Genomic DNA, 144179 nt, shown 5'->3' with positions numbered 1-144179 from the left:
TATATAGACTATATAGTCTATATATATACTATATAGTATACTATAGTATTCTATATATATACTAGTCTATATATATACTATACTATATAGTATACTATAGTATTCTATATATATACTATACATATAGTATACTATAGTATACTATATATACACTATATATATACTATACTATATATACTATATATACACTATACTATATATACTATATATATACTATACTATATATACTATATATACTATATATATACTATACTATATATACTATATATAGTATAGTATGTATATGTATAGTATATATAGTATACTATAGTATATATAGTATATATAGACTATATATATAGTGAATGTCTTCTCTAAATCTGTGGCTTGCCTTTTTACTCTCTGGATGCCTTTTGATGAACAGAAGCTTTTAATTTTTATGAAATACAATCTGTCAATTTCTCCTTTTAAGTTTACATTTTCTGTGTCCTAATGAAGGATTTTTGCTTGCCTGAAGGTCCTTAAGATACTATCCTATGCTTTATTAATTTATATTTCACATAATATCTAATCCATCTTAAATAAATTTTTGTGTGTAGTATGAAGCATAGATCTGGTGATCCAGAACAATGTACTGAAAAGGCCATTCTTTCCCTCACTAAATTGCAATGGATGCTTTGCTGTAATTCAGGTAATTGTTTATAAATTACGTGACTTCCTAATCCGTTCCATGGATTTCTTTGTCTGTGTTTGCATCACTATCACATTTAAATATTGGAGTTTTAAAATAGGCCTTGAAAACTTGAGGATGTCTAGTCTGCCAACTTTGTTCCTCTTTTCCCCCAAATTTGTCTGTACCTATTTTAGATCTTTTGCATTTCCATATAACTTTTATATGTAACTTTTCAATTTCTACACAAAGATATGCTTCTGGGCTTTTGATTTGGATTGCACTGAATCTTAGACCAATTTGCAGAGAATTGAGATCTTAACAATATTCACTTTCCAAATCCATGCACATGATGTATCTCTCTATTTATCTAGGTCTTCTTTGATTTCTTTCAGCAATGCTTCATAGGAGAGGAGAGGTCTTAAACATCGTTCACTAGATTAATTCCAGCATAGCTCATTTTTTATACTATTGCAAATGATATTGTCTTTTAAAACATTTTCCCATTGTTTGCCATTATTTGTTTATTTTAGCTGGGGTCTCGTTTTGTCACCCAGGCAGGAGTTCAGTGGTGCGATCATGGCTCACTGCAGCCTCAACCTTCTGGGCTCAAGTAATCCTCCCACTTCAGCCTCCTGAGTAGCTGGGACCACAGGCATGCACCACCAAGCCCGGCTGAATTTAAAACAATTATTTGTAGAGACAGGGGTCTCTCTATGTTGCCTCGGCTGATCTGGAACTCCTGGGCTTAAGCAATCCTCCCCCTTGGATTCCTATAGTGTTGGGATTTCAGGCATTAGCAATGGCATGTCACCTGCTAGACATATGACTCATTCTTATGTGTTAAGCTTTATCCAGAGACTTTGTCAAATTTACTTAAATGTTTTTTTTTCTTGAGACAGGGTATTGTTCTGTCACCCAGGCTGAAGTGCAGTGGCATGATCATAGCTCACTGCAGCCTTGAATCCCTGGGCTCAAGTGATCCTCCCACCTCAGCCTCTTGAGTAACTAGCACTACAAATGTGCACCACAACGCCTGGCTAATTTTTTATTTTTAAATTTTGTTGTAGAGATGAATGTCTCTATATATTTCCCAGACTGATCTCAAGTTCCTGACCTGAAGTGCTCCTCCTGCCTTGGCCTTTCAAAGTATTGGGATTACAGGTATTAGCCAAAGTGCCCAACCTATTTAAACATTTATAACAATTTGTATATTCTTTTGGATATTTTATATACAAAATCATGTTATCCAAAATAGAGTTTACTTCTTTCTTTACAATCTTTATATCTTAAAATTAACTTTCTTGACTTATCAAACTGATTAGGGTTTCCAGTACAATTTCAAGAAATGGAAATAGTGGTCACTTTTGTTTTGATTCTCTTCTCAAGGGAGGAGTTCAATATTTCACCATAAAGTATGATGTCTGATTTTTAAAAACAACCCTTATTAGATTAGAACGTTTCCTTTCTATTCCTAATTTGGTATGCTTTTTTTAAAAAAATCAAAAACAAATGTTGAATTTTATCATGTGCCATTTCTGCATCTATTGGTGGCTTTCCCCTTTATTCATCCAATATAATAAAATACATTGGTTGATTTACAAATGTTAAACCAAGGTTCCATTACTGGTCTAAATCTCAGTTAGTCATCATTTGTTTTATATATTACTGGATTAATGTAGCTAATATTTTGTTCAAGATTTTTGCATCTATGTTCATAATAGATATTGGCCTGACATTTTCCTTTCTTGCTATATTCTCATTAGGTTTTGGTTTCAGGGTTCCGTTGGTCTCATCAAATATATCTGGGTCAGCTTTCTTTTCTAGTGTTTGCATGATATATATTCCCAGCCTTTTCACTTTTGACTTTTCTGTATCCTTTTATTTACTTGGAGTCTCTTTTAAGCAGCATGTAGTTGTATTTTTTTTTTTTTTATAAAAGAAGCAGTCTGACAATTGTAGTATTTTAATTGGAGTGTTTAGTCCATTTGCATGTAATTTGTAAATATACTTGGTTTTATAGATATCATTTTGCTATATGTTCTCTATTTGTCCTGTCTGTTCTTTATTTTTCCTTTCTTGACTTCTGCTTTATTATTCAAGTATTTCTATTCCACTATTTTCTTCTCTATTGCTTTTTAATAATACGTAATTTTATAACTCTTTTTCTTGGTTATCTTAGGAATTATGAAAGGCATCCATGACTTATTCCAGTCTATCTTAAATTAGTATTTTTACTATTTCCTGAACATGTAGCATATAACAGTTTCACTCCACTTACTGACCTCTCAACTTTTGTACAATTGTTGTTATGTCTTTTATTTTATTTATGTTTAAAACCCTATAGGAGGTAAATTTTATGTTATGTATATTTTACTACAATAAAAACATAAGAAATTATTATTATCATTGTTTTAAACAGTTAATGCTCTTTGTTCCTTCCTGCAGTTTCAGGCTTCTATGTGTAAAAATCTTCCCTCAGCACAAAGTCTCTTCTTTCATATTTCTTGTAGTGTGCATCTGCTAGTAAAAAAAACTAACTTTTGTTTTTCTGAAAATATATTTTGTTTTATTGAAGTGAAGTAATATAACATAAAATCAAAAACTTGAAAGTGAAAAATTCGGTCTTATTTTGTATATTCACAATGTTGATCAACCACCACCTCAATACAGTTCCAAAATATTTTCAGAACTTCAAAAGGAAACACTGTATTCATTAAGCAGTTACTCCTAATTTCCTCCTCCTTTCAGCTCCAGGTAACCACCAATCTGTTTTCTGTCTTTATGGGTTTAGCTATTCTGAATAGTTTATACAGTGGATCATATATAACCTTTTATGTCTGGTCTCTTTTACTTAGTATAAGGTTTTCAAGGTTCATTCATGTTATATCAGTACATTACTTTTTATGACTGAATAATATTTCATTTTATAGCTATATGATGTTTTACTTATCCATTCATCTGTTGATGGACATTTGGATTGTTTCCACCTTTAGCTATTGTGAATAGTGCTGCTGTGACCGTTCATGTACATGTCTTTGTTTAGTACTTTTTTTCAATTATTTGGGATATAGCATGTAGTTTTATTTTATTGTGATATCTTTGATCTTGGTATCAGGGTAATAATGGACTCTTAGAATAAGTTAGTAAGTGTCCCTGGCTGTACAATTTTTTTGGAGAGTATGTGAAGGATTGATATTAATTATTCTTTAAAGATTTGGCGGACTTCACCAGTGAAGCCATCTGGTCCAGGTCTTTCTTTGAATTGAGAGGTTTTGATTGCTGATGATATCTCTGCTATTTTTTAATAGAAAATTGCATCAGATTTTCGATTTCTTCTTTTTTGTCCCCTTTCAGCTCAACTTTTATTTATTTTTAATTTTTATGGGATCATAGTAGGCATATCTATTAATGGTGTACATCAGATGTTTTGATACAGGCATGCAATGAGAAATAAGCACATCTTAGAGAATGTGGTATCAATTCCCTCAAGCATTTATTCATCGAATTTATTGCAAATAATCAAAGCATTTATTGCAAATAATCAAATTATACTCTTTATTTTAAGATGTACAAATTAAGTTATTATTGACTACAGTCACCTGTTGCGCTATCAAATAGTAGGTCTTATTCATTCTTTCTATTTTTTTTTCTAACACCCATTAACAATCCCCACCTCCCCCTTAACTCCCTACTACCCTTCCCAGCCTCTGGAAATCATCCTTCTACTCTCTATGTCCATGAGTCTGGTTGTTTTCATTTTTAGATCCCACAAATAAGTGAGAACATGTGATGTTCGCCTTTCTGTGCCTGGCTTATTTCACATAACACAATGATCTCCAGTTCCATCCATTTTGTTGCAAATGACTGGATTGCATTCTTTTTTAATGGCTGAACAGTAATCCAAATCCATTGTGTATATGAACCACATTTTATTCATCCATTCGTCTGTTGAAGGACACTTAGGTTACTTCCAAATCTTAGTTATTGTAAACAGTGCTGCAAAGAGCATAGGAGTGCAGATATCTCTTTGATATACTGATTTCCTTTCTTTTCAGTATATACCCAGAAGTGAGGTTGCTGGATCATATGGTAGCTCAACTTTTAGTTTTTTGAGGCACCTTCAAATTGTTCTCCATAGTGGTTGTACTAATTTACCTGCCCACCAACAGTATACCAGGTTTCCCCTTTCTCTACATCCCTGCCAGCATTTGTTATTGCTTGTCTTTTGGATAAAACCCATTTTAACTGGGGTGAGATGACATCTAATTGTAGTTCCGATTTGTGTTTCTGTGATGATCAATGATGCTGAGCACCTTTTCATATGCCTGTTTGCCATTTATATGTCTTCTTTTAAGAAATTTCTATTTAAATCTTTTGTCCATTTTTTTACAGATTGTTAGATTTTTTCCTATAGAGTTGTTTGAGCTCCTTGTATATTCTGGTTACTAATCCCTTGTCAGATGGGTAGTCTGCAAATATCTTCTCCCATTCTGTGGGCTGACTCTTCATTTTGTTGATTGTTTCACTGTGCAGGGGTTTTATAACTTGATGTAATCCTAATTATCCATTTTTGCTTTGGTTATCTGTGTTTGTGGGGTATTGCTCAATAAATTTTTGCTCAGACCAATGTCCTGATTGGTCTGAGATTTTTACCCAATGTTTTCTTCTAGTAAATTCATAGTTTGAGGTCTTAGAGTTAAGTCTTTAATCCATTTTGATTTGATTTTTTAAATGGCAATAGATGGGAGCCTAGTTTCATTCTTCTGCATATTAATATCCAGTTTCCCCAGCATCATTTAGTGAAGATTCTTTCTTTTCCCCAATGTATGTTCTTGGAAGTGTTGAAAATGAGTTCACTGTAGATATATGGATTTGTTTCTGGGTCCTCTAATCTGTTCCATTGGTCTATGTAGTGTAATTTGAAGTCAGGTAATATGATTCCTCCAGTTTTGTTCTTTTTCCTTATGATAGCTTTGGCTATTCTGGGTCTTTTGTGGTTCTATATAAATTTTAGGATTTTTTTTCTGTTTCTATTCGTTCCATTCATTTTTCTGTTTCATATTTTTATGAAGAATGGTCATTGGTATTTTAATAGGGATTGCATTGAATCTGTAGATTGCTTTGGGTAGCATGGACATTTTAACAATATTGATTCTGGCCAGGTCCAGTGGCTCATGCCTGTAATCCTAGCACTTTGGAAGGCCAAGGCAGGTGGATTGCTTGACCTCAGGAGTTTGAGACCAGCCTGGGCAACATGGTGAAATACTGTCTCTACAAAAAATAAAAAAACTAGCTTGGCATGGTGGCTCATGCCTGCACTCCCAGCCACTTGCAGGGGCTGAGGCAGGAGGATCACTTGAGTCCAGGAGGCGGAGGTTGCAGTGAGCTGAAATCATGCCACTGCACTCCAGCCTGGGCAACAGAGTGAGACTCTGCCTCAAAAAACAAACAAATAAACACACAAAAATATTGATTCTTTTAATACATGAACATGGGATATTTTTTCATTTTTTGTGTCCTCTTCAATTTCTTCTATCAGTGTTTTGTGGTTTTCATTATGGAGATCTTTCACATCTTTGGTTAGCTTAATTCCTATGTATTTAATTTTATGTGTGGCTATTGCAAATGGGATTACTTTTTTATTTCTTTTTCACATTGTTCAGTGTTGGCATATAGAAATGCTACTGATTTTTGTATATTGATTTTGTATTCTGCAACTTTACTGAATTTGTTTATCAGTTCTAATCGTTTTCTTGTGGAGTCTTTAGGGTTTTCCAGATATAAGATCATATCATCTACAAACAAGGATAATTTGACTTCTTCCTTTCCAATTTAGATGCCCTTTATATCTTTCTCTTATCTGATTGCTGTAGCTAGGACTTCCATTCTATGTTGAATAACAGTGGTGACATTGGACATCTTTTTTTTTTTTTTTTTTTTTTTTGAGATAGAGTCTCGCTTTGTCTCCCAGGCTGGAGTGCAGTGGCGCGATCTTGGCTCACGGCAACCTCCACCTCCCAGGATCAAGTGATTCTCTGCCTCAGCCTCCTGAGTAGCTGGGATTACAGGTGTCCACCATCATGCCTGGCTAATTTTTGTATTTTTAGTAGAGATGGAGTTTCACCATCTTGGCCAGGCTGGTCTTGAATTCCTGACCTCGTGATCCACCCGCCTCAGCCTCCCAAAGTGCTGGGATTACAGGCATGAGCCACCGTGCCCGGCCAACACTGGACATCTTTGTCTATCCTATGCCTATCCTAGCATCGTATTTTGGAAGCACATAACTTGTTTGATTTAACAAGCTCACAGCTGGAGGGAAATTTGCCTCAGAGTGAATTGTGCTTTGAGTCTCACTCATATCTGATTTAGTTGAGACTCTGAATTGTAGACTTTTGGGTTGATGTTAGAACAAGTTAAGACCTTTGGGGCTATTGAGATGGAATTAATTTCTTTATATATAAGAAGGATATGAATTTTAAAGGGACAGGGGTAGAATACTATGGTTTGATTTTTTTTTTAGAGATGGAGTGTTTCACCATGTTGCCCAAGCTAGACTTAAACTCCTGAGCTCAAGTGATCTTCCCACCTCAGCATCCTAACTAGCTAGGATTACAGGCAAGTGCCACTGCATCTGGCCTGAATGTTTTTGTCCTCTCTAAAACTCATGTGTTAGAAACTTAATCGCCAATGCAGCAGTGTGTGGAAGTGTGGCCCAATAGGATATGTTTAGGTTGTGTTTAGGCCCAATAGGCTGTGTTTAGGCTCCACCCACGTGAATGAATTACCGCTCCTGTAAAAAGGGTTGGTGAGGCCAGTGCGGTGGCTCACGCCTGTAATTCCACACTGTGAGAGACCAACGGAGGTGGACTGCTTGAGCCCAGGAGTTTGAGACCAGCTTGGACAACATGGCAAAACTCTGTCTCTACAAAAATACACAAAAATTAACTGGGTATGGTGGCATGTCCTGGTAGTCCCAGCTACTTTAGAGGCAGAGGTCAGAGGATTGCTTGAGTACGGAAGGTAGATGCTACAGTGAGCCAAGATAGTGCCATTGCACTCCAGCCTGGGAGACAGAGTGAGACCTCATCTCAAAAAAAAAAAAAAGGGCTTATGACAGCAGGTGCTGTCCCCTGCTTTTCTGCCAGGTGAAGACATGGTGTTTCTCCCCTCTAGAGGATGCAGCATTCAAGTTGCCCTCTTGGAAGCAGAGAGAACAGGCTCTAACCTGCTGGTGTCTTGATACTGAACTTCTCAGCCTCCAGAACTGTGAGAGAATATATTTCTGTTCTTTATAAATTACCCAGTCTGTGTTATTGCAGCACAAAATGGACTAAGGCAGCAGTTAAGGGAGAAAGGAGACATGTATGGCTGATTTAGGCATGCATCTGCACAGTAGGCCATTACTAGTTAGAAGTGGATGGCCTTTGCACAACAAGCCCCTCTGGATGGCTCTGAAAGAGAGTGGAGAAAGAATTTCCTTCCAGTGAAGTGGACTTCAGGAGCATCCAGTTGTCCATTTCACGTGGAAGAAGAGATGGCCTGAGGTATGTATTTGCTGGTCAGGGACTTGGAAAGAACATAATTTGACAATTGATGGCAGGAGATCTAGGGGGAAATATATGTAGATGGACTTCTTGGAATGGGCAGAGTGTGAAGATAGTTATGCCTTACATAAATGCTCACCAGAGGCCAGTTAGTCCAGAGGAGCTTCTCAATGATCAGGTGAGAAAGATGACCCAGCCTGTGGAAGTCAGCTAGACTCTCTCTTCTGCCACTCCAGTGCTTGTATAATAGACCCATGAACAGAACAGACATGCATGCATGGATAGAGGTTAAGTCTGTGCCCAGAAGCATAAAACTCATTAAGGTTGATTCTGGTTACTACTGGGTGTCCATTCTCCCAACAGCATAAGCCAGTGTTGAGCTCCTGATATGGCATTATTCCCTGGGAGGACCAGCTAGCTACCCGGTGGCAGGTTGATAACATCAGACTTTTTTCATTATGAAAGGGACAGTACTTGGTCCTCACATGGATAGACATATTCTGATAGAGATTTGTCCTTAATGTTCACAGGGCTTCTTCCCAGTCACCATCATTCATAGATTTAGAGAATGATTAGTCTATGCCAGAGTAACCAATTATGATGGTAAACTTTATGTGTCAAGAATGGGGCAAGATGGCCAAATAGAAGCCTCCATCAATCGTCCTCCTCCACAGGAACAGTAAATTTTAACAACTATCTGCACACAGAAAAGCACCTTTATAAGAACTAAAAATAAGGTGAGCAATCACAGTATCTGGTTTTAACTTCATATTGCTGAAAGAGGCACTGAAGAGGGTAGGAAAGACAGTTTTGAATCACTGATGCCACACCTCTTCCAACCCCCAGCAGCAGCTGTGTGCTGTGGAGAGATAATCTGTGCACTTAGGGAAGGGAGAGTGCAGTGATTGTGGGGCTCTGTATTGACATCAGTGCTGCTGTGTCTCAGTGGAAAGTAAAACCATGCTGAACTTAGCTAGTACCCACCCACAGAGGGAGCATTTGGACCACATCTAGCTTGAGGGCAAGTGCCCATCCCAGTGGTTAGAACATGAGTTTCTTGGCAAGCCTTGCCACCATGGAATAAAGTGCTTTGGGGTTTGTATTAGTCAGGGATCTTTAGAGGAACAGCACTAATGGAATATATATATATGACTTTATTAAGTATTAACTTGCACAATCACAAGGTCCCACAATAGTCTGTCTGCAGGCTGAGAAGCAAGGAGAGCCAGTCAGAGTTCCAAAACTGAAGAACTTGGAGTTTGATGTTTGAGGGCAGAAAGCATCCAGTACAGGAGAAAGATGTAGGCTGGGAGGCCAGGCCAGTCTCTCATTTCACATTTTTCTGTCTGCTTATATTCTAGCTGTGCTGGCAGCTGATTAGATTGTGCCAACTCAGGTTTAGGGTGGGTCTGCCTTTCCCAGCCCACTGACTCAAATGTTAATCTCCTTTGGCAACACCCTCACAGACATACCCAGGATCAGTACTTTGTATTCTTCAATCCAATCAAGTTGACACTCAGTATTAACCATCACAGCGTCCTAAGTGAACTTGAAAGACAGTCTAGGACACAAGGACTGCAATTCTTAAGCAAGCATTGATGCTATGCTGGGCTTAGAGTCAGTGGACTGGGTCTGCATGTGACCTAGGGAGACACCAGATGGTGTGGCTGGGCGAGTGCTTATATTACCCCTCTCGCAGTGCCAGGCAACACAACTCAGATCAACAAAAGTGAGTCCTTCCTTCTGCCTGTGGAGAGGAAAGAGAAGCATAAAGAGGACTTTGTCTTGCATCTTGGATACTCGCTCAGCCACAGTAGAAGATAGCACTGGACAGAGTCGTGAGACCCCCATCCCAGGCTCCAGCTCCTGGGTGACATTTTTAGACACACCCTGGTTCAGAAGGGAACCCGCTGCCTTGAAGGGAAGGACCCAGTCTGGGTAGGATTCATCATCTGCTGACTAAAGAGTCCTTGGGCCCTGAATAACCAACAGTGATACCCAGGGAGTAATGTTATGGGCCTTGTGTGAAACTTGGATATGTGCTGGCTTCAAATAGTAGGTCTTAAATAGTAGATCTGATTCCTAAATTTTATATGGAATCCTAAAATTTATATGGAACTACAGAACACCCAAAACAGCCAAAGCTGTCCTGAGCAAAGAGAACGAAACTGGAGAAATTACATTATCTGACTTCAAATTTTACTACAGTTATAGTAACCAAATAGCATGGTACTAACCTAAAAACAGACACATAGACCAATGGAACAAAATAGAGGACCCAAAACGAAAGTCACACATCTACAGTGAATTCATTTTTGGCAAAGTTTCCAAGAACATACTTTGGGGAAAAGACAGTCTCTTCAATAAGTGTGCTGGGAAAACTGGATATCCATATGCAGAAGACTAAAACTAGATTCCTATCTCTCACCATATACAAAAATCAAATCCAAATGGATTAAAGACTTACATCTAAGATCTCGAACTATGAATCTATTAACTTGAGGAAACCCTCCAGGACATTGGTCTGGGTAAAGATTTCTTGAGCAATACCTCACAAGCAGAGGCAACCAAATCAAAAATGGAGAAATGGGATCTCATCAAGTTAAAAAGCCCCTGCGCAGTGAAACAGACAATCAACGAAGTGAAGAGACAACTCATAGAAAGGGAGAAAATATTTTCAAAATTCCCATCTGACAAGGGATTAATAATCGAAATGTATAAAGAGCTGAAAAAACTCTATAGGAAAAAATCTAATAATCCAATTTAAAAATGGGCAAAAGATCTGAATAGACATTTCTTAAAAGATGGCATACAGATGGCAAACAAGCATATGACAAGGTGCTCAGCATCACCGATCATCAGAGAAATGCAAATCAAAACTACAATTAGAGATCATCTCACTCCAGTTTAAATGGCTTTTATCCAAGAGAGAGGCAATAACAAATGCTGGAGAAGTTGTGGAGAAAAGAGAACTTTTGTACACTCTTGGTGGGAATGTAAATTAGTACAACCAATACGAAGAACAGTTTGGAAGTTCTTCATAAAACTGTAGATAGAGCTACCATATGATCCAGGAATCCTACTGCTAGGTATATACCCAAAAGAAAGGAAATCAGGATATCAAAGAGATATCTGCACTCTCATGTTTATTACAGCACTATTCATAATAGCCAAGATTTGGAAGCAACCTGAGTGTCCATCAACAGATGAATGGGTAAAGAAAATGTGGTACATTTATATGCACAATGGAGTACTATTCAGCCATAAAAAGGAATGAGATTCTGTCATCTGCAAGAATGTGGATGCGACTGGAGGTCATTATGTTAAGTGAAATAAGTCAGGCACAGAAAGACAAACCTTGCATCTACTCATTTATTTGTGGAAGCTAAAAATTAAAACAATTGAACTCATAGAGATAGAGACTAAAATAATGGTTATCAGAGGCTGGGAAGAGTAGTGGGGGGAAATTAGTGGGAAAGAGGAAATGGGGATGGTTAATGGGTATAAAAATGGTTAGAAAGAATGAATAAGACCTACTATTTGATAGCACAACAGGGTGACTATATTCAATAATAATTTAATTGTACATTTTAAAATAATTAAAATAGTATAAATGGATTGTTTGTAACACAAAGGATAAATTCTCAAGGGGATGGATACATCATATTCCATGATTTGATTATCATATATTGCATATTTGTATTAAAATATCTCATGTACCACATAAATATAAACAGCTACAAAAATTAAAAATTAAAAAAATTAGGTACCCACAAAAATTAAAGCAATTTTGTATCAAATTGGCTGGGCCATGCTGCTCACAGAGTTTGTCAAACAGTATTTTGGATGTTTCTGGTGAATGTGCTTTCGGATAAGATTAACATTTAAATTGGTGGACTTTGAGTACAGCAGATTACACTCCATAGTAAGAGTGAATCAAATTTAATTAGCCTTAATCCAACAATACTATCCTACCCCAAGCAATAATTTATTGACTGCAGATTGCCATTAAACTTGGACCGTAACTATTCCCTGGGTGTTCAGTTTGCTGGCCTACCCTGTAGATTTTGGACTTGTATCTTCACAATCACATGAACCCATTCCTTAAAATAAACCTTTCCCTCTCTAGGTATACATATCCTGTTGGTTCAGTTTCTCTAGAAAACTCTGACTAATACACCCACCCAACATTTCTTTGACCAGAAATTCACTTTATGGCAAAAAAAAAAAAAAAAAAAAAAAAAAAACACACAGTGGGCTTATACCCATGGAATTCACTGTCTTACTATGTACTCCTTCATCCAGAAATAGCTGTCTTCATAAAATGTGTAATGGCCTGCTAAAGGCTCATCTATGGCAGCATCTCAGAGACAATACTTTGTGAGCTTGGGGTGTTATCCTGCAGGACAGTTTATGCTTAAAAGCAACCCATGGCCAGAATGTATAGGTATGATAACCAAGGAGTGGAATTACGAGTGGCCCTTCTCAGTATAATATCCAATAATTCACTTAAAGAATGTTATCTTCCTGTATCTGCAAGCTTAGACTTGGTGTGTTTGGAGTCACCAAGGGAGCTAAAGCGCTAAGAGAGGATTGCTTACACCAGGATACATGGTCAGGATGTTTCCAACTAATTGGGAGCTGCGATATCACCTGGTCATTTTGGAGACACCATGCTATTGAACCAACAGGTCAGTGTGTTGTCTGGAGTGACTAATCCCATTTACTAGGGGAAAATTGGGTTCCTGCTACACATGGGAAAAATAAGAGTATGTTTGGAACCCAGCGTATTCACTGGGGTGTCTCCTATACTTCTTTGCCCCATAGTACTGGTCAAATTGGAAATGGGACAACCCGATAATATAGATATGACCACACTCATATGCTACTGATCCAAAGAGTTTGTTTTTCCCACCAGTTTAAGAGCCCCATCGAGCCTGGATGCTGGCAGAAGATAAGGGAATTATGAGATGGGTAGTGGAAGAAGGTAGCTTTGATTACTTAAGCAGGTTGCAAAAACAGATACTATAGCAGTTACTTTTTTTTTTTTTTTTTTTTTTTTTTTGAGACAGAGTCTTGCTCTGTCGCCCAGGCTGGAGTGCAGTGGCGCAATCTCGGCTCACTGCAAGCTCCGCCTCCCGGATTCACGCCATTCTCCTGCCTCAGCCTCTCCGAGTAGCTGGGACTACAGGTGCCCGCCACCACGCCCGGCTAATTTTTTGTATTTTTAGTAGAGACGGGGTTTCACCGTGGTCTCGATCTCCTGACCTCGTGATCCGCCCGCCTCGGCCTCCCAAAGTGCTGGGATTACAAGCGTGAGCCACCGCGCCCAGCCAGCAGTTACTTTTTATGTTACTTTTAAAAGTCCTATTTTTATACCCTCTGCCTTATGTGAAGAGCACTAGTGATTGTTTTAGGTTTCAGTTGGGAATGCAACTCAATTGACATCATCCTTTCATCATGCAGTAGCTGTGGGTCTTTGTGTTATCCTGTGCAAGAGAAACAAACTCTTCACCTAGGTGAACGAAAACAGTGGACACTGAGGGGCAAAAGGGTTGCACTATGTTAGATATGTATCACTTACTCCTCCAGATCCACTCTCTGCTTTTTTTTTTATTCTGCTCTCATCCCTGAGAGGCTGATCTTTATGGATTATATCAACAGGCTTCCTTTCCTTTAGTTAGTTTCTATTTTTGTTTGCCCATGGGGACCATGGCAGGATATCATAAAGAAAATAATGAGCTTAGGCTATTTATTACATTCAGCTCTTTTCTTGTTGGGTCACCTCGAGCTGGTTGTGTCCATTTGTTGATGGACCTTTTGTTAAAGGTCACAGTTCTTTTCCGAGTGGTCCTTTCTACGTTACTTTTTTGAGTTCTGGTAATTACTCCCTTCCCTCAGTCCTTCCAGCCTAAGGGTTTTAATATCTCCAATTAAGAGTGTTATCCCTTGTGGTTCTGCTGCACCCTGCCCACACCTTTGTAAACAATTTCTTTATTAAGCCATTCTTGAATCTTCCTATTTTGAATATGTCATCTGTTTCCTGCTGGGACCCTAACATGTCCCTTCTGGTTGTTTCCTCTCTATGTTGCCCCTTTCGTCCTCTAATTCCCTTAACTGTAGGTGCTTACTTAGAGTCCATTACTAGGATTTCAACTATTACCTCTAAGCTGATTAACCCCTAATCTATAGCTCTAGCCTGGATTTCTCTTCTCAGCTTCAACTCTGCCTTTGCATCTCCCTACTATACCACTTAAAAGTTAACATTTCCAAAAATGAAATTTGTCCCCGTCTCCCCAAGACTGTGTGCTTCTTGCTGTGTTCCTAACATCAGTTCTAAGATATTTCAGGGATAAGGGTCCTCTTCTCATGAGTAAAAGTCAGTTGCACTCAGAGAATAGGCATTTTAAAACACTACTGTCACTGTCATCCTGGTCTAAATCTCAAGATCATATTTGACTCGCAGTCCTCCTCCACTCCCACCTCCACTGCCATCAAATCAGTTACTGTTACTTCAGTTCTACCTCTTAAATGATTCTTGAATCCACCCTCTCCTGTTTTTATGGTTACTATACTATATAGCATGGTGATGAAGGGCATAGGTATTGGCCTCAGTCAGACCTGGGTTTCAATTGTGTATCTGCCACTTACTTGGCTAAGTTCATTTTCTCATTCAATGAATAGTTATTGGGCATTAACAGCACCAGGTACCGTTCTAGGCCCTAAGGATTCAGCAATAAACAACAATAAGTCTCTGCCTTCATGAAGCCTACATTCAAGTGGGAGAGATAGATTATAAATATGTTAACAAAGTAGTAAATAAGATATTTTTAGATTGTGCCCCAGTGAAAACAAAACAGGGTAGTGGGAAAGTAAGTGTCATGGGAGATGGAAACTTTAGACAAAGTCATGAAGGAAGTGTGGCTAGAGAAGAAAAGAGAGTCCTGGACCAATTCCTGGAATATGCCAAGATTCAGAGGTTGGGAAAAATAATAGCAAATGTGTTATAGGCCTTACTAAGTGCCAGGCACTGTCCTAAGTGTATGACATAGAGTAATTCATTGAATCCTTTGCCAAAACCCTAGGAAGTATCATTTTGATCTTTACCACCATTATACTAATAAGGAAACTGAGGCACAAAGAGGTTAAGTAACTTTCCAAGCTCACATAGAAAGCAAATGGTAAAACTGAGGCTTGGACATAGGCAGTCTTGTTTTGGAATCCATGCTCTTAACTACCATGCAGAATGCTGCCCTCCCAAGAGGAGGGAGAGGAAGAAGAGCCAGTAAAAGAGACTAAGAAGTAATGTAATCTGTATGATTTTCAGTTTTCTCATCTGTAAAATGGAAATAAAAAGTATGTGGTTCATGGGATTCTTGTGAAGATAAAATTTTATAATGCTTGCAAAATGCATATCACAGTGCTTGTCAAGTAGTAGCCACCCAATTAACGGTAACTACTATTGTTACTTCTTAGACTGTTGTAGTAGTTCCCTGAGTAATTTACGTGACCCCTCTCTCTGATCCCTTACCCCAAACCAAACATCTGTTTCACACATTCCAGTTTACCTCTATGCAGTGGTGCCATTGTAATATTACATATCACTCATCTAATCAATTTCCTTCAGTGGTTCCCAATTGCCTGCAGTAGAGGTTGGCAAACTTTTTATGTAAAAGTACAGATAGTAAGTATTCTTAGGCTTTGTGGGCCATATATTTTCTGTTGCAACTACTCAGTCCTGCCATTGCATAAGAGAATAATCTATAGACAATAAATAAGTAAATGGATGTGAATGTCTTTCCACAAAACGTTACTTGCAAAAACAGGGATCAGGCTAGGTTTGCCCTACAGACCGTAGTTTGTCAACTCCTGGCCTACAGAATTCAGTTTGGCATTCAAGACCTTATCTACCTCTTACACTGGCCTCCCGCTGCTCCCAATCATGCATTCAACATTCCAGCCAAACCACATGATGCTCTATTCTCTTTGTTTACACAAGTTCCTCTCTCTGAGTTGTTCTCCTCTTTAAGCTCTGTTAAAATTCTATCTATCTGTATTGATTATGGTCCTTTGTTAGCAAGTAACAGGACTGACCTTGGCTGTGGTATGTAGACTACAGGTGCTCATACATAATAATGTTCTCCTCTTTTGTTTGGACATCCATCTAGATTACATTGCCCTGTCTACCTTGCACCAAGGTATGGTCATGTATCTAAGTTCTGGGCAATGGAATGTGAGCAGAAGTGATATGTGCCATTTTCCATAAAAATCTCCCACATTTTATCCTGACAGTTGAATGCAGAGGACTTCTAAGACCTAGAAGAGAGCAGAGCCAAAGAATGGAAAGAGCCTGGGTCCCTTAGTAGACCCACTCTGGGTAGGACATGAATGGGAAATAGGCTTATATTTTAAAGCCACTGAAATTTGGCAGTTGATGTATTACTTACCCAAATTAATACACTGGCTAGTCAAGGAGTTTATTTGGAAGACAATGAGTTAGCTTGCAGAAGGAATAATTAAACCAGCAGGTATCAAAAAAGATGGAAATCATGACATCATCCAGGATCTATATGGAGGGAACTAATGAGCTACTTTTCCAGGTGCATTAGACCCTTCTCACATTGCTAATGAACACATGCCCAATACTGGGTAATTTATTAAGAAAAGAGGTTAAATTAACTCACAGTTCCACACAGCTGGGGAGGCCTCAGGTAACTTACAATCATGGCCGAAGCCACCTCTTTACAGGGCGGCAGGAGAGACAATGAGTGCCAGCAGGGGAAATACCAGATGCTTATAAAACCATCAGCTCTCATGAGACTCACTCATTATCATGAGAACAGCATGGGGAAAACAACCCCCATGATCCAGTTACTTCCACCTGGTCCCGCCCTTGACATGAAGAAATTATTACAATTCAAGTTTGGAATTTGGGTGGGGACGCAGAGGCAAACCATATCACCAGGGCACCATTGGCACTATGAATCAGCTCTGTTTTTCATCTTTGCATTGCTTAGCTCAAGATTCAGATTCTTAGGCAAATCCAATTGACTTGGTTTGGACCTAGTACCCACCACTTTCTTGATCAGAGCAGGGCAGGGCATATTGATTGGCAGTCCCTGAATGCTACACACAATGGGGGAAGGGAGTCTTCCAGAGGGAATAACATAACTGGTACTCAGAATATCATACAAAGTAGTGGTGAACCTTAGACTTTATGTGGCCCACTATTAAATTACTAATTTCATTTATTGTATTTTTCATTTTCAGAATTTCCATTTTTTTTTATAGATTCTAGTTTTCTGGTGAAATTCTCCACATTGTTCTTCATTTTCTTGAATATTTATAGCCCATGTCATATAACTGCAATAACTTGGTCATTAAGTCTGTTCCTGTTGCCTGCTTTTTTTTTTTCTTCTTGGTGCTGTTTCTTGGTACATTAGTTAATTTTTACTGAGTGCCAGACTTTGTGCCTCAAAAAGTATATAGACTCTAGATGATCTTATGTGCTCCAGAGAGGATTCACCCTATATTTTGCCAGGCAGTGGAAGGGCAAATTGTCTTAATCCTTTCCGCCACTGAGCTGACCTGAGGCTGGTTTGCAGTGTTTGCTAGACTCAACTCTAGTTTGCTCTATTCCTAGGATGTAGCTCTCCAGGGATCCCAAATGAGAGCCAGGGATAGATGTTTCCCAGGGACACTCCTCCTTGAGAAGTTCTGAACTCCAATTTTTGTATCTTCAGCTCTGCGAATCTTCCTGAAACTCCGCTCTACTTTTTAGCCACTCTGCAGGGCTTATAATCTTTATAATCTTTTGCCCTGCGCAACTGAATTGGCAATTTCCTGGAATGGAAAAGTTGTGCTAAATGTCAGGTTCACTTTCTTGTGCTCCTTCTCTCTGCAGTTTCATGGCTGTTCAAATCCTGGCTGGCCTTGGCAGACCTTAAACTTCAATTTTTGTACTCCGAGTTCTGTGATATTACCTAAAGCTCTGTTGACTTCTCTGCCTCATAGGAGTCACCCTCTACCCAGTTTCTGGACCAAGAATTGAGAAATACCCTAAGGGAAAAACAACATGCAGAAAGTTGGGCTTATTTTCATGAGCTTCCCTTCTTTCTGGGTTCTTACCTCTCAAGGCCTGGCTCTCTGATGCCTTCAAAAAGGAACTTTTTGGGGAGTATTTCACCTGATTTTTCTAGTTGTTCACAGCAACAGCATTAGTTTGCTACAAGTTGCTCTATCTTCAAACAGAAGTCCCTTGTGTGGTACAATATTTTAATAAGTATTGGGCCTCCAAGAATTTTCTTGTAGATTTATTTTATTTATGAGATTCATAACTGGATGAGAAACCAGCTGTTTGCACTACCTCAGATATATAATGTTTAATGATGATAATGATGACAGTGTGTGTACCAGTCAGGGTTCAGGGCAGAAAACAGAAACCACTGTAAGTTTCTTTTTTTTTTTGAGACGGAGTCTCGCTCTGTCACCCAGGCTGGAGTGCAGTGGCGCGATCTCGGCTCACTGCTAGCTCCGCCTCCCGGTTCACGCCATTCTCCTACCTCAGCCTCTCCGAGTAGCTGGAACTACAGGCGCCCGCCACCACGCCCGGCTAATTTTTTGTATTTTTAGTAGAGACGGGGTTTCACCGTGGTCTCAATCTCCTGACCTCGTGATCTGCCCGCCTCGGCCTCCCAAAGTGCTGGGATTACAAGCGTGAGCCACCGCGCCCGGCCACCACTGTAAGTTTCTTAAGCAGAAAAGAATGCCCTTGCCTCTTTAATTACAAAAATGGAATTATACAGACCATTTCCTTAAATGTATCATGGCATACTTTCAGATCAATAAATGGACAACCTTTTCTTTTTTAAAAAAAATTTTAAATTTTTAGTTTGATTTATAGTATTCCACAGCATGGATGTTCTGTAATGAATGTAACCACCCCCCCATTGGTGGGCATTCAGGTTTTCTCCAGGTTGTTTTCTGCCACTAAAATAACACTGCAATAAATATCTTTGTGAAAACGCATGCTAATGCTTTTATTTCCGTGCAAGAGAATTTTCCAAGTACAACTGCTAGGTCAAAGGGTATACATATTTTGATATTGTAATATATACAGTTAGATTATGTTCCAAAAAGTTCCTAACAATTTACAGGAAGGAATTTAAAACAGGGTACTGAGTACTTATAAGATTGCTGGAAGGTCTAACGGTCTATTTCACAAGCGTAGTTCCAGAAAAATACAGAACTGAAACTTTAAGGGAATTACTACCTTTGATGTCACCCGTAGAGCTCTGCCAGAATCAAGAACCTGCTCTTTTCTCCTCTGCAGCTGCTGCAGCTGTTTCTGAATACCTACGGATCTAGATGAAGAGCATCCAATAGCTGTGACCCAGTGATTAGAAACTAGATCGGGATGCTGCTGTTGTTGACTTTGGTGGGGGTAGCACATCACTTCCTCTTGAGACCTAGGAAGGTGGAAAATGAACACTGCAGAAAACCTCATATATACACATAGTTTTTCAGCCCACTTTTAACTGCCAAACTTCATATGAGTGCATCTACTCGGTGACATCTAATCCACATGCCAAATCTTAGGTACAAAAGATTCCGGGGTGGAATGGAAGTGAAGCAAGCCAATCCATAGTATTAGCACAGTTTATAAGCACTATATAGTATTATTAACTATCTGATTCTGCATAAGACTGTGCAAAAACACTAATTTTGGGGAATCCTCTGTCTACCACTGGACCTTAGAAGCAGGGAAAGAGACAAAGAGAAGATTCACAAAGCAGAAAATGCATATGGCTTATAAAATTATGAGAAAATAATTTTTAAATAACTCAATAGTAATAGAAAAATAGACGTTAATACCAAATATCTTTTTCTGGCCTATACAATTGACAAATGTAAATTTGAGACAACCTGCAGCTGGTGAGAGGGCAATAAAATGGACACTTTTATTGACCGTTGGTGAGAGCATAAATTGGTCCAAATATTTTGGAAAGTAATCGGACAATACATGTTAAGAACCATTACTGATATTCATACACTCTGACTCAGTAATTTTACTTCTGGGAATCTATCCTAAATTAATAATCCTATTATACTGAAAAGAGGTTTATATTTAACGATACGCATTGTAGCATCATTTGTAATAGGGAAAATTTGGAAACAACCTAAATACTAGAGGAATGATTGAGTACATTTTGGAACATATACAAAATTAAATATTCTGTAGCCATAAAATAATGCATAAGTGAAGAGGTAATAATGTTAACCAAATTCTTTTATTTTAATCCATTGAGCACTACAAGTACAATGCCTAAGGCCTATGAACTTCCCAAGGATCTGCCAAAGGGGTTTGAAGCCTGACAAAAGTTATTGGCTTCAAAATATGAAGATAACTGCAAAATTAAAGTCTATAAATGTCTAAGTAAATGTCAAAAAATGTAATTCATCATTTTTATAGATTATTACATTTTGTGTTGACACATTAGAAAAATGGTTGGTTAGATTGTATCATTTGGTAAGAATTCTTTAGTATATATAATCTGTACTAAGAAGCATAACTGATAATAAATTTCAAAGGCAAAATTTTTAAATCATCTCAAATTTGTAGCAAAAAATATACTTATTTGACATAGGATATGGGGTGTGTACATGTCAAAGTATATGTGATAAAATGTAGAGTGGAGCTTCTAAATACAAGAGTGCCATGGGATTAGCATGGTCTAAAGAAATGCCATGTTTTGAGCACCCACTGTGTGCGACACTTAATATGCATCATTCTTTTTAATCCCCACAACAGTGCTGGGAAATAGTTCTGTTTATCATAATTTCTTTCATTTGAGGAAACCTAGGGCTTTAGGGAAATTAAGTAATTAACCTCAGGTCACACAGCTAGGGAATATGGTGATGGGGTTTGAAGGCAGGTCAGCTTGACTCCAAATCCTGTGCCCTTAGTGAGAACATAGGTATGTTTTAATGTCAAATTAAAAAAATAAGTTTACAAAATTGTATAGCCGGTTTGAGTATAACTTTGGAAAAATACAGGATTCAATAAAAACAAAAATTTTTTTCTGTTTTTTACTGTTCTGAATTTTCTAACATATTTTTACAACAATCAGGCAATCCGTATTAATTTCTAAAAAAAAAAAATTGGTCTTAGAGGAGTTTGATAATAATGTTAAAATATTGACATCTTGTGGCTACGTGGTGTCATTACAACCTTGGCTTTACTTTCAGTGTGGGAGCTGACTACTAGAGGGCAGCACTGAGGTTTATTCGGGTCACGTTTTCTGGGCTGAATGTGGCAGAAAGCTGGGTCACTTCTCCACTCAAAACTGAAGAAAAGCAAACTCATTTATAATGCCATAAATACACACACATATATGTAAACAAAATAACGTATACTGTAAATATACAAGCGTAATACACTTCAATAACTTCTTTGCATCCTGAAGCAGTATAGCAAAGTTATTCAGCGTCAGGCCCTAGAACTATGCTACCTGAATTTGCATCATGGCTCCACCATTTATCAGCTGTGTGACTTTGGCCAAAGCACATAAACTTCCTGTACTTTATTTTTTTTCTCTATCTCTAAAGTGAGAATAAGAATTTTCCCTACCTCTTAGGGATGCTGTGAGAAATAAATGAAGTAATGCTAACGGTGCCAGTTGAAAGGAGATGCTCAAAAATTGGAAATTATCATTTTGCCTGTTGCTCAAAGCTATTCTACTTTTATGAAACAATATATGTCTTGTTGAGTACTATAAGTATTTGTTTAGTACTATAAGCAGACAGAGAATTTTGTTATTACTAGTGAATCAGAAAAATAACTTTCTGTCAGGTAGGGTTAGGTGAAAAATCTAAAGGAAGGTCGAGAATCACAGTTCAGAGCCCTCACTGGAATGAAGCAAAATGTGTAAGTTTGCCTAACATCCTTTCTTGTAGTTTTCCTCTCTCATTCTAATTTATCCTTGTCCATCACCTCCCTTGTTCTCCAGGTTCTCACTTTCCCCAGGACAAGGAGCTACTTGTCCAAGCCTTATTCTGGATGATTAACTAGAAGCACACCATTCTGAAACATTTTTATACCTCATGCCCCAGCCCTGCATCTTAGTCTCCAAAGGAATGCAAGGATCGTAGGCTAATATTATGTAAGACCATTTCCCATGATGTATGTAATTAGGAGTTCCCTGTAGTGTTTAGCAGAGATATATATACATATATATATATATATATATATATATATATATATATATACACACACACACACACACACACACATATATATATACACATTATATATATATACACATTTTATATATATATATATATTAAATGTAAAAGGGCTACATTTTTTTCTTTGCAACTAATATTAAGAGGAAAGCTAAATTGATGTGACTGGCTTCACAGTTTTGTGGAGGGAGAGGGTGCTATTTTGGATTCTTTCATTCCATGGCGCCTTAGGGAGTAAAGATCATCCAGAGAAGACGAAATTTGGTAAATTGTTAGGCTTTGATATTGGAAACATAGACAGGAACTGATAAGAGTTCCAACAACATCTAGTAGAATCCATGAACATTCTGGTGGTGTAAGTCCGTGAGAACACTAAGGTCAATACTTAATCATACAGTGTGCTGATGTTTCTGACATAGCACTTGTAAAAGGTGTGTAGGAATAATTCTTGTTTGTACTCGTGAATGGATTTGAAGTACCTGTATAATTTTAGATTCATGAGGACCCCAAATGGTTTTAGATTTCTGTTCTAAAATCATCTTTAATTATACTGTAACTAAACCTTAGAGATCTAATGGGAATTTTTGAGTGTATGGATAAATCCAATGACCCCCATACTGTGATTAAGAGGCAGTGGTTAAGAGCCCTGACTCTAAAGCTAGACTACTTATTTTCACAGATGGTTCCACCACAAACTAGCTGTATGCACTTGGGCAAGTTACTTAATCTCTTTGTGCCTCAGTTTTTCATCTATAAAATGTGGATGATAATAATACCTACCCCATAGGACAGTTGGGATGATCCATTGAGTTAGTATATGTAAAGCCCGTAGAGCAACAAGTGTTTGTGGAACTCTTAATCAAAAGAAGCAAATTCACTTGAGAAATTTTATTTATGTGCTAATTCCCAGCTACTTCTACCTATAAATTTAGAATCTTATGTCTGTTCAGGATTTTGGAACATTCCTTGAATGATGGTCCCTTGAACATCCTAGTCCTCATCAGAACCTTCTCATAAAATCCATGCTGGGGTTGCTCATGGCACCATGCAGCACTACATAGAGAATGCTAACTGGGGCCCTCACTTGCACAAGTATTTCCATCAGGTCACCTGAAATTCTATAATTAGGGATTGTTTCCTTTGGGTAGTCACGGTGTGTTTCTGGAGACCCTATTAGAGTGCAAGCAGTCTTTGGAGGGATAGCACAAGCGTGCATTACTGGAATATATCAAGGATAAACGTGAGCTTTCTTGGAGCCAAATAGTCTTGCGTTTAAATTTTCTGGCTCTATTACTTACTGGAATTAGAGTGTCTGAGTTCAAATTCTGTCTCTACTGACCAGTGGCAGTGTGATTTTTGGTAAGTTACTGTAACCTCTCTGGACGTCTGAGAATTCAAATAGTATCTATCTCGTGGGTTCACTGTGAAGATCTAAGGAGATAGGGCTTCCAAAAATGCCTGTCACGTCATTGGCACTCAGTAAGTATGATTATTGCCTACTTTATCTCAGTCTTGGTATCCTCATTTACAAAATGGAAAGAATGGGTAATATCTACCTTCATGGTTGTTGTGAATATAAAGTAAGATAATATACATATAAAATGCCTGTCATACTTAAATAAAAAACTGATGGATAATAACAAGTGTTGGTAAGAATGTAGGTAAAAAAGAACCCTCATATGTTGCTGGTGGGAATGCCAAATGGTGCATATACTTTGGAAAACAGTTTGCCAATTCAAAAAATGTTAAACATAGAGTTATTATATGACCCAGCAATTCCCTGGGTATATGCCAAAGAGAAATAAAAACAGTATGTCCATATAAAAACTTTTACACAAAGGTAATAAAAGCAGTATTCACAATAGCCTAAGATGGAAACAACCCAAATTTCCATCAACTGATAATGTGGTATATCCAAAAAAGCGGAATATTATTTGGCCACAAAGGAAATGAAGTACTGATACAGGCTAGAACGTGCACGAACCTTGAAAACGGTGCGCTAAATGAAAGAAGCCACTCACAAAAGATCACATTGTATGATTCCATTTATATGAAATGTTCAGAATAGGAAAATCCATAGAGAAAGTAAATTAGTGATGGCCTGGGGCTAGGAGGAGGAGAGAAATGGGGAGTGACTTTTAAACAAGAATAGAATTTCTTTGTGGGGATAATGAAAATGTTGCACAAGCTTGTGAATATACTTAAAAAAACCCCTAAATTATATACATTTGTGGTGGATAAATTATATCTCAATGAAACTATTATTAAAAACATTTCTCATTTAATATAAGTCATTTTTAGCCCTTAACACCTCAGTTCTCATGTTGGGAATCCAGAACAGGGCTCTGAGTGAATGATGCCCAGGACAGAGAGGGACTTCTTAAGGAAAAGGAATACATCTAAAGTATGGGGAAACAATGTCTCTGTACAAAGGTGTAGAGGGAAGTAGGGAGTCTCTCTTGGAAGGAAAGGCAGTGAAGGTACTTAAGGGGAATAAGAGAAGGAGACAAAATTCACCTGCTTTGAATTTTGCAGGAAGCCAGCCTGGATCACCTTTTATAGGCTGGGCTGGAATCACAGCTGATGAATGTCTTGGCATTTAGAACTGTCCTGGAGAAAGGGCGATTGGTGGTTATTAGACAGAATGGAACAAGCAAGAACACAGAGGCAAAATCTGAGAGTTTGTGTCTGACTTTGAAAGGTAAAAGAAGGCAGTAGTCTGTGGAGGACGTATTTATCCAGAGGACTCTAATTGTTTGTTAATCTCTGGGTCATTGCATTTAGGTCAGCACTAACTCTGCTACAGGTGGGATCAATTTAAAGGATTAGAAGTGTCACTCTAAATCCTAATCCAAGTCTTGGTCTGTGGATGCTGAAGAGTGATTTTCAAAACGTTTACTAACGCTTTCAATTATTTACCCCATTAATGGAATTTATCAACAGACTGGAGTCCTTGACAGGATTGTGAATGCATAGAGGATGCAAAGAAATGGACACACTGAGGTAGCTATGCCAGTGGTCTGCATGCGCAGGCAGTAAACTGAAGACATTTGAGTGGTGAATTACTTGGTGAGTAGTTGACAGCTCTTGTTTATAAGAAAGATTGTGATGGGGGAAAAAAGACACAGCCCACCTGGGAGCTGAGACTCTGATTGAGATACATTAGTTTTACTGCAATATGTAGTAAAAAAAAATTAAAGAATGAAGGAAAGAAGGAAAGAAGGGTTAAAGAGAGCCTTCGAGATACTTTAAGTCAAGATTTGAGCTCAAAGGCTCTCATCCAAGCTTTCGTTTAGTTTCTGTCATGATTCTTTTTTTATTTATTCCTGATGTTGTCTTATAAAAGCTGTTAACTTGATTCAGGCTGTAACTAGAAAGACAAATCAATCTTTCATAGAAGTCCTTGGCTTGACAAGCTGCTATGAGGAGCCATTTCCCTCAGAGCTATTTGTCATAGTCTTTCTTTGTACATGTTTAACGAACAGTGGTTTTCTGTGTGAAGCCAGGCTTCCCACCAGATTGTGAAAACTACCTGAAATGAAATTATGCATCCCTATGCTCTAGCCGCTTTCCATGGAAGCCTGATCCCATGCAGGTGTTCATACCTGAATAACCTAGGCAATGGCCCCAGAACAACCGTGGGTCAGTAGTATTCTATTTCCAAAGTTTCATACCTTCAAACTTTGTTTTAGTTGTATCCACATTTCCCATTAACCCCAGGAAAGACTTTAGTGAGCTAATATTTTTCCTTAAACCAAAATCAGCAGGTGGAGGTTTAGGGCATCTTCCCCCTGTCTTGCCCCTTTCTTTCCCTCCCTCCCTTCCTTCCTCCCTCCCTTCCTTCCTTCCTTCCTTCCTTCCTTCCTTCCTTCCTTCCTTCCTTCCTTTCTTCCTTCCTTCCTCTCTCCCTCCATTCCTCCCTCCCCTTCTTTCCTTCCTTCTTTCTCTTCTTCCCTCCTTCCCTCTCCCTTCCTCCCCCTTCCTCTTTTCCTTCTTTCTCTCTTCCTCCCCTTCCTTCTTTCCTTCCTTCCTTCCTTCCTTCCTTCCTTCCTTCCTTCCTTCCTTCCTTCCCTTCTTTTTTTCTTTTTTAAAGAATAAGTTTCCTTCTGTAAAATCTTGAGTTGGGGGATCAAGACTAAATCCTACAGCAACATAGAACTTTCTGGTTGTCCAGGGAGTCCTAACAGAGTTAGAAATATCACCAAATGCATCACATCGGTACCAGAAAAAATGTAAGGGCAGACCTTCAGCTTGGGGAATGTTTATCTTGCAGTTAACAGAGGGAAAAGAGCAACAAAAACTGAGAGTGAATGCCAAGGGGCACTTCGTGGCATGTGGCCTGAGGAGGGACCCGTGTTGTACGAATTTTAGAAATGGTATAAAAAAATCCAACTTTTTAGAATTTGGGGTGGGCATTGTGCTTAGGAGTGACCTGGATTATAACACAAAAATGCCAGCCTTACACCTAGAATGGACAGTTAATCACTTTGATCTGAGGGGCACCAAAAGTTTCTTCATTTTTTTACTCAAAAGGTAGTCCATCCTCCTTTGCCTACCTGCAACTGATGCTTGAAATAGACATTATATTATTAGAGATTAATTATTTTGGCATAAACTTCTCCCCAGCCCTTATGAGAGAACAAACACCACTGGTTGGGGAGGAATAGAGGAAAGTGTCAAATATTATCGTTCATTTACATATTAGTGCAAATCATTTAAAGAGTTTCTTTCTTTAGAGTTGTTTTTCTCTCCATTAACTAGAGGGCAGAGAGAGCTGTGCTAGAAGTTTGAAGACAAACTTTACCCCTTGATAATTTTGCCAAAGGTGGGTCTTGATTAAGGCCTAAAACAGAGCATTTTAAATAACATGGTAATACAAAACATTTTATTTGTGCTCCATATCTCCTCTTCAGTATTAATTCAACATATATTTTTTGCGCACCTACTATGTGTCAGGAACTGCAAAGGGCACTGGAGATTTAATGTTAAGCAAAAGCAAGCAGGGAATTTACTAACTTGGTTTTCTCCCTCCTGAGGTACATGCTTGCTTTTCTTGTTTAGATTTCTTGGCCAGGCCCTTATACTCTCCCATTTTTTTTGTAGTTAGTCTTAGCACAGACCAACTTCTCAACGTGTGTTTGTTATTAATGATAATAAGATAACCAGTGATTTTAGGAGCCCAGGTTTTCAGTGTAGCATAACTCCGGCATTGTGGGGGAGTGGGGTCTTCACATCACAGATGCTTGACAGAGGATTCTAGGCCAAAATTTAAAATGATCAGGAACTGGATCTACCAGATAGAAGCAAGTACCTTGGGGGAATCCAACTCCAGTGAGAAGCTAATTAGAGCAGCAAAGGCTAGAAAATGTTGAATGAACTCAGCAGTTTCAAAGGCAGAGGTTTAGAAAAGTAACTGCCTAGACAAAGTACAGAATCCCAGGATGGATGGAGGTCAGAGAAGAAAGGGACTTGCTGATCTGCTAGTCCAGCTAAAGGGGAAAAAGGAGAGACCTAGAGTAGGCAACAATCTGTTCGGGTCACATGGTAAGTCGGTGCAGAATTGGGTCCAGGACCCTGGCCTTCTGATTCCCAGTGCAGTCCTCTTTCCAAATAGTAAGGAAGAACCAGTGTTTATTGAAAGACAACTGTGCACTTAGTATTCTAACTTATTTAATTCTTTATCTCAAAATGATTAAATTAAATGTACCCCACTTTGCAGATGAGGAAGTTGAAAATTGGGGCTAATATGCTGAAGGGTGTACCCTCAAGATTTCCATTCTCAAAGATTAGGATTAGCTTTATATAGAATACAGTGGAACTGGTGCTCCCCACCCCCAGCTGTGCAGCACTGTGCCCTGAGTGAGGAGTAAGTGGGCAGTCCCAGGGCTAGGCTTGAACACTAGTAGCAAATTACTTCTGGTTGGATAATGAATTTCTGGTGGCTCCTCCCGATTTACTCTGCCCCTCCTCAACTCTACCTAATTTATTCTTTCATGGGTGACTGGGAAACTTCTTTAAACTGCAAATGAATGATTCAAACTCAGTTTGAGTAATATAGCAGGTATAATAATGGTAGTCTCATTGACTTCATAGATGAAGGGCTATCTGTGCAACTTCTGTCTAGTACAGTGCTCAATCAACTAGGGTGCGAATCTCCATTCTACCACGGTTTGCCCTTAGGCAAGTTACTTACCCTTTCTGAGCCTCAGTTTCATCATCTGTAAATAGTGATGATAATTACACCTACTTCAAAGGACTGTGATGAGTTTTTTAAATACAGTTTTTAAAATGAGACAATACATGGAAAGAGTGTAGCCCAGCATTTGACACATAGCAAGAACTCAGTATATCTTAGACTTTGTTATTCTAAGTGCTAATTTCTGGATTAAATGCACAGATACTGGGAAGGAACCCAGGAAACTAGTGTGTTTGGGGAAGAAGAGGCAGTATGTCAGCTTTCTTGCTCTGTTGCTGTGAATAGGGCTCTGTTTCCCATATAGAGCTGTCCTCACTGTTGCCCATTCCTAGTGGTCAAAAGAGTGAGGCCTATAAGGACAGAGATATAATGTAGTTCAATATCCTTGTCACAATACAGACCAGAAATAGAGACCCTTCCCATATTACTCCAGATAATGAGTGGCTCCTACAGTGTCCTGGCTCCCAAATTTTGCCATGGCAGAGAAAAGAGGGAGACTGGAAGAAGCTGGGAAGAGAAGCTTGTGGCTCTTGACTAGAGCTCAGCTCTGGGTTGGGAGCTCTTTGAAGCCTGAGTCAACACCTCATGCTTCATCCATCCTGTATCTCACTCTCATGCATTCAACATAGTGCACAGAATAGATCTAATTTTTTGGAGGCAGGTTAGACTGGATTATCTTTGAGGGCCGAGGAATAAATTTGAGGCTCTTATGCATATAATCAGCTCACAATCATCTTTCCACTGTCCCCAAAGCAAAGTTAGAAGTTCTCCCCCATCCCACACACCCCTCAGCCACTGGCTTAATTTGTTTTGTGAACTGTTTGCTCCCCCAAGACTTTCTTGACTCTCGTTCAAATCAGCTTTCACCAATATATGAATGTTGGGGCATACTATTTGTGGTAGGTCTTTAAGATTCACTAGATATGCCTCAGATTGGTCTCTTCAGGAGTCAAGGTTTCTCATAAAATTAGGAGTGAGAGTCAAGATAATAACCAACAGGGCTGGCACAGCCAGAATTGTTGCTGCCCCAAACAACCAGTTTGGCCTGACTGGTGCACACCAGCGCTGATTATCAGCCCTGAGGAAAGCTATGCCATTATTTTGATCTTTGATTAGAATTAAGGATTTACTAAGGATTCTCCTTATTAACATCTCTGTGACCTATCTTTAAGTGTTGTGGGGTCTCGGGGTTTTGTACTTTGTCTTCTTTCTTTACTCCACAAAAGGCATGTTTTAAATTACCATCTATCAATTGATTACACTCAAATTTATAACTCTTATTCAGCTTTCTATTAAGAATTTATAACTCTTGTTCAGCTTTCTATTTTTTTTCCTAGGCTCTCCAGTATGTGCTATTATCTACTGGCTATTGACACTTGTTGACCAATTCAAGATGTCTATCAGAATGCATCATCTCTCCCACCTCCTTCCTCCAGTGTTTTCTATCTCAGAGACTTGTGCCATTTTCAATCAGTTTCCTAGGTCTGAAAAGCTCAAAATCATCCTAGAGTTCTCCTTTCTTTTCACTTACCTTCTGTATCTTGTCAGTCACCAAGTTCTTGTTATTTCTGTTTTCTTAATCTTGATATTTTTAATCTTAGAGGAAATGATCCCATTCCTCTAGGTCTTCACTACCACTCTCTTGGTCTGTCATCATTTCTCATATGGATTATTATGACAGTCTCCAAACTGGTCTCTTTGCCTCCAGTCTTGCTTTCTTCCAACTCATTCTCCACATTGTTGCTAGAGAGATCCTTTAAAATGGAAATCTGATAATACTGTTTCCCTGCTTAAAACCATTGGGTACACTATTCAATCATGGCATATCTTGGTGATCTGGCCCTTGCCTTATCTGACATCACAGACTCAAGCAGAACAAATGCTTTAGAATTCTAAGAATCCATATATATATATATATGTACACACACACACACACACACATATATATACACACATATATACACATATATATACACATACATACACATATATATACACATATATACGTATATATACATACACACACACATATATATATACACACACATATATATATAAACTATCTATCTATCTATCTATCTATCTATCTATCTATCTATCTATCTATCATCTATCTATCATCTATCTATCTTTACCTCTGGGTCTTTCTGCATGTTGTTCCTTCTGTTTGGAAGGCTCTTAGCATCTTAGCACCAAACTACTCCTGCAACCTCATTCACCTGGCTAACTTTTTTTCAGTACTCAATCCTGAGAGACTGTTCTTCCTCCCTTCTCTCCTCCCCTGAAATCTGAGTTTAGGTGATCCTCCTGTCTCTCTGTTTGGGCTACCTCAATCATAGCACTTTTTACTCTGCATTGTTATTTTCTGTTTACATCCGTTTCTATCCAAGAGAGCTGTATGGGAGAGAAAAATGGACATATTGAAAACTATAATAATGATACTATGTCTAATATAATGCCAATGACTTGCCAGGCTCTGTTATAAGCACTTGCTGTGTGTTAACTCACGTAATTTTCATAACACTGTAAGGTGGGCAGCTATTACTGAAGTTGAATAAATAGGAATTGGTGATAGATTGAATGTGGGGGAAGAGAAGGAGTCTCAGTGATTTCCAGTTTTCTGAAAGAAGCAAGTGGGCAAATAGTGGATGGATGTGCCATGTACTGAGATAAGGGGTACAGGAAGAGGAGGAGTTTTGTCAGGATGGGGGAAAGAAACTTTTAGTTTGGGCACTACCATTTTTTTTTTTTTTTTTTTTTTTTTTTGCCATTCTTTCACAACCGATTCTTTCCAGAAGCTTCAGAAATAGTGTGAGTAACAAACCTTTTCCTCTGATTGACAGGCATTTGGAAACACCACCGTCTGTGTCGGGAAAGCAGAATAACTCTCCAGTGTCTCGTCATTAGCTTGCTGGAAGCAGGAGGGCTATGTTCCTGGGACTCGGGCGTTTTTCTCGCCTTGTGCTCTGGTTTGCGGCTTTCAGGAAACTGCTGGGACACCATGGCCTTGTTCCTGTGGTGCTTGTGCCTTCTCTCTGTCATGTCCCTTCCGCAGCAGGTGTGGACACTCCCCTACAAGATAGGGGTGGTGGGCCCTTGGGCTTGTGATTCGCTGTTTTCAAAGGCCCTGCCTGAGGTTGCTGCGCGATTAGCCATTGAGCGAATCAACCGGGACCCATCTTTTGACCTGAGTTATTCTTTTGAATATGTGATTCTCAATGAAGACTGCCAGACTTCGAGGGCCCTCTCCAGTTTCATTTCCCACCACCAGATGGCCTCAGGATTTATTGGACCTACCAACCCTGGCTACTGCGAGGCAGCCTCGCTCCTGGGAAACAGCTGGGACAAAGGGATTTTCTCTTGGGCTTGTGTGAATTATGAATTAGACAATAAAAATAGCTACCCGACCTTTTCTCGGACACTCCCTTCTCCCATCCGGGTGCTTGTAACTGTCATGAAATATTTCCAGTGGGCTCATGCTGGAGTCATTTCTTCAGATGAAGACATTTGGGTGCATACAGCCAATCGAGTCGCAAGTGCTCTTCGGAGCCACGGCTTACCTGTAGGGGTCGTCCTGACCACAGGACAAGACAGCCAAAGCATGCGGAAAGCTCTCCAGAGGATTCACCAGGCAGACAGAATTCGCAGTGAGTGCTTTCTCCTGCTGACATTTAAACGTGACTTCAGGGAAAGAGATTACAATCTCCAAAAGGTTTCCTACCCTCACACCCTAGGGTAGCACTTCCCTTCCCATTTCTTTACACACTTGCCCTTTTTCACTCACACACAGGTCCCAAGACTGCCCTGCTTCAACAGAGCCTATTTTATGAACTGAATAACAGTACAAAGAACTCTGTGCTTCGTATGCCTGTGGATGCTAGTGCCTGCTCTTAGCACCTGAGTGAAGAATGATGTCAAGAGCACTGTAGCCATACATCCTTTCTTTCTGCCCTTAGGACCCTGGTATGGGGAGGCGAGGGTCTTCTTATGGCTTCATTTTTGTTTGTTCTAGTCACTGAGGAGAGATTTACTTTTGACTCCTTTCTGGATACTTTCCTTCAAAGGTACCCAGTGTCGTTGTGGGACACTTAACTTAGAATCTGTCTTCTCTGGACTCCAAAATGTCCATACCTTCTGCCTCTTCTCAAAGCAGGGCTTTTCTTTTTGCAGCACACAGTTAGTTGATATGGAGGGCACCTAGCTGATGAATGAAAGCATATTAAAATGAGAAGACTGTCTAAATTTTAACAGTTTCCCCTTCCAATGGAAGCTTAGTGTTCAAAGATGATTCTTGCAGAGACAATAGACAAAATGTGAAGCAAAGAACTTGACCCACTAAAGCTATCATTCTCAAAGTTAGTTGGGTGCATTTTGGCAAAAGGGGACCCTTCCTGGTCCTCTTGAATCAGATCTCTTTTACTCACACTTATGGCAAGCCCTTGTGACACCTGGTTTTCATTCTTTTCTATTCCAATTTTTTAACCTCCATTTTACCTTTCTCTGGAGATGGCTATGATTCATGGAAACGCTGCTCATTCCCCCATTGCAGCCACTCCACCACTTTAGGATGGATATCTCAGAAACTATTTGACAAACTGATTTCTTCAAGAATTAGTCCTGGTCCCAGTCATTTCCTTAACAATGAGTTTGTTAGAGAATGGTCCAGCTTAGGCCTGGCCTGTAACCAGAAGCCTGTTTTAAGTTTCAAGTGGCTTCAGTATTGGACCTTAATTATGACGATTACAAGAGGATGAGGGCAAGAGGAGTTTTTAGTTCCAGAACTACAGTAATCTGCCTCCAGCTCCAGTTGACAAGATTCCGTGATGTTTAGCAATCAGTGTGGCTCTCATTACTTCATAATAGAGCTTGATACTTTCAAAGCAGAGCATAGGATTATTTTGAAAGATATAAAATCATTTGCAGGAGGAGCCATGTCAGAAACAGGCTAATATATTTAGTATCATAACTTTATAATAGGTTACAAATCTTCTTGAAGCCCAATGTCTCCTGCAAGTTTATATTCCATGAATGTTTCACATCCCACCCATTTGTATACTTTGAAATGACATTTTGGCCTCTACCATAAAATGTTAAATAAATCCAGGCCCTGAAGCTCTTTGGGCTGCCAGACTGAGAAGAATTAGGATTGAGTGCTAACCACCCACAACCCCTTTGAGGCAGGGAGGAAGCAAATGCACATATTATTGCCCTACCATTAGAGAGTCCTTTAGGTCAAGGGTTCTCAGTTTGGCTGCATGCTAGAATTACCTGGACATCTTTTCAAGACTACTGATGCCACAGCGCCACCTCCAGAAATTCTACTAGAATTGGTCTGTGGTGGTTCCCAGCAAAGGTATTTTAAATAGCTTCCCCGGCGCTTGTAACGTGCAGCCAGAGTTGAGAAATGCTGCTTTAACTTAATAATAATGCAAATAAATATTTCTCGCTTTAAGTTCCCATTGTTTTAATATGACTTCGCTTAGTCAGATTGTTTTCTTTATTACAGTACAGATCTGCTTACTAAGGGAATGGAAATTTTGAGGATGCAGAGAAAAAAACCTAGAGAGGATGGTTATGGAGCAAACGAAGACCTTGAATAGCAAGGACAGCAACAGGAAGTGGAGGAGGGATTCAGAAAGAGAGATTAAAGGGAGTGAAGACAAAAGCTCTGCACTGCAGGATTTTCCTTTGTTTTTTGACAAAACATAGGCAGATTCAGATGAGGCATGCTGGGACCTCAGTGACATGAATCAGAATGTGGGTGGGGTGGGGGCAGGGGAACTGAGCCATTGGTTGGGCTGTGGCCTGAGTACAACCTCAGGCAGCTCACTGTGCTTTGTTCAAAGCAGTGTGTAATACCCATACTTGGTACAGGCACATGTCCGTATCTGAGGGCATGCCAACTGGTGGGTGAGATGTGACAGGGGGAATGGTGGAAGGGGAGTGAGTGTTAAAGTAAGATAGACCTTGCCCTTGTTGTCCACTTGATCATTTGTTGAAAACAATGCCCCAGCCCATGGGAACATGTAAAGCAGGATCCAGAGAATGAACAAAAATAGATATCAGAGCTTTAGCTAAGTGGCCTAAGGGTCAGGGCACATCTTTTGTCCCATTAGAAAATTGGAGATTTGGTGAGAAACCGAGCCAGAAGCCAGTGAGTACAGATTGGGTCAACATAGCAGTGAGGAAGACTGCAACACACCATGCATAGAGCATACCGGATCAAATCTTTAGCTAATTTTCCAGCTCCTCTCAACTGCTGGGACTGAGGCTGCTAAGTATTCGTGGATGTTATCTATCTGGACTGAGAAGAACTAAAAAGACAACAAACTTTTTGTGTGATCTCAGCTGAGAAGTTCTGAGGAAGGCAGAGCCTGACTTCTTCCCTATTTTGCTAGCTACGAGGCTGCTTTTTTAACACTGTGGACCCCCCAAGCAAACCTTCAGAGAGGACCCTTTGTGACATACAAAATACAGTGGAAAGGGACCCCTTCCTTTGGAGGGGCCTAGAAATATTTGGAAGTAGTAGAAATAATTCGAAGGTTTTTTTTTTTTTTCTGATCTGTTCGCAAAAGCAGTGATGGCATTGCCATGTGGCAGTGGCAGTGGTGGTTGTAGTGATGGTGGTAGTGGTGTGGGAGGGGAGAGAAGAGCAGCCTATTACTGGCTGGTATGACACTTCTGATTCTTATAAGTTAATATTTCCAATTAGGAACTCTCCTTGGCAACTTACCGGAGTTAGAGGAAGCGTCTTTCTCAGAAACAGGTCTAAGTTGCACTTACATAATATCAATGCAATGATAGATTTAATAGTAGATAATAATAGCAATGATAATAGCCATGTGCTCTTGGGTGGGAAAACAGTGGGGTGTTACTATATGCTGCCATAGAGACAATAAAATCAACCATACTATTACTTTACGTGTAAACAGCCGTCTACATTTTACAAGGCATTTGCACATAGATCTCATTTAATTCTCAGGATTATCCAGGAGATAGGCATTTTCTTTCAAGTTTTACAATACCTGCGAGTCTCACAGTAATAAGTACATATGTGTAAGCACTATCAACACTAAAGAAGGAATAAATAAATTCTCAGAGTGAGGGGATTCAGCCTCTCCCAGATTCTCAACTCAATTCTCTTAAGCCTTGGGAGCAACTACCAATTTTCTTTGCTTCTGACAAAGTCAAATAGGAGAGATATTAATCAAAGACAAAGGCCTTAATTTATAGTCAGGGCTGCTGTGTGTGGTTATGTAGGTTGCGCCCTGCACAAGGAAACCTAGCTGATTGGACTTGAGGGCCAAAATCCAGTCCAGTCTCTGCTCCTCAAACCATGAGCCCTGTTGGAAGTTTTTGTCCAATGGCACAAAAGGGCATTTACTTACCAAGCAGGCACCTGTAGGGTTGCATTCATTCAGAAGGGGTTCCTCTTCCAATTCCTGCGAAGGTTAGCAGGAGGCCCTACCTGCAGCTCTTTAGAGAACTTTTCAAATGGCTATTCTAAGCCCTCTCTTCTCCTCATCTTCTTGCTGATCAGCCCTGTGCTTGGCTGATTGTATAATCCTTTCAATTTGGGCTTACCAGGATGTTGGACCATTTGGGATTTCCTTTCAATCCTTCTGAATTGGGAATGCTTCATTACAACATGATGTTAAGTAAATATGACACCATTGGAATAGCCTTCTCTTGTTCTTCCAAAATTAGATACCTGATTGCTATCTTATTGCCTAGGACAGAATGGCTTCTTCTCGTTTATTGAAGATTCTTGTATATAAGAAAAAGATAGCAATAAAAATAATGGTAATAGTTAATATTTATTGGGAGTTTACTATGTGCTAGTAATTTTTCAAGGGCTTTGTATGGACTATGTCATCCAATTATTGAATCACTCCTGTTAAGTAAGGGCAATTATTGTTTACCTACTTTATGAATAAGACTTCTGAAGCTAAAAGGGGTTAAATAACTTACCCAATGTCACACAACTGGTGAATGAGAAAGCCAGGATATATATTCAGAGTAGTCTAAAGCAGTAGCTCTCAAATCTCAGTGGGCATCAGAATCCCCTGGAAGATTTATTAAAATACAGATTGTTGGGTTCCTCCTCCAGAGTTTCTGGTTCAGGGATGCTGGCGTGGGGCCCCAGAATTTGTATTCTAATACTGCACATTATCAGGTGACACTGATGCTGCTGGTCCACGGACCACACTGAGAACCACTGGTCTATTGATAGACCAATACTATACTACCTCCTGAAGCATACTCACTTGAGATCCTGTGTTCTATATGTGGCATATAATTCAGCCCTTCCACCTTTCTTTCTTAACTTTTGGACCCATAGATAAAATTCTTTATGTGCCTCAATGTACCAGGTGTCAGCCCTGTTTTCCTATATTAATAACAACAGTGATACTGATAATACTATGACTAGGAGCCTTAGCATCAATAGGGAAGTTGGTATAGGATTTGGTATAATGTAACACCAAATGTAAGTAAATATAAATGGCAAGAGGACAACTGGCTTTCATGAATGGCTAATGATCAAATTATTGAAGGCTTGACACAAGAGGAAATCTCTAAACATCTAGACTTCTTGCATTTAAGAGGTCTTATGTACATAGCAGTTTAGGAAAAACAGGAGAAAACATATGTTTCAAGGTATGGAGAAATATAAAACCTTATCTCAAGCTGGGCAGCAATGTTAAGGCAACAAATGCAATTGCAATACAAGTTTGAGTATGAAAAAAACATGGTCTGATGCAGATGGAATAGTCTTTGAATGTTATATTTATGTGCCATCATGCTGAGCTACTTGGACCACTTCAACACCAGTGGTAGTTAAGTAAGTGGTAGCTTCAGGACTTATGGCCAAAAACGTGTGGGGTGTCCTTAGCTGATAGAGATAGCCACACATCACCTAGTATAGTGTTCCAAAAGTGTACTTTGAGAGCCTCCTGCACTGAGTCACAGTTGGGGATGGGGCCTGGGAAACATGCACATTCCAGAGCCTCCCACCTTCCTCTTACACAGCCATTTATTAGGCTGGGTGGGAGAAAACTGAGAGGGAGAGGGTAGTAATGTACTTCTTTCACAATATGGCCAGATAGGAAAGAATCCTGAGAGAAGATGAGATTTGGGATAAATCTGCATGCTGCCCTCCTCCTCTGGTCTGTCTCCCCTCCCCGCCCTCTTAGCAACTGTTCAAATGAATGACAGTAGCAGGAAATATCACAAAGGGGTTACAATAAAGAACAAAGGCAGTAGAATGGGGGGGTGTCTCTGTGGACTGTGGGCAATATTGATGGCTCACAAATATGAATATGGCTCCTAAGGACTTCTTTAGCAGCAGCAAGTGGAATCATTTCCATCTCGCAAGGTGTGAAACTGGGCCCAGTTTCCTCCATGGAGGACACCATAGCCAGTAATCTGAGAGAAATAAGTGACTTTTGCCTTTTCAGTAACACAGTTACTCTCTCTCAAGAAAATATTTGACATACTATTTTAATTTAGGAAGAGAAATAGGAATTGAGTGACATGGAAATTGGCTTCTCCTGGAGTTTCATGGCATTTCCTGCTGCTAGTGAAAGAAAGGGTCCTAGACAGCCTGCTATGGTTGGTGCCACAATATGAAGACATAGACACTAGACAGCTCAAGTAGCTCAGAGAAAATGCTGGTGTCATATCCTGGTGAGATGCGATCTCAGAAGGGTGTATTTCCTGGTCCTTGTTTTGACTATAAAGTAGCTTGACAGGATGGAAACTTACAAATTAGTATTATTCAGTGACCACCTGTTGACCCAGGCCTTGTTTAGAATTTAAGGTTTCTGTACACTAATCCTTTCCTGACAACAACTTACAGGTCAAATCCCATTTTAATGAATGTAATTTTAACATAATAAAACTATTTGGTAAAATTATCTTGTAGAACAGATGTATCTACAAATCCCTGTTCACGAAGCACTCAATCTATTAAATTAAGATGCTGTTGTTTGAATTCAGTATTTATGCTTTCTACTTTAATCATGTTCAATGGCAAGATCTTGCCAGGCAAAAAATAGAGAAGCCTGTGATTATTCCCTCTTGAATTTTCTATTTCTTCTTCTATAAAATGATGGGGACGGGTTGGCCTACTTGGGCTTAAAGGGTCTTTTCAGTTATAAAAATTCAGACCCTTTGAAATATGGTCAGTGTGGGTCAATGAAAGAAAAATAAAGAGGAGAGATTCAGGGTTGAGAGTAAGGTACTGGGCATAGTTAATGATAGTAGGCATGAACAACAGGCGTGGCAGTATCTACCCGCCCAACAAATATCACTTCCAATTGTTCCTCCATCCTAACAATCAATATATGCCCATATCTCATATCTCAAGGAACCCACAAAAAATACCCAAGTGTACAAGCTCTCCTCCTGAAGAGGCTGTTAGTTTACGAACAGTCATCTAAACAACATTTATTGTGTGCATAATATGTACAAGGATATGGAAATAAATAAGACACAGTTCCTGACCTCAAGGAGCTCACAGTTTGGTAGTAGAAGCTGATATAAGTAAATAAGAGCAATAAATCTTATAAGTGCCAGGATAGAAATCATCTCAGGGTAAGGTGGGGGCTCTAATCCAGTGTCACAAGTCAGTTTCCCTGGAAAGCAGCCTGTCAGATGGCGCTTTGAGTGCAGGAAGCTTATTGAATGAGTATTTTCAAGGAGAACACCTGTGAGGAAGAGAAGACAATAGGATTGGGCAGAGAGAACTGAACTGCAGTGCAGCCACAACAAAGGCCTCAGCCAGTCTTAGGGGGAGCTCTAGAGCTGGTATGACACTTCAGAGTTGTCCAGAATTGAGATGAGTCTGGGCTGTTCTACCTCCATGTGGAATAGTCATTAGGTTCAGTCTCACCCACAGAAAGGGGCACAGTGTGTGATAATAATTGTTTAACAGTCAGATCTTCAGATGGAAAAAAGTTCTGATTTGTAGTATTTGCTGATTTCCATAGTGTAATCACTCCCACAATGGTCAATTTCAAGCTAATAACATGATGTTAACTGGCTCACAAAATCTCCGAAAGTTGAACCAGCAAAAGCGAGCCTCAGCCCACTACTGAGAGGATGTAACCTTGAGAGAGGTGCCTTTCCTCAGCTGAGGCCAACTCTCAGAGAAAAATCACCTATCAGCTACTAACACACCCAGCAGCTGGTGGAATGAGTGCCTCAGTGCTGAAGTGTGTATCTTGATGGCACATCATCATAGCACCTACTACATGTAATGTATGTTAAAGTATTTGCTGTATTGCAATCAGCACCAAACACTAGTTCTATTTAACATTTTCCATGCAGTAAAGTCATTTTAATATCCCTTTAAGTAAATTAAATCAAATTGTATCACTATCACTATTGAGTAACCTTGAACAAATCACTCAATCTCTGATTTGCAGAAGAAAGATGCTAATACTGATCTACTTGCTGAGGATACTGTTGGACAAACTGGCCAACTGAAGCCTCTGACTAAACCCATTTTCCCTGCCTCAATGGACCTATGACTATACTAATTTGACCAAACTAATTTACTTTTAATGGTTCAGCCAAATGTAGAGAGTGAGAGGTCTTCATTTCTATTTTCTTTTTCTAAATCCAACTCTTGCATTGTCAAACATCTCTGGCACTCCATTTTCCCATTATACAATGTGTGATTATAAACAAGTGAGGCTGAATCCCTTGTGTGGTTCATGAACTAGCTCCAAAGATATCCTTCGAGAATTCTAAGGAAGGTCTGAACATCAGAATACATGTGGAACCTCTTAGCATAATTATTTTGAAGGAGTTAATAGTCATTTGAAAACTCATGTCATGCTGTGGTGTGTGCATATGTGTGTGGTATGTTTAAATAAACTTCATAACTTATTAGTTACACTTTAAAAACTAAAAAGTACCAGCTGTAGCTCAAAGGGAAACTTTCTAGGGGTGCTTGGCAAGTGTAAAAAGGTGTTTGAAAATAGATGAAACAATATGCAAATGCCAAAGACAAGTCATTGAATGTAGTTAGGCACCCTTAGTTCTTGAGATTAAAGGTTCCATGTAAACATGTATAATTAATATTTACCAGTAGCAATAGAGTCTTTGCCTTTCTTCAAGGAGCTCAGAATACTTGCCAGGCATTATCTAATTAAATTACTCAGTGTACCTGTAAAATGCATTGGAATATACATTTTAAAGATGTGGGCACTGAAGCACAAGTGGGCTTAAACTAAACTTATTTAGCATGCCAAGGGCAAAATTGGATATAAGACTTTCAGTCTCATGATCTAGGTGCCATTTTTCAACCGTGGCCCCCTTGAATCCACTCTATTCTAGCATAACCTTGCCAAACAACATAGTTTCATAAGTCTAGGAAGAATTAAATTGAGTGCATAGTAGTTCCAATTACAGGGAAGTTAGATTTTAAAAAGTTGAACATCTCACCCATAATATTACAGAGAGTACATCCTTAATCTGAGAATCTGAAATCCAAAATGCTCCAAAATTGAAAACTTTTGAGCACCAACATGACTCTCAAAGGAGATACTCATTAAAGTATTTCAGATTTCAGATTTTTGGATTAGGAATGCTCAACAGGTAAGTATAATGCAAATATTATACTTAATATCCCAAATCTAAAAAAAGTCTGAAGTCTGAAGCACTTCTGGTCTTCAATAGTTTGTATAAGGAGTAATCAACCTGTAGTAACATTTATAGGTGAGTGAGTTAGTGCTTTTCATTGTCTACAATGACCTTGGTAAGGATGAGAACAGTTGGTCAAAATGTATTAGAGTGCATGTTTGTAGGAGATGGACGATAAAAAGCAATAGTGGCTGTGGTAACATCTCCCATCCTCTCTTACTATTCTCTCTTCTAATTCTTCAGTATATAGTAGCTACTATTTATTGTGTGCTATGTACTAAGTAAATGACTTGTCTCCTTTCTTCAATCATCACTACCACCCCATAAGTACATATTGTTATCTCCATTTTATGGACGAGACAGAGAGTGGTTAAGTAATTTAAAAAAGAGTACACAGTTAAAACTGGTGGTGTTACGATGTAAAGCTGATTTTTCCAACCCTAAAGCCTCTTTTTTTATGCTACTCCCCATTTATTATACTAGTTCTTGTTCCTGTCTAGGTATTAGGCTCTGCAGCCTGTAGGCATGTCTCTGTTGCCACTATCCCCAATCTAGAGTCCATGAGCATACCTCAGCCTCAGCTCAGGACAGCATCTTGCTTATCTTGGAGGCATAAGAAACCGCTTACAAATTGGTTAGAACACATTTATTTTTCCTCTCTGTAGTTTTTGGTACTGTGCTTTACTAACAGATTGCTTCCATAACCTCCTTGCTTTGTTGGTTTCAGTAATCATCATGTGTATGCATTCAGCTTTGATTGGGGGAGAGACTCAGATGCATCTCTTGGAATGGGCTCATGATCTGAAAATGACTGATGGAACCTACGTCTTTGTTCCTTATGATGCCCTGCTCTACAGTTTACCTTATAAGCACACCCCCTACCAGGTCCTAAGGAACAACCCAAAGCTCCGGGAAGCCTATGATGCAGTGTTGACCATTACAGTGGAGTCCCAAGAAAAGACCTTCTATCAAGCCTTTACAGAGGCAGCAGCAAGAGGTGAAATTCCTGAGAAGCTGGAGTTCGATCAAGTAAGTACACATTCACAAGTTATCATGAGCTGAGAACCTAAAACATCAGCATGGTCAATTATTTTCATACCAACAGTCTCAATTCCATAGGAGACCCAATCAATGGCAGACAACCACAGACAAATTAAAAACATCTTTAGTTTGCTGAAAACATTTGTGAAACAAAGGCATACTATTTGAGATTTTTTCTTTTATCTTTAAGCAGCCCATGATGACATTATATAGTCAGGAAGAATAAATGTATTTAAGAACAGATAAACAAAACTTTAATATATACTAGTGCTGTTCAAGGGAGCCTAATAAAAATAAGTCCTATTTGTGGTGTAAGTTCTGAGTTAATTTAACAATAAGGCGAAAGAGCTAGTATATAAGAAACTATTACCTTTATTTTTGATAACACTGGTATTGGAGGATGTGGCTTCTACCTATAGGCATTTGTGCTTCCCAATACTGAACCCAAGGATTAAACAAACTTCTCCATCAGGTCAATGGCATTGCTGGACCACTGCAGTCCTGCCCCACGAGGGCAGGTCTTTTGTAAAATGTGTAGTCTGGAGAGGAACAGCAGAGCATTTGCTTCTTGTAGGTAGTCTGCTCCCAAGAGAAAGAAGACAGGAGGGGCTGAACTACACATACTTAGTTCTCCTTCCAAACTAACCAGTCAGATTAATTCATTTTTCCTTTGTGGGGAGGAATGAGTAAGTGGGTGAAGACAGGCCACTTGGAATGGGGAAGAAGTCCTCCCTTCTGATATACAAGAAATAGTATTTATATATGTGTAGATAAATGTATGTATAGGCATATTTCAGATTCCAATCATAGCCACTGAAGGCTTAGAGAAAGAAAAAGGAGTGAGGAGGGGAAGAAAGTAGAGAAAACAATGGAGAGCAAAGACAAAAACAAAGAGGATGAATACAAAGAAGATGAGGAATATGAGAGGAAGATGGGGAGACAAAAGAAGCCATTTAGATTGGAAAAAATGCAGAGGGACGTTTCTGTACACTGGAGGTCAGATGTAGAAAGCAGACATTTTCAAAAGTACTTAGAACAACATACACATAAGTTTAAAATCTCTGGCATTTGCTAGAATACTGCATTAGTCATATTGCTTCCGGCTGTTAAGTAATAGCTCAATACAAAATGGTTCAAGTAATAATTCTTTTTCAAAATTTGAAGATAGGGCCCCAGGGTTGATTAATTCAGCAGTCAATGATGTCATCAATGAAACATGTTCATCTTTCCACTTTACAAGCCATAGCATGCTAAGCTTGCCCTCATGAGCTGTTTCCTCTTATGGTCCCAAGGTGGCTGCCACAGTTCCAGACATCACATATGGGTGGAAATGTCCAGAGGTGAAAGTAGACACTGTCTTTCCCTTGCGTCTCTTTTTAAGAGTGAGGAAATTGGCTGGGCACGGTGGCCCACACCTGTAATCCCACCACTTTGGGAGGCTGAGGCAGGCAGATGACGAGGTCAGGAGATCGAGACCATCCTGGCTAACACAGTGAAACCCCATCTCTACTAAAAATACAAAAAATTAGCTAGGCGTGGTGGCGGGCAACTGTAGTCCCAGCTACTTGGGAGGCTGAGGCAGGAGAATGGCGTGAACCTGGGAGGTGGAGCTTGCAGTGAGCCGAGATCACGCCACTGCACTCCAGCCTGGGTGACAGAGCAAGACTCCATCTCCAAAAAAAAAAGAGTGAGGAAATCTTTCCCAGAATCTCCCCAAGCAGACTTATACCTTCTTTGTCACGATTGTGTCCCATGCCCGTGCCTAAACCAATAATCTGGAAGGAGGAATGTGACAACTGTGATTGAAAAGTGTGAACAAAATATATAGCTGCTGGAAAAATGTGAACAAAATTGAGATTCTGTTAGCAAGAAAGAGGGCTGTTAGGTAGGCAGTTGACTGTGTCTGATATTCATATTCTTTTTTATCTGTCCTTTATTTCATCATTCTGTGGGCTGCTTCTCTGTCTGAATAGTGATTCAAATGAAATTTAGGTTTATGTATCTCTTTCTGCTTAGAGGATTTATATCAAATATTTTGCTGATTCTTGTTCTAATAAAAAAATTAATAACAGATATTAACAATGCTGGATTTGGACTTTATTGTTACTGATAAGTTTATAGTAAGTATTACTGTCTTTTAGGAGACACACACATGCACACACACACACATAACTGAAAACAACTGGTCAGTTTAGTCAAGAATTGCAAAACTCCTCAAATTGCTAAAAATGGTTGGTCAAACCAGTTGTTTGATGTGTTTATAGGCAAGCAACCAGATGGTAAATTTTTGTACTTTTTAGCCAATGATATGGCATCACATAGATACAATTAAAGTCAAATTTCTATTTTAATTAAAGGATCAAAGGAAGGAAGGAGAGGGTGTATGTGTGTGTGTGTGTGTGCACATGTATGTATGTGTATGTGTATTGTTCATATATATGAACAGGTATTTTGATATAAAAACTCAGACCTTCTTCTCTTGATATTTGCGTCAATCCTTTTGAGCTTGTGGAAAACATAAAGTAATTAAGGCAAAAAAATATGCCATTAGCTTGGTTGCTAGGCAGCCTGCACTCTGCTTTACACAAGGAAATAGAATAGCTACAACAAAGAATCCAGAGCTTATGAAAAAGCCTGTTTGGATACATTTGTACCCCTCAGTTTGCAGGTGCCCAGTCTGGACCTTCATAACCAAAGAATGATAAAAGGGTGAGATAATTATCTTCATGTCTCTGATAAACAAAACCCCCACTTTCCCTAAATTATCTTGCTCAAAGGTGCTTTAGAAGGCAGCCAGTATAGCAGAAACTGCATATGTTAAGGTGTTAGACAAACTTGGGTTTACATCCCAGCTCTCACTTTTACTAGCTGTGTGCCCCTGGGCAAGTTACTTAGACATGTGAGTCTCAGTTTCTCCATGTGTAAAATGGGTTAGTGAGCTATATCTTCTAGGACTACTGTGAAACTTAAACAAAGTAACATGTAAAAAGTGACTATCAGAGTGCCTGGCTCACAGCTACCTTTTTCTTTCCACTTTTTCTCCTTTGAGGCTAGGATGACCTTATTGACTGGTGGTGACCTAGCCTCCAAGTTACAATCTTTAGCTTCCTGCTCTCTTGAAGTTTTCTGATTACTGGCAGAGAGTCTCTCAATATTTCCAGCTTTCAAAATTATAAATGGCATATTCTCAGATCAAATTATGTAGTTTGATATTTGCCTATCCCTGGGCTTCTGTTGTTTGTTCCCTATTTGGTCAACAGGTCAACAACTATTTATTGAGCACCTGTGATGTGCTAGGCAATATGTTGAACTCTAGATAGAACCTATACAAGACAGACAGGGTTTCTAGCAGTGGTATGTTAGAGCCAGTCCAGAAAAGCTGATTCTGTGCATCTTTTCCCAGCTCTCCATTCAGTGACATCAATTGGTAGCTTGAAATCAGGCATGGTAGTAGTAGTTACATCGCAGAAACGGGCAAATGCTACAAATACGAGTTTATTTTCCCTCTCTGTATAGCTGTTGTCAAACACTTACTAGCACATCACTCATTGCCACCCTTATAGACCTTAGATTTTAGTGAGAGAGACAGATAATAAATGGTTAAGCAAATGCATTAACAAGATGGCTGTATTTCTCCCTTGCCCAATAACTTTCAATGAAATAGAGATTTCTATATACAAGGAGCATTGCCTACAGCAGTGGTCTGCAACATCTCTTAATTTATACTCTTGCTTCTTTAACAGGTAAAAAATGAAATGAACAAAAAGCTATCAAAGTGATACATACACATAGTTTTAAAACTCAAGAAATGCTAAAAGGTTTATATCAATAACAAAGCAGTCTATAAGGCCTCCTTTCTTCCCTTCATCAGAAGCAACCACTTTCATATTTTTTTAGCTCTTTATTCTGGTATTTACTTCTATGTTTCTAAATGCTATGCTGCTGCTAGTGACTCTTGATTAATCAATTTTGAGCGTTATTTGTTGTATTACTATTATAGTTGAGGAGCACTCTTAGTCTTTTTGTACTTCCTTACTCTCCTTTAAACCTTAAATATGGTTATGTCCCAATTTATAGTTAATCCATATTTAGTATTTTTAACATAGTACCTATGTAAATATCATTTATTGCTAATCCACATGATATAATATGGTTATAATTCTTGTCACATGTAACTTCATTTTTACCGGGGTTAATAATTACTTCAATTTTTAATTTGCTTACCTTAATTTGAATGTCTAAGTCTTTCCATACTTTCTGATAAGGCTGTAAAATCCTTTCAAAACAACTTTTTACATAGCAAAGCCTATTAAATCCCTCATCAGTTTCATTTGTTTTTGCTGGGGCTCTCTGTCTTCCTATTCCAATCTAAACATGTTGCTCCCTAAGGCTGCTGCACAACTATTAATATTATGCTAGTTTTCTATTTCCATAATTCTTAAATGTCTCTTTCTCTTCTTGGCAGGATCTACGTTTTATGAATCTCATGACCTATTTTCTTGGTTTAATCTGTCATTTTTGTGGAGCACATCCTGTAGTAGCTTTTTACAGGAGGTAAATTTTTGAGATTTTGCTTGTCCGAAAAGTCATTATTTCATCTTCACTATTGATTGATAGTTTGAATGAGTATGCAAATCTAGGTTAGAAATCATTTTCCCTCAGTACTTTGAAGACACATCACATTGTCTTCCAATTTCCACTGTTGGTGTTGAGAACACCGATGTCATTCTTATTCCTAATCTTTTGATACAACCTATTTCCATTCCTCTTTATCCTTTCAGAAACTTTTAAAATGTTCTCTTTATTTCTGATGCTATGAAATTTCATGATGATGTATGAGTCTTTGACACATAATATGCTGTATTGGTGGAGCCTTTCAATCTAGAAGCTGATTCCTTCTGAGAAATTTTCTTCTATTGTTTATTTGATAATTTCTTCGACAACATTGTCTGTCTTCTCTCTGGAAATACTATAAGATATATAAGATATAAGATGTCCTTGGTTGATCTTTTAATTGTCTTATTATTTATCTTATATGGTCCATATTTTTGTTTTTAGTTTTCCTTTGTGGGAGAGTTTCTCATCTTTGTGTTCTAACACTTTTACTAATTCTTAAGAATGATTTAGTTATATTTTTAATTTCCAAGAGTTCATTCTTGTTGTTTGATTATTTTAATAGCATTCTGCTTTTGTTTTATCAATATAGTATTTTTCCTATTTCCCTGAGGTACTCATTATAGTTTTTTTGAAGTTTTCTTCTGCTATTTTATCTGTTTTTTCCTCAGTTCCTAATTTTTCATGTTTTTATTTCATGTTGAAAGTTTTCCTTAGATGTCTGCAGATTTGAAGGTTTATGTGCATGATGGATATGTTGACAAGTGGGCTTCAGTACAGGGCAATTGGCTAAACAGTTGCTTTTTATTTGCTTCTTTTGGTCAATATCTGTAGGCCTTGGCTCTTGAGCTAGTCTTTTTCTTCAGAGAAGAGTCTTCTAATCTTCTTGGGAGTCATAATCATAGCTGTCAGTATTCCAGAAGCAATGTTGGGAGGAGACTGGGATTTTCACCATTAAGCATGAAAACTTTAACTTCATCACTGTTTTTTTGTGCTCCACCTCATTTCCAACTTCCTTTTTGTCTAGTGTCTGTTTCCTATAGACGTCTGCACCTCCTGGTAGAGGTGGGTATGGGGCACGTCTACATGTTTATTACACGGACATTCAGAGAGCTCTTGCTCTTTTAGTGTTTGGCCTCACCTTCACTTCTACAGTACTTGGTGGTTGTAATTACTCTTTCCGGGATTCTTACGGGGCAGATCTGCTTGTTGCTTATCAGTAATTCCCTCTGCAAGCACTTAGGTTTGACTGTTCTCCACTTTGCTAAATCAGTTGCCATGTTTGTAGCAACTTTTTATTTTCAGATTCTGTGGTACAGGGTTACAGATGTTTCCTAATACCATTAGATATGGGAGATTTAGTGTTTCTGTTCCTTGTTCTCTTTGTTTGAGAGTGACATTTGAGAGGAGAAAGAGAGTGAAGTAAAAAAAATCTTGATTTCATTATTTTTAATCAGGAAGTCTATGGAAAGTCATGAAGGAAAAAAATAAGTCACAAAAGGGTGCATGTGATATTATTTTACTGGTGAGTTTGCCAAAGCCTATTAATTAAGTTAGTAAGTATTTATTAAGCTCAGATTTAATATGAAGGTTAAGATCATGGGTTTTGAAGGCAGACTGCCTTAAGTTTACTTAAGCTCTCCACGTCTTCTTTTTCTCATTTTTAAAATTGAAAATAACAATAGTACCTAACTAACAGGGTTCTTGTGAGGATTAAATGAATTAACACACTAAATAGTTTGCCTGGCACCTGATAACCCCTCAATTAATGTTAGCCATTATTATTATTAAAGTTGTGGTTATTATTATTATTGTGGGTCAGGCACTCTGCAGGGGATATAATAGAGATCAAAATAGAAATGAGATCTTTCCCACAATGAAGGAGAACAGTTTTTCCATTTCAGGTGCTAAGGAAGTTGGATCTAAAATTGAGACTCTAGTACTTCTTGGTCACCAGCTCAAAACTAGGACAAGGGACTTGAAAACTATACTTCCAGGATGATGTTACCAGAGCCCTGTGCTCCTCTTCTGAAATGAAAATAATAGCAGCTGTTGTATATTCAGTGTTTACTCTGTACTGTATAGACCTGAACCTGAAAGAATTAATTATGAATGATAATTAATCATTCATGTGTTTATAGGCAAGCATAAATTTTCCAATGGGATCGTTTACATAAATGATCCAATGGGATCCTCAGACTACACCTACAAATTAGATATTAATGTCTACATTTTGTGATTGAGGAAATTAAGGCTCAAGGTAACTTGCTCAAGGTCATACAGCTGGGAAGTGGCAGAGCTGGGATTCCAACCCAAGTTTGCTACCAGATCCTGATCATTTAACCACACATTAGGCTTGTTGTGTTTTATTCCACTGTGCTAATAATATCTAATGCCAATGCTTTACTCAGGCAAAGTAACATTGCTAAGTGACTAATACTTTGATTTGAATAGATTTATTGAATTGTTTTCCTGTAATGTAGGAGTTACTAGGGCCTTATGAGGACCTGTGAGAAGAGAACAATAAATCAGAATAGAGAGATCTGAGGGGTGGGGACACCAGTGATGAACTTCTTAATTTAGTCTCAGGATGATTGGGCAAGGATTATAACTTTGTACCTTTATATTTTGGCCAAATTAGAATTCTGAATTAGGGTTTGATGCCTGCATTCTTCCGTTTCATTGTTTTCCCAATGCTTGTTTTCAGTTAAATTCTATTGGCCACAAATGTATATGGCTGGAAAACACATTTTGGATATTTTTCCAAATGTACAGTTATTTGATTAAGCAAAGGAAATCCTCAGGATTTCTTAGAAAGCCTGGGGACCTTATGCTCCTTATTGCTATTGTTTTCCATTACCCTAAATATGGGTGCCTGGCAGGGGAATTCTAGGCTACAGCAGATGTGGTTAGAACTGGAACATTCCAGAATGGGGCCCACCAAACAAGGTTGTCAGAAAAGGTTGCCTGCAGCTCACAGTGGCTAAGATTGTCTTTCTACCCCATTCTATACAAAATAAGGGTTTTGTGTTGATGTGCATCACATCAAACACATTGGTCTTTTATCCATCTCTTGACTATGCCCAAGGGTTGAGATCATGCATTATTGGAGGTACTGCCTTTAATAACAAGAATTCAATTATCCTTTGGTTTCTTGATCTGTGCATGTGCCTGACTTTTTGTTCAAAACTGATGTGCCATTTTGTCCTTCAAGTGATGGCTTTTCAAGCTAGGCACGTTTTAATGTACACTTCTGAGGATAAAATTCTTTGGAAGCCGGTTTTGTGTCTTCTCAGACACAGTAAATCTGAACTGGTGGTAGTCAACTTAACAGCACGAACCATTATACTGAACAAATTCATATATTACTGTTCCTGATCCAGACCTTATTATCTTGGATAAAAACTTTAAAAGCCTCGGGTAGAGCTATCTAAAGTAACAGAATAAAAACCAATGATATGTTTTAATTATCATTCATAATTAATTCTTTCAGGTTCAGGTCTATACAGTAGGCAAAAACAATGGGCTTAATCATCAGTGGTCTCACCATTTTGGACTGTGATGTCAACAAGGTCATCTCTCTGACAGAAGTTCCCACCAATTCTGTCTTACTTTTTTTGAAGCTGTAGTGAGAAGCTGGATAGAGGCCTGTAGAGAATGCCTCTTCTTCCCGTGTTCCACCCTTTACCTTTTCTCTTTCTCATCATTTGTGGCAAGTGCAACTAGAGACCTTTTGTGAGTGACGCTAACAGTGTGTGCCCTTGACGTATGGGAAGAGGCAATTCCCTTTGCTGAAGGGCACGATGAGTGAAGCAGGAGCTCAAACCAACTACAGCACAACTCCAAGGCCTTGAAGTGACAGTGGACCATTGTGACAGCCCCTCTTTTGCAAGTGAATGCTGTTGCTATAGCTATGCTGTAAGTCTCTCTACCATACTTTTGTGGCTGTGAGTACATGTGTTGTCTAGGCTAGAGAATCCTGAAGAACAGGCTTCAGGTTTCAGTCGTCTTGGGGAGTTTCTGTCAGTCAGCTCCAATGGGTCAATCAGAGCACAAAGATCAGCACAGCCTGGCCAGCTGAAAACCCAGTGTGTTGGATCAACTCAGAGGTGGGAATGTTGTTTTTGAGTTTTAATCTTCACTTTTGGCTGTAGGTAGATGCAGTTTCTTTCCCAGAAGGCTCTGTGCCTTTCAAAACAGAACACTAGCATTCTGTTTGCTTTCAGGAGCTTGCTGCCCTGTGTGTGTGTGTGTGTGTGTGTGTGTTTTCACTTATTTATTTTACTAGTATTGATTTTATACTCCACTTTCCATCCTTCACTTATTGTCATAACCTACCAAAGCCCCCAGAAAACAGTCAGGGTTTTGCAGAAATTACAAAGACAATCAAATAGAGCATCCAAGAATGCCAGGAGGGGGAATTAGTGAAAACCTCTTAAGGGAGCTCAGCATGTGCTAGGCAACTAAGTGTGGATACCTTGGTGGTGGCACCTGCCATCCATTCATGATCTATTTCTACAGAGTACATCTTGAGACAGGGGGATGAAGGAAGATCATTGGAATAAAACCCTATGGAGACTGAGGTATTGATTTCTGCTCTGCTAGTAGTTAGCTCTGTTATGTGGGGCAAGTTTTTTGGCCTGAACAACTAGAAGAATGGAGTAGCTATTAACATAGACTGACAAGACTCATTGTAGATGGATCAGGAGGATTTGGGGTGAATATCATGGGTTCAACATTGGGTATGTTGATTTTTAACATCTAAGTGGAGATATAAAAGTAGGCCATTGACTATACCAATCTGGAATTTAGGATATAGGTCTGAATTGGAAGTATGAATCTGAGAGTTATGGCGTAGATTTAGTACTTAAGGCCATGTGAACAAAAGAGATCACCAAGGAAGTTAGTGTGGACAGAGAAGAAGACCAAGGACTGAGCTGTGGGGCACTCCAACATGAAGAGAGAGGTCAGCAAGATGAAGAACTCTCAAACAGGCTATAAAAATGTCTACAAGCTAAATTTTGTCCCTGAACTCTACCAAGTATTAGGAATTTTCACAGGAGTTCAGAGCCAGAAGGGACCACAGGGGACATATATTCCAATCAAGAATGCTAAACTAAGAAACAGGAGACCTGGATTTTACTCCTTATTTTATGCTCAGGTAGGTGAACTTGACAGGTCATGTAACTTCTCTGTGTCTCCCTTTCTTACCTATAAAGTAAGATAGTTAGACAAGATGACTTCTAAAGTTTAGACATTCATGATTCTGTATTCTCATTTCACAGAGGAAGAAATGGAAGCACAGAGAAAGCTGATAAATGACTTTCTCAGACATTCTGGCATTAGGCACTGATCACAGACAGGGTATCATCTTCTATACTGATGTCTTAAAATCCTGCATGCATATTAGAATCTTTGAGGAGCTTTTAATAATGCTGATTACTGGGGTATCAAACTAAAAGCATCTCTTTTTGTTGATCTGGGTTGGGTTTGGCATTGCTATTTCTGACACTCTTCAGGTAATTCTAATGTGCAGCTGGTGTTGAAAACTCCCACTCTACATTAACAAGACATGGCAGTGTCTTGCTATCTGCTACACCTCTCTGCGTCTTGACTTTTATTTCTAATAAAAAATGATTCACTCGATTTTAAGCCCTTCTTTTTTTCACATGAAGGTTGTTACAGGAGCTTAGCTTTCTAGACCTTGTGAAACCAAAGTAGCAAGTATCAGCTTTCCCTGATGCTCAGTAAAATGGCATGACCACAGCTTTCTTGAACTCCATCCTAGAAGTGAAGTGACATGGAAAACCATGAAGCCATGGCCGCGTGTGTGAGGGGCCATGTCGGGGGAGGTACAGAGAAGGGAGGAATTGTTTGCTCATCCTCTCTACCTTTTTGGAAAAAAAGATACAAGATTTTATCCAAAAATAAACTTACAAGGTTAATGGGCAGTGCATCTGGGCATAGTATACAAAAACATTGTTGCTTTTACCCTATTTATTTAGCGGGCATAGTTATGCTATCCACCCTAGCAGTCTTACTGTTTTAAAGTGGCTTCTTGTTGAAGCTTTGCCACTTTGCACACCAATAGGTTTTCTGACTAACATTCACATTCTCTATACTCTACAAACTTTGACTCTAGATAGCTGGGTGCGTATGTGTCAGGGTGGATGTCTGCGTGTGCATACATGTGAGTGTGTATGTGTAGGTATGTGTTTAAAACTGAATTCTAATGTTCACTTTCTCTGGGGAGCATGTGTCTAGAAAAATAGCCATTTTGAACTAAGACAAGATACAGACATGGACTGTGGAGACACATTATTTACAGTCTTTCCACACACACCTAACACTCTAGTAGTGCCAGCAAAATGATTTTGCCATGCACAGTGCACCAGTAATTAACTTGGCATATTTCCTTTGAACTCCCAGTGTCTATTCTATACTTGTTTTCTTAAGTGCTCTTTATAATTCTAAATCATTTTCTTAGTTTAGGAGCATAAAAATATATTGTGTATGACTTGATTTGCTCATAAAATTGTCATATTTGATATATTTAAAGATGTGACGGCCTGGGGGAAAAAAACAGAAAAATTCAGGGAAGAAACCAAGCAAGACCTTAGAAACAATTTTTTTCCTCTGGGTCTTCATAGCTCTACTTCACTCAGACGTGCAGACCATAATAATGAACACAGGCTTGGAATATACTCTGAGATCGCTCTAGGGCGACCAGGGCTCAAGATAATTGTAATTTTTAAAAATAGGTTTCACCGTTGTTTGGAACCATCTACAATTCAATTTACTTTATCGCACAAGCCATGAATAATGCTATGAAAGAAAATGGACAGGCTAGTGCTGCCAGCCTGGTTCAGCATTCCAGAAACATGCAGTTCTATGGATTCAACCAGTTGATAAGGACAGATTCAAATGGAAATGGAATTTCAGAATATATAATCCTGGACACCAACTGGAAAGAATGGGAACTCCATAGCACCTACACTGTGGACATGGAAATGGAGCTGCTACGTTTCAGAGGGACCCCTATTCACTTCCCTGGTGGCAGGCCCCCTAGAGCAGATGCAAAATGCTGGTTTGCAGAAGGGAAGATCTGCCATGGAGGTAAGTAAGGAATGGAAAATCGCTAGTAGTCAATTTGGCTCAGCTTGGGTTACAAGGGAACCTCTTTAGGAGAAGGCATATTTTAATATTGAAACACTCATAAAATCAGTCATTTGCATTCGAGTGACATACACTTCTTGGCACTCTATCTTGTTAATTTAAAATAATAAGAACAATGAGAGGTACTTTGCAGCCTTGAATAACCATCCACAATTTAAAAGCCTCCCCACCAGTCTTTTTAAAAAGAATCCCACTCTTTCCCAAAGAGCTTACTCTAAAAAGAGGAAGACATTATTAGCCTTCTTCTTGCTCTTTTGTAGGCTATAACCTATGATTATTTCTCCTGCTTTCAAGGTCCCCTATCCATCCGTTGATGTTTCCAAATCCTGCCAATCAGGTCCCACCACAGAAATATCGTATCTATACTCTCTCCTCTCTGAACTCCCATTGAATAAAAGTCTGTACCTCACAGCTTAGCACAAAATTGCTTTTCAATTGTTTCTTGTGTACTGATTGTGTCTCCACTTCCACTCCCAAATATATTGCTCATTGAGGGTAGAGACCATAGCTAATAATTTTTATGCTGCCCAACTGCCCAACACAGTAGGTATCCAGTAAATACTTGCAGTTTGATTGACTGGTGGAACTCCTTTAGCTTGTGGAAGAGGGGAAACTTTGTCAAATCTCTGAGAGCCAGAGGGGATCGTTGGAAGGACCCATATTATTATTATGCAACTGTATACCATACACTTTTAAAACCAAATGCATCTATTTGAAAGGGGCTTTGATTTCTACTTTGCTTTAGCATGATATACTCAACTACCTCTTCACTCACATCATATTTCCCTCAAAAATCTTACTAATCTATCCAAATATTTAGATTTTATGGAGGCTAATTTACATTCTGATGAAAACACTAATTATCAAAACCAGACTTACCCTCACCCTTGAAGAAGAAGTACCATGTTTTTCATCTATAACTCATATGGGCTCAGGTGAATTAAAAAGGCCTTTTATTTTATGAAGGCAAGATAATACTTACCTTTCACAGGTGAGATAACATATTTATTCTCAAGAACTCTATTGCTGTCCAACTTAAATTAAGGTACTCAAAGTTTTCCATTTGTGGACTTTTTCCTCCAAAGAAACACTCTGGTCAGCCTTAATTCATGTGATTTGTTATTGTCAGAGTGGTTAGTGGTTTTGCTTCAGAACAGTGAAATTGCTTTCTGTGTCCATAAAGTCAACAAGACAGACTGTGCTGAGAAAAAATGGAATTAGGTTAGGTAGATGTGGCTTGATATTAGAGTCACCAGAAAGCATGAGGAGTCACTCTGTGGTGCCCTTTATTTACTGCCTCTCTCTGATAATGCCATTCTTCCTCTTCCTCTCATTCTCTGCAGGCATCGACCCTGCCTTTGCCATGATGGTCTGCCTTACTTTGCTTATAGCCCTGCTGTCTATTAATGGATTTGCTTACTTTATAAGGTACATTTTTTGTTCTTTTTGTATATAAAAAATACAAGCCCATATTAGCCTTGTTAATATTGATTTCCAGGAAGTCCTGTTTCAGTACAATTGCCTCATTACATGACCCACTGATTTTCTTTCTTCCACTGTGGTTTACCATTCCTACAGGCCCCATTTAGAGTGAAGTGTTTTCATGATGCCAAGAATAACTTCCTCAGCTGTGTTGTCAGTGTTGTTGCCTGTGAATAGATCTGGCTCTCAACACAATGGTGAAATAAGAGAACTAGTACTTTAGGGCCTGTCTACTCCCTATCGTTGTTCTCCTTTCTCCCAGCAGAGTCTCCTATAACCATCTCCTTGCCCAAATGATATGTGATGATAGGGAATGGAATTGACTTACTTTAATGAATTCCAAGAATTAGGCAGATTGTGCTAGAATCCAAGCTCTAGGAATAATGGTATGAACTCATAGGATTATAATGGGGATTAAGTAAATTAAATAAGTAAAGCACCTAGAACAGTATGTGACTCATAGTAGGTGCTCAATACATGGTAAAATCTCAACCCCTTCCCAGACACCAGGAACTCTCTTGCTGACTGTTGGAAGCTCAGGATCTTCACTTTGATACTCATGCCTTTTGTCCAGGGTATCACGTTCTAGATTTCTACCATCTTGCTTCCTTGGGCAAAAGTTATCCTGTCTAATCATAAACATCTTTATTATCATCAAGTTTTGTCTTCCTCTCTCAGATCCCTTAGTACATGACCAAATAATCTAATGAGCTGCTTCAGAATCAGGGATAAGTGGCTGAAGATGGCCTAACATGACACCTCTTTCCTATAAACTTTGCATTTTAACACTTGGACCCTCTCCATACTAGAACAATTGGGGGAAAGTGAAAAATAAAATAAATTATAACCATCCCGTTTTCCCATTGCCACCCTGCAAACCACATCATTGTCACCTCTTAGTAAGGGTGGTCCTGACAACAATATGGCATGGATTGGTAGTGAGGCTGTTTTGGTGAGTTGTAAGAAAAAATTTCTATAGTGTATTAAATAGCTGTGTGACCTTGGGTAAGCCCCCTAACCTTTCTTGGCCGGAATTTTCTCATTTGTGCAATGAAGAAATTGGATTAGATGATGTTTAAGAGCCCTCCCAGCTCTGATATTTTAATAAGTCTGTGAAATCCTGGATTGAAACCATAACAGGTGTTACTCTTAGTGTTTAAAATGTTGGCATAGCTGTGAAAACTTCTGTTATCCAATTTCCCCAGTATTAGAAATTCGATAAAGTCACACAGAGTCGTAGGTAGCTTATGAATTGTTAAAACACTTGATAAAGACACTAGTTCAAAGTAAGTATTTCTTTTAATTTCTGTAACTGGAACATATTCCTGCTAAGAATGGAAATTTAATATCTTTAACTTAGCTGCTGCCAAAGAATAAAGTATTTAATTAACATCATTAGATTCTTAGCAAAAATAAACTCTATCCAATCAAAAAGCTTCCCTCTCTAGAGAGATTTGAGGAGTAACAGACTCTGTCTACCTAATGCCAAAACATCCCATGGCAATGTGGGAAATGGAGTCACTCAGCTGTTTATGTTACTTGTCAACCCTCCAACTGACAGTTTTCACTGGTCTTTCCCAGTGTATGGACTGGTTCTTTGGGCTTTGAGTGAGCCTAGTCCGCAATTCTTGGAAAAGGAAGGAAAAAGGAAAAAAAAAACAGTGGGGAGGGGTTTGTTTGAAGCTTGTGGGCTGAAGGGCAAAGATTGGAGAGGAAAATTATTGGAGAGGGACATGATTAGAGAGGAAAATGATTGGAGAGGAAAATGAGTTTGAGACAATTCGTACTTCAAGTGGTCACAGAAAACTCAGAGATGGGAAAGAGGTACATCATTTCCCAGACTCACTTGGTCCTTGGTTCTTCAGCTAACAAAGCACAAAAGATGCCCCCTCTTTGCTGCCTTCCTCCCTCTCTCTGCCCACCACGGCTGCAATCAGAAGAGCTGAGCGGCTGATGAGATTCTGTAATAGACGGTGATTACTTGCAGGAGAGTAACTCTTTGTTCCTTCCTTTTCTGTATGTTTTGATTGTTTAGGTTTTTTTTTTTTTTCCAGAAAAAAAGACATGCAAAGAAGCCAACCACCCCAAAACAAAGGATTCTTTGAACTCCTCCTTTCTCCCTACTCCTCTGGAACCAGATTGCATCGCCTTTCTATAAAGCTCTCCCGTGCTTTGTTATACTAATGATGATAATGATAATAATGAGCCCTCATACTTTCATAATGCTTTATGCTTTTCAGAGCACTTTCACATACATTATCTGATTTGATTTTCAAAACAACTCTATAAAGCAGGTAATGCAAGGACTATTATCCTGCTAGATAGATGAGGACACGGAGCCATGAAGAGGATAAATTATTTATCCAAGGTCACCTGGACCTGGCTAATTAATGACAGAATCTGCACCACACCCCAGGTCTCTGGATTGGGAGTCCAGTTTGCTTTCTACTAGAGTGTACTCTGTAGCATGATTATTTTTACAGGTGTGCCTGTTTTAAGACAATTCGCCATACATATGAAACAGATCAGTTAGGGAGTGATGCTTTACTTTGCCAAAAGATTCATGTGCTCTACCCAAGAATCCGCTACAGGGCTCTTTTAATTTTCTCTGCAGGGCAGCAGCTCCCACAGTGATAAGGGACACATTTGTTGGCAGACAATTAGAAACACGTTAATTGTTTGTTTACAAACCAGTGGAATCACTGAGAAAAACTGAGTTGCTGATACTTAAAGCTACAGTGACAGTGTAAACTTCTCCTTAAAGCAACTTGACGAAGCTTTTTGATTCAGTGGTTGTTTTCTCCACCATGGCTCTTGGCTTTAACACATTCCACAGAGTAACCATTATGGGGTTATGGAAAAAGCAAATCCAAATTGTAGCTGTCAGGGCCCCCAAGACAAAACAACAAAACGAGCATAGCGACTAATCAAGATTCCCTCCAGGTCTTCAAGTTACCCAGTCAGACCTACCTGACTGTGTGAATACACATCATAAACTCCTATATGTCTGGTAATTGACTTGTAGAAAATAATTACATTCACTACAAATTAATGGGCATGTTTAGAGAGAATCAGGTTTAAACTGTGTCTGTAATGCTCAGACAGGAGACCAATTCAGTAAAAGAAAAAAAGTCAGCCTACTTGTTTGGAATCATGTAGACAAAGCAACCAACTGATTGAATTTTTCCACTTTTCAACCTGTTGCTTTGGCAACACATAGATGCAACTTTACAAGACAAGTGTCTCATGGGCAGAAATCTGGGCCCACAGCCAGGGAGCAAGGATTCAAGTTCCAGCTCTGCCTCAGGCTAGGAGATCTCATGCCAATTTGCTCAATTTTGTTTTGTTTCTCTAATGTGTTTTTGTCTATAAAATGGAGATTAATGATTCTTGGCCCTGGTATTATTAAAATAAATTCTATGGCATATGAGAAACGGTGTTGAGTTCCTTAAATGTATTCAGAGGTGTTGTTTTGAATATGTCCTTGATGTGGGATCACCATTTTATTAGCCTGAGATACCATTCCCATGCAGAGCCTTCGCACCTCTCTTTTGATGCCTTTTCAAGAGCATTTTAATTTTTCTCTTTTGGTCTTTGTAACTGCAAGTTGTGCAGGCCACATTTGCTTCCTTCTTTTCCTGTGGGTGCTATGGTAAAAATCCATGTGTGATTATCCTCCCAATTACCTTGTATACCTTGTATATTCTTTAAGTGCTATCTTAGGGCAAATTAACCCCGGCTTTGTCAAAACACCCAGTCCCTTGTGACCTTCTGATTTCATGTTTGTTTTAGGCGTCGTATAAATAAAATCCAGTTGATCAAAGGACCCAATAGAATTCTACTGACTTTGGAGGATGTAACGTTTATCAATCCCCACTTTGGCAGTAAGGTAAGGAGTATCCTCTTCTTTTGCTGCCCTGTCCAATATGGTAGCCACAAGCCACAGATAATTACTGAGCACTTGACGTGTGGCTAGTCTGAATTGTGATGTGCTATAAGAGTAAAGTACTCAGTGGGTTTAGAAAACTGTATAAATACATGTAAAATATCTTATTAAATTTTAAAAAAATATTTAAAAAATTAAACATGTTAATTAAATGTCAAAATTAAATATTTTAGATATATTGGGTTACAGTATATTATTAAAGTTAATTTTACCTGTTTATTCATTTATTTATTTTTTATTATACTTTAAGTTCTAGGGTACATGTGCATAACATGCAGTTTTGTTACATGTGTGTACATGTGCCATGTTGGTGTGCTGCACCCATTAACTCGTCATTTACATTAGGTATATCTCTTAATGCTATCCCTCCCCGCTCCCCCCACCCCACGACAGGCCCTGGTGTGTGGTGTTCCCCACCCTGTGTCCAAGTGTTCTCATTGTTCAATTCCTACCTATGAGTGAGAACATGCGGTGTTTGGTTTTCTGTCCTCGCGATAGTTTGCTGAGAATGATGGTTTCCAGCTTCATCCATGTCCCTACAAAGGACATGAACTCATCCTTTTTATGGCTGCATAGTATTCAATGGTCTATATGTGCCACATTGTCTTAATCCAGTCTATCATTGATGGACATTTGGGTTGGTTCCAAGTCTTTGCTATTGTGAATAGTGCCTCAATAAACATACATGTGCATGTGTCTTTATAGCAGCATGATTTATAATCCTTTGGGTATATACCCAGTAATGGGATGGCTGGGTCAAATGGTATTTCTAGTTCTAGATCCTTGAGGAATCGCCACACTGTCTTCCATAATGGTAGAACTAGTTTACATCCCACCAACAGTGTAAAAGTGTTCCTATTTCTCCACATCCTCTCCAGCACCTGTTGTTTCCTGACTTTTTAATGATCGCCATTCTAACTGGTGTGAGATGGTATCTCATTGTGGTTTTGATTTGCATTTCTCTGATGGCTAGTGATGATGAGCATTTTTTCATGTGCCTGTTGGCTGCATAAATGTCTTCTTTTGAGAAGTGTCTGTTCATATACTTTGCCCACTTTTTGATGGGATTGTTTGATTTTTTCTTGTAAATTTGTTGAAGTTCTTTGTAGATTCTGGATATTACCCCTTTGTCAGATGGGTAGATTGCAAAAATTTTCTCCCATTCTGTAGGTTGCCTGTTCACTCTGATGGTAGTTTCTTTTGCTGTGTAGAAGCTCTTTAGTTTAATTAGTTCCCATTTGTGTATTTTGGCTTTTGTTGTCATTGCTTTTGGTGTTTTAGACATGAAGTCCTTTCCCATGCCTATGTCCTGAATGGTATTGCCTAGGTTTTCTTCTAGGGCTTTTATGGTTTTAGGTCTAACATGTAAGTCTTTAATCCATCTTGAATTAATTTTTGTATAAGGTGTAAGGAAGGGATCCAGTTTCAGCTTTCTACATATGGCTAGCCGGTTTTCCCAGCACCATTTATTAAATAGGGAATCCTTTCCCCATTTATTGATTTTGTCAGGTTTGTCAAAGATCAGATGGTTGTAGATGTGTAGTATTATTTCTGAGGGCTCTCTTCTGTTCCATTGGTCTATGTCTCTGTTGTGGTACCAGTACCATGCTGTTTTGGTTACTGTAGCCTTGTAGTATAGTTTGAAGTCAGGTAGCATGATACCTCCAGCTTTGTTCTTTTGGCTTAGGGTTGACTTGGCGATGCGGGCTCTTTTTTGGTTCCATATGAACTTTAAAGTAGTTTTTTCCAATTCTGTGAAGAAAGTCATTGGTAGCTTGATGGGGATGGCATTGAATCTATAAATTACCTTGGGCAGTATGGCCATTTTCACGATATTGATTCTTCTTATCCATGAGCATGGAATGTTCTTCCGTTTGTTTGTGTCTTCTTTTATTTCGTTGAGCAGTGGTTTGTAATTCTCCTTGAAGAGGTCCTTCACATCCCTTGTAAGTTGGATTCCTAGGTATTTTATTCTCTTTGAAGCAATTGTGAATGGGAGTTCACTCATGATTTGGCTCTCTGTTTGTCTGTTATTGGTGTATAGGAATGCTTGTGATTTTTGCACATTGATTTTGTATCCTGAGACTTTGCTGAAGTTGCTTATCAGCTTAAGGAGATTTTGGGCTGAGATGATGGGGTTTTCTAAATATACAATCATGTCATCTGCAAACAGGGACAATTTGACTTCCTCTTTTCCTAACTGAATACCCTTTATTTCTTTCTCCTGCCTGATTGCCCTGGCCAGAACTTCCAACACTATGTTGAATAGGAGTGGTGAGAGAGGGCATCCCTGTCTTGTGCCAGTTTTGAAAGGGAATGCTTCCAGTTTTTGCCTATTCAGTATGATATTGGCTGTGGGTTTGTCATAAATAGCTCTTATTATTTTGAGATATGTCCCAAACCGAATCCAGCAACACATCAAAAAGCTTATCCACTATCATCAAGTGGGCTTCATCCCTGGGATACCTGTTTCCTTTTGTTTATTAATTGTGACTACTAGAAAACTTAAAATTACATATATGGCTCATGTTACACTTTTGTTAAACAGTGCAGCCTTAGAACAGTGTTGTGGAAGTGAATGCAGTGCACTTTGAGCAATAGTTTAGCTTTGACTTTATGTAGTTCTTTGTTTATTTGGACTCAACATTTGATGGCTATTTCTTCAAGGGCAACAATATATTTTTTAAAATGTTAGCCTGACATAATTCTTATAATATAGTAGGAGATTGTAAAGGTTTGGGGAGTTAATCAACTAGTGAAAGAGTTGGATTTCACCAAAAGATCTTCTCTGGTTGTGACTGTAACGTAATTGGTGATCTTCATGAAAGGTGTGCTACTATGTCCTACCCCCGGAGCTAGGCCTTGTGAAAGATGACATGTAGTCCCAGATTTCAAGAGGATTACAGTTAAGTTAGAGAGACAAATCATACCACACAAGAGAGACGATGAGCACCATGTTGTACGAAGAAACTAGAATGTGGTAGGACTTCAGAGGAGCCACATCAGTGGAGGGAGGCTTTTCAGAAACTCAGCACAAAAACTGAGTCTTAATGAAGGAATGATAGGGTTTGTTTAGGTCACAAACTGGTAACCACCTTTGTTTCACCCTCATAGTTATTAAAAAAAAAGCCAGAATTTTGAAATTGTGAAATTACATATAAAAATCTGGATTTCTGAGTTTTCTTTAAAAGTTGGAAGATCTGTCAGCCTTGGATCTCATCATGACAATCAGCTATAACTCAGTAGTAGTTGCGTTTTGTGGAAAAGACATGTTCTTTGCAGTTTGATACAATTCCCACCACTCTATATTGTCTTATACTCAGCATATTTCACGTCTTTATATTACCTGTCTGGCCCCATAGGCGAGGCATCCTAGGCAGAGGAAACAGTATAAACAGAAGCTTGGAGAAGAGAATATGTAGGGAAGAGTACTGTCAAAGCTAGCTAGAGTGTCTTCTTGTGCTAGTATATGTGGCCACAGTAGAGACACTAGTCTGTAATTTATAGTATGGTAGTGGATGTAGGAAGAGTATACAAATACATTATATTGTCTTCATGTGCCGTTTACTCTTGCTACACAACTGTGCCAGATTTGAGAATTAATTGTGTCAGTGACCAAACTGGTCTTCTGCCTGAATGTGAAATTGAAAGGTATATTTAATTAGTTGGCTGGGTGAGAATGGATTTACATGGTACTACCCTGAGCAGTTGTAGTCAAATTAATTGTTCAGCTGTTTGATTTAATTTTCAATTATAACCCTAATTCTTACTTGTTTAAATCATCAGATCTTTTTGTAAGGTTGATATTGTGTTCCTGGAAAGGTATGGCTGAAAGCCAAAACTGTCACTGTGGCTGAAGCCTACATTCCACCCTTGTGACATAAAAATTTGTTGATATTAGTCCCTATTTTTGGAGCCACCAAAGGACCCTAGGACTCATGGTAGTGGAATTTGTCTGGATTTGCCATACTCAATATGCCTTGTATAAAATTTCCTGCCTTAAGTAGAAAGTATAGATGTTGAAATACAAGCTATGAAGCAATCTTAATATATAACCCAATACTAAGAAAAAAGTATTCACTTTTGTGACAAGATGTTTTATTGAGAAATGGATGTTTAGTAGTAAAAGTAGATGACTAGAAGTTATTGTCTAAATGTAGCAAAATATAGTAAAATTTCAGTCAAAAGCAATAAACCTATTTGTAAAATTCCCACTTCTTTGGTGGTATCCATGTCAAAATGACAGTTCATATCAATTGCCTAGATGTTTTAGCTCTAACCTATCAAAATGATACATATAGCTCAATTTTGGACTGAATGAGGCTTTTATTTGCATAGGTTTGCAATAGTCCAGTGTAGTCTATAAGACCTCTACCTATGCCTCCTCTTATTTGTACTGGGACATAAACCATATTTGGGTGACTAAAGCATACCAGATCTCACAAAATTACCATAAATAGCTGAGCAGTGCTACCTTCAGGTAAACAAAGTAACTAGGGCTTTAAAATCTTGCTCACCATGATAGTTTTTTTTCACTTGTGCATAAATTTTGACATGAGAATAAAAAGTCATCACTTTTTACCATATGAGTGAGAAAAATGAATAGTAACAGGGCTATTACTGTTACTAAGGGATTGGTATACTATTATAAGGGATGGGTAGCCTTATAGTAGGGAATGTTCTTTTGTAAGTAAAAAAAAATAAATTGTTTTATTTTATTTCTTTTTTTTTTTACTATTTCGGCCCAGGTGGAAAAGGATGGCATTACCCAAGAAGAACATAGCTCTTGGCCTCCAGATCCCTTTTGGCATTTGGCTTGTATCGGAGGTTCTGATGGGAAAAGATAGGGGAAGCATACATTTTCCTTAATTGCTGTGTAGTCACAAACTTGCAGCTGGCTGTGCCTAATCAGTCAAGAAGCCAAGCCAAGAATTCCATCCAAACGGAATGTCTGAAAGTGTAAACTCTTAGTGAATATAAAATTAATTCCGTCTAGAAAAATTGGCAGGTCAGGAGAAGTCAGGTTAGGAAAGGAAGTTTTTAGAAGAAAATGAAGCTGAAGTCAAAATGTGTGTGGATTTTGGCAATTCTCTCGCTTTCTCCTTTGCCCTTCATGGAGAGGTCTATATCTCAATATACAGATCTAGGTACTCCTGCTGAGATATGAAAATAAAGAATGAAAGGGAAGTAGATTCCTCCCTGACCTTGCTCTGTTGGGGAGTGTTCAGGTTGATACAGGGGTTATGTGAAGAGTCAAGTTTTACATCTTGTCTGAATTTTGAGCTGTTGAGATTTCAGCACATTGGGGGCTGGGTAGAGTTTACCATTGTCTTGGAACTTTGTGATAGTCTTCATAGAAGGAGCTTAACTCTGGGCTAACTCAGCTGTAATATTTAGTTGATCAAAGACTATTAAGGTGTAATCTTTAGTTGATCAATGACTATTAAGGGGTAGAATGTTGGGAAGTAGTTAAGATTAATTTTTATTGGCAAGCAAAGTAAAATAAAGCATAATGTAGTTGTAGAGAGAGCACAGGACCAGAAAATATAATACCAAGATTCTTGTCCCTGTCCCTATGTACCTCTCTACATCTTTGTTTCCTAATTATAAAATAAGGATGTTGGAGTTGAGGGTGGGAGCACTCCTAGGCAATACCAAAATGTAACGGCTAGCTCTGGATTGCTTTAATTCTAAGAAAGGCACATTTGGAGGTATGGAGAATATGAGGAACCTGTTGATTTATATGTCTTCATGTGAAATAAGTCTACTGGTTCAATTGAAGATACAGAGGTTCAATTTTAAAGGTTAACACAGATTGCAGGTAACTCTTCCTCTTGTCATTCAACTGTGCAGTTCCCAGCCCTTTCCTACCAGACTTATGTGTGCAAGTTCAAAAATGAAGGAATAGAGAATTTGACCTATTTAAGCATCAGACTCATAAATTATATATAGGCATGTGATCTGCTCACTCTCTACTATTGTTGCTTTCTGGGATACCCTCTGCCATTAATCTTATCTGCACAAAGAAGGATGCCATTCAGCATAGTATCACAAAAAGAGCCACTCCTGAGAGTCAGCAAGGTGGGATGCTGTCCTAGGTCTGCTATTGATCTTTTTTAAATGTTAGATTTTTATAAACAATAATCTTGTAACTAAATAATTGACTAGCTGTATGATACTAGGAAACTTATTTCATCTTTTTTTTGGTCTTACTTCTTTGTCTATAAAGTGAGTGTCCCAGATTAAATTATGACTGGCATTCTTTCTTGCCCCCATCTGTAATTTTAATCCTCTCTAGGAGGTGGAAGCAAGCACCTTTATAATTTTTTGGTGCTACATGGTGGTTAAACAAGGTACCAACCCTGAACTAAAAAAAAAAAAAGTTCAGAAGGGTAGGGAAAATGAATCAATCTCATGTTTACAGGGTTCAACTCATATAGCTATTTTCTTAGGAATAAAAAAGAAAATTCAGATAAACTCTGTGCCAAATCATGAGCATTTTGGTCATAACTTTTCTTTCCTAATCCTTTCACAGAGAGGAAGTTGTGCCAGTGTAAGCTTCCAGATTACCTCAGAGGTCCAAAGTGGGAGGTCCTCAAGACTCTCCTTTTCTTCAGGGAGTCTAACTCCAGCTACCTATGAAAACTCAAACATAGCGATTTATGAGGTAAGATATTCAACAGCTGTCTAATCTACTGCTTTCTTGGATTTTAAAATGAGGCAATGATTTAGTAATTAGTCTTTGGGTAAAAATACTGGGGCCTTTGGCAAGTCTTTCCAGTTTGGTGTCTGTGTTTGCTTATGGACTTGTTTGGTTGACATTCTTGGCAATTATTTTCTTCAGCAACAAATCTACTTATTTATAACTTCACTGATCTTTCAACTCCATGTATTTACTATGCATGTAGAAAAAGGTTCTTGAGACCCAAACATTTAAATGTGTCTGTCACTCCAGAAGATATATAGATAAAAATAGAAGAAATGACTCCCTGAGTCTATTGTTTGTAATGAGATGTCTAGAGATATGCTATGCTTGTGCACGGCAGGGTTTGGGATACGCTTGTCTTCAAATTCTAGTTGTTTTTCCTGTACTTGTTATCCTCTGATATTGAGACTTTAACATTTATTCAGTTATTTATTTTTCTTCACCTGTTCTGCCTCTTGGAGTAACAGGTTACTTTCTGCTGCTGAAAATAGAAATCCTTTTTATTCCTCTGAGGTTTCCGTCTTTCAAGCTTTAAGAGGCCACCCTTTACCACCTGATCTAAGATACGAGAATTTGGCAACCAGAACAAATCTTGCATCAGAGAGATGAACTGTTTCTTCTCAGCAGGAATGAGTTAAGCAGGGGGTAAAAGGGAAACTAGACTGCCTTTCTGTTCCTTCTAAGTGAGGCCTTCTCAGTGTGGTTTCCTTGTTTTGTTTGAAGATACTCCCAAGAGCAGCAAACACTCTCAACTTCAACAGTAACTACAAAGAAAGTCCAAAACAGGACAGAACGAGTTTTTAGATTGTCAACCACATTGGATTTTTCAAGTGAATACTCTTCTCCATTAGATAAATAATTGACAGGGACCTTGCTGTGGTTTGAATGTGTCCCTCTCAAAATTCAGGTGTTGAAACTTAATGGCCAATGTGATGGTATAAAGAGATGGAGCCTTTAGAAGGTGATTAGGCCATGAAGGCTCCTCTCTCATCAATGGAATTAAAGCCCTTATAGAAGAGGCTTCATGCAGTGTTTGGCTAATTTGCCCTTCTACCTTCTGCTCTGGGAGGACACAGCATTCCTCCCTTCTGGAGGGTGCAGCAACAAGGTACCACCTTGGTAGCAGAGAGCAGCCCTCACTAGACAACCAAACCTATTGGCACCTTGATCTTGGACATCCCATCCTTCAGAACTGTAAAAAATAATTTTCTGATCTTTATAAATTACCCAATACTAACAGACTAAGACAGAAATTGGTACTAGAGCAGTGGATTGTTACAAAAAAATACCTAAAACTGTGGAAGTGGCTTTGGAACTGGGTAATGGGAAGAGGCTGGAACACTTTTGAAGGGAATGCTGGAAAAAGTCTTGATTGCTGTGAGTGGAGTGCTAAGGGAAATTCTGGTGAGGATTTGGAAGAACAGATGAACTGTATGGAAAGCCTGGTTCTTCTTAGAGATTGCTTAAGTGGTCATGAACAGAATGACCACATTGGTAAAAATATGTACGTTAAAGACCATTTTGAGGAAGTCTTAGATGGAAATGAGGAACGAAGTTGGAAAAGAAGCCATTCTTTTTATAAATTGGCAAAGAACTTGGCTGAATTATGTCCATGTTCTAGGACCCTGTGGAAGGTAGAATTCATGAGCAATGAATGAGGATTTTTGGTGGAAGAAATCTCTAGGCAGCAAAGCATTCAGGGTGCTGAATGGCTTTTCTTAACTGCTTATAGTAAGATGCAAAAAGTGAGAAATGACTTAAGACAGAATGTATTTTAAAGAAAACAAGGGAAATAGAACATATAGAGTTGTAAAATTCTCACCCTTGCCATGTGAAGAATGAAAAAGTATGTTTAGGAGAGAAAACCAAGAGTGTGACCAAAAAAAAAAAAAGTTTGATAAGGAGATTGGTATGGATAGAAGGAAGCCAGATGCTATTCATCAAGATGACAGGAGAATGGGAGAATGACCCCAAAGACATTTTAGGGATCTTCAAAGCTGTCATGCCCATTACAGGCCCAGAGTGCCGAGGCCTTGAGGGTCGAACTGGTTTCAAAGTAGAGACCCAGGACACTGACGCGGTCCAGGGCACCTGCGAGATCCCAGGGCTTGCCGCCTGGGGCTGACTCAAATCTCTGCTTCCCATATTTCAGTGCAGGGCTCTTTGGCCTTCCCAGTTGTGACTCAGGTGGTCCAAGGTGTGGCTTGGCCTACTGCTCTGGAAGATGCAAGCCATAAATCTTGGTAGGATCCACGCGGTGCCAACTTTGCAGGCTCTCAGAGTGCAAGAGGTATGGAGGCATGGATACATCCATCTAGATTTCAAAGGGTGTCTTGTACAGCTTCAGGACGCAGGCACAGACTTGCCACAGGGGCAGGGCCACTGCAGAGAGTCCCCACTAGAACAATACCCCGTGGAATTGTGGGGTCTGGGCCACCACAAAGAGTCCTCACTAGGGCAATACTCAGCAAAACTGTGGAGTCAGGGCCACCACAAAGATCCTCCACTAGCATAATTCTTAGTGGGGCTTTGGAACATGGCCACCCTTGACACTCAGACCTGTAAAGCCACCAGAATGCAACGCCAGTCTGGGAGAGCTGCAGTCATACTGACTCCAACCTGTGAGAGCTGTGGCATGGGTTGCACCCAGCTAAGCCATGAAGGTGGAATCCACTGGGGCCTTGGGGGCCCAACATCCTCCCCAGTGTGTCTGGGAATTGGAACATGGAGTGAAAGATTATTCTCAAGACTTAAGACTTAATGTTGTTTGTTTTGTTGGATTTTGGACTTACTTTGGACCTGTTACCTCTTTCTTCTTGCCTACTTCTCACTTTTGGAACAGAAATGTTTATCTTGTGCATATCCCACCATTGTATTTCGGAAGCACATGATTTGTTTGATTTCACAGATTGATGTGATGATATTAAGATGTGAGGACATTAAGAGGTAATTAGGCCACACGGGCTTCTCCTTTGTGAATGATATTAAGGCTCTTATAAAAGAGGCTTAATGCAGCCTTCAGCTAGCTTGCTATTCTGTATTCTGCCATGTGAAGACATAGTGTTCCTCCTCTTGGGAGAGGATGCAGCAACAAGGCATCATTCTGAAAGCAGACAACAGACCTCACCAGACCACCATACCTGCTGGTACCTTGATCTTGGACATCCCAGCATCCAGAACTGTGAGAAATATATTCCTCTCTTTATAAATTACACAGTCATAGGAATTCTGTTATAGCAGCACAAATGGACTATAGGCCTTCAACACCAACATTGGCATGGTGTATGTTTGTTCAGTCTATGTGAGGGCTTTGACTTAAATTAGTGGCAGGAAACCTCTGGATCTTGCCTTGGACTTAATTCAATCAAAGAGGAGAACTGCTTCAAATGTAAACTTGAGGTGTTGGGGAATTGTCAGCTCTGCTCTCTCAAAGACCTAAGATAGGGCAATCAGATGACTTTTGAATGTCAAATGGAATGAGCCGATGGCTTTAGAAATGTATTGACACCTCTGGGATTCTGAAGTAAATCTCCATAACCTTGGTTTTTATCTGTAAAATGAAGGGTTGAACTAAGTTCTCAATCTTGGTTGCTTACTGGAATCTCCTTGGGGAAATTTAAGAAATACCTGCTCCCAGGCCCCACCCTCAGCAATTCTGATTCAGTTGGCATGAGGTGGGGCCAGGTATTGGTATTTTTTTAAAGTTCTCTGATATGTGCAGCCTGGGTTGAGAATTGCTTGTCTGACAGAACTCTAAGGCCTTTTCTGGCTGAATATGCTATCATTCTCTGATTCTGTGGAATAATTTATGTGTTAAATTGTGGTATGTTTTACTTGGTGGGGCTGGAAGGTTATAGTGTAGAATTGAGAAGGGGAAAAAATAAACATCTGTATGTAACTGGCCTTTAAGAGTCTGTCAGATCTTTTCTCATTTTGGAAGGAAGCAGAGAGCTAAGTTAGTTCCCAGAATGACTATTGGTCAGTCAGATCATGAGTATTTCTAAATGATGTAGGCCAAATGAGGACTTTATTTTTACAAAAGGAGAGTGTTATGAGAATAATACCTACACGGTGAAGTCAATATTAGGCCGATGGCAGGGTATGAAGGAAGGCAGCAGAGGCTAGAAAACTGGCCTGACTAAAGAGCACTGACTAAAGAGGTTAAAGAGGACTCAAAGAGGGAACATAAGCCAATCGAATTAACAGATGAAACAAAGAAGTAATGTGTCTTCTGAAACGTACTCTATTAGGAATGTTTTAAAGAAGGCTCATTGTCTAGTTTCTGTTTAAAATAAATCAAATTTTCATAAGAATTGTCATTGGAAGACCTGGAATTTCCAGATAAGGTGCCCGGAGTAGCAGATATAGCAAAAGACAGGTTTCCCTAGGCCATGTCATCACGTTGTACTACACTCACACAAATTCACATTTTATTGTACACACAGATGCATAACCTTTGGAATTGTTTGGGAAAATCAGCCCTTATTTCACAGACAGCCTTCGAAATGTGAAAGGAAAGCCAGATGAGCTGACTGCCAGGCAGAAAGAGCTGTGAATGGCAGATGCAGTGGGGACTGTCATGATCTGCTCTAATAGTTACAGTCTGGGTGAGATGGGGTGTGGCGGGCAGCAGTGTAACCCTGACACATTCAGAGAGAACCCACTGAATTCATCTTCCCTCTTCATTTTCTGACTACTTTTTTCTCTTCGCTTCTCCCTGTGTTTTCCTCTTTGTCTCATCTTTCTCTCTCTCCATTCATCTCTCTTTCTCAGAGCATTTTTTTCTGTCTTCTCACATTCCATATCCCTTGTAGCTCTCTCCCTGCCCCCTCCCTTCCGTCAACCATCTTTTCTTTCTTATCACAGAATCGCAGATCATCAGAGCTAAAAAATCATCTAGTAAGTCCAGAAATCATCTAGTAAGTCCTAAGGAATCATCTAGTAAGTCCAGCTTTATCAGTGAGGAAACTGAGGCTCAGGCAGATTGAGTGGCTGTTCTAAGGCCACCCTTGAGTTTGAAGCAGAGCCAGGTCTAGGATCTAGTGCTCTTTCCCCTTATTAACACACCATGGCTTTAGTTCAAAACTGATGGACTTTAAATTGCTTCTAAAAAGTTTAGTGAATAGAGTTTGATGTTTCTTGCTCTTAATTAAAAAGTGAGTGATGAGTGAAGTATTTTATCATTCTCTCTTAAAAGAAAAAAACAAAACAAATAGTGCATGTGTGGTGAAGATAAAACTTGCCCATTTCCTCCCTTTTCCTCATTATTCATGAAGTAGAACGCACACAGACTCAATAAAAATTTGCTTACAAAGTTTGTGAGAATTATTTAAATCTTAAAACAAACACACACAAATCTCCCAAACCAAAGAAAGCCCAACGAGTGGAAAGAGCAACAAAGTAGGAGATGGAAGACCTTGGGTCAATTTGTGGCTCTGTTACTACCTAGTTTTCTGACCTTGGGACAGTCACTTAATCTCTTAAGTTTTCAGTTTCTTTATCAAAATATGAAGGGATTGTGTTATGGATACCTATGACTCTTTCCAGCTCTCACAGTTGTTGATTTGGCATGAAAAAGCTCTGCTTAGCTGCTCATGGCACTTAATAAGCCAGACAGAAGGCTAGCCCATGTTTGCAATAGGGCTAGCTCTAGGAAGAAGGTATCAGGTACCAGGTGTGAGGCAGAGTCAGGACTGCGAGTACTGATGTTCAGGTTGTGTACTGCAAAAGGGAACTACATCTAAGAGGGTAATATTCACATTGTAACATATGCCAACTTATGTGTGAGTGGTACCAAAGTGGGCACAGAGATTCTGGCTTCCCAGCCTAGTTCTGGAATGAGGTGGTAGAAGAGCTTTCTCACATCTACATCTATACTGGCACTCCCAGCTATGCACATACAACGTCACTGGTAAACTCATGTGTAGCTGGGTATGTACTATCTTGACTATGTTCCAGAAGTTTCTTGAGGTTGCTTTTCTCTCCTGCCTAATATTCTCAGAGGACTAATTTCGACTTCTCACCCCCACTCCTAAAGCCTGACTCCAAAGCTGACAAAGAGGCCTCACTGGGCAGATAGAATTTGGTGATGTGCAGAGCATCCATGCTGCTAGTGGAATGTGCTCCCTGGTGTCTGGGGGATGTGTCCATAAATGAGAGTATGGTACATGTGTGTATACAGCCACGGTGTGCTGCATAACATCACAGGGCCGCCACAAGCTGTATGATAATATACTCACAAAGTTAAGATTTTTTAAATTTGAGAGAAAATATCCTTTCTAACTATCACAAAGGTGCCATAGTGGCTAGCAGTGACCATGGGCTCAGTAACATAGCTGCAAAGGTGCCGGGAAGGCTTTTTTGTTCACCAGTCTTTCCCACACATTGGCTGATTCCATAAATTTTCAGTTACAGTTTTATTCTTTCAGCTTAATATTTAGCCTTTGGTCCCGCTAAAGGGCAAAGTTCTCTGAAGGGTAAAACTTCAAGCTTGTGTCAGGCCCTCCTGACTTCTGTGAGTGAGTTTTAGATCCCTGACTGAGAGCAGATTTTGATGAAAGAAACTTAGTAAGAGGTAAATGAAGACAGTATGAGTGAGGAGAGTTCCATAAATACGAGGAAAAGGCAAAGGCTGGGATGGTGGGTCACAAACTTTCACCTGTATTAGAGTCGCGTGGAGGGCTTGTTAAAACACAGATTGCTGGACCTTACCCTGCTACGATTTCTGATTTCGTTAAGTGTTGGGTGGGGCTTGAGAATTGGCCTTTCTAACCAGTTTCCAGGTGATGCTGATGCAGCTGGTCCAGGGACAACACTTGGAGATTTACTGGATCAAATGCTTTGACCATTCTGCTGCAGGCAGGCACTGATCCGGGACTACCCTTCTGAACTCTCTGGGCACTGAGCCTGGACAGTGCAGTGTTTTTTTTTTTTTTTTTTTTTTTTTTTTCCAGCTGCTGAAGGTCTCTGAGGGCCATTTCTTTGTTAAAAGGCTTTGAGCTCCTTGGCTAGTAAATGCTAATACAAAGTGCTGGCAAGTAACTCAGAAGCCTGCAGCTTCCATTAGCCTTTACCTCTGGCAGGTTTCCAGATGCAGTGCCATAGCCGGATATATTCCTTAATAAGAGAGTGGTTACACTCTTTTTTTTTTTTTTTTTTTTTTTTTTTAGACAAAGTCTAGCTCTTCGCTCAGGCTGGAGTGCCGTGGCGCCATCCCCGCTCACTGCAAGCTCCGCCTCCCAGGTTCACGCCATTCTCTCTCTCTCTTTTTTTTCTTTTTTGAGACGGAGTCCAGCTCTGTCGCCCAGGCTGGAGTGCAGTGGCGCCATCTCCGCTCACTGCAAGCTCTGCCTCCCAGGTTCACGCCATTCTCCTGCCTCAGCCTCCCGAGTAGCTGGGACTACAGGCGCCTGCCACCACGCCCGGCTGATTTTTTGTATTTTTAGTAGAGACGAGGTTTCACCATGTTAGCCAGGATGGTCTCGATCTCCTGACCTCGCAATCCACCTGCCTCGGCCTCCTAAAGTGCTAGGATTAGAGGCGTGAGCCACCGAGCCCGGCCCAGTTACACTCTTATTTTTGGACTTTGACTGCACAGTGCCCTCTGCTTTATTATCTCTACTTGATGACAAGTTGGTGCAGCCCGAAATGGAATCTCCAGGCTATAGGTAATGGATGTGAAAGCACTTTGAAGAGTAGAGAGCATTGTGCAAATGTAAGGCATTATTACTATTATGGAGAAAAAGAATCTATATTGATATTGTTTTTTTTAAAACAATTTGGGTTGGACAGAAACTAAATAGGGCTTTATAACTGATGAATCCTTGAGGCTATGAACATAGAAAAAAGTTATCTATCAGGCACTGCTGTTGAAGTGAAAACAATCAAATAGTTGTTGTTTTTAACTTGACAGAAGCCTTAAAATAGCAATTTTTTACTTAATAAGTCAGAAATAGACTTTTGGAAGACTCTAGATTACTCACATTACTATGGCAGTACATTGAGCATTCAAATAAAAAATATTTAATCTAGATTTAAGCCAAATGGATTATGACTAAAGCATAAGACAACCCCCCCCTCCATACACACACACAAATGGCCTGTCCCACGAGAGAAAAATGGATCAAGGTAAATGCAGGAAACATTTGCTGCACTACATCTCCCACCCTACATTTCCCACCACAGACGCCTCAAGGCAGTGGGAATTGCAACCACTAACTATCACCATTAATCGCGGGGAACCTGGTGCTACATCACTTAACTATGAAAAAGTGAAATGACCTAGCACTTCCTGCAGTTAGTTAAGAAAGGCTTTGCAGAGTGGTATCATTCCGTTTCTGGAGTCTACATACTTGCAATTGTTTCCCTGTCTTGAGTAACTGTAATTTTTAAGTTTAACTTCTGTGCATGACCTCATTTCAGCTCAGAATACAGAATGTCTGTGAGGTGGAGGGTGGCTGAGAAGGAAAATGTCTATTTGGATTGCTGGTATAGGTATAAACCGTTTATGTGGAAGGGACATTTTTCTAAAACTGCTGGCAACTAAGTTTCATCACTATTCATTCTCCTCCTATTCTTTCTAGGGTGATTGGGTGTGGCTGAAAAAGTTCTCCCCTGGAGATTTTGGAGACGTTAAGTCCATCAAATCAAGAGCAAGTGATGTGTTCGAAATGGTATGAGAAACCTTCGTTTATGTAAATTCCCACTAAAATAAATCTATTCTCCAAAGTAACTAACATCAGAGCTGTTTAGGAAGACCCCTTAACAAATCAGTGCAGGGAAACTGCAGGGTTGCTAATGGGTTGGCATGATCATATCATGCAATGGCAAAGGTATGTGCTCTGGAGTCAAAGAGACATGAAGCACTCAAATCTCAGCTCTACCATGTAAGAGCTGTATTAGCTTGGGCAAGTCATCTAAACTTCCTAAGCCTTAGTTTCCTTATTTATAAAAGGGTTATATTAATGTCTACCCTTTAGGTTGGATGAGGATTTTAAGAGACAATACATGTAAAGCATCTTGCGCATTCCTGGCGCATAGCTTCTTTATCAAGTGGTAGCTATTATGATTATTATCAAGTAAATATCCCATCATCATTCCAAATCTTCATTTTCCAGTCACCTGGTAATTTCTATTTGAAAAGTGGTTATTTCCCTAATCCCAGTAATTATGTTCAAGGAGTCCTTGGATGGCTTGCTTAAGAAAGCAGCCTGTAGATAAGGCAGGGATACTGATGATCCTTCCTAAGCCATTTTAAAATCTTGGCTCCTCCTTGGACTGAGTCCATACAAGACTTGTGAATACCATCTTGGGTCCCTTCAGGTTCTTGAAAGTGGGATTTTAAAAGGCAATCATAGATTGCTCTACATTTATGAAGTGAGCAATTTCAAATCATTCCAACAAATCTGAATGAGGCAACTACTACTTCCAGAGCACTGAAGAAGTGGGAAAACAAAGGAAATGGAAGATATGTGGCCTGTGGAAGATAGGACATGCCCTATAGGTTAGGAAGAGATGTTACGATTTGGTATTTTTCTTTCTTTTTTTTTTGAGCTGGGATTTCACTCTTGTTGCCCAGGATGGAGTACAATGGTGCGATCTCAGCTCACTGCAACCTCCGCCTCCCGGGTTCAAGGCGATTCTCCTGCCTCAGACTCCTGAGTGGATGGGATTATAGGCGCCCACCACCACGCCTGGCTAATATTTTGTATTTTTAGTAGAGACAGGGTTTCGCCATGTTGGTCAGGCTGGTCTCGAACTCCTGACCTCAGGTGATCTGCCTGCCTCAGCCTACCAAAGTGCTGGGATTACAGGTGTGAGCCACCGCGCCCAGCCAATTTGGTATTTTTCTTACATATGATTGTAATGCCTGGAGATGAAGGCAAGATAATGAGACATGAGTCCAGAAGGGGGATCAAGGTCAGAACTAAAATAGACAATTCTACACTGGTTTGGTAATCCAGGATGCTACGCAGAAATCTAGATCCAAATTATGGCGCCAAAAAAGGCCAAACCTGAGACAGCTGATACACTAGAAGTATTGACCCAAGGTAGAGTGTGTCCATGACATCTTTTTTGGGGTAGCTTTTAATTTTGACATAATTTCAAACCTACAAAAAGCTTCAATAATAATTCAAAGATTCAGCAATTGTTTACATTTTGCCTAGTTGCATTTTATTATCTATTTATATATTTATGCGCATTATTTTTCTGAGCCATTTGAGAGTAAGCTGTAGACCCTATGCCCTTTTACCTCTAAACACTTCAGTGTGTACTTCCTAAAAACACTACAGTATAATGATCAAAATCAGAAAATTTAACATTGCTACAATATTATTATCTAAACTACTTCCCATATTCTAATTTTACTAATGGTCTTATACAATACAGCTAATATTCCCAGAAGTCAGTTTCCAATCCAATCTCACACATTTAGTTTGCTGTCATATCTTTTTAGTTGCTTTTAATCTGTAACAGTTGCTCAGATTTTCTTTGTTTTTCTTCACCTTGATATTTTTGATGAATTCAGATCAATTATTTCATGGACTGTCCCTCAATTTTAGTTTGCCTGTGTTCCTCAAGATCGATTTAGACTATGCATCTTCAGCCGGAATGCTACAGAAGTTATGTGTCTTTTTCAGTGCACTTTATCAGGAGGCCCTTTATCAGGATGATGTTGATCATCCCATTATTGGTGATGTTAACCTGATTACTTAATTTAGGTGGTGTCTGCCAAGTTCCTCCACTGGAGAGTAACTGTTTTTATCTGATTGTAATTAATATATAACATTGGGGGAGATACTTTAATCTATGTAAATATCCTGTTCTTCATCAAAGTTTTACCCAATAATTTTGACATCCATTGATAAATGTCGTATTCCATCATTGTTTCTGCATTTACTGGTTGACATTTTATTATAAGAAAGAATCTTCTCTTCTTCCTCATTTATTTATTCATTCATTTATTTATATCAGTGTGCACATATGGGTTTTTATTTTATTCAATTAGTATCTATAATATTCATATCAATCCATCTATCTATCTAAAACCATAAATTCATACTAAACTCTCTAATTCTAATCCAGTGCCACAGGGTTAATTCTGTTTTTTTTTTTTTAACTTTTCCATATTTGTAATTTCCTTCTCTGACAGTGAAAAAATTGCCTTCCCATTATCCTCATGACATCTCTTTATGTGTTTCCTTCACTGACTTGTGTGGCCATGTCAGGTATAGAGTGTAACTCAAACTTAGAGAGAAAGCCAGGATTTTCTAGAATTTACCATGTGGATGTGCTTTAATGCTTTTTAGTTGAATGCTTTTTGGAAGCTGGAGGTGGATCTGATCATACTGTCACTGTGAGTCCAGCACTGCCTTGACTGCTTATGTGTATTCATGACCTTAAAACGTTAGGGCTGGGTACCAGGATCCAGATGGAAAGCAGATCTTCGTGAGCCAGATATAGAAAGGAGCAGCGCACAATGGGATGGATGTCCTTGAAAAACAAACAGCTGGAGTCAGAAGGCCACAGAGCTGATAGTTTTCAACATCTTTTAAGATCACAACTTCTGCAAAATTGTGTGCAGGAAAATTAGGCTGTATCTCTTAGTCTCATGTTCTTCCCCATGATGTGGAACTGATTGGCATATTCCCTGTACTCCTCTAAACGCAAATGTAAAGTATCCTGGAGTTCTTTAAAGGAAATTCTCAGTTGTTAGAGAGTATCTCTTTCTTTAAGAAATGTGAAGTTGCTGTGAAACAAAGTGTTTACTTTGTGAAAAAATATTTGGGGCCATTTTAGAGCCTCTATTGAGAATATTATCTTCCCTGTAGCCATTTCTTCTCCAGTGGTGGCTGTTATTATGCCTCAGTACCTCAAGATCATGACCATGTGGTGAATTTGTATCCCTTGCTTACTGATGATGCTTCCCAAACAATGATTCTCTTGCCTTTGTTAAACACACTCACAAGCTTTTGAGGCTAATGCCACTCCCTGTTTTAGCATCTTCTACACCTGCTGTTACTTCCGTCTACTCTCCATATTCACTACCCCTAATTTATTGAATATTTTGGGATATGGATCACGTTCCTCCTCTCTACTCCAAGACCTGCTGTTATGCTGGTGACATCAATTGGACATGGACTGTGGACAACTATATATCTTGACTATTTCATTCTTTGCCATATCATCCTAATAATCTTCTCTTCCATTCTACTTTGGCCAAACACTGCTACCATTATGTTAATACCTTCTGCTTTTCCATCTTCTATAACTGCTACTGAAAATGCTTCACCTGGCCGGGCGTGGTGGCTCACGCCTGTAATCCCAGCACTTTGGGAGGCTGAGGCGGGCGGATCACAAGGTCAGGAGATCGAGACCATCCTGGCTAACATGGTGAAACCCTGTCTCTACTAAAAATACAAAAAAATCAGCCAGGCGTGGTGGCCGGTGCCTGTAGTCCCAGTTACTCAGGAGGCTGAGACAGGAGGATGGCATGAACCTAGGAGGCGGAGCTTGCAGTGAGCTGAGATCATGCCACTGCACTCCAGCCTGGCGACAGAGCGAGACTCTGTCTCAAAAAAAGAAAAAAAGAAAATGCTTCACCTCCCAAATTATGAATTCATCACACTCTCTGATTACAACCTCCTTTTATCTCAACTGTGCCTATATTTGACTATATCACGTCTTCCAGTCTACTGACCTCTGCTTTCTCCAAACTCACAAGCCCTTGTTTTATTTACGTTGTTGTCCAATTCGGATTCTATAATCTATCATTTGAACATGTTCTTATTAATATTTCTGTCTTTTTGGTCAGACACACTTGCAAAACTCTAGTTCTGTATGATCCCAACTCTTAACTTTCTTTGTGCTTGCACTTGAACAGCCAAATATTGTAGCAGAAAGTTACGCAACAAAGTATATTGTTTCCACTGTAAATTCATGGTTTCTTATACTGAAATGTCCCTTACTACTACCTCATAATTCCATTATACTTCATTGGTTAATTCACTTCCTACCACCCATACATCAAAGCTTCTCCATTTTCCTTGAAGCTCCAATGTCCTTCTTTTTCTCGATTTTTACTATTACTATCTTGGTCCAAGCTACCATCATCTCCCACTAGAGCTACTAAGATTGTCTTTTTTTCTTTTCATAGACTTAATTTCTTAAAAAAATTTATTTCCATAGTTTTTTTGGGAGAACAGGTGGTATTTGGTTACGTGAATAAGTTCTTTAGTGGCAATTTGTGAGATTTTGGTGCATCCATCACCTAAGCAGTGTACACTGAATCCAATTTGTAGTCATTTATCTCTTGCCCCCCTCCCACCCTTTCCCCCGAGTCCCCAAAGTCCTTTGTATCATTCTTATGCCTTTGCATCCTCATAACTTAGCTCCCACTTATGAGTGAGAACATACGATGTTTAGTTTTCCATTCCTAAGCTACTTCACTTAGAATAATAGTCTCTAGTTCCATCCAGGTTGCTGCAAATGCCATTAATTCATTCCTTTTCATGGCTGAGTAGTATTCCATCATATATATAAATATATGTATATATGATGTGATATATATACACACACATATATATATCAATAGATATATATACATATATAATATATATACACATATATTTTATATATATATATATATATATATATATATATATATACACACACACACACACACACACCAATTTCTTTATCCACTCGTTGATTGATGGGCATTTGGGCTGGTTTCATATTTTTTTTTTTTTTGAGACAGAGTCTTGCTCTGTCGCCCAAGCTGGAGTGCAGTGGCATGATCTTGTCTCACTGCAAGCTCCACCTCCCGGGTTCACGCCATTCTCCTGCCTCAGCCTCCCGAGTAGCTGGGACTACAGGCGCACGCCGCCACACCCAGCTAATTGTTTATATTTTTAGTAAAGACGGGGTTTCACCGTGTTAGACAGGATGGTCTCGATCTGCTGACCTTATGATCCGCCCGCCTTGGCCTCCCAAAATGCTGGGATTACAGGCGTGAGCCACCGCACCTGGCCTGGTTCCATATTTTTGCAATTGCCAATTGTGCTGCTATAAACATGCATGTACAAGTATCTTTTTCACATAATGACTTCTTTTCCTCTGGGTAGATACCCAGTAGTGGCATTGAAAATTGAATCAAATGGTAGTTCTACTCTCAGTTCTTTAAGAAATCTCCACACTGTTTTCCGTAGTAGTTGTACTAGTTTACATTCCCACTAGCAGTGTAGAAGTGTTCCCTGTTCAGCTGGGCATGGTGGCTCATGCCTGTAATCCCAGCACTTTGGGAGCCCGAGGCAGGTGGATCACCTGAGGTCAGGAGTTAGAGACCAGCCTGGCCAACATGGTGAAACCCTGTCTCTATTAAAAATACAAAAAGTAGCCGAGTGTGGTGGTGGGCATCTGTAATCCCAGCTACTCTGGAGGCTGAGGCAGGAGAATTGCTTGAACCCGGGTGGTAGAGGTTGCAGTGAGCCAAAATCATGCCATTGAACTCCAGCCTGGGTGACAAGAGTGAAACTCCATCTCAAAAAAAAAAAAAAAAAGCGTTCCCTGTTCACTACATCCACGCCAACATCTAGAGTTAATTTTTCGGAACTGTTTTGGGTTCACAGGAAATTGAGCAGAAAGCACAGAGAGTTCCCATGTATCTCCTGTCCCCACCCATGCACAGCCTCTCCCACTATTAACAGGGTGGCTCACTGATTATAATCATGAACTTACCCTGACACCTTATTATCACCCAAAGTCCATAGTTTACATTGGGGTAAACTCTTGGTGTTATATATCTTGCGAGTTTTGACAAATGTATAATGGCATGTATTCACCATTATAGCAACATACAGAATAGTTTCAGTCCCCTAAAAATCCTCTGTGCTCCACCTATTCACACCTCTCTCCCCCTAACCTCTGGCACCTTACAATTGTCTTTTAAGTATTTTAATCACATCCACTCTCAAATCCATTCTTCACATTGCAAACTACTCTTTTCAAAATTGAGTCTGATTTTATCACTTCTCTGCTTAAATCTCTTTAATAGATTCCTATTGTTCTTTCCTTTGTGTGGCGATTTCAAATAATAGATTCAATTTCTTTAATAGACACTGGACTATTCAAACTTTCTGTTTCTTCTTGTGCCAGTTTTGGTAAGTTATGGCTGTAAAGGAAGTTGTTCATTTCATATATGTTTTCAAACTTATTGGCACAAAGTTGTATATAATATGCTCAAGGTATCTTTTAGATATCCTTAGGATTTGTAATGACGTTCTCTGTTTCATTCCTGATACTGATTATTTATGTTTTTTTCTTAATCAGCATTGCTAGAGGATTATTAATTCTATTCATCTTTTCCAAATATCAACTTTGAACTTTATTGATTGTTCTCTATTGTATGCCTGCTTTCTGTCCCATTGATTTATATTCTTATTTTTTCCTTCATTCTACTTACTTTGTATTTAACTTGTTGCTCTTTTACTGGTTTTCTGAGTGGGAAGCTTTGATGGTTGACTTTAACCTTTCTTATTTTCTAATTTAGTCACCTACAGCTAGAAAATCTCCTCTAAGCACTGCTTCAGCTACCACCCAGAAATTTTTCTTTTTTTAATAAAAACCACTTTTTGTAATCCCAGCACTTTGGGAGACTGAGGCAGGATGATAGCTTGAGCCCAGGAGTTGGAGACCAGCCTGGGCAACATAAAGAGACCCCATCGCTACCAAAACGAAAAAAAGGAAAAGAAGAAACATACGCAAAATAAAAAAAATAGTATAACATTTATGTGTCCAAAACTCACCTTCAACAATCATCATTATCCTATATTTTTTCATCTATACCTTCACCCATTTCTCACATCCCTAATTTGGTGGTGGTTATTATTAATTTTCAATTCTGTATTTTTAGGTACAGTTACACACATTGAAATGCCCGTATCATTTCTCTATAATTTTGATAAAAGGACATACCCATACAATCTAGACTTCTATCATGATATAAAATAGGGATTAGCAAACTATGTCCCATAGCCTGTTTTTACAGACTGGAAGTAAAGAATATTTTCTACATTTTAAAAAGGGTTATGAAAAAATAAAACAACAACAGAAACCATGTATTATCTGCAAAGTCCAAGTTATTTATTATCTGTAGTTTTATGGAAAAAGATTGCTGACCCTGATATAAAACATTCCCTTCTCTCCAAAATTTCACTTTTGTCCCTTAGTAAATTTGTGTTCACCGAAAACCAGAGGCAACCACAGTTCTGTTTTTCTGTTTGTTTAACTTGCATTAATTTTGCTTGTTCTAAAACATCATATAAGTGGAAACAAACAACAGAAAGACCGTGATATTCATCCATGTATAAGTAGCTTGTTCCTTTTTATTGCTAAGTAGTATTCCATTGCATAAATATAGCACAATTTAATTATCCATTTTCCTGCTGATGGACATTTGGGTTGATTACAATTTTGGCTATTGTCAGTATAAGTGCAATGGATATTCTTGAACCAGTCTTTTTATGGACACATATTTGAATTTCTCTCGAGAATTTCTCCTAGAAATGCCAGGAAAGGAATTTCTAGGTTAAAGAATAGTATACACTTAACTCTATAACACACTGTGAAATATTTTCTCATTTTACTTTCCTGCACACAAGTTATGAGAATTCCTTTGGTCTACATCATTGCCAATATTTGATGTTGTCAGTTAATTTAATTTTAGTCATTCTAGTGACTTGATGAGGTTATCTCACAGTGTTTTTTATTTTTAATTGTGCTAAAAAGACATAAAATTTACCACCTTAAAGTGTACAGTTAAGTAGTGTTAAGTATATTCACACTGTTGTACAGCATATCTCTGGAACTTTTTCACCTTGAAAAACTGAATCTCTGTACCCATTAAACAACTCTCCATTTCCTTCTTCTTGAAGTTCCTGGTAAACACCATTCTATTTTCCTTTTCTATGAATTTTCACTATTTCATATATCCTATATAAGTAGAATCATACAGTATTTGTCATTCTGTGACTCACTCATTAACTTAGCATGTTTCATTGTGTTTATAAAATATGTTTTCTATTCAGGTATAATTAACATAAAATAAAATGTACACATGCTAGCTGTTCTGTTCACTGAATTTCGACAATTGCATGTATCTATATAACCATTCTCCAGAAAAGTTACTGATATGTTCATTACACCAGAAAGTTCATTTGTCCTCCTTTTCAGTAACTTCTCCTATCCCATAGGCAATCATTATTCTGATATCTATTAAAATAAATTAGTATTTTTTTCTGTTCTTTGATTTTATGTAAATGGAATGATACAGTATCTTGTACCTGTCTTCTTTCTGTCAGCACAATGCTTTCTAAGATTAACGTATGATTTTGCATATACCTGTAGGTCACTTTTTAAATTGCCTAGTTGTATTTCGTTTTATGACTATATCACAATTTGTTTATCATTCTCCTGTTGAACATTTGGCTTGATTCTAATTTTTTAGAAGAGTTTTTTTGACAATTTTATGAATAAGGCAACTATAAACATTTTTCATTATGGTAAAAAAAATCACATAATAAAATTTACCATCTTAACCATTTTTAAGTATATAGTTCAGTAGTGTTAAGCATATTCACATTGTTGTGAAACATATCTCCAGAACTTTTTCATCTTGCAAATCTTAAGCTTTTTCATCTTGCAAATCTGATCTTGAAAATCTCTTTTTTTTTTTTTTTTTGAGACGGAGTCTCGCTCTGTCGCCCAGGCTGGAGTGCAGTGGCGCAATCTCGTCTCACTGCAAGCTCCGCCTCCCGGGTTCACGCCATTCTCCTGCCTCAGCCTCTCCGAGTAGCTGGGACTACAGGCGCCCGCCACCACGCCCGGCTAATTTTTTTGTATTTTCAGTAGAGACGGGGTTTCACCGTGGTCTCGATCTCCTGACCTCGTGATCCGAAAATCTCCCCTTTTCTATTTCCAACAGCCCCTGGTAACTACCACTCTTTCTGTTCCTATGAATTTGACTACTTTAGATATCTCATGTAAGTGTAATCATGTAGTATTTGTGTTTTTGTGACTGTCTTATTTCACTTGGCATAATGTCCTCAAGGTTCATTCATGTTGTAGCATGTGACAGGATTTCCTTCCTTTTTAAGGCTGAGTAATAGTCCATTGTATGTTATCCATTTGTTCATTGTTAAATATTTGGGTTACATCCACCTCTTGGCTAACATGAATAGTGCTGCTAGGAACATGGATGTAGAAATACCGCTTTGAGACTGTGCTATCAATTCTTTTGTACATATATCTGGAAGTAAGATGGCTGGCTAATATGATGGCTCTATTTTTAATATTTTTATAAACTTTCATTCTGTTTTCCATAGCAGTTGCACCATTTTACAATCCCACCAACAGTGCACAAGTGTTCCAATTTCTCCACATCTTTGCCAACACTTATTTTCTGTAGCCATCATAATGGGGTTAAGGTGATATCTCCTAGAGGTTTTGATTTTCATTTCTCTATTAATTGGTGGTGTTGGCCATCTTTTCATAGAAAACTATAAAGATTTTTATATATGTCTTTTGTGAACATATATTTTCACTTCTCTTGAGTAGATACATAAGAATAGAACTGGGTCATAGAGTAGTTGTATGTGTAACTTTATGTGAAACATCCAAACTGTTCTCCAAATCGGTTTTGACATTTTACATTCCCATTGGAAATGTTCCAGTTGCTCTAAATTCTTAACATTTGTCTTTTTGATATTTGCCTTTCTAGTGTGTGTGAAATGGTATCTTATACTTTAATTTGCATTTTCTTGATGACTAAAATTTTTGAGCACCCTTTTAACATGTTTACAATTCACTTGTATATCTTCTTGTGTGAAGAGCCTGTTCAAGTTTTTGCCCATTCTTAAACATTGGGACTTTTTTGTATTTTTGTTTTTAAATTACAGACATTCTTTATATATCCTGAATAGGCTTTGCTGAACCATTTATTTTGTAATTATTTTTCTCAATTTGTGGCTTGTCTATGATGTCTTCTGTTGAGCAACATTTTTAGTTTCAAGGAAGTCCAATTGTCCAATTTATCATTTTATTTTCCCCTCCAACTCCCCTCCCTTTCCCTCTCCTTCTCCCTTTGTCCTCCCTCTTTGTCCCTCCTACTTTCTTTCTTTCTCTCTTTCTCTCTTTTTCTTTCTTTCTTTCTTTCTTTCTTTCTTTCTTTCTTTCTTTCTTTCTTTCTTTCTTTCTTTCTTCTTTCTCTTTCTTCTTTCTTTTTCTTTCTTTTCTTTTCTTTCCTTTTCTTTCTTCTTTCTCTTCCTCTCTCTGTCTCTCTGTCTCTCTCTCTCTCTCTCTCTCTCTCCCCCTGCCTCCCTCCCTCCCCCTCTCTCTGTCTTTTTCTTCTTCTTCTTTTTTTTTTTTTTTGGTGGCCTAAGAAATCCTTGTCTAGTCCAAGATTCTGGGTTTAGGCCTATGATCTATTTTGAATTACTTTTTGTGTAGAGACTGAGACAATGATCAAGGTTCATTTTTTGCATATAGATACCCAGGGTTCCAGTAACAATTGTTTTTAAAAAGCTTTCCATTGAATTAATGTTGTAACTTGGTGAAAAATTAGCTGACCATATATGTGTGCATATATTTTTGGAGTCTCTGTTCTGTTTCCTTCACTCATTAGTGTAACCATAATGCCAATATCACACTCCCTTTGTTATCATACCTATAGAGTACCTCCTAAAGTCAAGTGGTGTAAGCCTCTAACTTTTTTTTCAAGATTGTTTTGGACATTGTAAATTCTTTAAATTTAAAGTCAATTTTGAAATCAGCCTATTACTTCCACAAGGCTTTCTGTAATTTTTGACGGGGATTGCAATGAATTTATAGAGACATTTAGGTAAAATGGACATCTTAATAATACTGAATATTTCAGTCCATTAATGTGGTATATGTCACCATTTATTTAAGTTTTCTTTATTTTTTCTTATCAAAGTTTTGATGCTATTATACATGTTGAGTAGAAATGGTAAGAGCAGACATCTTTGCCTTGTTCCTGGCCTTAGAGGAAAAGGAATCAATGTTTTATTTTTAGGTTTGATGTTACCTGAAAGTTCACATTTCTGAGTTTCTATGATTCTTTTAATCACAAAGAGGTTTTATATTTATATTGCTACCTATTGCAATTATTCAATGGTTTTGCTCTTTTATTCTGTTAACATGGTGAATTATGTAGTTTTTAAAAGAAATATTAAGCACATCCTAATATCCCTGGGATGAATTCCACTTGGTCATGATATATTATCATTTTAATATATTGCTAGATGATATTTGCTAATCTTTTAAAAGAATTTTTGCATCTATGTTTTTAAGAAGAATTAGTCTATACTTTTAATGTTTGTCAGGGTTGTGTTTGGCTTCATAAAACAAGTTTGGAAGTCTTTGCCTTTTTCTGAGAGTTTGTGTAAAACTGGTATTATTTACTAAAATTTTTAATAAATTTTCATCAATAAAATCATTTGGTCCTTGGATTTTCTTTGTGGGGATGTTTTTGAAAACAAATTCAATTTCTTTGCTAAATATAGGGCTGTTAGGATTATTATTTCATATTGTGCCAAGTTTAATAAGTTGTGTTTTTCAAGAAATGTCAAATATGTTATTGACTTTATTAGCATAAAGTTGTTTAAAAATTCCTTTATCATCTAACTGATATCTGTATGATCTGTAGTGATACCATATCTTTCATTTCTAGATATTAATAATTTTTTCTTTTTCTTTTTGTCTTGATCAGTCTTCTTAGAGATTTATTAAATTTATTACTTTGTTTTAAAGAACAATGTTTCGATTTTGTTAATTTTCTCTACATTTTGGCTATTTTCTATTTTTACGATTTCTGCTCTTATTGTTATTATTTCCTTCTTTCTGCTTATTTTTGGTTTATTTATTCTTATTTTTTGAACATTCTTTCTTTTTAATTTAAACAACATATTTACATTTAAGCTCTGCTGTAGCTGCATCCCGCAAAATTTTATGTTATATTTTCATTGACCTTTCAGCTTGAAGTAATTATGATTTCATTACTTTTTTGACCCATGTATTATTTTGAAATATATGCTTAATTACCAGATATTTGTGGCCCTTCTAGATATCATAATTAATAGATTTATCATTTAATTCTGTTGTGGTCAAGGAATATTATCTGCAAATTTAATCTTGAAATTTATCAAAAAACATTGGCCATAGCCAAGCATGTGGTCTGTGTTAGTGAACATTCCACATACATTTGAAATTAGTGCATATTGTACAGTTGTTTGGTATAGAGTCCTATCAATATCCATTAGGTCGAGATGGTTGATAGTGTGATTCAGATCTTCTATATCCTTACTGCATTTTTGTCAATATGTTTTATCAGTTACCGTAAAATTTTCCTAGTTTCTAATTCTGTGTTTTCTTCAGGTGCATTGAAGTTCTATTATTAAGTACATACATATTGGTGTGCTAGTAAATGTTTAACAACAGGCTTTCTGAAAAAGATCCCTAATTTGGAGCATTTTCTGATTTCTGTGCTTTAAGCACCTCCATTGTAACTAATCTGGGGCTACCCATGTGATGTCACTGAACACAGAGATGGTAAGAAATATGCAAAATATTCTTCTTATGATTCAGCACATCTTTGCACACATACATTTTATTATTATGTCTTGATTATTTTATCATTATGAAATGTCCTTCTTTATGTCTGATAATACTTATTTTCTTGATTTCTATTTTGTCCAATAATAACATAGCCAATTTAGCTTTCTGATTAGGTTTTGCATGATTTACTTTTCCTGTACTTTTTCTTTCAATGCATTTGTGTCTTTGGATTAATGTTCACCTTATTTAGGGAGCAGGCATTTGGTTCTTGCTTTTTTATCTCCCCATTCTGCAATCTGTCTTCTAACTGAAATGTTTAGGCTACTTACATTTAAGGCACTTATTAATATAGTTGGATTTCTCGTCATCTATTTTGCTATATGTTCTCTATTTGACTCATCTATGTCTCCATTTGTTCCTTTGTTTCCCTTTTCTTGCTTTCCTTTGGGATAAAAGTGTTTTTCATATATTCCATTTTGTTTCCTATATTGGCATTTTAGCGATACATTTTTGCACTTTTTAGTGACTGTCCTAGGAATTGCTTAAATGCATCTTGAATTTATCACAATCGACTTAGAATTAATATTCCACTTCTTTACCTAAAACACAGGAAATCTGTAACAGCAGTGTCCCATTTACTAGCCCACTATTCTTTGCCCTATTGTTATCATATATATACCTACGTTTATTGTGAACCATATAATATAGCGTTAAAATTTGTTTTAAACATTCGTATGCATTTCATACAAATTAAGAGAACGAAATAAAAATATATTCTGTTACATTTATCAGCATATTTACTATTTCTGATAACTTTAATTATCTCCTAATAGAGCCAAGTTACCATTTAGCATCTTTTCTCTTCAACCTGAAGATCCTCCCCCTTAGGCATTACTTGTATTGCAGGCCTGCTGATGATGAATTTTCTGTTTTCGTCTATTTGATAATGTCTTCAATTTTGAATACTTTTGCTTGGTACAGAATTATGAGTTGACAGCTGTGTTTATTTTCTTTTGGCATATTAAAGATTTCGTTTCATTGTTTTTTTTTTTTGCATTTCTTTGTTTCTGATGAGAAGTCAGCCATTATTCATTTCTTTGTATGTAGTGTGTACTGTTTTTCTCTGACTACCTTCAAAAGTTTATTTTCATATTTCAGGGTTTTGACTGTTAAATGTCTAGGTATTGCTTTCTTTGTATTTAATCTCTTTGGTGGGTCACTGAACTTCTGAGATCTTTAAGTTCATCTTTGGATTGTAGGAGTTTGCATATGATATATGTAGGGAATTTTCTTTGTGTTTATTCTGGGTTTGGAGTTCAATGAGCTCCTTAGAATTTTAAGTTGATGTCTTTTACTAAACTCACAAAGGTTTTGACCACTATTTCTAAAAAAATTGTTTTGCCCCATTTTCTTTATATCCTTCTAGAACTCAAGTTACCTATGTGTTAGTCTGTTTGATATTGTCCCACTTATCCTTTTTCCCTCTGTTTTTCAGATTGGGTATTTTTTATTGACCTCTCCTCAAGTTCAGTACTCTTATGTCATTTCCTAAGCCCACCTAGCAAATTTTTTTACTTCAGTTATTATATTTTCCAGCTATATAATTTCCAATTGGTTCATATTTATAGTTTCTTTTTCTCTGCCATGTTCTATACCCATATATTCATTTTTCATATATTTTCCTTTAAATCTTCAAATATATTTATAAAATCTGTGTTAAAGACCTTTTCTGCTAATCACAAGATTTGTGCCATTTTGGGATTAATTTCTATTGACCTTTTTTTTCCTTGAGTATGGGTCACATTTTTTTCTATTTCTTTGTACATCTAAGGCTTTTTGGTTCATTACTGAATATTATGAATAATACGTTTTAGAAACTCTGGATTCTGTGGTTTGCTCTAAATAACTATTTTTTTGTTCTTGGAGGTAAACCCAAATTTTACTTATTTTAGTTGTCTTTCAAATATAGTTCTACCTCCATTTCTGCTTTCAGTCACTCTCCACTGTCTCCAAATGGTTTTTAGAATATTTGATTCATATTTTATAGGTTTCTTTGTCTACTGAGTATTTAAAGACATTGTTCAATTGTCTTCTGACTTCGTTATGCATTCCCAAATATCTAATGTTTTTTATGCTAGATATTTTATGTAAATAAACGGTAGAAGCCCCAGGTCATAATTTCTACCAGCAAGGATTTTTCTCTTTTCATTTGTTAGGTGGATTGGGTAAGGAACTAACCACATTAATCGAATCAAAGATTGAGCTGGATTGAAGCTGTGTTGCAGTTTTAGTTAGACTCAGTCCACCACTAATTCTACTGTTTCTCAGGCATATCCTTCCAAGAGTCTACAAGTCTCTCTCCTCCACTTTGAAAGATTGGGATATTCAGACTGTACTTCATAACCTTTTTCCTCTACTCTCAATCCATGCTGCTTCCAAATTTGGCAAATTTCTTGAGGAAGACACCAATTGAATGTTTGTTGCAGGCCCTATTTCTTCAGTGAGACTTTGTCTCCTAAATATTTGGAAACTACAGAAGATGTCAAACAATTTTATAGAAGCTTTCCAGTCTCCTCTATAGCCCCCAGACTCAGAAAATATGCTGTGGGGAGAAAACTAGCTCACATTTAGGTCTCCTGAAATTTATTAATTGTGATACCAGTCTTCTACAATTGCCAAAAGCATTACCAGTTTTTGCATTTTCCCAGCAAATTCTGTTAGGCTAAGCCCAATCTTTGGCTTGTGCTGGAAATCAGCAAATGTCCTCAGGGAAGAAAATGGCTGACAACAGCCTGGTTATCTTAGAAGGGCTCTTCCATCTTTGAGTTTTAGATTCTTTTTTTGCACCTACATGTCCCCAGTGGATTTTTAAAATATACTTTTTCAATTTTTCTAGTTGTTAAAAGCTGTAGTATCAGGAATGGTGGTCTGCCATAACCTACTGCACCCTACTTGGTATTCAATGTCCCTATAATCATTTTTAATATAAATAAATAGCTACTTAAAATGACCTATTAGATTCTGTATAATCTGGCTCTTCCCTGTCTCTTCAGTCTTATATCACCATCATATTTCCCTCAACCGCTCTGTTTAAGGCACACTGGCTTTTACTTAGTCTTTGGATTGTGATACACTCCCAGCGCAAAGCCTTTACCTGTTCTGTTACAACCCCTGAAATACTTTTCCTTCCCTTCTTTGCCTGGTTTAGTCCACTCATCTTTTAACTCCCAGATCAATTCTCACTTCCCATGAACCCTGTCCCAACTTCTCTGACTGGTCAAAGCCCCAATTATACATACTCACATTAGGTAACTCTCCTCCATAGGACTTGTCAGAGTCGCAAATTTTGTATCATTGTGTAATCATCTGGTTAAAACAAGAGGTCAGAAACCATGTAACATTTTATTCATCATTTGTCCCCAGTCTATCTCTCAGGGACTGGCAAATAATAGGTACTAAAAAAGTTTGTTAAATGAATAAAACATTGCTAGTGGGAAATATAGGATCAGAAGTCTTTCACTAGTACCTGGTTAGTGTGTTCTGTATGACCATTGACTTCTGGGTGATAGATAATGGGTAGGTTGATACGGGGATAGGAGGTATTGAACAATAGCTCTTTACAACAAAATAAAAATAAAAAGAAATGCAGGAAACAGACATGAATCACCAATTAACTCATGGAGGTAGAACATTTTCTTGTCGAGGCCAGGCACAGTGTCTCGTGCCTGTAATCCCAGCACTTTGGGAGGCCGAGGTGGGTGGCTTACCTGAGGTCAGGAGTTCAAGACCAGCCTGGCCAACATGGTGAAACCCTGTCTCTACTAAAAATACAAAAATTAGTTGGGCATGGTGGCACGCACCAGTAATCCCAGCTATTTGGGAGGCTGACGCACGAGAATCACTTGAACTGGGAGGTGGTTGTGGCAGTGAGCTGAGATTGCGTCACTGCACTCTAGCCTAGGCAACAGAGTGAGAGCGAGACTCTGCCTCAAAAAGAAAAAAAAAGAAAATTTTCTTGTCAAAATAGACAGCAATTGCTGATATAGCTGCGGGTGAGCACTTATGTGGAGAATGACGTTTTCATAAAGGTATACATACCCACCTCTAGGATGAGATTTCATCTGCTGTGGAAGAAGGACATGTAGAGATTAATTCTGGTGTTATGACATCCTAGGAACTTTTTTCAAGTGGGTGAAGGAGTCTTTCAGATAACTTAGGTCAGTATTTGACTTAGGAGCAGATGTCTCTGGTGGCTGTATGCTTAAAGGTGTCATGTCACACTTTGGGAGTCCAAGGCAAGTGGATCACTTGAGGTTAGGAGTTTGAGACCAGCCTGGCCAAGATGGTGAAACCCCGTCTCTACCAAAAATATGAAAAATTAGCTGGGTGTGGTGGCATGCACCTGTAATCCCAGCTACTCAGGAGGCTGAGGCAGGAGAATCGCTTGAACCCGGGAGGTGGAGGTTGCAGTGATCGAGATTGCGCCACTGCACTCCAACCTAGGTGACAGAACGAGACTCTGTCTCAAAAAAAGAAATGGTGTCATGTCAAATATGAAGCTAACAAAATCCTTGAGAGACAGGACACATTCAACTCTTAAACATTTGATGGTAGCCAGCCAGATAGGTATTATGGAAGAGGTAAAGTACATGTCTACCCAGTAAATGCTCATCTTGCTAAAGCTGATGTTGCAAACTTTCTCTGCATCCTGGGATTGTCCAGAATCTTGGTAGGACACGACTGCATGTAGGCATCTACCTGCTCCTTATATGGGATCTTCTCTGTTTGTTACAGCTGAGGATGGATGCCTATAAAGATCTATCAAAGATCTAGACAGAATTATTCTGATGCTAGTACCATTAGTGTAACGCTAGATGTTTTAACAAATAGACCTTCAAATATGTAATGTCTCAAACACAGCAGAAGTTTAATTTTCACCCAAATAACAGCACAAGGTGGGTATTCTTGTACTGTTGGCAGGTGACTCTCTTCCAATATCATGACTCAGGGACACAGGCTATAACCATCTCACGGCTCTGCTATGTCTTAGGGCCATGTAATCATCTGCATTCATCCATAGAAGTGGGAAAGTAATATGGAAGAGGGTATAAAAGCCTTAGCCTAGAAATGGCACGTATCACTTCCTCTCCCATTTTATTGCCTAGAGGAAGGGGCATATATCGGTTCCTCTTCTATTCCATTGCTTGGAATTCAGTCATATGGCCACACTTAGGTCCAAGAAAGACTGGAAAATATGGATTAGCTCTCTGCCCAAGAAGAAGAGAAAATACATTTGTGTTGAACAGCTAGTAGCATTGAATATGACAACTTTTTACTTTTTCTTCCAACAGAGTTCCGGAGCCCGGTAGTTTTGGCTGCTTGCTTCATAAGAAAATAGAACTTTAGGAGCAATGCCTATTTTGCTGTTTGTGGGCTGAGTTTCTGTCCGCCTTAACTGGTTTAGGTTGCAGTGGATGAAGAGAATTGTCATGGATGCCAGGCTCTTACGCTTAGAAGGCAACCTTGGTGGTCAATAGCTGACATTCCCACCAGGGATAATTTAACCTTTGCTTGAATCATATTCTAAGAAGCAAGCTCATATTCTAAGTCCTATAGTGTGATTCATCTCAATAAATGGCCCACCATCAGTTCAGTGTTCAAAATAGAATAATTCTTTATTTCATTCTTTCCTCCCCTCCCCACACAAGAAGTCACGTGATTCATAGCTCCAAAATACATCTCACATCTGCCTTTTGCTGTTCATGTACACTGTTACCATTCTAAGCCTATCTCTCTATCTATTTAGATAGATATAGATATACATATCTGTGTAAACAAGTTGTTAAGTTTCTATAATTAATCAATTTTAATGGTGAAATTCACCAGACACTTTTCTTCATCTTACCTGACCTCTCTGGTATTTATCACACTTTCCTGAAATTCTTTCTGGCAGGCGTTTTTCTCACTTTCCTGAAACTAATCCTGTGGTTTTAACAATATGGTTTTAAATAGGCTTTTCTCTACTTCCTGGCCTTTCTTCTAAGTCTTATTGCAGGCTGTTCTTCATTTTCCCACCCTTCAAATGTTGATGTTTCCTTCTTCTCTTTTTCTTTATACTTTCCTTGGGTGATCTCATTTGTTCCCACTGATTTTACCTAAAATTTAATTGCTTACAATTCCCACATGTATTTATACTGGGCAAAACTCATTCCTGAGCTTCAAACCCTGAATATACAACTGTCTTTATAATAGTTCCCCCTTGATGTTCTGTAGGTACCTCATTCTCAATATGTCTCCAACTGAATTTATCAGCCTTTCCACCACCAAATGTGCTTTTCCACATGTCTTAGGTCAGATTCCCCAAAATCTGAGCCTGAAATGGAAATTCTTGTTCAAATTATTTATGGAGAAAATGCTTTCAGGTAAAGAGTGAGGGAAGTAGGATAGGACAGGGTAAAAGTTAAGCAAGTATTTGATTTCAGCTGGAAACTAGCAACAGTATGATCTTATGGAGAAATGCTGGAGCACAAGTTATACCATGAATCTTACCTTGAGGCTAGGAAGCTGGACTTTTGTACTGTCCTCAGTGAGTAAATTATTGCCTGAGGCCTGTGGGTGGGACCTAACCTCTTAGGTAAGGTGGCTCACCATTAATTTGGGCTCTAGGACAGTTTTTTTTTTTTTTGAAAATGGAGTAACTGTGAGTTATCAGTCAACATTCACAGCAGTTGGGGGATGCATGGTTAAAGGCATGTGGGTGGGGCACCAACATACCCACTATTACCTCATCCCTGAATTCCCTATATTAATATGTAGCACCACTGTCTACCCAGGTATCCAAGTAGAAATCTGGGAGTGATCATGGAGTGTTTTTTCCCCTCTCTCATCCCTCATTTAAATAGTAATAATAATAAATGATAATTATTGAGTGCCCACAATATAAATTTCAAATTCCATAGCATGGTTCATAAAGTCTCATGGGATATGGCTCCTGTCCATTTCTCCAGTCTGGTATTTAATATTCTCTTCCTTACACTCCATTCTGGCCACCCTAAACCTGTTGTGGTTTTCTCAACATAATGTGCTATCACTCTCAACCCCTCTCATCATGTCATCGTCACCTGATCAACTCTTAATTGTCCTTTGAGAGAGTCCACATATATTACCTCCTTAGGGAAGCCTTCTCTGACTACCCTAGGGTGAATTAGATAATTAACATTTGAGCTCTTACAGCATCCCATGCCCTCATTTTTCAGAACACATTTCACAACGAAATACAATTGTTAGATTACTTGCCTATCACCCTTCGTTGAATGTGAACTTTTTCAGGACAGTGATTTTATCTTGTTTGTCTCTTTTTCTCTAGCATGCGTTCCAGTGTCTTGGATGTTGTGAACATGCACTAAATGCTTCTCACATTAGTGAAATAAAATGAATGAATGCAAAGAGAAAGTGTGGCCAAAATTCTAAATGTTTCTTCTGAAAAAAATTGTATAAGTTCTGGCCTGATGTTTATATAGGGAAACTATTTTAATAGATGCTAGGTTGATGAGTATTCATAGAAAGACAACCTATTCTACATTTTACTGTATCATCTCTCTTTAGTCCTCTTGAGCCACTGAGCTCCATTCCAGAAAGTCCCAAAGAAATCAGGGAGAAATCTACAGCTTCAGTTTCACTTATAATTATGCTAAAAGAGATCCCTCTCTGAAATTTTCCCCTTTGGCCATTGAATTTGTTTTCTACTGCTGCTGTAACAAATTAGCACAAACTTAGTCGCGTAAAACATCACTAATTTATTATCCTACAGTTCTGTAGATCAGCAGTCAATGCCAACTCAGCTGGGTGTTTTGCTTGGCATCTCAAAACTCTGAAGTCAAGGTGTCAGTTACACTGTGCTTTTATCTGGAGATCTGTGGCAGGGGGCAGGGCTGGGGTGAGGGGGAACCATTTCTAGGTTCCTTCAGGTTGCCTGCAGAATTCAGTTCAGTGGGGTCATAGGATTGATGTATTAGTCCGTTATCATGCTGCTAATAAAGACATACCTGAGACTGGGTAATTTATAAAGGAAAGAAGTTTAATGAACTCACAGTTCCACATGGCTGGAGAGGGCTCACAATCATAGCAGAGGGTGAAGGGGAAGCAAGACACGTTTTACGTGGTGGCAGGCAAGAGGACGTGTGCAGGGGAACTCCCCTTTATAAAACCATCAGATCTCGTGAAACTTATTCACTATCATGAGAACAGCATGGGAAAGACCTGCCCCCATGATTCAATTACCTCTTAGTGGGTCCCTCTCACAATTTGTGGGAATCATGGGAACTACAATTCAAGATGAGATTTGGGTGGGGACACAGCAAAACCACATTAATTGAGGTCCCTGCTTTCTTGCTGGGTGTCAGCTGAGGGTGGTTACCAGCTTCTAGAGGCTGCCCACATTCTTTGGCTTATAGCCTCCTTCCCCCATCTTCAAAGCCAGCAATGGTCTGTTGAGTCCTCATATTTTGAATCTCTCTGATTTATCTTCTGCACTCTTCTTCTGCTTTTATGGGATCATGTGATTAGTTAGATTAGGCTCACCCTGATAATTTCCTTTTTGTTGTATAACAAAACACAATCACAGGAGTAACACTAGGGGTTGGAGATCATGGGAGTCAAAATTCTGTCAACCACACAACCAATCGTAAGAAGGGTCAAGAGAAGGTTATGTGCCCTCAACTCTGGTCCCCATTTGAGACAGGACAGCTGTGACTCTCATTTCTCTCTCTCATTTCCAGATGAAGGACTTACGTCATGAGAATATTAACCCTTTATTGGGTTTCTTCTATGATTAGGGGATGTTTGCCATTGTGACAGAATTCTGTTCCCGAGGGAGCCTAGAAGACATACTGACAAATCAAGATGTGAAACTCGACTGGATGTTTAAATCATCACTCCTGCTGGATCTCATAAAGGTTAATGGGAAGACTGAGGAAATCTTGGATTTTCTCTGTAGATTAGAACTTTAATGTTTTGGGATATTTTATTTTCCTCAGATTGTTGTGATCATTTCACTCCTTACTTTCTGTATTAGTCCATTTTCATGCTGCTGATAAAGACATACCTGAGACTGGGAAGAAAAAGATGTTTAATTGGACTTACAGTTCCACGTGGCTGGGAAGGCCTCAGAATCATGGCAGGAGGTGAAAGGCACTTCTTATATGGTGGTGGCAAGAAAAAATGAGGAAGAAGCAAAAGTGGAAACCCCTGCCAAACCCATCAGATCTCATGAGACTTACTCACTATCACGAGAATAGCACAGAAAAGACCAGCCCTCACGATTCAATTACCTCCCCCTGGGTCCCTCCCACAACACGTGGGAATTCTGGGAGATACAATTCAAGTTGAGATTTGGGTGGAGACACAGCCAAACCACATCATTCCACCCCTGGCCCCTCCAAATCTCATGTCCTCACATTTCAAAACCAATCATGCCTTCCCAATAGTCCCACAAAGTCTTAACTCATTTCAGCATTAACCCAAAAGTCCACAGTCCAAAGTCTCATCTGAGACAAGGCAAATCCCTTCTGCCTATGAGCCTGCAAAATCAAAAGCAAGCTAGTTACTTCCTAGATACAATGGGGGTACAGGTATTGGGTAAATACAGCTGTTCTAAATGGGAAAAATTGGCCAATACCAAGGGGTTACAGGGCCCATGCAAGTCCGAAATCCAGTGGGGCAGTCAAATTTTAAAGCTCCAAAATGATCTCTTTTGACTCCAGGTCTCACATCCAGGTCACGCTGATGCAAGAAGTGGGTTCACATGGTCTTGGGCAGCTCCACCCCTGTGGCTTTGCAGGGTACAGCCTCCCTTCTGGCTGCTTTCATGGGCTGGCATTGAGTGTCTGTGGCTTTTCCAGGTGCACAGTGCAAGCTGTCGGTGGATCTGGAGGATGGTGGCCCTCTTCTCACAGCTCCACTAGGCAGTGCCCCAGTAGGGACTCTGTGTGGGGGCTCTGACCCCACATTTCCCTTCCTCAGTGCCCTAGCAGAGGTTCTCCATGAGGGTCCTGCTCCTGCAGCAAACTTTTGCCTGGGCATCCAGGCATTCCCATACATCTTCTGAAATCTAGGCGGAGGTTCCCAAACCTCAGTTCCTGACTTCTGCGCACCTGCAGGCTCAACACCACATGGAAGCTGCCAAGGCTTGGGGCTTCCGCCCTCTGAAGCCACAGCCTAAGCTTTATGTTGGCCCCTTTCAGCCATGGTTGGAGCAGCTGGGACACAGGGAACCGAGTCCCTAGGCTGCACACGGCATGCGGACCCTGGGCCCAGCCCATGAAACCACTTTTTCCTCCTGGGCCTCGAGGCCTGTGATGGGAGGGGCTGCCATGAAGGTCTCTGATGTGGCCTGGAGACATGTTCTCCATGGTCTTGTGGATTAACATTAGGCTCCTGGCTACTCATGCAGATTTCTGCAGCCAGCTTGAATTTCTCCTCAAAAAATAGGTTTTGCTTTTCTACTGCATTGTCAGGCTGCAAATTTTCTAAACTTTTATGCTCTGTTTCCCTTTTAAAACAGAATGCTTTTAACAGCACCCAAGTCACCTTTTGAATGCTTTGCTGCTTAGAAATTTCTTCTGCCAGATACCCTAAATCGTCTCTCTCAAGTTCAAAGTTCCACAAATCTCTAGGGCAGGGGCAAAATGCCACCAGTGTCTTTGCTAATACATAAGAAGAGTCACCTTTGCTCCAGTTCCCAACAAGTTACTCATCTCCATCTGAGACCACCTCAGCCTGGACCTTATTGTTCATCTCACTATCAGCATTTTTGTCAAAGCCATTCAACAAGTCTCTAGGAGAGTCCAAACTTTCCCACATTTTCCTGCCTTCTTCTGAGCCCTCCAAACTGTTCCAACCTCTGGCTGTTACCTAGTTCCAAAGTGGCTTCCACATTTTCGAGTATCTTTTCAGCAATGCCCCACTCCCAGTACCAACTTACTATATTAGTCCATTTTCATGCTGCTGTTAAAGACATACCCAAGACTGGGAATAAAAAAGAGGTTTAATTGGACTTATAGTTGCACATGGCTGTGGAGGCCTCAGATTCATGATGGGAGGCAAAAGGCACATCTTACATGGCAGTGGGAAGAGAAGATGAGGAAGAAGCAAAAGCAGAAACCTTTGATAAACTCATCAGATCTCATGAGACTTATTCACTATCATGAGAATAGCATGGAAAAGACCAGCCCCCATGATTCAATTACATCCTCCTGGGTCCCTCCCACAACACATGGGAATTCTGGAAGATACCATTCAAGTTGAGATGTGGGTGGGGTCCCAGCCAAACCATATCACTTTCCTTCCCAAGTTTTGCCCCCACCACCCTTCTCACAGTCCTTTTGTCCACATCTGTTATATGATACAGATACGGAAAAGGTTTGCCTGTCCTCTCCCCAGTTTGAGGTCCAGATTTTTCTTTACCTCCTGTTGCCATTAAGCACTCTTCTGCCTTAAGCCATCCTTTCTTTCATCCAATTTCTCTGCTTTGTGGATGTGGGAAAGTGCTCATTCCCAGATTATTTGGTGCTACTTAGCCCTACCTCCTAGTTTTAACCCTTCTAAATGGTGGCTCAGTCTAGAACTAGGTGACAAGTCTTTACATACCATGGCTGTGTATGTGGAACTCAGTGCCACTGGAAAACCAAAAGACCAGTGGATCTATCAGGCATCACCTTTATTCTCTGAGCCAAAGATTCCTGACAGCCAAGGTAGGGTTCATAGATGAGTCCCATAGAGGAGCTTCTGGGGATTCCATGAACGCCATGGAATGATATGCAAATTGTGTATATGTGCATTGAGTATGATCTGCATACTCAATGACTTTTTGGGCTTCCTGCATATTGATCATAGTCTTGACCTTTTTCTGCTAGTCTAATCCTTTTTCAGGGGCCTTGAAAGGGAAAGACATTCTCTCATGCCAGTTCCCTTTAAGATAGATGTGATTAGCCTCCTTTTACAGAGGCTCAGGGAGGCTAAATGAGGTACACGTTTTTATAGAGTGTCTGGCACATATAGTAGGTACTCAATAAATATTTCTCAGCCATACTATTAGGTGGAGGAGCTGATAATAAAGTCCAAATCTCCTGATTCTTATTCTAGTACTTTTTCTGCTCACACTGTAAGCTAAGCCCAGTGGGTTAAGGGAGGAGCCTCTATATGATAATCCTCTCAAGGCCATGATGAATGAAAAGCAACTGTTAGACAACACGGGGGGAATCTTGCCCACTGTAGACTCTACTCAGAAGTACTGAAGAGGGCAGACTATCCAAGAGCACAGGGTGAGAAGAATTCCAAGTACAAAGGAGTGTCACACTGCAAAAGAGCCAGACACTTAAAAGGACTCTTAGCAAACAAAGTTCTGAAATGACTGTACTAGAATATAAATGTATGTATATGCAGAATGAATAAATCCATCTGAACGAGAGTCCTGGTCACATTTGAATACCATATGAAGGCTGCCAAGCAAGTGCAGAGATCAGCACTAGACAGCTTTCTTCTTTCTGGTTGCCTATTTTTAATTATAAAAATAATATATTAAGTGTAAAACTCAAATGACATATATTGGAAAAATATTCACATTTACTCAACTCTCTTTCTTCATACTCCCCCTCAAAGTTAACTACTGCTAACAATTTGGCAACCCACCTTGTAATTAATTTCATGTGTATTTATATGCATTATAGATGACTTTTTTGTTTGTTAAATATACATGCTGTCACATAGTTCTGTAATTACTATATTTCACTTACTTTATGGATTAGAGTTGTTTCTATGTCAGCTACATACAGATCTCTCTTATTCTTTTTAAGTGCTGCAGAATATTCCCTAGTGAGAAATGTACCACACTCTGGCCAGTCCCTTATTGATATTTAGTGCATTTCCAATTATATACTATTATAAAAGCAAAGCTACAACAAGCATTCTTATCTTTGTCTCTTTGTATATACATGCAAGCATTTCTCTGGAGGAGAGGTAGAACCCCTGGATCATAGGGAACACATAGTTTAAATTTTGATAGCTATTTCCAAATTGCCCATGCACAAGTTTATCCCAGCTTCCATTCTTGCCAATAATAGGTGAGAGTAGGTTAGAACTTTTGGGGAAAATCAAAATCTCCAAATTCCTGGCAATTATATGTATATGGATCCATTCTGTATCTGAAATGTTAATAAATCTCCTGGTAACACATACTTCTCTGCACACACAAGATAACAGTCTTCATCAAGGCATAAAATTTTAGAGCTACAAGGGATCTGAAAACTGACTCATGTTGTCAGAGGTTTACTTTGCCTGCATAGAAGAGAAAAAAGCTGAGTTCTGGATCATAATAGCTCATGCCATTAACAACCTCAGAAATTGGTGTTAAAAGCACAAAATAGTTAAATGAGTTGCTAAATAAATCCTGTTGTGTCATCTACAGGGCATGAAGTACTTACACCACAGAGAGTTTGTTCATGGTAGGCTAAAGTCTCGAAGCTGTGTGGTAGATGGGCGTTTTGTACTAAAAGTGACAGATTATGGCTTTAACGACATCTTAGAAATGCTGAGACTCTCTGAAGAGGAATCTTCTGTGGAAGGTAAGCAATGAATTGTACCCTTCTGATGCACACGAGGTAACTCCAAAGTTCAAATGAAAATATGCACTGAATTAAAGCCTCAGGCTGATTTCAACTCTCCACTTTTGTTGAAAATCCAGCCTCATTTCCAAACCAAGGGACTTGAATGAAGTAGGCCTGCTGTAACCTCGGCCCAGCCTAGCTTTCTGAACAAAGCCAGTGTAATAATGTTCAGTTCCTGCTGTGGCAGGATTAGGCTGTATTGTTTGGAGACCCCAGCAGTCCCTGGAAAAACTTGCTGAGCACTAGGCACACAGTAGGTGCTCAATAAATACTTGTCAAGTTGAATGGAGAGTAATTTGGAAGCTGGACCCCCACAACGTACATTTTAGAATGGGATGTCACTAGAGCATACTAGCACAGTCTATGTCAGAGAGGAAGAAGCGAGGAGTGATCTCTCAGCAAATAAATGCTCTGTGGGTTATGTGGGAAGGCTCCAGGCAGAACTGTGGCCTTCTAGCAAATAAGTAAAATAAGTAGCCATGCCTGTGTCAAACTCAAATAAAAATATAGAGACAAATCTTTAAGTGAAACATTTTATTTGGGAAGACAGTATTTCAATTTGTGGCATGCGCATAGACCAGGGTGGTCCTTGGTGTGTCCAAAGAACACAGAAAAGTTGGGGGTTTTATTGGAAAGAGAAATGTTATATATGGTTTTTAAAGAAAACTCATTGGCACTACCAAAGTTTTGGGGAGCAGAAAAGCTCCGATTGGTAAGTGATGGCTGTAGGTAAAACTCGTCTTAGAGTCATGACAGTTTGTTTCATTAGCTACTAGGTAAAACTGATATTAAGGTTATAGAAGGTCATTTCGGTATGTGGCTTGCAAGATTATCCCTGGGCAGGCACTTGTGCCCCAAGTGCTTTTCTTTTTCTCCCGTGGTCTCTGGACTCCAATTTAATTGGATATAATAAGATAACTCCAGTTCATATCATCAATTTTCACACCAACAACGTCCATTTTGTGTTTTTGTCTTCTGTCTAGTGCACCAATGGTAGCACTAAACAATGCCAGTAGGAGTCATAACAGATCAAAGAAATAGGAGAAATCTGAGATGGGGGTGGATGGGTGAGAACCAGGGAGGAAGGAGCAGATAGATGAGGGAGAGAAAGAGGAAAAAGAGAGAGAAGAAACATGATGAAATACATATAGGAAATGTGGGCATTAAATGTTTTAACCAATATTGCAAGCATAAAGAAGAGAGATAGTGACACAAAAGACAGAAAAGCAAACAGCCCAAAAAAGACAGACAGAGACAGAGAGATGCAAAACTACGTCATATATCCATATTCTTAAAATTAGCTTTGGCATAAGTTTTAAAACTGCTGACTTTACTACATAAAAGAAAAGAATGAAAGACACACACACAGAGAGAGACACATGTGTAGACAGAGAGTCCAGTCATTGGTGGTATCATCTTTGCTCTTTATAAGACTTGTGGGTTATTAAATTTAGGGAGTCATCTAGTCCAATTCCCTCCTTTTACAGATGAGACAATTGAAGCTCATGATTTGCTCCAAACCTGCAGTGACTTAGTAGCAGTTCTAGGACTTCAAATTCAGGTTTTCTGAAGTCTAGCCCCTATCCTGTAGAGATGGCAAGTACTTAGCATTTTGTCAAAATCAATTCTCTATAAAACACAATACCTTGGGAGGCTGAGGCGGGCAGATCACGACGTCAGGAGTTCGAGACCAGCCTGGCCAGCATGGTGAAACCCCATGTCTACTAAAAATACAAAAATTAGCTGGGCGTGGTGGCGTGCGTCTATAATCCCAGCTACTCAGGATGCTAAGGCAGGAGAATCACTTGAGTCCGGGAGGCGGAGGTTGCAGTGAGCCGAGACTGCACCACTGCACTCCAGCCTGGGTGACAGAACGAGACTCTGTCTCAAAAAAAAAAAAAAAAAAAAAAAAACCAAAAAACAAAAAAAACCGCCTAGCTGCTCAGAGTTCCATTTAATTTCCAGATTGGCGGCTTTGAAACTTAAGAAAATCTAGTCTTAGGGTGGGTAAAGGATAGCTGCAGGGCTCTCTTTCCTGGTTTTGTGCTTTTGGGTGGACTATGTCTGTCCGTCTCTGTCTCTGTCTCTGTCTCTCCCTCTTATCATTTTACTCCATTCTCCAAATTGCAGTGGCAGTATGGATGGTCAGTCCGTTCTTCACACACTACAGCCAGAAGGAGCTTTCTAAACTGCAAATCTGATCATGTTACAGCTGTGCCTAAATCTATTGAATGGCTTCCCATTGCTCTAAGGATAAAGTTCAAATTCCTTTACATGGCTTAGGAGCTGAGCCCTGCACGGCCTGGAACTTGCTGACCTCTCATGCTAACCACTCCCCCCCTGCTTTATGCTCTGGCCATGCTGAACTCCTTCTAGTTGTTTATTTACACCAGGCTGTCTCTTACTACCAAATCTCCACACAAGCTGTGTCCTCTGCCTGGGACACTCTTCTCTTCCCACTCTTTCATATACTCATCTGGGTCTGGCTAAATTCTACTCCTTCTTCAGGGTTCAACTTAAGTACCACTGCCTCAAGAGGCTTTCCATGACCCCTATGCTGGGCTAGGTTGCCCTCTTTATGATCCTTCAGGGCCCTGAACTTTGTTGTGATACCATAGTTCATTAGCATTACTCATTCAATTAGCCTTGTCTCCCCCCACCCAAACTACAAGCTCTGTGGGGGCAGGAAACAGGTTTGCCTCTCTCAGTGCCTTTCACAGTTCCTGACAGAATATTTGTTGAATCAACAAAATAACAAAATAAAATGAAATAAAGGAACTTGTCTCCCTACCTTAGATGATGAGGCTAAATGAATCTTATAATTGAAAGGCCATTGGATGTCATCTGACTCAACTTCCATTTTATAGATAGGGAAGCCAAGGTTCAGAAAGGTGAGCTACTTAGTGGCCAAGCTAAGGTTTTGAACCCAGGTCTCTAGACTTCCAGTTCTGTGTTCTTTTATACTATACCACAGTAGCTCTCCAAAGTCAATTCTATCACCCTAGCAAAGCTCAGAGTTAATACTGGCTCCAGCAGATAAAAAACAAACCAAAGTAATTTCTCTAGTTTTCCCGAGAGTTCAACTCTAATGGTAGTTAGTGGCTCTTACTGGGTTCTGGAGTGGAGATGAGGAAATGGGGGCGGGTTGTAAGTGTATTCATTACTGTCCACTCTCAATTATATAAGTATAGTGCAGAAAAGCCTCATTATAGCCATTAACAACATACATGTAAGTGCTCTTTGGAAATACTATTTCGTAATGATTGTATTTAATCACCCAGCTTTTACCAGAGAGTTTTGCCCTCTTTTTCCATCTTGTGCTTTTAAATGTGCAGGGAGAAAGGATGCCAAAAAGAAGCAGCCACATGCCATTTTTCCTGCTCTCCCAAATATTCGTCCTTGCACTCCTCTCCAAAACCGTGGTGCCTAAAATCCCGCAACTATAAATGTATTCCTTTGACATTCAATCATTCAAGTATCATTCATTGTCTTCCGTTTGATTTGTAAATATAAATCTTCCTAGGCAGGGAGACATAGGGGCAAAATCACTATAGTGAGTGTGTTGGAGACTTTCATGGGTGTGAATGAGTGGTGGATGGTGGGTGGAAGCTCAGAGGGGCCTGGTTGGGGGACAAAGCCTGGGGACACTTAAAGAGCGAAGAGAGAAGATGGGTACATGATTGGTGGTGAAACTGGAATTTCTTATTTCACCATTTTGATCAGGATTGGCTGAAAGTAAGAATTTCCATGGTGGATTTCTCTTTCCTGGGTTTTGCTAACAAACCAAAATAATCTCTCACCTTTCACCCTTCTTCCTATTTCATAGGACTTTGTTTCTTGGACTCTCTTCCCAATACCAAAATTTAACAAGATGAAAAGTTAGCCATTACTTTCTCCCTGATACCCTCACTCTTAGCAGACATTTGTCTCCAACCTCACTATCTGGATGTCACCGTGTTGTTTACTCCAACTCCCTCTCATTCTCAAGGCACAGGGAGCCTATCCTTAGCCCTGTCACTTCCTTCTCCATTGTAGCCTTCCAGTGTATCTGGTTCCCTGTGTTGCTGCTACTACCCCTACCCCCATTTAGGCCCCTCTCACCTCACTACCTGCTCTTACTGCAATAACTTCCTAGCTGGTCTCCCTGATTCCAGCCTCTCTCCTTCAATCCAGCTTGTGCAGGTTGCCAGATTAATCTTCCCGAACAGGGCTTTCATCAAATCCCTCTCCAGCTCCAGCACCCCTACTGCCTTTTGTATTCACTCCAAATGCCTTCATTTGGCTCTCAGGGCCTCTCACCTTCTGCCCCCATTCTTCCAGACACCCGCCCTCCCCCACTTCATCAACCCCACTTCTCATTTCTCATTATTCCTTAACAGAGCCCTTCTCTTCAGCCGAGCTAATCTGCTTACCACCACCCGGCACACCCCCACCCGCAATTTGCTCCTTTCTGCCTCTTGTTCTTTTGCACATACATGCTGTTCTTTCTCCCTGCAAAGCCCTTACCTTCTCAGCTCCAGAAAGTTGCATCCTTGACCTTCTTAACAAGCACATTTAAAATTTAACTTTTCCAGGAAGTCTTCCTGGATTAATTTGATCAGCTCAGTTTTTTTATTAGTTTGAACCTGATGAAATTGCCGATATCTAACTGTTTTTGATTCACAAAAATGGTAACTTTATATAATTCAATCTAAAAGACTCTTCTTCCAGCTTTTGAGTGCTGTATTTCTATTGTTAAGTTATATTTCTTTATACGTTGCTTACAGTGCCCCCCTCCCAAGAAAAATTTCTGACATTCTCACTGCCATAAACTCTGAATGCAGAAATAATGTTTTGTCCCTGAAGGGGCCTGAAATGCAGCAGAGCACACAATGGGTGTTTAACTTTGACCTTTAATGGATTCATTTCCCTTTACTATATAGTGGCCCTCATCATTCCCTCTCTTTTATTGCAGTTAGGGGTGCATATGTCTGTGTTTCCTACTGGTCTGTGAACTTCTCAAGTTTGATTTGTCTCTGGCACCACCTCTGCACCTAGCACAGGGCATGGTACATAGTAGACCATCAATAAATATTTGCAGAACTGAGTTGAAGGAATTGTTGCACCTTTTTGTACTGCAAGGAACAGGAAGGCTGGGGTAACTCTAATCCTTTTAGAGGAGACCTAGAGAAAGCAACTTGTGAATCTCTTAGCCCCAGCACAATCAAATTACCAGACACATATAGATCTCAGCAAACAGCAAATCCATGGCAACCAGTGTGGTAGCACACTTGCCTTTCCCTGGAAACCTGCCAACTGCTACTTGCAGGCTCAAGAAAGCAAGCATCAGAGAATTTCTATACTTTGAGCTTCTGTGCCCTTTCCCACATCGCTGCTGTGTCTGCCTGCATGGTCCTGGGGTGGAGAGAGTAGTTTGTTTTCTCTGTTCATAATTCCTTAGAAGAATAGATTCAGACCCCGGGGGATGGGGGGCACTAGCATGGCAGTCTGTCTAATAAAAATATAAGGCAGTCAATAAAACAGTACCCTCTGAGCCCTTGAGGGCATTGCAGATGTTGTCAGTTAATCCTCCCTGCATTCATTACACAATGCTTTCCTTTTAGAGCTGCTGTGGACTGCCCCGGAACTGTTGAGAGCTCCAACAGGCAGCAGGTTAGGTTCTTTTGCAGGAGACGTCTATAGCTTTGCCATCATCATGCAAGAAGTGATGGTCCGGGGTACCCCATTCTGCATGATGGATCTGCCAGCTCAAGGTAAGCGGGAGGTGAGAAAAGGGCCCCAGGGGTCCACCATGACCGAGATCATCAGACCAACTCAGGCTGTCATGATTTTCCAGAAGAGTTTTAGTGCTAACTGCCTGATAGTCTGCAAGCAGCTCAAGTTATGTACAGGTGGGACTTATAGCCAGACAGCTTTAGGCATCTGGAAGAAATTTCCCCACCCAAGAAGCTGGTCTTTTTTCAGACTGTGATGGAAAACAAGGGCCTACAGGACTGATGCCAATCCCTTTTGTTTTTCTTTTTAATTTCGCAGTTCCTCTACTCCTTTGAGACACTCCCTGCCAAGTATTTTAGTATCCCTCATGATGCTTCTGGATGTCAAGGCCTTACCACTGTTTCCCTGTGACATGCTCCAGGCTTCCATCCTAATCTCCCACCAAGACACTTGGCTATTAGGCAGTATCCATCAATAATGACAAAATCAGTAGACAAAACTTTGAGGGGAAACAGGATATCTGTATATTCTCAAAGTATGAACCCACAAGATACTTACAAATTGCAAATGGAAAAAATAGAGTTTACGAGTAGAGGATCCTGTAGACATCACCTTAAACAAGCGATCAAGATGACCAATAATAAACTATTACCAGTAATACAGCACACCCATGTCATGTACCCATTGACATGATACACTAAGAAGGACACAATGTCACCTCGGTGTTATTCTTGTCACAAAAAAAAAATACATAACCTCAATCTAATAATGAGAAAACTTTAGACAAACCCCAGCTGACATTCTACAAAATAACCGGCTAGGACTAATCCAAAGTATCTAAGTCATGAAAGACAGGAAAAGAATGATGAACTATCACAGACTGAAAGAGACAAAGACACAACAATTACATGCAATATGGGATCTTGAATTGGATTGTGGAACAGAAAAAGGACGTTAAGGGAAAACTGATGAAATTCAAATAAGAACCCTAGTAATATTATTGTACAAATGTTAATTTCCTTTGTACTATTTTTCTGTAAGTTATTAACAATAGGGGAAGCTGAGTGAAGGTGTACAGGCAATTGCACTATTTTTACAACTTTTCTGGAAGTTTTTTTTTTTTTCAAAATAAAAACTTTTAAAAATGAAAAAGAAAGAAAAACTAAAACCACTTAACTAGGCTTTGCCCCACTCAGGGTTCCACATTATTCCTCTACTTAAAGCCTTCCAACTGTTCCTCATCACTTTTTAAGTGAAGGTGAGACTCCTCCCATGACATACAAGGCCCTTTACAATCTGGCCCCTAGCTACCTCTCCAGGCTTATCTTCTGTCACTCTCTATATCCCAGCTAAACCACATGACTGGCAGGGCCCTGAAAGTATCATGGTCTCTCCCATCTCTGTGCCTTTTCACATACTAGGAGGTGGAATTTTTCCACCTCCTCCCAACCTTGCATCATCCAACTCGTGTCACCTTCTCTGAGAAACCTTCTCTGACTTCTTTAGTGTGGGTCAGCTGCCTTTTCTATACTCACAAGTGCCTATCTCAGCTAGAGCACTTATATTGTTTGCCACTGTTTATTGCAATTGGACTGTGAGATCCTTAAGAGTATGAATCATGCTGTGCCTAAGCAGAGAGGTGGCCCATTCAACTTGATGGTGTTCTGAGAAAGGGACAAAGACTTCATCTGCCAGAAAATGGATGAGGCAGTCAAGTTTCAGGGAGTACATGCTCATGGAATCTGTTGTACTGAGAGCACGATGCTGTAATGGAGAACTCATTACTGGTACAGCCTGACCTGGGTTAAAGGAACAGAATGTGTGATGTCACAAGGAGCTGAGAAGTCAGAGGCAACAACTGGAATTCTTTTATGGAGGCAAGGGGCTCATATTAGGGATAAAGCAGCACTGTTGGAGTGTTATAGCCAATTCAGGGGTGGGAAGGTCACACTGGTGGGGCAAGCAAAGCTTGGTTCCTGATGTGGCAGTTAGAATTGGAGGTGGTGTGGAGGGGACTAAAGATGAGAAATGAGCCGGAAGAGATAGGGACAAGAGCCTGGATTTTACTCTGTGGGTGATGGGGAGTCACAAAAGGCTTTTGAGCAAGAAAGTGACACGGCCAGATCTGTGTTTTAGGAAAGGTTTGGAGAAGGGTAGGCTGGAGGCAGAGAGATCAGTTTGAGGCCCAGTGTGGGTTGCTGGGGATAATGAGAGATAATGATTTTTTCTTTCCTGCTGCCAGGGAGTTTTCTTTTTGTAAAAAGGTCAGTCTGACTGCTCTAGATCTTTTGTCACTAATGGCTGTTGGGTCTGAATAGGGAGTCTAAGAATTCCCAGTTGAAGTCTGAGACATTTGGAAGCAGGACAGTGTAACAGATTGAGATTGTCTGGGTTCAAATTTGAACTCTGTCACTTGCTAGCCATGTGACCTTGGGTAAGTTACTTACTCTCTTCATGTCTCAGTTTCCCTAGCTATAAAATTAAAATAAGAGTGCCTACCTCACCTGTTTGTATGTGAAAATCCAGTGAAATAATGCATGCAAAGCACATTACTGGTATATAGTAAATATTCCACTGGAAGTGGAGTTCATGGACCGTCAACCAGGAGGATCTTGATGAGGCCTGGAACTGTTTACTGCAGTTCTTAATTCCCTTTGCCTAAACACCAGGTAGAGACCTGGACCTAGGCTGAGCCTGGGCTTGGAAGAAGAGTTAAGTGGGTCTATTGTGGGGATTGGAAGGCTTAGATGATTGGGGATGGGTGAGGGGAGCCAGGTCACTGAAGTTAGAGCATTAGAATTGACATCAGATAGGCAGTATCTAAAACCTAGCAGAAGCAGAATAAAGTGCCTAAATGATACCAAGAGTCCAACTGATTAATTTCTCGCTTCTCCCCCATTGCCTAATGCAGCTTTTGCTCAAATATAATCTATATTCAGGCCACCTAAGGAGAGAGCAAAGGAGATGGCTCTTCTGTGTTATCTCCTAACCTACCCCTTTCTTGGCTAAAAGTCAGTTATCTTTGTCAAATCTTGGTCTTTTTTCCATAATTTGTAAACTTTTCTCTTCTCGCATCTGGACAGAAATCATAAACAGACTTAAGAAGCCTCCTCCTGTGTACAGACCAGTAGTTCCTCCTGAGCATGCCCCTCCAGAATGTCTCCAGCTGATGAAGCAGTGCTGGGCTGAGGCTGCAGAACAACGACCAAGTTTTGATGAAATATTTAACCAGGTAAGGACTCTGAATCTTATCATTGCCCAGGAGCCTTCCTGAAGTCAGCCTACACAAGGCTAACTCCTTGGGTCCTTGTCATATTGTGGAAGGAACCTCTTGCAAGGGGTAAGGGCACTCCTCTCGGAGGAACAGCCTGGGAGTGGCTACTTTGAGGCTCTTGGTGCTGGAGTGTCATCAGCACATCCTTCAAGAGCCCAAAGATTGGTTCAAGTGTTCTTCTGTGTCTGAACCTCTGTTCCGGATCATCCACAATCTGACCTGATCAACCTTTCAGAGATGGAATTGAACCCTCAGGCATTTGTAAGGCAATGGCATTGAAACTATTAGATGATGGGTATCATGGAATAGATGGGGCTCCTCACAGACCATGTTTATTTTGGGGATACCAGAGAACTCTCATGAGTGTACCAATTAGGCAATTTCAGATTGTTTTTGGAAGGTCAGGAAAAATATGGAGTGTTTGAAAGGGTGTTCGAGATGGAAGAAAGAGAATGTGCAAATGTGGTGTGCAAAAGCAGGAGATTCCTTAAGTTTCCAGGCAATGGGGTACATGAAAAGTGATAACCTTCCTCCTTAAGGTATTGAATTTCTAAAGGGGGTGATTCTTTCCCTAGAGGGGGAGATTGAAAGGGGAGTGAAGGAAAGGACAGAGTGAGCCCTGCTATGGAAGCTAGGGTGCAATTCCAGTGTTGGAGCATGCAGTTTAGGCTTTGTTGCAATTACAGGACACCAAAACTGAGGGTGCTCACCGTGAGTGCTGTGTCAGCTCTGGCAGAGAGGCTTTTGTGCCTGGCTGGAGTACAGCAATGAGATGCTTTATGAGTGGCAGGTATCTGAGGCGGAAAGAGAGAAAGAGTTGGGTTGAAAGCCTGAGGGGCCCTGCTTATGAAGTCATCCGTGTCCCCAGCTAACAATGCCTCCATTAGCCCGGCTGAGTTTCTTGAGGACACTCAAACAGGTGTTCAATAGTATGGAAAAGGCGAAGGACCATGAAGGTCAAATTTCTAAAACCTTACCATGAGGCAGGAGAAAGAGCATTTGCCCCTGTGTTGATGCTAGAGATGTTATTTCAGAAGGCAGCAGAGAAGCCAGTGATAGATAGGGGGAGTGTACATCATGAGACTTTCAAACAAGACATTGCTATAGCTGCCCTCACTAAAATGCTTCAGTGGAAGTTTAGGCTGTCTGATGACAAGGCTAGCCACCTAACTTCCTGCAGTTAATAAAACTTAAGTGAGAGGAGGAGGAGAGGGAGGTTCCCTGGGTTAGGCAATAGGGGGAGCCCAAAGGATCTAAAGTGGCTACCAGGTTATCCCCAGGACTTCGATGGACCTGCAGATGTGAACCAGGCTCAGAAGGGAAACTCCTAGTGTTGGCCTTGGGGCATTGGGTGCTAGGTGGAGGATGTGTGGCCCAGCTATACATAAAAGGTTCACTGGGACAGAGCCCTAGATGTCTGTTTAGCAAAACCACCTCCGATTTTTTGTTGTTGTGAACACAGTTATATGCATGTTGACTATAGCAGTACAGAGGGGCTACCCCTCATGATTCTAATACTATGCCTAACTCCCTGTTACTGTAGATAGACAAGGTCCCAAAAAGGCATATTGAAAATTTGTGACATGCAGACATCTCTAAGGCATCAGGGCATAGAATGGGGGCAAAATCAGTTGAATTTTACATCACTCTGACTGACCGAAGGACAGGTGCTAGAGGACACCACTATTCTTGGACTCCATGGTAAGAAATAGGGGTTGATTTTATCATGTGGATCTTGAGCCCTCTGTAAGAGGTCAAGGAACCTCTCACTGTTCAAAAACTGGCAACATAGTGGCATTTGAAGATAAGAATGATTTAGTAGACTGATGATCCAGAAGAGTAAAACGGCACTTTTTTTACTACCTCTCTCCCCTTACCTCACACACAATTGGCCTGGGCTCAAGACCAAATCCTTTTGTCTTACAAGTGGCTACTATTCACGTGATAGCACCTCAGAACTGAAGGAGCCGGCTCAGAGCACCTTTGCTCAGGCTTGAAAGAACCAGAAGTGTAGGGGAAGAACTGGTGGGGGTGGGGGAGGGCAGGGGCAGCGGTGCAGTGGAAGTGCCCTGTAAATGGGTCAGGGTGACAGTGAGGTTGGGTGGTGACTTTTCCTATTTATATCTGGGTTCACCTTTTCTGCCCTGGCACTTTAGTGGAATGGATTTGTGATAAGGGGACCTGCTCCATCATCTCTGAGTTTGAGGAGTAAGCATTTTCTGGTTCCCTTTTCTATTTTACTTCCAGTTTAAAACTTTTAATAAAGGGAAGAAGACCAATATTATTGATTCTATGCTTTGGATGTTGGAGCAATATTCTAGCAACTTGGAAGATTTGATTCGGGAGCGGACTGAAGAGCTGGAAATTGAAAAACAGAAAACAGAAAAGCTTCTAACACAGATGCTACCACCGTATGTGAGAACACCTGAGGAGTGTGAATCCTTATAACAGTGTGTTCTGTTAAAAAAAAAAAAAGAAAGAAAAATTTACCCATCAACTAACTGCTGCCTCCCCTTGTCCTGCACCCTCTCTCCTCCTAGTGGGCTTGAGTCACACCTTCAAATCAAAGTAAAATTGGAAACCAAGGGAGCAGAGCACACATCCTAATTTTCCACTACCTGTAGATCATGCTGGTCATTTAAGTTTTTGTGCCTTGTTTTTTCTGTATGTCACTTCGTGACTTTGCTAGGAGGTTGACCGATTAAAAGAAAGCAGTTCTTTGAGCTCCTAGAGGAAAGTAGCAAGGTCGTTTTTCCAGGTCTTTCCTCTCTTAGCTGAAAACCTTATCTGTTGCTACAGTTTCCAAGTTTTCCAGGGCACCTTACTTATTATGTTGTAACATGATCTTCTAGGAGATAATTAAGGAAACTAGCCTCATGAGAGGGCAATCACCTGGGAGCATTCCCCAGGGGTCTGAGTTAGCAGTATAGAGAGATGAAAAACCTCCACATGAAGGCACAGACCAGGTCTGTCCAGTGCTGTATTCCAGCACCTGGCACAATTTCTGACCGATTGTAAGCACTTAAAATTTATTTGTAGAATAAATGAACGAATTAATGTTTTCATCCATGTGACACTTTCTTCTTCATCATTTATTAGCAGTGATTTTTAGAGGTTTATTTGGTGTATTTTTAGCAGGTGTATGTGGCATGAAGGGGGACCAGTGTCATCTTAGGAATAGCTGTGTCTGCTTTTCAGATCAGTTGCTGAATCTCTCAAAAAGGGCTGCACAGTTGAACCTGAGGGCTTTGACTTGGTCACCTTGTACTTCAGCGACATTGTGGGCTTCACAACCATTTCAGCCATGAGTGAGCCCATTGAGGTGGTGGATCTTCTGAATGACCTGTACACACTCTTTGATGCAATAATTGGCAGTCATGATGTCTACAAGGTAAGTTAATTAGCAGGAAAATATATTCCATAGTGAAATTTTTATATGAGGCCCATCCATGTGTATTCCAAAATGGAAGAATAAAATTTATGGAATATTGTTATTTAGGAATAACAAATTAAATAGTACACCCCTTCCACTGGTATATCACTGGAAATGAAAGCCAGGTAGAATGCATGTAATTTCCCAGTTTACAAAATAACAACTTTCAACCCAGCAAAAGATTGCCAGTCAGATTTCTTTTGAACTTTTTTTCTAGAATTGGGACTAAGAAGATGTTGGGACCAAGAGAGTTACTGCACATCAGTGGCTGAGTACTCATAGTGTAGGCAGTACTGTACTAGGCACTGAAGGGGATAAAGAGGAAGTATTGGTGTTTTGCCCATAGTTGGTGACTGCTACAGAGTTCATCTTGGTAAGGTTTGTGTAGATCTAATACATGCTATAAAAATTTGGTCTCCTCCTTCAGGTGCTGTTTTATACGGAGAGAACTTGGCATTACAGCAGGGAAATATTAGACTCGAGGCTCTTTGGGATTGCTACAGGGTAACCGAAAGGCTGCCTATTGGTCTGAGGTCTGGGGAAGTGATTAATTGTGGGGTGGCAAGCCACTGTTCCCACCTTCTCTCACTCCTCCAGCCTTTGAATTTTCACTCTTTCTATTAGAGTTTGCAAAATGACTACATTGACTAATTTTGATGCCATGCTTCCTTACCTTTGTTTATATACGTTGTCTTGTCTCTAGGCAAAAATGGCTAAAAATCTCATAGCTGTGCAGGGACATTTCTACATTGTCTGCATCATGGATACTTGTCTTATTGATGGAGAAAGATGCCCCAGGCATCCTAAACTTTAGACAGCTTCTCTGTCCCAGGACCAAAGTAGAGCTGGAGAATGAGTAGCTCCATTCATTGGATTCTTCACAGTAGTCTGAAATGTTCTAGCTCTCAAATCACACACAAGAAAGTGTGTTTATCTCAGATTAGACAGGGCCTTTTCAGGTCAGACAGAGAGCCTCAGGGCTAGGCCAAGCCACCTAAATAGGGCTCAGAAATAAACATCATACCTGTCAATCAGCAGGAGCTGCAAGCTAATCAAGAAGCACACATGGAAACCACGATGCAGGAAAAATCCATGGAATCAGAGTACCTGTCTTAACTTGTTGAACTCAAGCAGCCTGAAGAGAAAAACAAATCACTGAAAGCTAATTCAGTTGAAACTAAAATCAAGGATGATTCAGCGTGGGCTGTAACACAGCTACCGGTTTAATCAATCCAGCTGATTTTGTTCAGACAATTGTTGGGGGTCTTAGCAATAGGCCATTAGATATTTTGGTACTTAATGGTTGCAGTAGGGAGTTAATGGGCTGTTCTCAGAACAGAGCAGGGCTATATAAATCCAAAAATGAAATTTATGTTTTTTCAGCCCTGTTTATTAAAAACGGCACAGTGCAAAGGAAATAAAAATTGAACCGGCAGCAAATGACCAAACTCATTTGTATTTTCATTTTCTTTACCTGTAAAATTTGAATCACCTCCCCTCGTACTTGATAATCTGAAATGGAAGTGAGAAGGCTACTGTAGAATTATGAAGTTAGTGATTCAGTTTCAGTTCTCCTGCCACTATCTGCATCTCAGTTGCACCCTTTTCTAAACCTCCTTTTCCCTCTCAGCATCCTTGTGTTGACTGATACAACCCACAATTTTCCACAGCAGTCTGTACACCAAGACCATGCATCCCCATACTCCCTGCTCTTCTAATCTCCTCATCCATATCCTTGGGGCCTCCTGGGTGACTGACTCATCAAAGCTAAAGGGTCAACAACTAATCTCTGATAATGGCCAGCCACTGACTTTCCCCTTGCATGTAGCATTTACATTGTAATCCTTCCTTCCTGTGTGCAGGCTGGCATGCCTATCTGAGGGCAGGTATCCTTTCCTCAAATTGCACAAGGTAAGGGAGACCTTGGATGGAAACATGTTGAGGCAGAAAGTCCTATAGATTGAAAGGATGATTGTTATTGGCTATAGTAATTCATGATGAGGAGCCTATTGCTGATTGCTAAACTTCTTTCTCTGGAGCTGAATCATACCCACAGTTCCAAGGCTGGTTTCAACACGTACCTATTTGATAATGATGATGATGATGGTGATAGCTTGAACTAATTATATATTATCATCCAATAGGCAGGTTTTACATGCTTTGACATATATTAAATTATTTATTCCTTAGAAAACCCTATGAAGTTTTTACTGTCATTATCACTATCTTACAGATAAGGATACTGAAGTACAGAGAGATTAAGTGATTTGCCCATGGCCACACAGTTTGTAAGTGTTGAATCTTAAATGCTAATCAAGATGGTATAACTTCAGTTTCATGTTCTTAACTGTTGTATTCTGTCAGTGCAGTTCTCTAGGAACACATGGGTTTTAACTGGATTCAAACTTGTAGTAACACAGTCTGACTGGCACATTTCATAAAAAGTCCCTGCAGCTTAGTTATGTTTTGGATTTACCCAAAAAGTTTCAACTTACTGGTTATCTAACAGAGTGAGCACACTTCTGTGGGGAAGGTGAGGAACATAGATTTGGCTTTATTTCCAAGTTTCCAGCCCTAACCGTCCCCATGCAAAGCAGTTGAGGGCCAGTACTGCTGCTCCTTAGGGAGGTAGCAGTAGGAGAGGAGGAGGTAACTGGTGGAAAGAGACTCAGTTCTCATACCCAATAGGCCTGCAAAACTAACTTCATCATATTAGCAAGGCAAAGCAGAGGGAACAGGCTTGTTCTTCCTTTCCCCTTCCCTATATTTTCCTTAAAGCTATCCTAGCTTATTTACCCCAAATAATCTATAGAAACATTTGCTGGGAAGCATCATAGGCACCTTCTCCTAAGATGCTCCCCAATAGACACCCTAGGGACAGTCCCAGAAATCTCCCTTTTCTCTTCTCCCCAAATGTCTCAGAGCCTGGTATTTTTCTAAGGTCAATCAGGAGCCTGTGAGGTAGCTACACTTATTTCAGAATCTCTTGGTGTGGGGCCTAGACTTCAGTATTTTTAATAAAGCTCCTTAAGCAATTCTAACATGCAGCCAGACTTGTGGATCATTGACAGTCCCTCTCTGCCTTTCTCACTTTAGAACAAGACCACCTGGCCTCCATTATACCCTTACAGCTCTGTGCTAAAAAGAAGCACAAATAAGTTGTTTGCTAATTCTATTTTTCCTAATTCCCAGGTAGAGACCATTGGAGATGCCTACATGGTGGCTTCAGGCCTCCCAAAGAGGAATGGCAGTAGGCATGCAGCTGAGATTGCAAACATGTCCTTAGATATCCTGAGCTCTGTGGGCACTTTCAAGATGCGGCACATGCCAGAGGTGCCAGTCCGAATTCGAATTGGCCTGCACTCAGGTAATAACCAGTTAAAGTAAGAGGAAACATTCTCATGCGCCTCTAGAAAGACTAAAAAAGAAAGGGAAAAAGATAGCTCTCCCCTGATTCCTGGCCACTGGATTATCCAGGTGTCCAGGGCTGCATAATTCCTTTATGCCTACCCAAGTTTACTCTCCTCCCAGTACCTGCACTAACACAGTGGGCAGCAGCTCCTTGTTCCAGGTACTAAACCCTTATAATCTACCATTTTGGTTAGAGGCAATATTTCCATGTTTGACTATGCTGCAAGATCAACAGGTATATGTGGTAGTTAGGATAATTCATTTGATTGATTAAAATCCCAACTTCTGAACTATTTTCCTCCCACATTCATTACCTACTAGCTCCTCTTGCTTCTGTATCCACTCCCCACCTTTTTCTCTTTGCTCTGCTCTTCTAGGCTCCTTTCCTTCCCCCATCCTTTTCACCCCTTTCCTACCAAACTTCTTTAAAAAAATGAATGACATCCACTGTGCCATTTCTTCACTGTCCACTCCCTCCTTAGCTCCTTTGCAATCTGACTTCAGTTCTCACCACTTTCCCCAGTCCTTGTCTGCCTTTACCTCTGCAGCATCTGGAATTCATGACAAGCCTCCCTAAAATGCTCCTCAATTGGCTTTTATGACATGCTCCTCACTCTGTGAATGCTGCTTTTCACTTTATTTACTGGTTCTCTTGACTCTTCCTGTTCTCTAACATTTTCTGCAAAGCTCTCAGTCTTATGATCTCTTTGCTGTCTGCATGTCTCACCTCTAATTTATTACTCAACCCACAGCAACCTGACTTTCATTTCCTACCACTGTCTGATAATTCCTTTTGTCTCTAATTGTCCCTTATATTGGTATTCTCCAGTGTTCTGTCATGATCCACTGTTTTTCTCCTCCTACACACTCTCATGGGTGATCTCATTCATATCTGTGGTTTAACTACCACTTGTATGCTGATGACTTCCAACTCTACAGCTTTAGTGCAGTCTTCTCCCTTAAGCTTCAGCCTTCTATACCAAAATTCCTGTTGATATGCCCACCTGAATGTTCCACATGGACCTTAGACTCGACACATCTAAAACAGAATTATTTTTTTGCCCATACAAACTTCCTGCTCTTCTTATATTTATTCTCTATTTCAGTTGGTGGTACCACCATTGACCTAGTTACTCCAGTTAGTCTTGAGAGTCATTCTCTTTGACTCCTCCCTTACTCTGACCTTTAACATTCAACTAACTACTAAGTCTTGAACACTTTATCTTTTAAATATTTATTGATCTCTCTTGTCTCTTATTCACTCTCACAACCCAAGCCTAGGACACCAACATCTCTCGCCTGGATCACTGCAATAGCATCTTCTTGCTTCCACTCTTGCCTCTTACCATCCATCCTTCTCATAGTCATCAGCATAATCTGTGTTTCCTTGTCTGTCCTTCCATTAGGCTTTAAGCTCCTTGGTGGCAGGAAGCATATCTTACTCATGTTTGTATCCAGAGTTCTTAGCACATAGCAGGTGTTTGATTTTTTCTTTTAGAGAAAAGCCCTCATCTGTCATTTGTGCTTCAGTTTCACAATTCCAACCCCCCTCAGCATACCTCTTCTTGTAGGGTTCACCATTGTTTCAAATTTAACATATTTAAAACTTCAAGTCATCTTTTCCCACAGATCAGCATAAACTCACAAGCTCATGGCAATTTTCTCATGGTTGTCAATCAGACAGCCAATAAGTCTGTTGATTCTTTTATGTCTCTCTTATTACTTCTTCATGGCCATCCACTTCTTTTTTTTTTTTTTTTTTTTTGAGACGGAGTCTCGCTCTGTCTCCCAGGCTGGAGTGCAGTGGCGCAATCTCGGCTCACTGCACGCTCCGCCTCCTGGGTTCACGTCATTCTCCTGCCTCAGCCTCTCGGAGTAGCTGGGACTACAGGCGCCCGCCACCACGCCTGGCTAATTTTTTGTATTTTTTTTTTTTTTTTTTTTTTAGTAGAGATGGGGTTTCACCGTGGTCTCGGTCTCCTGACCTCGTGATCCGCCCGCCTCGGCCTCCCAAAGTGCTGGGATTACAAGCGTGAGCCACCGCGCCTGGCCCATCCACTTCTTATCATTGCCTCCTTTTAAGTACTTTGTGCTTGGATTACTGCAGCAGCCATCGAGAGGGTTTTCCTGGTTTTACTTTTTCCCCTTTCAATGCATTTTATACACTGATCTGAGAAAAAAGATCATGCAATTCCTTGCTCAAAATTCTCTAGTGTTTCAAGATCCTCCATCTTGTTCAACCCACTTAATCCAACCTTGTCTCCAGTTTCTCGTGAGCCATGTGAACTAGGCAGACTGTTCTCTCTAAGAGCTTCCCAAATTCCCTGTACAATCCCAACTACAAGCCTTTGATTTATGTCCCTTTTCCACTGTTCAAATCCTACTCACCCATCAAGACCTAGATCAAATCCTACCTTCTCCACTGGACCCTTCTTGATTGAGTCAGGTCCTAATAAGCACCTCCTCCCATTTTCTGAATTATTATAGCACCTCTGTCTGTGCTTCTTGCCTCAGCCATATGTTGTCTTGGGTTACTGCTTAATTGCTTCCTCTTTGATAGTATTGTCTCTTCAATTAGACTATAAATTCCTGGAGATCTGAGACTATGTGTTACATTTCTTTCTTATTCCCCTTGGTGCCTAGCCATAAAAACAGAGCAGAAGGCCAGGCATGGTGGCTCATGCCTGTAATCCCAGTACTTTGGGAGGTCGAGGTGGGGGGGATCACTTGAGCTCAGGAGTTCGATACCAGCATGGGAAATATAGCGAGATCCCCATCTCTTTTTAGGAAAAAAAAATCAGAGCAGAAACCAGAAAGGTGAAGGTGAAGAACTTTCTGGATAGTCCCAGACTGACTTTTCAGTACGGCTGCTGAAGTTTTCTCAATTACCTTGAACACTTAATACAGCCATATTAAAATGTAAGAACAAAAAGTTATAAATGCAAAATATCCTTCTATTATTTATACATACTGCTTTTCCATGCCCCAACACAGAAAATTGAAAGTCAGCTCTATTTGTTTTCAGATTTTTGAAATGTTTTAGAATAATTCTCTTCATAGACACAGTTTGGGAGCCAGATAAACCCATGAAAGCCTTTCTTCCAACCCTAAGGCACAAGAAAAAGTCACATATTTTTCCTTACAACAAACACGTTTGGACCCTGAGTCCCTGCCCAGGCCTTTCTGGTTTGGGTTTGATACTTATTTGTCCCTGTTGACAGATATAAGCATCTCAGGTGTAACTGTTACGTGGAACAAAGGTATAAATCAGAAGGGCAGTCATGTCTGCATTGTTATAAATTTGCTTTCTTGTAGGGCAAAGAGTTCATTACTCATTATGTCTTTCTTCAGATTCCCAGAGCTATATGACGGCAACTTTTATTCTTTTACAAAGATACATTCCTTCCTGTTTGCACTATTCCTCTATTAGCATTGGGTGCATACCTGTTGACTGTAATTCCAACCCCCTGCTACTCTATAGGGCCAGTTGTTGCTGGAGTGGTGGGCCTCACCATGCCCAGATACTGCTTGTTTGGAGACACTGTGAACACAGCTTCTCGGATGGAATCAACAGGCTTACGTGAGTACCTAATAGAGGGATGGATAGGATGGCACCATCCTGCTATTGAGAAGGTGATTCTTCTTCAGAGAGGTGAAAGAGAGCAGGGTACTTGATGTTTCAATGTTTTAAAGAAAAATAAAAGATAATTTGAGAAGATTAAGATGTATCATGCATTTTCCTGGTCTCTAATGGCAAACCAGTAGGGGGTGATGTTGGACTGAACATGTACCTTTCTTGTTCTAGAAATGAAGCTGTAGCTAAGTGACACCAAAACAGCCACTCAATTTGATAAAAACAACTGAAATAGTATTTTGGGTAAAGAAAAAAATTGGCCGGGCTTCTGGGTTTGTGGGAGTCATGTTGAGAAAAGAACTACATAAGGGACTGACATTTTCCATTTTTCAACTAGTTTGTGGAGACGCACTGAAGCCAGCTGCCTCCCAGTTGGCTGCTGTTTGCTGTTGCAGTCCCCTTTTTGAACCAGTTAGGACCCCAGGAGTTCTGGCTTCATCAAATAGCCTCTAGAATTTAGCTAGCAATAATCCCTCAATCCAAGTAGCTTGGAATTCTGAAATAATTTATTGCAACTTCCCTGTATATAAAACCCTTAGCTTCTATCAAAACAGACATAGTATCAAAGATATCATTTCTTCTCTGCTTCTTTGAAAAGAAAACTGTACAAACCATATGCCATTTGTCTGTTGTTTGTAAGATGCTGGCTCAACTCTTACTCGGTTATTTACTGCCACTACAGAATCACAATGTGCCTTTTGCTTATATCATGGTTGAGCAAAGCATTTTTTATGCTACTATAGGAAAAGCATAGAGAATAACATTCAATTCTATATGCAGTTTTCATGGATTTTATACCAAAAAAGGGAAGAAACCACTTAAGCCCTTAGAAGGGCTTAACTCTGGCAAGACAAATTCTTCTCAAACTTCAGCAATATACTCAAACTAGTCCCCGATGTTATGGTGGACTGTATCACAGTGGGTGGTGCCCTGTCTGACCCCACTTCCCATCACTCATGTGTAGAAACAGGCTTACACAATGGGTCCAGTCTTAGTCAATCTAGCCTGTGCAGCCATGATTAAGGAGGCAGTATGGAACTTAGAAGCTGTTGTCAGAATAAATTTTCTGACATCTGGGAAAGTCTTCAAACTCCTTAGATATGGCAGAGGCCATGGAAGTAGTCATCCAGGAACTGCTGCATTAATATGACTTTGCATATGACTTTACTATTGAAGTGCAACCCAAGATGAAGTGAAATTTATCATGGAACTGCAATGCAGATCTGGCACAGTATTCTGGACTGATGTAAGCTTGCAGAAGGCTGAAGTCATATTCTGGTCTGAACCAGGGAAAACTCCACACATTTCACATTGGAAATACAAAGTTGAGACCAGAAATTGAATTTTGAGATTTAGACAGCACCTTGCCCAGTGATCAGCTAGAACGAAGAAAATGGAGTGAATCACTCACAGCAGGTGTTTATTAAGCACTGACTGTGCAAGGAAGTTATTGTGAAGCATACAAAGAAGTATATGCATGTGCTCTCTGTGCTAAAGGAGCTGGTTAATGTGCTTTTCTAAAAGCTAATGACTATGACCCAAATATGACATTAAGCTCCACAACTGAATGGAGATCTGTAGAGAGGTAGCCTCTCTTCACATTGGATATGAAATCAGGACATGTCACACATCTATTAATAAAAAATTATTTCATCAATATCTCCTTTGTGCTCAGTTGAAACCACTGAGATTCTGGAATGGAAGTGACTCGTGACCCAGCCCTGGAGTGATTCTCCCTACCATACAAGTGGATGGTGGTTGGTATGAGCTATCTCTCTTTTAAGCTGTGTGTTCCCTACCATCAAGATTACTCTACTGAAAGGCTCCCTGAAGACCAGATGCTTGTGGGATGCACACATAGGACTGGCTAGGAATATACTGGCTGGGCATGTATATTTTAGGAATAGGACAACCTTTTTTGAGTAAGGGCTTTGGGTGATCATGAGTTAATGAGGAAGACACAAACAAACAACAGTACTGAGCTATCAAGAGAAAGAAAGTCTTTGTGAGTATACACAGCAGAAACTCCTTGCAGTTCTCTCCAGCCATGCCTTTCTACTCAGGTTGTAATCGGCTTTTTTTTAAAAAAAAGATTTTCTCAAGCATGTGTGAAAACTAGCCTTGGACTTTTATTTAAGACTCAACCTCAATAAGGTCTCACTTCATAGGGTGACAGTTTTTAGAAATGTCAAGGATCTTACCTGAGTGAACAAGTGATTATTCTTCATCAAATAATTACCCTTAGGTTCTAAATAAGATTCTAACGTGGCAGTTCCCCACGTAAATCTCTTATCCCAGATTGAGATCATTGGTTAGAAAATAGTACATTCATGTGTAAACACAGCTAGGTGCCCCCACCCAAAGGTCAGCTATAAATGTACAGTCTTCATAAAATATTTGTTGGAAGAGTTCTTGGGATATTTCTCAGTGATGTTTTATTTTTAAGTATAGCAATGTTGAGAGATAGTTGTAAGAATGCATATGGAAAAGACATCCTTTTGCCTCTTAAGAGATGTAAAGCATGAGAGTTCAGCCATAGTAGCAGCCTGTGAAAGAAGCTGCTGAAGTCAAACTTTCTTCAAATGACGTCACGTTTCAGCTGAGAGCACAGTAGATGCTGGTTTCTCCATCTCAACCTTTGAGTTAAATTAACACCTATTGCATGGCCTTTCATTTAAGATAGTGTCTAGGAGGCTGATAGGTGCTACAACTAATGCCTTATTTGGGCCTGGTGAAGAAGGCCATCACTCCCTCTCCTCCTCTTGTGAAACCCTAAGTAAACCTCTCTCAGGACGTTGCTAATGGTCTAGTTCATTTACAAGTGAAGACATTTATTACATTGACATTTTCTCATTAATTTTACCAGTGAGAAAGGAGCCCAAATCATGTCTCTCCTTCTTTTGCAGCTTATCGCATTCATGTCAGTCTCAGCACTGTTACAATTCTTCAAAATCTGAGTGAGGGCTATGAACTGGAGCTTCGAGGAAGAACAGAGCTCAAGGTATAATGTCTTTTTGTTTTTTGAGCCAGACTACTTGGATACACCTGCTTCTGGAGAGGTCATGGTCTGCTGAAAGAGTTTACCTGGGAGTCTGAGACTCAGAGCTATAACTTGGGGAGAATCTTCAGCCCCATTTGGGGTTCCCAAAAGATTGCTCCATTTTGCCTCAATTTTCTTCTCTTTAAAATATGGCTACAGTGGGGAGGAGTATTGAGATTTTTTTCTGCATTTTTCAGACTGTAAGTTGTATCTTTCTCTCTTAAAGAACTGCACAGAATTTGGCTTTCCAATGAGCTGCACTATTATTTACATTTTCTAACCTACATTTTTTCACTCTTTGGCAGTGCCAGACATTGTTCAATAAGCCATAGTAATTGTGAGTTTGGATTTTCTATTCACTTTCTCAGTGGCCACCCTTCCTGGGTGAAAGGCACCCATTGGCACACTATTTGCAGAGAGACTTTTTTCTTTCCCTAAGAAACCAGGAGGAACAAAGTCAGTTTCTATGAAAGGCAAACATTTTGTAGCCCCTTTTTCCCTGTTAGAGTTATCACTTGACCTGAGATACAGGATTAGAATAATTTTAGTTTTCTTTTTTTGCCATTTCCACTACGTTCTATTTATCTCTTTCTGAATGACCCAAAGACCACCGGTTGACCCAGTTGTAAGAGAGCTCAGTGATATAATAATCTAACTCCCTCATTTTCAGATGAAGACCAAGGTCCAGAGAGGTGTAGTTTGAGCAGGGTCACACAGTCAACTGATAGCAGAATCAGGTCAAGACTCAGGAAGCCTGACTTCCTTTATAGTGACCTTTCCATGACATCATACTGCATGAAGATGATTTTCTCAGTTATTAATTTTGGGCAAAGCAAGAGCAGGGCACTAAGTGATGCACAATTAGCTTCTGACTTTGGCGTTCCTTTTCTAAACAGTGGCAAGTTACATGTAGCTAGATTTCAGACATTAAAGTTTGGAAGGTCTAATTCTAGTTGATAACTTCCTCCGATGGCTAGTCCTAGTTTTTTCCTTCCAGTAGGTCATTAGTATCTTCCAGGAGGTTGGATGAGTCACTTACAAGGGGACAGAGGCTCCTTTCCCACCTCTTGCAGAGAACTCAGACAGTAAAATGATGGAGACAGGGATATTACTTGGGCAGTGAATCTAACTGTCCAAAGCTTTTGTGATCCTTCTATACATTCTGTCGTATTTCAACAGAGGAGTAGAAATGCAGCTTGGTTTCCTGAAGACCTTTTCCTCTGCATTGCTGGGCAGAGACCACTCATTTAAAAGCTGAAGAGTTGCCACTTTTGAAACTGAAAAACAAAAATGCGTCCCTGTCCCAATGGTTATTATTGACCCACAAATTCAGTTCAGGAGCACTCACATCTTTGGATGTTTCAAGTACAAAATCAGGACTTAACTTCAAAAGGGCCCTTTGCAACTTCATGGTTTCCCCAACCCCAGGGAATTTGGGAACATTTTGCAGCAAGTTGGAAGAAGAGCCTTTCCCTGACGCCACATTGGGCCTGGATTATTGTGGTGGCAGGGTACTTATGAGGAAGAGAGATTAAGAGGGAAGAGAAGAGGCAGCCTCAGAGGAAAGGAAGGGGCAATGAGAACAAGGAAGAGGAGAGGAAGTAAGGCCCAAGAATAGGTCAGGAGAGGAGGAGAGATCCTTTCTGTGTCTGTACCCTCTACCTCCCCACCAGAAACAGGTGTTGTACATTGCATCATAGGGGCTGGGGGACATGGGGTTTCTGGTCCACCAGGGACATGCAATATACCCCCAATAAGACCATGTCGCCAGCACACTTCAGAAATTCTGATTCAACATTTTCACTCCCCATCCACTCTGTGCTACTGGAAGCAAGAGTTGCTCCAGTACATGGGGCAGAAATATCACATCTGATGGTGAGCCCAGTGTGATTTCAAAGTTGATGGCTAGAAATGTCTTTTCCTTCCAGCTGACTGATGTTTGAGATTCCTCCATTAAAACCTTTTCTCTTGGGCTCAAGGTTTATATCCAGTAAGAACCTTCTTCCCTCCATGCCATCTCCTTCCCTAGGTTGATGACACTTTACGTTATTTCGCTTAGTGGAATCAAAAACGTGGATTAATTGGGTGAGAGAGGAGAACATAGGGCAGTTGAGTAATTGGCTGGGTTGAGGTTACAAAGAAAGAGACCAAAGTGAGGAAGCTGAAGTAGCTTGGGGGAGGACTCATTTAGAGATGAGAAGCTCAGCCTCTTGGGCCCACTGCCCATTGCCCACTTCAAGCCCCTCTTGTACTATACTGGCAACAAATTATCAATGCCTAACTGGCCAGTTCTACTTTTTCAATATTTGTCTCCTGGTGGGCTAGTGATAAGTCACTGTATTACCTCTTCTCGTACATGAGTCCTGTTTCAGTCACTGTTTTTCTGACAATTGTGGAGCTCCTTGCTGAGATTTTTGTATATATCTAGGCTTATCAGCTGTATTTACCAGAAACTTTTAGGTAGATTTACATTCTGGGGAGACTTTCTCAAATGATTGCTCTTCAGCCAGTTTATGTTGTTGTTGCCAGAGGTGGACACTTTAAAAATATTTTGTAATTTTTAATTGTAAACTGACAATTAATAATCGTGTATTTTATGGGGTACAAGGTGATGTTATGATTTATTAATGCAATGTGGAATAATTCAATCAAACTAGTTAACATAGCCATCACCTCAAATACTTAACATTTTTTTTTTGTGGTGAGAACATTTGAAATGCATTTGCTTAGTGATTTTGAAATGTACAACATTATTAACTATATTCACCATGATATGCAATAGAGCTGAAAAAATCACACATATTCTTCCTGTCTAACTGAACAGATTTTGTGTTCTTACACCATCATGTCTTCATTTCACCCACCTTTGGCTTCTGTAACCACCATTTTACTCTCTGCTTCTATTAGTTCAATTGTTTTGGACTCCAAATATAAGTGAAAACATGCAGTATTTGCCTTTCTGTGCCTGGCTTATTTCACTTAGCAAATATTCTTCAATTCCATTCATGTTGTCACTAGTGACAGAATTTCTTTATTTTTAAAGGATGAATAGTATTCCATTGTATGTATACACTAAATTTTTTTTACCCATTCATCTGTTGATAAACAGGTTAATTCAATAACTTGGCTAATGTGCCTTGTGCTGCAATGAACATGGGAGTGCAGATATCTTTTTGACAAACTGATTCCAATATTTTGAGTAAATACCCAGAAGTGGAATTTCTAGATCATATGGTAATTCTACTTTAACTTTTTGGAGGAATCTTCATGCTGTTTTCCATAATGGCTGTATTAATTTACATTCTAGAAGTGGGCACTTTCTGAACTTGTCTTTGAATTCTGGGGTTAAACAGTATTTGGTTCTCAGGTTCCTAAGTATTAGTATTTGTTTTATTTTCCCCAGTCTTTCCCACTCATACCCCAACCCCAGCATACAAACACAAGCAGTCGTGTGTGCATATGAGCACACACATGCACACACACCAGCAATTGAGTTAAGAAATAGTGAGATTGAATTGACAGAGGAAAGTTTTGCCTCAAATTCTTGCCCTATCACTGACTTAATGTCTGACATCAGACCAGTAATTTCACCCTCTCTCTGTGCTTTCGTTTGTCCACATAGAGGCCTCATCTGACTTGTGGTTATCAGGAAGCTCATTAATCTCACAAGCTTCAAATTTCCCAATAGTTGCTTTTTGGCCTCTAGATCTGCCTTTTGACTCCAGTGTGTTGGAGAAGCTTTGTGGTATGGAAGGAAGAGCATTTAAAATTTGGTGTCTAGTAGAGCTGGTTTCAAGTCCCAGCTGTGCCTATTTATTGACAAGTCATTTAATCTCCAGGAATCTCAGTGTCCCCATTTGCAGAATGAGATTAATAATTAACCTACATTCTAGATTTTTGTGAGGATTAAATAAGATAGGAGATACCAAAATGTCTCATAAGCATCATGCCAAAGTAAGATGCTATTATTTGGGGGATCTCTAGGACTGCTTGGGGATTGATATTGGGTCAAAGAGTTTGCTTCAGGCTTCAGTGGTTGCCATACTTGTTTTCTCTCTTTTTCTCCCTTTAGCAAAATTGTGGAAGTCAGGTAGGTAAACAGAGAACTGGGATTCTAAGAATTCCTTTGGATGGGCTCCAAAACCTCAGAGAGCCCCTGGAGCTCCCCTGCATACTCTTTGATTTGGAAGCTTGCCTGAGTCCATAACACTTCTATCCTCTTTTGCAACCACTAGTTTTGGCATCCCAGTGTGTCCTAAGACCCACCCAAATCTTTGGACAATCCTGGCATCTACAAAGCTCCCTTGGGGATTGGCATGCTGTTCTGATAGCCTCTAGATCTCAAGACAAACAGTCAAATATGGCTGAGGGTGGGGGTCCTTGAATTTGAACTTTAATAGTATGTTTTTCCAAAATAAGATCCAGTGGTGCCTTGAGTATTCCAAGTGCACAAGGGCTGAGAGTTTCAATTAATGAAACAGTCTGATTATTTACTGGGCAACTGTCTGTATAAGACACTACACTAGGTACTGTGTAAAAAGAAAAAGCTTTGGAATCAGAGGAGTTGGGCTTAATGTGTTTAGAACCTATAACATGGCATAATGTTTGTGTTTAACTGTACTGTGAGCTCCTTAAGGACGGAGCCATCTCTGTATTCCCAGCCCTAGTACAGGAGGAGTGGAATAAATGAAAGAATGAGTGATGGAATGTATTTTCAAGTTGCTTACCTCTTCTGAAAACAGAGTGGGCTCAAATAGTCCAATTATTTGAACTATTTGAGGCTTAGGAAGAGTCTGATGCCAGTTAATGGAGGTTGGACTACAGTGGTATGCTCTTTCTACTTGCCTCATAGAAGTCTTGTTCAAGCCTTGAATCAAATATTTGCAAAATGCTTTGAGATTCTCCAATTAAATATGCTAATTATTATGGTTGTCGTCATTATTGTTAAGAGATAAATATATGTGATGTAAAATAGGGAACAGTGGACTTGATATTTAAAGGGGGCAAATCTAATTGGAATTTCTAAGTTAAACAATTCAGAACTGCTCCAAATGAGAGCTGCTGAGAGTGAGACTATATTTCAGATTAATGAGTTGGAAACACATCCCATTACTTTTCTCAGTCTTGGTAAACACATTTTTTTCTTATGGATTAGAGGAAATGAGAGAACAGATGAAAGAGAATTGAAAGGAGGAGAGAGAAGCACATTGAGAGGAAAGTTTACTGGAAAGAGAGAAAAGCAGAACAGAGGCAGAAAATTTGGCTCCTCTGAGGTCATCACTCAGGCCCTGGGGTGACTAGCTTGAGTTTACACTCCTTTTCTCTTCTGAGACCTATGGTTCTTGACAACCAAGTAACTGAGCTATAGATGGAGGCCAACTTGGGGTCTTGCCCTACCTGTAAGAGCCCCTTGGCTGGAAGAAAAGAACACTGCACAAATGTAGACCTCTCAAAATAGCCAGGATAATTTAGGCTTAAAATTTAACAGCCTGTTTTCCATTTTTACTCTCTTTTTGGGTTTGGTGAGAGCCATTGAATGAGAGGGTAAGCGGGTAGGTAGAATCTGAATATATGTACTCTAGATACAGAAGACAATGGCTTACCTAATGCCAAAAGATCAGGGCACAAATGATAAACAAAATCTTCAACTGAGCATCCAGACATCTGGTTGCTGTGAAACCAAACATCCACACATTCCCAATGATGAAGCTGTATGGTGGCGGTAGACAAAACATCTGGATGACAGCTTGATATAATGTTCACTTTTCATTTGGCTGCTCTGGCTCAGCTCCGTAGGGAGGAAGACTCCAGGGAGTGGTGAGGCAATTTCTGAGCCAAGCTGAATGCTTATATTCTTTTGGGAAAATTGATTATAGCATGCTTAAGATTTTTCATGTTTTCTATCATAAGGGAAAAGGCACAGAGGAGACCTTCTGGCTGATTGGGAAAAAAGGCTTCACGAAGCCCCTTCCTGTGCCCCCACCAGTGGACAAAGATGGGTAAGTGGAGTTCACATTTAATTGGAGTCTTCCTATGCCATACTCTGCCACACTTTCTTCACTGCCTATTTGATGTCTTCCCTGCCCTGCAGGCAAGTGGGCCATGGCCTACAACCAGTGGAGGTTGCAGCCTTCCAAAGAAGAAAAGCAGAAAGGCAGTTGGTGAGAAACAAGCCACAAGGTAATGGCCAGGAGGAAAACAGAGCACAGCAGCTTGCCAAATTTTCAAATCTGGGGCTTCCTTTGGCATGCGTGCCAGTGTTAGCCTACACTCTGTTGGCATAGTGTGATGGAGCTGGAGAATTTCCAAGCTCTAATGAAATGGGTGAAAACCTTGTTGTGGGGAGGCCTGCTGCAGGGTGAGCTGCACCTGAGGGAAATTGTCTGCCCTGGCCTGAGAGAGACCCTTGCCTCTTGCCCTGACAACATATTTGAATGCTAACAAAGCTAGCCTTGCTATCCAGTTATCAGGCAGGTACACTTGTCTCTTTTATTGTTGAGCACCTGGGCCACATGGTGAGCCACATCAGATGTTTAGAGACTTACATCTGTCTAGGCAATAGCAATAGGACTACCTGCTATTCCTGGGATCTGTTGGCAAGACCACCTTGGAGGGGATGTTTATGTCATTTCCTCCGGAGGCACTGCCTGATCCCTTTCAAGGTTGGCCTTGCCAACCAAAATAAGACTGGCTACTCTTTGACTGCCTAGCTTGTATTCAGGACAATTTCTCCCATCCTTCCTCCCCTACTAGGATGGTACAATTCTGAAGCAGCAACAACCATCTAATTATCAAGAATTCTCTCCACATATTTATCCGTATTTATCTCTGAGGAATCCATTGTGTTCTTGGGCTCTTCTCAGTATCTCTTATCTTCTTTATCGTGTTTGCTTTTTTTTTTTTTTTAAATCTTGCTTTCTTATTCTTTCTTCCATGGGAACTTTGGCCCTGAAACACTTTGCTCCCTCCACATATCCTTGGAAATCACAAGATTCTAAGGTAAACATTAAGGCATCTCCACATACTCCTGCTCCCTTGTTCTCTAACATGTCCCAGAATAATCACAATTCTAGCAGCCACTACTAAAGGCATCCACATACTTTCATATTCTCCCACTGGCCTCTGATGACTTTGTTGATTCTTTGTGACTGTTTCTGTCCTAAGGAAACCCCAATGCATCTTCATTTCTGCAACAATAACAGGTACCCTGAACTAGTCATAAACATTTATGCATCACAAAGTCTTCTGTATTGAGTGTGTGGCTCTTCTGCAGCCTCCTGCATCACCCTCTGACTCACTGACACCTGGGGCCAGGATTTGTTCTATAGTCTTCCAATTTCCAGAAACATTCTTTCCTGTGAGTAGGGAAGCACAGGAACAACCTCTGACACAGACAGACACACACACAGATCCAGACACATACTCTCTAGCCTCTCTCTCTCTCTCTGTCTGCAGGAAAGTGTTTGGAAGCTCTTGAAGGATTTATCCCTTTGGAAGGGTAGTGTGGCATTGGAGGCACTGTATAAGAACCCATCCATTCCTAAGAATGTGTTGGAGTTTGCAGCAGAAAATACTGCAACTCACTTACCATCATTGGCTGTGTGATTGGTAGTGCTTTCCTGACATGCAGATGAATGTTGCTTAGGTCATTTGTAAATTCACTCATCTGGAACCCCTTGACAGAAGGCCAGCTTCTGTGTACTGTAGATATATGGAACAGATTGAAGCCATCGGGTCAGGAGAGGATTCCACCTCTGGTCCTGGCCTTGTTAACACGTGTACTTCAATCAGCATGTTAACTGACCACATGGCCTTGGTGACCTATACATATCACAAAAATCCCCAAGAAGTGCATCCCTGACAAATTTCAGAAGGCTTGCCCTAAATCCAAGCACTCCTCTGTTGCTGTTACTTGCTAACACCACCTATTCCAGAATGTTTCCAACTTTCTGTGAATTTATACTTACTGGGATAGACCCAACTTACAAAAGACCTATGATACCTATGAATGCCACTGACTTGCTGCCACCATCATAAGAGATGTTGAGGAAAAACTTGAAACCTTTAAGAGAGCCCTGTGAGGTTGGCCGGGGAGGAAGAAAAATTGCTATGAAAGGGGGCACAGCTTTGGTGAAGTGATTACAGGGGCTGCCTCTCAAGCAGGGCCCTACGCTTCACCTGATAACTCTTATCTTGAGTCCCCAAATATCCACTAGTTCTCAAACCTGGTTTTTGTATCATCTGGTTACTTTCCATAAAATTTCACCAACTGGGGTTAATTTTGGGCTGACAAGCCCCCTCTTTTAATCATAGATGTGCTTTTTTGAGGGTGAGAAGCAATTAATCACCCATATCATAATGAAGGTGAACTGAGCTAACTGTTCAGGAGGACTTGGCAGTTTCATTTTGATTAGGACAAAGAGAAATGGCGAAATTGGCAGTTTTGAAGAATAGAGGGTCACACTGGCAGGCTTGGGATAACACAAAAGCAGTGGATCCCTGGGAAATAGAAGAAGGGTGAAAATAAGTATGAAGGTGGAAAAGTTAGCTTAGATTCCACCCCTTTTAAAACTTTTGAGTCTTTATTGGACTCAACAAATGGAGAGAAAGCACATTTTCCTTCTGCTATCAGGACCCAGGACTCCCACCAGAGCTTTAATATAACTCTGCTCCATGTGGGTTAAATCAGCCTTTGTGGACTGGCTAGAAACCTGACCACCACACATATAGCACTGTTACTAGGGAGGAAGCCATTCCAAGTTCCAAATCATCGACTTATAAATGTGTAGAACACATCTCATTAGTAAGTTGAAGACCACCTGTATATTAACATGCCCTCTTTTTTTGTTAAATTTGTAAAACCCTTGTAAATAGCAATGTCTAATTATGCAAACCTGACACACGTAATAATGTTTATTTGTTTAACAATCCAGGAAAGTTGAGCAATTTGCAAGCTGTTTATGGAATACAGTAGTGGTGTGGGGCTTGGAATCATTCATATTGAAATTCTGTGAAAGGCCTAGGATATATAAGGTATGGTTACTGTTTTCTCTTTCTCTCGCCCAGGGGCAAAGGGCTCCAAGATTTGAATCTTCTCTTGGTGAGGCAATGGGAAAGCTCACTTCAGTTCAACAAATTATTCTGCCTGGGCAAGAAATTAGTGAATGACTACACCTCTGAGGATGACCTAATTCCGGTGTGAGCAGGACCCTGGGAAGTAATTTTTAAAAGTTTTGCTCAATACCCAGCTATCACTAGCAAGGCCGTATGAATGTGAACTGCAATAGATGTGAACCTTATGGAAGAGTAGAGCGCCACCTCCAAGTTTAGTCATTCCAAAGTAGCAGGCCCAACTTGGATTAAGATGAGAAGCTCTCTATTTTCACAGAAAAAAAGTAGGAGGCACTATGTTTTCCTTTTCATTTCGTTTTAATCTCTAGAAAGTATTTAATGAACATAATTTATAACTCAGATACTATAAGATTAGTGCCAGGAAAAAAAAAAAAAAACCTTCCAGCAAACATACATCTGAATCCCAGTCTATTGTGACCTCAGTTGGCTGGAATGCATAAGGAAGAAAGAGGGAGAAGAGTCTGGTTAATTTTGTTGTTTGGATAACTGAAGGCTAAGAAGTTTCTTTGTTTTCTTATTGCTCATTTTTCAAAATCTTTCCAAAACTGTCACTGTCTCTTTTCCTAAGTTAGGCAACATAATTGGATTGTCCTTGCTAGATGAGTATTTAACTGGGACTCAGGGTAGTATTCTAAACATGACAGAATAAATGTAAGATATATTGTCAGGGTAAAAGATATAAAAATCATAGACTGAACTGAGAGATTCCCTTAAAGTTTTGTACTTTCCCTCCCTTTTCCTGCCCACCCTGCCTTTCAACCCTCTACCCCTTCTCCTAAAATAAATCCCTTTGAACATTTGTTTTTACTTTATGCTTTTAGTTTTCCAGATTCCACTTTCAATGGGTTATTGGCAGTGGCTTGCCACAGTCACGTGGACCAAAGCAATAAGGCTTAAGTCTCAGGCATGTTTAAAATAGTTAAGCAAGCTTTTCCTCTCGTTTATTATATTAAAAAGTCTCTTTATTAAAACAGCTGAACCCAAACATATCAGCTAGTAAATCAGTTAATTCTTTTTAGTACAACCCCTTTTAAAGAAATAAATGCCTAAGGTATAATTTGATACCTTTCTCACTATTATTTAATTTTTCCACTATCAACTCACCCTGAATCTGAGCTTAGAGTCAAAAGTTCTTCCCAGCAGTTTTCCTTCAACCTTCAGTCAAAGCCCTTGGACTACTTATCTCGTAACAGAATCCAACTTCTGCCAGCCTCAGGTGGTCTACTTACTATGCCAAAGCTGTTCAAGAGGATGCAGAAAAGGATTAAGTTGCCTTTCAACTTCCTTGAGCAGAGTTTCTAACTCCTTTTTCCAGGCATGCCAGAGAAGGATGCATAAAATATCATCCTCTATTTTTAACAAGGTCTCAGTCAAAAGCTGAGCTTTTAAGACCTAACTAGAAGTTTGGGTGACAAATGTAATAATGTTTATTTGTTTAAAAATCCAGGAAAGTTGAGGAATTTGCAAGCCGTTTATGGAATATGGTAGTGGTGCGGGGGCTTGGAATTATTAGTATTGAAATCCTGTGAAAGGCCTAGGATATGTAAGGTACGCTTACTGTTTTCTCTTTCTCTCGCCCTTGGGCAAATCTTGGGCAAAGGGCTCCAAGATTTGAATCTTTTCTTGGTGAGGCAATAAAAAAGCTTGACTTCTTCCAGAGATGGTAGCACTGTCCTGCAGAATACATATGGAAGGATAATTGAGGGCAAGGGAGTGGGAGTGGGGCTGCAGCTCCAGAGCCTCCATGAATTTGTATTCTCCCAAACACAGTTCGCTTATTTAGCCCTAGGACCTATAGCTCCAGGGTGGGCCTGCAAAATGAACACTGCTCAGCCAAAATCTTTTATTAAGCAACAAAACCCACTGAGAGTGATTCCTAACTCTGTATCTGATCCTATCCCCTATTCTCCTCCTTAGTATTTCTCTAGTCCAGCATGTCAACCAAGTTTATCTTGTCAAGCCTACTAATTCTGTCTTGTTCATGATCACATCTTCCTTTGCTTGATTTTATCATGAGACCCTTTGTAAAACTATTCCATCCATTTTTAGATTCTTTTTCATGAAGGCCTTCTGCATTGACCAAAACTAAGTTTTCTTCAATTTTTCTTAGTGCTTTAATTATTTGATCAGAAGAAAAACCATTCCCTACTCTCATATACTATTTGATTTATTTAGTGAGGTATAGCATGAGTCTCACATACAACTGATTATTTCTCTATTTGTCTGTTGCTACTAGCACACTGGCTTGAGTTGGTCATTAAGAGGGAGTAAAAATTTATCCCCAGTTGTTTTCCTAAGTACCCTTATATTCCTTGTATAAAATAAAATATTTAGAAAACAATTTAAATAAAGTTTTCAAACAAATTTAAATTTGTTTTATCACATCCCTCATATCTGCTTGTTTTCTTGTGATTTATCTTTTAAAAATAAATTATTGGGAAAACAAAGCCAAATGTGAATGAACTGCAAGTTAGGTTTTGCTTATTTAAGGTTTTACTGTACTTTACAACATAACTTAATAAAATGATCATCCCATGGGGAATTATGTAAGCCCTTTTCTTTAGTTTTTTTTCCCTTACGGACCTCAATAGCAATATATGTTCATTGTAGAAAATTTAGAAAAACACAGAAAGGCACACAGGAAGTTAGGATTGTTCAAAATTCCTTTAGATCCTTTATTCTGTCTTCCCTGTTTGGCTTCACTTCATAGTTTATTGCATGTTATTATAGCATCTACCTAGTCAAAGAATACCTGCACTCAGCTGATTCTGAAATTAACCCAGTTTGCTTTTATTTCATTTTATTGTTGGCAATATTAGTCATATTTTTGATGGTAGAAGTTGAATCTGTTTAGATTTTGGGCAGCTTTCAGTGATACAGTCATTCTTTTTTTTTTTTTTTTTTTTTTTGAGACAGAGTCTCGCTCTATCGCCCAGGCGATCCAGTCATTCTTTATTGCACTTGGGATAGCGAAGCAGGAAGAGATAGCAGATGGCTATCTACTTCATCAGAGGGCCATAACTTGGTTTACTACATAAAGCAACTCTAACAAGAAGTATTGTTGCAAGAACTCTCATTTTTCCTACCTTGTCTTAGACATAGTATAAACAACTTTATTACCAAACTACTCATTTAATTACATTCTTGTCCTTAATCCAACTGGAATCAACTTGCAAGGAGTAGGAGGTGGCAAACAGCCAAACAGTAATACTTCATGCACTGGGTGGTCACATCTATGTGACATCAAATAATTGAATGTAACTTAAACACTCAATTGAATCAAGTAAGCATTAATTAGCCAAAAGGCCACAGGGGATTGACCATTTTACTTTAACCTCTTCTCCAGCCAAAGCTGGTGGACCTAATCAATGCATTTCCCATCTGACTGATTGATTATAGCCCATGAAAATAGTGGAGTCTGTGCAATATAATTCTCTCTCACCCCTTCTGTGGTCCACGCCTTCTTCTCGGGTCAAGATAATTGATGAGTAGACCATAGATATGGACACAACTTACCTTTTATAAGACATTATATGTCTGTTATTTGTGTGTTGTTTGTGTTTCTCCTGGAGTGGTTTGTAAAATCCCTGCAATCTTACTTATTTTCTAGTTTGGATTTGCTGTAGGCCAAGCAATAATGAATTGCTTTCAAAGAGAGAAGCAGAAGTGACCATTAATCTATATATTCACTTTGGCTCACTACAAATTAGAGTGGCTCCAGATGCCACTAAAGAGCTTTCAAAGGTGACTAATTCCAAGCAAATGAATATGCACATAGAATCATAGAACTGGCAGGGCCTTTGGAAACTATCAACCCTGTTATAGTATGAAGGAGAATATGAAGATTCTGAGAGGAGAAGCTCTCCTTTTAAAATTACTGTCTAGTTAGTAAATAAGAACTTGCTTTACCAAGTCAAAAATAGATCTGAATTATCAAGGAAAACCTCTGACCCTTAGGAATACTTCTTAGAAATTCTAGGGGTAAGATCCCTAACTGTGTATGTACAAGCATGGGCTTGGCAGGAATACTCTGGTTTGGGGTGTTTTGAGCTAGGTGACTGCTGACATCACAATCCAGAAAGAAATAGAGTACAGAAGGAAGATAGCAGATTCCTTGATTACTAAATCAGCTTTACCATGCAGACAGGATCTAATCCATATATGCCCCTATCTAAGATGATCTGGCCCAAGTGGATGGAGAATAAACCTCTAATTCTGCCTGGCCCTATGGATTCATTTGTAACTTTTAGCACAGGACCCAGGTCCTATAGAACTAAAGTCTCAGAAATACATGAGGAGATGCCTGACTTTGGAGAACACCAAGAATATTTTCAATGTGCCCAATATCCAAATGGTAGCTCCTATATATAGTGAGAGAAGTCAGGGGAGAACCAAACCTGCAAACTTTAAAGCAAGATAAGAACTGAATCTGATTACTACTTGTCGACACCAACTTTCTCCTCCAGAGACAGGAAATTTCCTGAGTTGTGAGTACAATTTTGTATTCACTGGGTATAGACTAGCCAAAGAAGGGCTTTACTTCAGGGGTGGTTGAGCTCATCATGGGGAATAGACACAGGTGAACTTCTCATGACATGGCTTCCTGGAATGATAGATCATAGGAAAAACAATTGTTCAAGCAGCATTGGTAATAAGAATGAGCACTCTCAGGGACTAGCTGATGGAGCTAGTTTGGGTTTGCTGTAGGCCAAGCAATAATGAATCTCTTTCAAAGAGAGACTGGGGGTAGAGGTGACCATTAACCTATATACTCACTTTGGCTCACTGTTAGTGGCAATATTTTAACTTCACTGGGACATCTTTGATGTGGTTTAGAAATAAGTCCACATGTTTTGTGGGGCATCCCTTGGTCCAGGAGCAATCTAGGGTCAGATTAAATTTTCTGGATGGTTGTGAAACTGTAGAACCTGCCTCATTGGTCAGATTTGGGTTGATTTAGTCATTGACCCCACAGGACAAACATTAACACAAAATATCCCCACTTATGCTTATAATTAGAAAGTACAACACTATTTGAACGGTTTTTAGTAACAGTATTCCAAACCATATCATAAGATGATTATGTTACTCCAGAGAAGTAAGTTTTTTCCTTCTGTATGTATATCTTTTCTGTATTTAAGTGTATTTTTCTTGGATCACAGTTCACCTCTTGTAATTTTCCTGCTCCAGAAACTTCAATGTTCCTCTAGTTTTAATTCCTTAGTTGGTTTCCAACCTAGCTTTCTCTACCCTTCTTCTTGCAGTTTATTCTCTAGTCAAAATCTATTATTAGCTCTTTCCTTTGACATTTTCTGATTTCATGCCATTAATCATGCTGTTTCTTCTACCTAAAATTCCTTCTCTGTCTCCTACCATCACATGTCCAAATTCTACCCATTCTTCAAAGTCTAGTCAAATATCTCTTTTCACCAAAAGCCTTCCTTGTTCACTATAATCATATGTCTCCATTTCTAAATTCCTACATTTACTTCTTTAATGGTTATGTAACATTAACTTGTTTTATGGTTGTTTACTTGTCTTCCTGTCGCAACTATATTTGACCTAGATTTAAAAAAAAATTTACAAGCTTCTTGAAGGCAGGAACTATGTTTACTTCATCTTTGTACTCTGCACAGTGCCTGATGCATATGACAGGCACTCAATAAATATATGTTAAATAAATAAATGAATATTTCTATGTCTTTCTGTGTATGTATCTTTTTTCTGTGCACTTTTACCCCTTCTTTTGTTATTTAATGTTTTTCTTGCGTTCCCATCCGTCTATCTACTATCACCCTCTCTCACACCACCTGTGGAGATATATATACTCATATATATATACTCACATATATATATGTAACTTCATAGCTATTATTTAAAAACAAAGTATATTTTGTATTTCTTGTGTTTATTAGAGGTTAGATACCTCGCTCTTTATCTGAAAAGTGTTCACGTGTTTTTATATTTCCTTCATAAAATACTAAAGAGCTAAATTAAGTCACATTTTTAGTATGTCATAGTTGGTTAACTTTTTTTCTTGAGGACCACTAACCTTTGATAGCGAAAACATTCCTCATTTGTGCATTGAAAAGAATCTAGTTATTGTTTATTATGGTTTTAACTTGTGGCATTGAGGGTAGTCAATTTTATGAATTGTAATACTTAGCCAAGAGAAATGGACACTAAGGGACAAAGGAAGGGCAAGATAGCCCTCTTAACAGATATGAAGGGATACCACGGCGAACAGGTTTTATGTTGCTTCAGAAGATAGAATCTGAATCAAATGATGGAAGCTGGAGACATAAAATCAACATAAGGCAGAACTTTCTAGTAGTCAGAGATATCTGAAAATGAAAGTTAGAGTCTGAGAGATGGTGAGTTCTCTGTCATTAGGGATATTCACACAGAAGTTAAATGATCGTGTAATGGGAACACAGTAGATGATATTTTGTGCATTGTATGGGAGTTAGGATAAATGATATTTCAAGTTCTATTCCCATTCTGAGTTTTTGGTTCTACGATTCCTTGACACACCTTCTTAAAACAGACCTAAGTGGTTTTCAAGTGTTAAGAACATGTGAAAACAGGTCAGTTCAAACCCCAAACCAGAAAAAGTTATAAGAAACATAACTAGAAGCTTCAGACAGTCCCATGATAAATCACTGTATTTGCCCACTAAATCTCACTCTGAGTTTCTTGGTAGTTACAGCAAAAAGGGAAGAAAACAACAAAATTGAGTTGCATGGTTCTCTGTCAAGTAAAAAAAACCCCAAAACAACAACAACAACAACAACAGCAACACGCCTGTGAGTTCATCTGCCTAGAGAGATTTCTTTTTCCTGCCACTGAATTCCAGGAGGATTTTATCATGTGAAACCTGTATAATAGATATTGTTTATTATAACGGACAATGTGGTTTTATAAAAGATATAGACACAATCTTCAAATGGAAATATCTTTTCTTCCTCTTCAAAAAGGAATAAAAGGCTGTAAAATGTCAAATCTTAAGCCATTAAGGGTCTCCCCAATCCAGAAAGCTAAGGTATTATGGCTCCAGTAAGTTGTTTTCTGTTGATCTGGCTTACTATAGGGACCTGGCACAGAGAACCTACAAGAATAGACAGTTAACATGACCCTTATCAGCTCTCAAGTGTCTTCTGTATCAAGTTATCCTCTTGGGTCACAGAAAATTTATTGTCAAATTCCCTGAAGGTTGCCTCAAGGAGTATGTGTGGTCTCTGCCAATTACTTGCTGGCTTTGGTGATTAGCTATTGGGAAAAGCCAATTTGCCAGATCTTCTATGAAGTGTCATTGCATATCTACAGGGGCAAGGCACTCAACTTCACAGAGAGATGAATTTATGAAATTAATAAAACTTTTATGGAGTAAGGACCCTTCTCAATGAATATCAGAGAAGTGCCTTGATCAAAGACATAGTCTAGCAACCAAAAGTAATTTTAAAACAATTTAAATTCTCGCATTAAGCAAAAATCTTAAGAGAACTCATTAAAATCTCCTTTCCTCTCTCTCTCTCTCTCTCTTTTGCATCATATTCCAGGGGTTTCTAGTGCCTCTCTCTTCAATTCATTGCCACCCTCCAACTTTTCCTGTACTTTCAGAGTGAACAATTACTTTTCTCAATACTCCCCTCTCTCTGAGCACTTTATTATGCATATTGACTTAGATTGTAGCTTAAATCTTTTCCCCCTGCCTCTCATGTGTTCTTGTTTTCTCTTCTTGATTCTGCACCCAAGAGGTAAAGAATCAAATTTGCCAATAATAGGAGAGAGTGGTTGGAGTTGTGAGAATCTGAAAAAACAAAAACCAAACTCTCCTTGATGCACTCGGGCAGGGAAAAGGCTGTGAACATAAACACATTCGTAACTTTCACCCCATCACACTGTGTCATAGAAGTTTAGTCTATTCTTTGGACAGATGAATTATCAGAATCACTCAATTTCAAGCCTGTTTTGTTATTAACACAATTTCTTTCTTTTTTAACTCCAATTTATAAACTAGGCTTTCCCACAAGAATTAGAAATATAAAGATATTTGGAAACAAATAGTTAATTATGGCAAAACCTTATGTTAAATGTGGTTAGAAAAGATAGCAAGCCATTTAGACTGTTGGTATAAATCATTCTAGTGCCATCTTCGGCATGCAGAGAGGGAGCAAGGAGGGGCTGGCTGGACTTCCCAATGCTTCCTAAATCTCCCCTCTACAGTGCAGCTTCAATACAGTCATGTGCCGCAGAAGAACGACTTGGTTAACGACTGTCCACATATATGATTGTGGTCCCGTAAGATTATAGTACCACATTTTTACTGTACATTTTCTATGTTTAGATACACAAATGCATTGGAACCCGGAACAACATGGGTTTGAACTGCATGGGTCTATTTATATGTGGATTTTTTCAATAAAAGTTACACTGAGTGTTCCTGCCTCTCCTGCCTCCCCTTCCACCTCCTCCACCTCTTCTGCCTCTGCCACCTCTGAGACAGCAAGACCAATCCTTTCCTCTTCCTCCTCCTCCTGTTCAATGTGAAGACAAGGAGGATGAAGACCTCTATGATGATCCAAGGGCATTTAATAAATAGTAAATATATTTTCTCTTATGATTTTATTAATAACATTTTCTTTTCTCTAGCTTACTTTATAGTAATAGTAAAGTATATAACACATATAACATACAAAATAAGTGTTAATTGGCTGTTTTAATCTTTTTTAAATGTTTGTGGATACATAGTAGGTGTATATATGACCATTTATGTTTCAGTAAGGCTTCTGGTCAACAGTAGATTATTAGTAGTTAATTTTCTGGCAAGTCAAAATTATTTGTGGATTTTCGACTGCATTGGAGTTCAGTGCCTCTAGCCCCCACATTTTTCAAGAGTCAACTGCATTTACCATTGTTACATTTGACTACATTATTCAGTACAGTAACATGCTGTACAGTTTTGTAGCCTAGGTGCAATAGGCTATACATTATAGCCTACATGTGTAATAGGCTATACCATCAAAAGTTGTGTAAGTACACTCCATGATGTTTACATAATGATGAAATTGCCTAACGATGCTTTTCTTATAATGTATTTCCATTGTTAAGTGATATATGGCTATCTCTGGTTTATGGTGTGAAGACTTGAAGCATTAGGAGCACCTTTTCAAATAAAAATGCAACCCCAAATTATAAGGCCAAATGTAAACATTTCAATAACTAATCACACCATTCTTCTCAATTGACAAGAATTCTGGCTAACAGACAGAAATTCTTGGTGGTTGATGACAACAATATAGATCCTTAGTCATTTACCAAAATGTCCTGCTGATAGGCCTTCAAATATTCAGTTTTTGTAGCTTGTCATTCCTTTTTATGGTCCCAATAAATAGAGTCATAGAATTTCAAAGCTGGAAGGGATTTCAAAGATCATTTGTTTTAACCTTCTTATTTCACAGACTGGGAAACTAATCCCCGAAAAGAAAGTACCCTTTCAAAGTTTGCACAGCTTGCTAGTGGCAGAGCTGGGACTAGAACTTCCTTTTTCCCTGTTTCAGGTGCATAGTTACTGTTAAATTCCAACTCTGGCTGTCAACAGAGTGTCCACTATTGAAAATGCACCAAGTGTCCTTAATAACTTCTGTATTTCAGTTCAATATATTCCAAACCCTTTCCATTATGAAACTGATGAATCATTAGTGACTAATTAGGTCTTCATGTGGCGGTATCATTTGCAGTCTGCTCCTTGATCTTGCATTTTATCCCTTCCTCTTTGGCATCGATTGAAAAGCCACACAGACTATTTTTTGGACGAGCTCAGTTGGTTAGTTATATCACATCAGTAGAAAGGAAAGACCTCAACTTTTGATTATTTGGTCTACGCTCTTAAGAATGTCCTGACATATTTTTTAAATGGACTTAGCCTTTAGACTTTACAAGGAAGTAAGCATATTATTCACTTATTTATGTGAATAATATATTTATTCAGCTTTCTCCTCCCCCATGGGAGAAAGATGTGAAATTGCCAATCTATGGATCAGCTTAGGATCACATATCGATCAACTAGTTTCCTTTTCCTCTGACCCAAATCTTTTGACTGTGAAAAGTTACAATTAGTACAAGTATCTACTAAGAACTGCCAGATCTGCTCGATAACAGCTTTTCAGATTAACTTTTTAAAATAATGCTTTCATTGTATTAGGTTAACTGATTTTAAAATTCCATGTTGTATTTATATCAGTGAGTGCTAATTCACTTAATTGTGACATTCACCAGAGTGGTGTCATCTATCTTGGGAAAGAGAAAACTGAATGTATTCAAAGTCAGCTGTAGGCAATGAAAACATTAACTTCAGTAGAACTTTAGTTCTGACCTGTTCTACCTGTTTCTCTCCCCAGTCAGTTACATAGAGATAAGCTTAGGTTTCAGAAGGATGATTTAATACATTGAATGCTAACAGCGAGACAGACTACTAACCAGAGCCTAATAGACCATCCACCTAACTGACTGCAATGAGATAATTTGGAATAGGCTATCTTCTAGATTCTGTCCAAGGTGTTATTCATTGGAGTAACTCATTGGCTAATCTGCATCCTTCCATGGTATATGAAGACCAGCTGGGTATTGATATAGCCTGGCAGTCCTTGGCATGTGCTTGGAAGTTTCTCCAGTCTTATTTTAAAACACAATGTCAAAGAGGTAGTGCCAGATGGGCAAGACTTGGAGTTTCTTTTCTGCTTCTCTTCCAATCCCATCGCAGAGCCAAGGAATCAAGACAAGGTTGACACATATGGCAAGGAGATCTGACAAATACCTTCTTAATCAGATCCAGAGAAACAGCCAAACCAGATAAATTGTCTCCAAAGTGGGTTTTTATTTGCAGTTTGGGTGCTGAAATGATCTGGATTATCTATGAGAAATCAAATAACTGTGGAATTTCCAAATCTTTACTTCCTCGTGGAATTTCCAAATCTTTACTTCCTTGTGGAATT

The 144179-nt window shown here is 39.4% G+C and overlaps 1 protein-coding gene across 1 annotated transcript; it reads left to right on the top strand.

Moving 5' to 3' along the window:
- Positions 1 to 31519: 31519 nt before the first annotated feature.
- GUCY2F (guanylate cyclase 2F, retinal) lies at positions 31520 to 133979 on the top strand. The gene is given in 20 exon segments (XM_055268492.2): positions 31520 to 31644; positions 31646 to 32283; positions 42015 to 42316; positions 53704 to 54058; positions 55462 to 55546; positions 59393 to 59489; positions 66082 to 66213; positions 74835 to 74924; positions 96663 to 96839; positions 101348 to 101504; positions 107150 to 107299; positions 110345 to 110493; positions 112783 to 112946; positions 113734 to 113926; positions 117161 to 117335; positions 120861 to 120959; positions 123920 to 124014; positions 129964 to 130052; positions 130145 to 130233; positions 133120 to 133979. Coding segments are annotated over 20 exon segments (3339 nt in total). The 5' UTR covers positions 31520 to 31564; the 3' UTR covers positions 133143 to 133979.
- The last annotated feature ends 10200 nt before the right edge of the window (positions 133980 to 144179 follow it).

This window comes from Symphalangus syndactylus, chromosome X, assembly GCF_028878055.3.
Source record: "Symphalangus syndactylus isolate Jambi chromosome X, NHGRI_mSymSyn1-v2.1_pri, whole genome shotgun sequence".
Classification (NCBI taxonomy): Eukaryota; Metazoa; Chordata; class Mammalia; order Primates; family Hylobatidae; genus Symphalangus; species Symphalangus syndactylus.
Note: the sequence above shows the minus strand (reverse complement) of the source record. Positions and strands in the feature narration are given on the sequence as shown.